This window comes from Excalfactoria chinensis, chromosome 11 (genome assembly GCF_039878825.1).
Source record: "Excalfactoria chinensis isolate bCotChi1 chromosome 11, bCotChi1.hap2, whole genome shotgun sequence".
NCBI classification, from domain to species: Eukaryota; Metazoa; Chordata; class Aves; order Galliformes; family Phasianidae; genus Excalfactoria; species Excalfactoria chinensis.
In genome coordinates, this window is record NC_092835.1 from 12,742,501 (window position 1) to 12,862,724 (window position 120,224).

Genomic DNA, 120,224 nt, shown 5'->3' on the forward strand with positions numbered 1-120,224 from the left:
TTTGTGTACGTTAGTAAGACAGTTCTTCTAGAATGTCAGGAGTATAACACAACACCTTACTGCATGGCAGTGAAAAACTGAAATGATACTAAGTGGATATTTTGCAGTTCAGAATTTGGTCTGTGGATTCTGTAGTAGGACCCGAGCTGTATTCTGATAATGGTGAAAATATCCTGAGGGTGTAGAAATAATTATCAAATAGTACTGTTATTACATGTGTAATTTGTACAGTTATAATCTATTCACAGCTATTTTAAATTTGTAAACATTTCATCTATATTTTTGCTAAGATTCCTGCATTCGTATTTTTAGTTGCTTTCTTTAAACAGTGACATGAAAATACTTACTTCTCCCAGAAGTCAGTAAGAAGAGACCCCAAAGATTTTGTATGAAGGAGAATAATGCAATCAAATTTCTCGCATGACTTTTCAAAAGGATTGTAAGGGTTTTACTTGCATTAGGGCAAAGAGGTGCTAATTGTTTATACAATTACAATAGTGGATAATTACTGTGGAAACTTCTTACCTGAAATAAGCACACAAAAAATGTATTTAGATTAGACTGAATGGGAACTCGTTTGAGCAGACAGAGAAATTCATATACGCCTCAGGCTGGTTATAGTTCTGGTAAGAGTGGGCTTTCTTCCATGCAGTCACATGCCCCTAGTGGGAATGTACTTGCAGCACGCATTGGAATGCAAGTGGAGGTGTTTATCTTGCCTGCCAGCTTTGCAGTTCCACAAGTTTCTTTCTTCATACCAATAGCCAGCTCAGGTCTTTCTTGTTCTTTCTAGACTGAAATGGTGGTTCTTTGTCAGTAGAGCCAAACTTGGTGTACTGTTCTGGAGCATATGACACATTTCAAGTCTTAAGCCAACTTTTTCTAAAAGTCCTACTAATACATTCATGAAGCCTGTGTTTAGATGTTGAGACTGTTTTAGAGAGTATTTTCTTAAAAATAAGTATTTGGTTCACCTACTTTGAACTGAGTCAGCTGCATCAGCATGTTTCTTGCCCCTTCTCAGTCCCTTTTTTGACTCAGTTTATGCAATGTATTTTGGTCTGTGCTGACAGGTAGCTTCTTGGTGTTAAATATTGATCTTTTTTCTTTTCTTTCCTTTTTTTTTTTTTTTTTTTCCTCCATGATATGCTCTCTATCAGATATCTAATGTTGTTTTCTGATTCACCTGCTCTATTCTGGCTCATTCCCTTATCAGTACAGTATACCTCCTGCTGTAGAAAAGAGAGAAATCAGATGCAGGAAACACAGAGGGGATTCTTTACATGGAATAGCAGATATGCAGGCACTTGTCTTTCTGAATTTTAGGCAGAAAAAGAATGCTTATATTGCATCAGGATATACCTACACATGGCTTCTATCAAACAGCTATGCTGACTGAGTTTCAATCATCTTTCCTCTTACTGATAAAAAAGCTTCCAGATACAGGTATTTACATGTTGTATTGCTGTTCATGAATAGTTCTCTCTCCTCTTAAGTGTTGTAAATACCCTGTTCCCTTGCTGCCTAAGATATACATTGACCCTATCTGTTATAACTTTGAACAAAGTCTTCAATTTTTGTTCTTGCTTTTCTCTCTTTCTCTGTATTTTCGAGTATTTTCCTCTGTCTCTTTATGAAACCAAACTAATGGAAATTTTGTTTAGAAATTAACCTCACCTTTAGAAATTAGCCTTCTTCCTCTCACCAGGTCTGTCTCCAAGACAGTATTCTTGACAGCTTTGCGCTCCTTTTGTTTCTTGAAACTTTTTATCTCAAACAAAAATCTTTAATGTTTTCTAAGATACCATTTTTGATGTTTTGCTTTGGAGTTGTAAAATTGCCTTGTTTAATATTTATAGGCTCATGAATTAATTAGTTAGGAAATGCTGTATAAGGATTAATGCATTTATTAGGAAGAGGAGAAACACTAGATTAGGTCCTTCCAAGGATGCACTTTGTTTAAGTATGTACTTGTCATGGAGCATGCTGGTTTGAGTTTGCCATCAGGTATCATGTGTCACATGGATTCCTGCTTCTTCTGTTTGAAATAAACTTATATTTTACTTTTATGCAGAACGAGAAACATCTCAAAGAATGTCATTTTCACTGCATCATTTATGATAGCTCTTGTCTGGCTTTTAACCTCAACTTCACTTTTGCCCACAAAAATAAATCTGTGATCTGTTTTTGAAAATGACTGAATTTGGCATTAGTGTGCTCAGTGGGGATTGTGGCTCAGTTCCATCTGTCACGGGGTTCTCTCTAGAGCTCCCTCGTGACAAGGGAACAAACCCAGGGGAGCAGGAACAAAAGTACCTCTCTTCCCTAACAGCGCGGTGCGGCGCGGCACGGCGCGGCGCGGCCCGGCCACGTGCGCTCCGGGAGAGGGGACGGGTAGGGAGACCGCGAATGGGTCTGGAAGGAAAAAAAAAAAAAAAAAACGAAGAAAGGATGATCTGAGAACGAACGGGAGTTTAATAAACCCAGTAACACTAAACAACAACGAGAGAGTTTCAACAATGAGAAAAACCAAATCCTAATCTCACCAACGGGCTGTGGGAGGCGGGAAACTCCGACCACGCTGCCTCCTCGCCGGGCGCCGGGGAGAGAGCGAGCGAGAGAGAGAGGGAGAGAGAGAGCGAGCCCGTCCCCTTCCCGACCTCCCCTCCGGTGCCGCTCCCCACATGCCCATTTAAGGCAGCCCACAGAAAAAAAAACTTGTCCCCTTAACTCCCATTATCCTACATGATGTTTTGATGTGGAATACCAACACCAACCAAATTATAAAACCATAACATTCCACCCCTTATTCCACATCACTACATCATGCTTAATCAACATATAAACAGAACAGTAGTTAACATGCATTACATATGTACATACATAGATATATATACACACATGGAATCACAGGCTGCACTCCCCCAGCATCAGATTTTCCTGTGGCACACACTGAACATCCCCATCCTTCTGCATCACCCACCAAGTGCACCCAGGTCCCTGTGCAAAAACAGTTCCGCGGAGGGGTCTCCCCTTTCCAGAGGCTGGGAGAACCCAAACCGCTTTTCCCAGTATACTCTTTACATGCACCACAGGGACCTTGTCTCCCTCCACGGTATGCAGGGAGTTGGACTGCGTAGGGCCGTCTCGGTTGGCTGATCCTCGGGTGTTCACCAGCCAGGTGGCTTCTGCTAGATGTTTCTCCCAGTTCTTAAATGTTCCACCACCCATCGCTTTCAGCGTGGTTTTCAGCAAACCGTTGTGGCGCTCGATCTTACCAGCAGCCGGTGCATGGTAGGGGATGTGATAGATCCACTCTATGCCATGTTCTTTGGCCCAAGTGCTCACCAGTGAATTTTTGAAGTGAGACCCGTTGTCTGATTCGATCCTCTCTGGGGTGCCATGTCGCCACAGGATTTGTGTTTCCAGACCTAGTATGGTGTTTCTGGCAGTGGCATGGGGTACCGCATATGTCTCGAGCCACCCAGTGGTTACCTCCACCATGGTGAGTACATAATGCTTACCATTACGAGTCTTTGGCAGGGTGATGTAATCAATCTGCCATGCCTCCCCATATTTATACTTTTCCCATCGCCCTTCCCCCCAGAGAGGTCTCATCCTCTTGGCCTGTTTGATCATGGCACAGGTGTCACAGTCATGGATAATGTGCGCAATAGCGTCCATAGTTATGTCCACCCCTCGGTCTCTAGCCCACTTATGTGTTGCATCTCTGCCTTGATGGCCTGAGGTTTCATGGGCCCACCGAGCTAGGAATAACTCTCCCTTATTCTGCCAGTCCAGGTCTATCTGGGCCACCTCAATTCTGGCAGCTCGATCTACTTGGTGGTTATTTTGTTGCTCCTCTGTCGCTCGACTCTTGGGCACATGGGCGTCTACATGACGCACCTTTAGGGCCATATTCTTTGTTCGGGCAGAGATGTCCTTCCATAGTTCAGCGGCCCAAACAGGTTTACCCTTCCGCTGCCAGTTGTTTTCTTCCCATTGCTGCAGCCACCCCCATAATGCATTGGCCACCATCCATGAGTCAGTATAGAGGTAAAGCACTGGCCATCTCTCCCGCTCAGCAATGTCTAGGGCCAGCTGGACAGCCTTTACCTCTGCAAATTGGCTCGATTCTCCTCTTCCTTCCGTGGCCTCTGCAACTTGTCGTGTGGGGCTCCACACAGCAGCCTTCCATCTGCGATGTTTCCCAACAAGGCGGCACGATCCATCAGTGAAAAGGGCAAACTTCTTTTCATCTTCCGGAAGTTCGTTGTATGGTGGGGCTTCTTTGGCGCGTGACACCTCTTCTGCCGGTGGTGTTCCAAACTTTTTACCTTCAGGCCAGTCCATGATCACCTCTAGGATTCCTGGACGGCTGAGGTTTCCCATCCGGGCCCGCTGTGTGATTAATGCAACCCACTTACTCCATGTGGCATCTGTGGCATGGTGGGTGGAGGGAACCTGCCCTTTAAACATCCAATTCAGCACCGGCAGTCGAGGTGCCAGGAGAAGCTGTGTTTCGGTGCCAATTACCTCAGAGGCAGCCCGGACCCCTTCATATGCGGCTAAGATCTCCTTCTCAGTTGGAGTGTAGCTCTCTTCCGACCCCCTATATGCTCTACTCCAAAATCCCAGGGGTCGGCCTCGGGTCTCATCTGAGGTTCTCTGCCACAAACTCCAAGTGGGACCTTTCTCCCCAGCAGCAGTGTAAAGGATGTTCTTCACATCCTGTCCCATTCGTACTGGCCCTAGGGCCACAGCACGGGCTATCTCTTGCTTAATTTGCTCAAAGGCCTGCTGCTGTTCAGGACCCCACGCGAAGTTATTCTTCTTTCGGGTCACCTGATAGAGGGGGCTCACAATGAGGCTATAATTTGGGATGTGCATCCTCCAAAAGCCCACCACACCCAGAAAGGACTGTGTCTCTTTTTTGTCAGTGGGTGCAGACATAGCAGTAATTTTGTCAATCACATCTGTTGGGATGTGACGACGCCCATCTTGCCATTTCACCCCTAGAAACTGAATTTCTTGGGCAGGTCCTTTCACTTTGTCTCTCTTAATAGCGAAACCAGCAGACAGGAGGATTTGGATTATCCGCTCTCCTTTTTTAAAAACCTCCATTGCTGTATCACCCCACACAACGATATCATCAATATACTGCAGGTGCTCTGGAGCACCGCCCTGTTCCAACGTGGCTTGGATCAGCCCATGGCAAATGGTCGGGCTGTGTTTCCACCCCTGGGGCAAACGGTTCCAGGTGTACTGAACACCCCTCCAAGTAAAGGCAAACTGTGGCCTGCACTCTGTGGCCAAAGGGACAGAAAAGAACGCATTGGCAATATCAATGGTGGCGTACCATTTTGCCTCTTTCGATTCCAGTTCATACTGGAGTTCCAACATGTCTGGCACAGCAGCGTTCAATGGGGGTGTGACCTCATTAAGGCCACGATAGTCCACTGTCAACCTCCATTCTCCACTGGCTTTACGCACTGGCCATATGGGGCTGTTGAAGGGTGAATGGGTTTTACAAATTACTCCCTGACTTTCTAGTTGTTGAATTAGTCTATGGATGGGGAGCAAGGAATCCCTATTAGTACGGTACTGTCGTCTGTGTACCGTTCTCATGGCAATTGGTACCCTTTGTTCTTCCACCTGTAATAAGCCCACAGCAGACGGGTCCCCTGATAGGCCAGGCAAATCAGACAGCTGCTTAATGTTGTCTGTTTCTATAGCAGCTATTCCAAAAGCCCATCGGTATCCCTTGGGGTCCTTGAAATGTCCCCTTTTTAGGTAATCTATTCCAAGTATGCAGGGAGCCCCCTGGCCAGTCACTATACGATGCTTCTGCCAGTCTTTACCGGTGAGGCTTATCTCGGCCTCCAACACAGATAGTTCCTGCGAACCCCCAGTCACTCCATGTATATGTATCAGTTCTGTCCCTTTGTAGCCTGAGGGTATCAGAGTGCACTGTGCACCGGTATCCACCAGTGCCTTATATCTCTGTGGTTCGGATGTGCCAGGCCACCGAATCCACACAGTCCAATACACTCTATTATCCCTCTCCCCCCCCTGGCTGAGGGCAGGGCCCCTCTATTGGTTACCTGCAGCAGCAGAGGCAATTTCAGTATTGGCTGACCTCTTTTGTAATTCTTTCACTCGTGCTCGTAGTGCATAAGTGGGTTCGTCGTGCCACTTCCTCATGTCCTCTCCATGCTCACGCAGGTAATTCCACAGGGCACCACGTGACATAGGCTCACTGCGGTCATTCACTCGAGCAGGTGGGCGTTTGCGTCTGATGGCTGAGACTGCCACAGGTTCACTATTATTCCTTGCCGTGGACCAGTTCTTCAGCAAGCCGTCTAGTATTCTCTCTACTTGGTCCAGTCTGTTCCCCACTTGGCAGATGGCTGCAATGGAGGCACGGGTTGGCGCTAGTGTGCTCTCCGTATTTTGGAGTGCAAGGATAAGCTCAAAGATTTGAGGTCTTCTATCCATTTCTTCATACCGGTTAGCGGCTGCTAAGAGTACACTGGCATATCTGTCCGGTGCTGACCGTATGAGCTTCTTCCATATTTCGGGAGTAGTGCTCACCTTCTCCGGGTCATGGCCATCATGTGGGTCCTCAGGGACAAACATGGGATCATACAGCATCTCTGCCACAGCCATTTCTCTCAAGCACTGAATGCCTTCCTCAGCCGTATTCCATTTTTTCAGTACAGGCTCCAAGTCACTTCTGAGAAGAAAAGTTGTCTTTACAGCTGATAGTATTCTGTCCCAGAGAGTGGCGACTCCATCCAGACATCTGCTGATCCCTCTATCAACAGATGGGTTTCGAGAGATGTTTCCTAATTGACGAGCCTCGTTGCAGCTTAGGGACACACTGCCGGCCCCACTGTCCCAACATCGAAGCAGCCAAGTGACGACGCTTTCACCTGGGACTCGGGTGAACTCCTTTCTCATGCCTTGGATTTCAGTAATTTTCATAGGTTTACGAGTAGAGGAAATGGTGACTTCCCCCTCATCATCACTATCCTCTCCATGTCTGTTAGTCTTCTGAGTTGCCTTCTTTGGTGGTTTTGGGGAGGGCCCCTCGCCGGGATCTTCCTCTACTTCCTCCTTCCGTTCCAGACGTGAAGATCCACGTTCCCATCTCTGGCCTTCCACTGGGGCGACTGACACTGATGCTGGTGCTTCCTGTGGTTTGCTGGGATTGACTTGGAGGTTTTCCTTTAGGGTTTGGATCTCATTTTTGAGACTCTCTATCTCCATCATAATCCGTTCGTTCTGAGATCCCCCTGAGCTACACCCTTTCTCAAGGTCCCTCTGGTGTTCAGGGGTAAGATTACCTGACACCGGGGGTCCCGATGCTTCTAGCCTTTTTCCTAAGTCTCTCACTACTGTTTGCCAGTCTCTCTGTGTTTTATAGGAAGATACTATATTTGTTATAATCAGAGAGACTAACAACACCATATCCCATTTGACACCCCAGTCATACTTAAGGTACTCAGAGCATTCATAAGCCAGTCCGAGCACAGTGTCTGTGATGTTTGTTAGGCTGAAAGGGAGCCAGTCAGGTATCCCTATCACTGGCTTCCATAGGTAGAATGATTGTACAACTAACCCCCACATCACTATGCTCTGAAGCCGGGACCACAGGAACATAAGGACCTGCAGTCCTACATACAGGGCTGCTGAAATAAGCAACTTCACTACTGCCCAAAACATTGCCCAGAACGTTGCCCGCATCCTCCACCAAAAATGTCACGGGGTTCTCTCTAGAGCTCCCTCGTGACAAGGGAACAAACCCAGGGGAGCAGGAACAAAAGTACCTCTCTTCCCTAACAGCGCGGTGCGGCGCGGCACGGCGCGGCGCGGCCCGGCCACGTGCGCTCCGGGAGAGGGGACGGGTAGGGAGACCGCGAATGGGTCTGGAAGGAAAAAAAAAAAAAAAAAACGAAGAAAGGATGATCTGAGAACGAACGGGAGTTTAATAAACCCAGTAACACTAAACAACAACGAGAGAGTTTCAACAATGAGAAAAAACCAAATCCTAATCTCACCAACGGGCTGTGGGAGGCGGGAAACTCCGACCACGCTGCCTCCTCGCCGGGCGCCGGGGAGAGAGCGAGCGAGAGAGAGAGGGAGAGAGAGAGCGAGCCCGTCCCCTTCCCGACCTCCCCTCCGGTGCCGCTCCCCACATGCCCATTTAAGGCAGCCCACAGAAAAAAAAACTTGTCCCCTTAACTCCCATTATCCTACATGATGTTTTGATGTGGAATACCAACACCAACCAAATTATAAAACCATAACACCATCTTAATTTGTAAAACTGTGTTTCCATTTTTGTCTGAAATCCTCATAATACTGAGTTTGCAGCAGAGTAAAAGTGATGAGGTTTTAATCTGGTATAAATTTACTTAATTCTCCCTTTACAATAAAGTAAACATTGAATAGTTCTGAACCCGCTCTGTGTTCTCCTACAATGAGTAGGGAGGGGGCTGAATTACTGTGACTATCCAAAGTTATGCAAAACTCCGTGTCTGACTGTTACACACCCTCTGAAGTGCTAAGAACCTGAAGTCCTGCTGACTTAGTTTGGGGTCCACGTTTTGAGTTTCCTTCTCTTGAAAATCAGAGCCACATAACTTTGCAGCTGTAAGGATCTCCAGCTGAGATCCCAGCATTCTGTGGATTCTATTCCCAGTTACAACACTGACATCACTTTCCCCATCCACAAAATGGGGGCAGTAAGCTTGTGTACTTGAAAACCATATTATGAACGTTAATGTCTGCATGCTATGCAAATATAAGCTATTCAATTTATTTCTGAATATAAATTTAACACACAAACTCCTCTGAGCACAATTTGTCTTTGTGTCTTCTATAAGGCTGAGGACAGTCTTAATGAATCTTAAACAGAAGAATAAAACTCTTTCAAATCACCAAATCTGTCTTTTTGCAGATACTTTATTTTGCCTGTCCCATAGTTTGCCTGTCCCATTTGCCTTTGTCCTTCTAATTGGTTTTATTTGTTGCACTGACTGTTCAATCAAAAGAGACTGGCTATTTGTTAAATCTACAGTGCTCAAGGAAACAGCTCTGAGCTTTTTGTGCACCCACTCATTTGCAAATTTTGAGCATACTTATCTGTAACTGCAGGATCTTCTCAGCATTATGTGGTATTTAGGCTTGATTTTGGTCATTGGTTTGCACAGCTGACTGTATCCTATCTATTTTAGGAGTCTTCCATTTATTATCAGCTTTTTTTTTTTTTTTTTTTTTTTTTTTTTTTTTAATGATGTGGTTTTCCATAATAATGAAATTTCAGTTCATTTTACAATTGCCTTTTTTTTCCCAAGTTATTACCCACAAGAAATGAACGTCTCTAACTTTCCCACATAAATCCCCAAAGTAAGTCATACCTAATAACTTTTAGTCCCTCACTGACAAAGTTTCAAGCAAAAACAATAACTTGGCTTTGACCCTGCTCTCTTCAAAAAGGAAGTTACTTCTGAGCAGCAACATCAAAAAGAATAAATAATTGTTTTTCTTTTTGTTGTTATGATATGGATCATCTGAGCAGTTAGTGGTAAGCAAGCCGTCTTTGATTTGGTTCAGACGCCCTAGTGCTTCGTCCTCTATTTATGTCAGCATGTTCCTGTTCCCACACCAGGAAAGTAGAATCCCTTGATTAAATTCATATTTGTTTTAATCTTTCCCTGTGTCTGATCTCAAGCTCAAAGATTCTAATGAAAAAAGTAGTGTATCCTGCTGGGAAGAGTGCTGATGTCAGACTTTAGTCTGTTTGTTCTGTTCTAACCTGATAATGCTGGAAACGCTTAGAACCCAAATGCTCAACTCCAGCAGATTCTTAAGACAAAGATTTTTTGATATTTCATGGAGAGTTGTAAGCAGAGCTTTTTATTTGCAAAACTCAGTAAAAAGACCGAAACATTTAAACAAATATTTATGAAGCAGCAACTGAGCACAACAACGAGTTTAATTAATCTGACTTCTATCTTTTAATTTAAAGCAGGTTTTTTTTTAAGTTCAGCACTAAATCAGTAAGAAATGCAATTGTTTGAATATGTTTCTCTTGTTTGAGCTATATTAGGAAGGACTTAGAGTCTTTTTTTTTTTTTTTTTTTTTTTTTCTTTTTTCCTATGAACATTTGAGCTATTAAATGCTAAGATTTAATCTGCCTTGTGCAACAACTGAAAAATTGTTTCTCTTATGAGGACCTGAAGGCATAGCCAGCTGCTGGCTCCTTGTAGCTGGAGTAGCTGGAGATGTTACTGTCGTTTTTCTTTCCCCCTGTTTTTTCCCCATGCTTTGCCTTCAGCTGCTTCTCTGCTGGAGGTTTCTGCAGTAGAATAACTGCAGGTGGAATGGAATGTGTGTGGTCATCATCTGTTATGGTGTAAAGTCAGCCAGCTTAGCTAAGTTATCTTCCTCAGTGGCTAAACTAACTTGCTGTACTGAAATATGTAAAGAAGGCATGCATGTTTCATCCTATGGGCAGAAATGTTCTAAGAAGAAGCTGGGATCAGTACCATCTTAGCAACAGCCCGTTACAGATTGGGTGGGCACTGTAGACAGAATTGCTGTGCATCGTGGAAGTTGCCACGTGTCCTTAATTTTCAGGTTGACAGTGCTCAGCACTTTCAGAGGGTCAGTCAGTACCACAGAGAAAACCCAGTCAGAGACCTAGAGGATGAGATTTTCTCTCCAGATGATTTGTACAAATAGATACGACATAGTAGCCCTTGAAAAATGCAATTCTATCTAGAAGCATATTTGGGCATGTAGATGTGGACTATTACAATCCAATTATATCAGTTTTCAACTGTTGTCATGCTTTTGCTCACAAACTCAGTGAGACATCGCAGAACAAATCTATGATTTTATGGCTCCTCAATGTCAGTAGTCACACAACACCAATGATTTTAATTATAGGATGGAGGGAGGTCTTTCCCAATTACATGACAGCTAGTGAATGTCAGCAGGAGCTACAAAGAGCACGTGAGCTGTATGTCCGTTTGTACTTGCATCTCTGTCCAGCTGTTGGCTAATAATAGCATTGACTCTGAAAGTCTTTCTTTTTTGGATCATGATCTTTATTTGTTTAAGCCTAGCTACTTTTTGTTGTTTTGTTGAGTCATTTTAAGTCCTTCTACCAAAGAGATGCAGAGTAAATAATCAGAAATATGCTTTGGGATGGAAATCATACAAAAAGCTATAGTGCTGATAACATTTACCTCTTGAGACTAATAATGGTCTTGAAGTCAATTTGACTGCAAGAATGCAGCTGCCATTTTCAATAGCCTGAAATGACTGCATGCTGGCCAAGTATGTACAAAAGGTTCTTTGCAAAAGCATCTTTGCTGAATTATTGCAATAGTTATAAATTTTGTTTTTATATTTCTACTTCTAAGGCAATTTTTGATATTTAATAATATTTTTCAGTTATAGAAGCTAATAATGGGAAAATGTATTATGTTGTAGTTACTGGAGTCATTATTTTTTCTCTGTTACTTTAGCTCAGTACGTAATTATTGTCTTTTGTTGCAGTCTGCCCAGATGGTTTTGTGTCCTTACTTGTCCCTGTTTTATTCTGGCAACACTGTAGATACTATATCCTCTGAAGAGAAACACCGATCTTGGCAATACTCCTGACAGTCTTTTATCTTTCCCTATCCATATGGCACTATATTTACTACCTGAAGTTCACTGTTTATTTCTAAGGTTAGACTGGTAAAATGAAGGTTTTATAGAACGTGTTCATATACTGTCTGCTCAGTGCTTGTGTGTTGTTTTTCTATGAGATTATCATGGGATGCATGATCAGATGTACTCGATTTGAAAGACACCACTGATGAATGTCTTATTCAAATACATACATAAAACTGCTGTTTTTGCCCTAGACAAACATTAATCAGTATAATAGATTAAATGATATGAGACCTTATTGTTTTATACCTCTCAAGAGGAAAACACTAGAGTAGTGTCGGATGTTCACACTGTATATTTAGGGCTATTGCTTGGATTGTTTGAATGAGTGATATATGCAGTTTGGTTCTCTGCTGAAAGAAGCTTTCAAATCTAAGGCTGCAGCTTTATTGTATTTTTAGCCTTTGTTCTTATAAACCTTTTTTTTTGTTTGTTTTCTACTACACTTTATGTCATGAAGAACTCTTAAAGTGTATGGTTGCTTGTGCTGTGATTATGTTCTGTCTTGAGCAGTCTATGTTATGGTTTGAAATCTGAATTGTGTGAGAACTGGGCTGGAATCTGACCATAAATACACTTCAAATATTGATAGATCACTTCATCCCCCACAAATCAGTGATACAGATTATCTCTTACCTGATGTAGCCAAGTGGAAAAAATCTTGGAAAGACCCAGGATAAATAACCACAGGATACAGGTTTTTGTCAGAAAATTCATTGTAGAAATAAGAAACCTCCCCTGATCTTTTTTCTTCCCTTTTTCTTCCTTTCCTTGTTTTATTCTTTTAATAAAGATATTTCATCTTATGAAAAAAAAAGCCAGTTTAGAGTGGAATCAAAATTATTCACTACAAATTTTTGTGCTACCTCTAGCTCTGACATGTTTTGAATATTTATTTTATGTAACTATTTTTCTAAGCAAAGATGTGACAACTATTATTAAATAATACATCATTACATTCTCTTTGTATTTTGGAACATTTACATAGTGGTAAGCTGATCTCTGACATTTTCATTGGTGTCTCTGGAGGTAGCTGAATCTGGCTGTAGAAGCTAAAAATGCATTGGCCAGAAGAGAAAGGTAAAGTGACTCAACAGCTAAAACCATCACTGAATGCCCAACATAAATGTCTGAAATGAAATCACAACGATGTTAAGCTTCTACTTCTGCTAAGCATTATAACATTGTAACATATAAACATAACTTTTTTTTGCAATTCATTGAAGACAGAGAGCCTTTTCCTGTAATGTCATTGCAATTAAATTAGTCCAGTTATGTGCCTTTGACAGGTTTGCTATTTCTTTTCCCCAAGTTTTTAATCTATTTTTGTCTATCTCTTTGCATGTGCGTTATGTACAAAGAGGAAGAATCTGCTCTCATTTTTAATTCCCAGTGCCTCCTTCTGGTTGATAAATGATGTATTTTGAGGATAGTGAAACATGATATGAAGTGTATTTTTTTTATATTGTTAAGCAGGCATCTGTAAGGCTAATATGGGTGAAGAAGCTGAAAAATTATCCTTCCCTTCATCACCAGCTACTTCTACTTAACTAGCCTTGGAAATCAGGGCATGGAACATAGAATCTTTACTTGTATCTTTACATGTTGAGCTCCTACACAGTCCCAGATAGAGTACTCCCAGTCTGAAAAAGAAAAGAAAATGAAAAACTTCTTGGCATAATTGAAGAAACAGGAAGTAATGTTGTATGTCAGTGATGCCTACACCTACAGCAAACACATTAACACAAGTTGAGATTATAGACTAAATTTCCAAAAGGGAGTGTGAAAGGTATGTGGAGAAATGCTGTCAACAAGTAATAGAATTTATGCATGTACCTCCCACTCACTGCTTTGAAAATTTGGCTTCATGAGAAGAAAAATGTTAAAACTATGTTAAATACATTTGAATGGTAGGAATAAAAATCATCTCTGCAAGATGAGTTAATTAGAGTTAAGGCATGATTTATTTTTCTGTCTTACCATCAAAATGCATAAAATTTTGTACAGCTCATGGAATTCTATAACGTTATATGGTCAAACATCACATCTTCATTTGTAATTTTATAGTTACTATAACTAGTTGAGGGTCTGGCATGAAAAATAGAAATTAATTTATGCATCTAAGATTGATGAGCAAGGCAAGGATGGTAAGAGAACTGAAGAGTCTCACATGGGGACTTCCCCACCCTGCTCCATCAGGACATTTCCTGTTAGATGTAAATTTATTCACTGAAGCTTTCTTTCAGCCAAACACTTAAACATACCTACCTTTAACCACGAAAGGAACAGTGCCAAAAAACATGATGGGGTAAAAACAGATGCTTATTGCTACGTATGAGGAAACGTGTTGTACATGTGAGTAAATACTTTGTTGAATTATTATATGATTCCTCTTGTAAAGATGATGTACGTATCTTGATAAAGGAAGACTTACCCTATCATAAAACTACATTTAAAGGCCTTGCTTGTAAGTTTTTGTACTGAGTGGAGGTGACTGTCATCACTGCTGGATCTATTCTCTTCTGGAGCAGCTGGGTGATCTTTATCATGCAGCTTTGGGGAAATTGTCTGCAGACAGAAGTTATCAAACAAGTCACATATAGGGCTAGTAGCAAAGAACAAATACCAGGGGCACTTCAGTTCACTTAGTGAAAAAAAGATGTCGTCCATTTTGGTGAATTTCTTCTGCCTTATGATTTACCACCTTCCTTTCCCTCTGTTAACCTTGCCCATATTCCACATTTTCGCACAGTCATTCTTTTAAGTTCTATCTAGTCCAGAATTCTCCCTTCAAGTGTCTCTTTTTGTTCATATTTCTTTTATCTCATCCTCCAATCCACATTCCTCCCTCCCATAGAAAAGCTTAGTAAAGGGCAGTATGTTTAACGCCATGTTTGTGTTAAACCTTTCTCCCTGTCTCTTCATAGTCATATCAATTGTAAACTTTGAGACAGCAATCATTCAAAAACAACTTTTGGTGCAGAACTTTGTACTTGGCAGCTCCCTAGGTACCATCAGTGTATGCTTTTGCAGTACAAATAAATTGGAAAGACTCATTCCCTCCTTCATCCATTAAATGAAGAGAGCAACAGTTATGTGCTTTCAAGAAGGACTTTAGGTTTACAGATGAAAAGGCTTTAAAATGCTAAATATTAATTATTAGTAGTCATTAGCATTCTTGTTCCCTCTTACCAGTGCTCTCATTTGCAACAGATCATTTTCCTTTTTTCTTCAGTGGTCTTTGTAACAAAGCCTATTTAAGCAATGGCAAGTGGCTGTTTGCAATGAGACCTAGATTTTTTTCAGTTTAGCTCAGACTTTATTTTTTTCTGCATCTGGGTTTTTGTGCAGCTGATGTTACAGTATCAGTACATTTAGTATCAGAATTACTATTAACTTACTGTTACAGAGGCCTTGTTCTGTGTTACTACATACTGAACTTGTTTTGACCCACAAAACTGGGTGAAAAAGAAAAAGAGCACTGCAGAATGCTATAGTAGTGTTAATGTTATGCTTACAGTACAATATAGTACTGAAATACAGTAGGAAAAAGAAAAGTGAAATTTGTGCATGAAGTTCTTTCCTCATGATTGTATTGAAATTTCTGAGTTATTTCTAGAAATCTTGAGTGTCGATACTCTATAGGAATTTTGTGATCTTCCTAGGAATTTCCTTGTGCCCAGGAATTTTCTTGTTCTTTTTAGTTATCACTGGATCCAGTATCTTTGCAGAAGTTTGTGAGAGCTTTCCAGGAAACTTCAGATGCTTTCCAGGATCCCTGGATCTAGAACTCCTTTAGAAATCTTCAGGCACTTTCTAGGAATTTCAGGAGCTTTCTAGAAATTTCTTCATTCTCTCTAGGAATTCTGAGATTGAGAGCCCTTCCAGGGATTTTTCAGTGCTGTCCAGGAATTCCTTACCCTAACACATGGAAAAGTTCCAGAAAGGTTCTTTCAAGTATCTTCCCTTCCTTGTCATTTATCATTGCTTCCTTGTAATTTTTCCATTTGCTTTTCCATTTTTAAGAAACTATTGTTGCTTTTCAGGAATTCCAGGAATATGTGTAAGTTATGAAGCTACACCAAGAGCTCAGCCTATGTTATTTGGTGCTTAGGAGATTCAGTAGTTCAGGTGGTTTTGCAATGCTGTCTGGGTGGACTGTGCCAGTGCAGAACCATGGCTTTTGGTGTTAGATGTCTCATGCATTATTATACATCTCATGTTACTGAGGAGGGAAGTTAAACAGGATGCAAGTTGCCCATATCTGCCTTAAATTTGTGTGGAAAACACATCCAGAAAATATGAGACTGCTTGTTTGGTTGTATATGTTCATACTGCACTACAGCACCTTTTCCCTGAAGTGTGAATGTCCTCTTCCTATTATTTGAGATAACACAGAAGTTTGCGATTGATTTTTCAAAGTGTAAACTGTCTTTCAGAGTCTTGAAAGTTCATTGTTTGAAACCAGATCAAATGGTTCTGACATTTGCTATCTAGACATTTAAATAGATACTACAGATGCAATGCCGTCTTTCACTGGATGATTTGCTTTAGATAAAGGGCTAACCTGCATCTATCATTATAAACACAAGGAGTCTAGAATACATGAGCAATATCCTGGAGAGAAACATTCCTTAAATGTTAATCCATAGCTTTAACTTTTGTACCTTCTTGTTCTTGCATGAAAGTAGGATTTGACATCACCTGAATCCTGCTGTCATTTAAAAAAAAAAAAAAGTTGAAACTAAAATGTTTGTTCTTAAAATTATTTCTCTCAGTTTTCAAATTAACCTAATGATTTGTTGGGAAAGTACTTTCTCAACAAATACGCTGAATTCAAATCAGGAGATTGAAAAGCAGCATCAAGTCAAAGTAAAAATGAAAGCTTAAACCATCTAAGTACATAGTCTGTTAAAATAACTATTTTTGATTGAAATGTAATTAATTTGTCTTTAAGTATTATATGATTTCCTTTAAGGTTAGCAAATTGAATTGTACATAAGAATTTTTGCATGCTGTTGTTGTTGGCTGAGGCTCACAAGTTGTTGCAGTGTTAAGTCAGAATCTTTGTCTGTGGCCTAAATATTTCAGACCCTTGACTAGTCTACATCAGTTACTTTTTTGTTAAATAGCCTAGATTGGCTTTTTACACAATATTTTGCAAACTGGTTAATTTGTGCATCACATTCTTAAATGGTAGGAGGAGACGAATGTTATTGTTCCAGGTTTACTGATGAGAAAATAACAGTATTGATATCTTGCAACATTTGCATCAGAAATTTGTGGCAGAGATGGATCAGTGAGCATGGCTGCTGCATGGATGGCCGCGTGCCTGCAGGTACTTACGCTGGCTCCGTATGGGCCTGTTCAGACCTCAGATCTACTTGAATGAAGCAACATGAAGTTTAACATGTTAAACATTACTGTGGTTAATGGTGTTGCTTTGTTGAATATGGGTACAGCTGAAAGGTGGCTGATGTTCTGTTACTGTGGGGTTTCTCACTGCAAATTCATATAACATTATGGTATAGAAGTATTGCACTAATGGGAATGTAATTATTCTTTTTATTGCTGGGACAAATTTGTTGATGCAGGTGATAATATGAGCATAATTTCCCTCACAGTATCATGGAATGTACAGTAATGATTGACTAAATTGTTGGGTTTTTCTTTCTTTCCTTCTTTCTTTCTTTCTTAATCACACCATAGAGAACACAGGAAAGAATGTTCAAGAACTACACAGGAAATAAGCTTATTATCAAATACTGAGCAAGAAGATAGCTACAATGTAAAATAGATTTTAATGAAATAGTGTTGTCCTGATCTCACCACAGAATCTACCTAGTTTGTTCTTGGCAACATTATGAAAGGAAAGTTCAGTGGAATTGCAAATCCTTTCATTTAGTAAATAAAAACTTTTGTATGTATCATTTCTTTATAACAGACACAACTCTTCAGCATTATATTTATATGTTATGTGGCATAGCTAACGGCTCTTTGTACTGATTGCATAATATAGAAGAAAATAGCTTTGTGTCTGTGAAACTAATAGGACTTCTGCAAGAAACAAATTGCAGTAGCAATTTGAGACTTTGGAAGCAAACAGAAATGCATAGATGGGATAAGTTAAGGAATGGAAATTAGATATAGTGCTTTCCACTCCAAATAATGAACTGAAATGAATGTAGACTGGCTGCATTATCAAGAGTATTACTGTCAAGTAAATGATCATTTTCTGTCTGAATTTCCTAACAGAGACAGAATAGTATCAGTGTACTTTCTCTTTAGGCTTCATTGACATTGCAGTGTGGCTGGCAAGAATTAATAGTGAAGGAATAAGAAGAATGTGAAGAAAGTAGAAAATGGAGTCTAAGTCAGTCCCAGGTTCAGACAAAGTTGAATATTAAAATCAAATGATTTTCTGATTTCTGGGCTGTAGAGGAAACTGAAAAGGTGTTTATGGGAAGTGATGCTGAATGCAAAGAGAGGTGAAAATATGTAGAATATCAGTGATAAGGATTTCTACATTGGCAAAATTCATCTGCACATTTAAACATCTTAATGGAACCTTCTGAATGGAAGAAAAGTTTCCCACAGATACTAAGTCATTAGGAAGAGGAACTTTGTAATGATTGGGACTGCCAAAAGACTTTGGAAAATTTGAAAATGCTTTCCATTTAGAAGTTATTGAAAGTATTCATACAGTTATAGAATTATTAAGGTTGGAAAAGACCTCCAAGATCATCTTGTCTAACTGTCCACCAACCACCAGTGTGGTAAAGCCATGTCTCTAAGTACTACACATACCCTCGAACACCTCCAGGGATGGTGACTCCTTGGGCAACCTATTCCAATGCCTGAGTACTCTTTCTGAGAAGAAAGTCTTCCCAGTATCCAATCTGAAACTTCTGTCACAACTTGAGGCCATTCTCTCTCATGCTATTGCTAGTTATGTGGGCCATAACTTGGCCTTGTTAAACTTCATCCCATTGGCCTCAGCCCAGTGATCCAACCTGTCCAGATTCCTCTGTAGGGACTGCCTACCCTTGAGCAGATTGACACTTCTTCCAAGCTTGGTGTCATCTGCAGGCTTACTGAGGGTACACTCAATTTCCTCATCCAAACCATCAATAAAGATATTAGACAGGATGGTCCTCAGTGCTGACACATGGGGAGCACCACTTGTGACCAATTACTGTCTGGATGTAACTCTATTCATCACTTTCTGATCCTGACCAGAGAGTAGAAGTTATCTGGTGGATTAACCTGGATTCTTAACTCCATGTTGTTTATAAAACTAAAAAAGTGTTGAAGTAATACCATCCTTTTCAAAAGTCCTTCAGTAGAAGCTAAGTTCAGATAGCAGCAGAAATAGGCTGTAATGTCATTTGAAAAAAGAAAAGAAACTTGCGTAGTTTGTTGAAATCATCATTTTCTTTTATGTCACAGGAAAAAAGAATTGCCAATCTTTCATCCAGTGCTGAAATGACAGGTGCTGGTAGTAAACCATCTATCTGGTTTGAGTGAGAAATTACATACTGAAATAAAAGCCAAGCAAAGGAAGATGTCGATACTGTAGTAAGAGATGCAGAACGTATTTTAACCAATAACAAGGTGTGACTAATGCTAACCTCACAATTTGCAGACAGATTTTAGTTAGCAGAGTGCCAACTAACTGTTTTGCACTAGAGATTGGTTAATGTACTGTGCATAAGTGCATTTATGCAGTAAATGAAGCACTCAAGTGCTATTAGCAACCCAGGAAAGAAGAAAGCAGCTGAAGTGATGGAGGTTTTTTTGTGTTTTTGTTTTGTTTTGTGTTTTGTTTTGGTTTTGCTCCTTTCCCCCCTCCCCTGCTTTTATTGGCCTGGATGAAAGTTACCAAGAGGAAAACAGATGTAAAACAGAGATGACTTGAAAGGACAGGTAATTAATATCATCTGCCTTAACTTTCTTATCTTGATGGGTTGATGTTTACAGTGCTGACCCTGGGGTGGGGGGAGGCACGACCTTCTCAATATGAAATGTGGAAAGTCCAAAGGCTTTTGAGCTTCACAGAAAGCTTTGCTCTGTCTGTGAAGTGCAAACAGCTTGATTTTTGTGCCTGTGAACACTGTCTTGCAAGTCTCTATTCTAAGAGCAAACTCTTTTAACTTTCTTTTCACTAAGAAGCAGCCTGTTAATGGTATTTTCATATAATGTTACTTTTTCTTCTTAGTTTTCTTTTGCTTTTAATTCGCTTGGCAATAAATTCACATCAAGCGACCAAGAATTTGGGGGAAGGGGAAGAGAAGACTGCAGAAAAGCAACATTATTTCCAGTGGTTGATTTCTTCCTCATAGCCCCAAATACATATCACCTTTTGCACTTAATTATTTCTGACATTTTGTCCATCATATTGTAATGAGCTTCTTCAGAGGAAATAAAAACAGCTTGTCTCTTTGAAAACAGAGATTCAACTATTTTTTTTTGTGTGTGTTTATTATCAAAACACAAGCTGTTTTTCTTCCTCAAAGGACACATCGCTGTACAATGGAAGAAACATCAAGAATTAGATTAGACAGCATCAAGTTCACATGAAAGAACATACATTTCTTTAAACAGATGATTTATTTATTTATTTTTAAGGAAAAGATGTGAGGGTTTAGTAATCCAACTCTTTCCCAGAGTGTGCTACTTTCACTGCATGGATGTGATAGTAGTGAACCGAATGGCAGATTTCATGATAACAGTCTAAATGTGAACAAGGGCCTTGAATTAATTTAATTCATTTGGGAGGTCTTTGATAATTCCTTATATTTGTAAGGTCTGGTACATTTTCTGGTTCCCTGTGCATTTCAGAACGCGTGTCTGACTTTGATCATTTTACCATATTAAGCGTAATTCACAGACTAATTTACCATTTGCTTTGAGACGTTCCTTATATAAATCTTTGACAATTTTCTCAGAATCAGCAATTCAATTTATTTTCTAATTATATGCACTGGGAGACAATACCATTTCCAGCAGCAGCGATCAAAGATTAACCACTGAAAGTATGGGGAGGAGCACCCAGGTTGTTGAGAGGCTTAAAAGATTTCAGAATGTCCCATCATTGGCAGAGTGCGATGGCTGTAATTTTCTATGACTGAGCATGTATCCAGATGCAATTATTTGAAATATTTTGATGAAATAAGTAAGTTGTGAAAGTCTTAGCTATTGTACAAGCCACATGTTTGAACTAGCCATCCAGCCAGTTCTTTACCCAGCAAAGAGCTTATCTGTCTAAGATGGGCTGTCGGCTTCCCCAGGAGAGTTATGTAGAAGACAATATCAAAGGCTTTGCTGATATCTAGGTAGTCTGTGTTGACAGTCTTTCCCTCATCCACCAATAAGGTCACTCAATCTCAGAATGAGATTCCAAGCTTCCAATACTCTGGGATTTCTCTGGTTGACTACGAATGCTGATAGGTAGTGGAAAGTGGTGTGGCAATCACATCTGCCATGTTCCTTGGCACCCTTGGGTGAGTACCGTGTGACCCCATGGACTTGTAACAGTGCAGGTGGACTAGTAGGTCTCTGTTTCCACCTGAATCTTGGGGGGGGGGGGTTATTCTACTTCCAGCTGAGGAGAGAGTATCCCAAGAATAAGTGGTCTGACTTTTAAAGACAGATTTATAAGAAGGCATTCAGAAACAGCATTTTCCTCATCCTCAGTGGTCATGTTCCCCATTGCATCCAGTAAAGGACAGAGATTCTCCTTAGTTTACTGCTCTTACTGCTGACCTATTCATAAAAATAGTTTGTTTTTTTTTCCCTTTTACTACAGTGGCCAATTTAAAGTGCATTTGATCTGCATAATCATTTACTTATGTGTATTTTCATTAAACAATGAATTAATTGCTGAAACCATAAAGTAAAATTTTGTTTATTAATATTTTGAAAATAACCTGGTAGTTGTTATTGCATGTTTAATTTGTTTGCCAATTCCTTCTCTTTCTTCCAAGCCTACTACTTATTATCGTGATTCATTATAATAATTTCCTTTTTTACTAATTGCCAGTTTTGCAGTAATTCTCTTTCAGATTTCAGCATCAGGGTGGTCTAACAACTAAATAAATCTATCCTAATTAGTATGACAGTTTATTACTGAGTTGCAGTACATAGAAAATATTATGCTGCTGTAGAAGATTACAGGGCTGGGTTTTGAGCTGAGGTGTTAATGATACAGGTTTAGTTGTTCAATAGGGATGTAATTTTCTTCCTTTGGAACATAATCGAATGGTGCTAAGTGTTTGTTTGTTTAAAAAAGCAACACTAAAAGCCAAAAAAACAGAGGACTTAAATGCTTACATTCTACTAATATTTAAAACTGCCTTCAGTAATCTTCAGCTTAGGTTAGTTTCAAACATGCCAATCGTTATTTTCAGCTGTGAGAATGAATTCTTAAAACAGTGGTAAGCAGGCCCCTCCCACACCCATCTGTCGTGGTGGAGCAGAAGTGCTAATTCAGGGCTTGATTGTGATGGAGCACCTGGTGGGAAGGCAGGGCCAACCCATGGGAGCTCAGGTGCATGTAATTACCTGAGTGACTGGAAGGGGTGGAGCCAGCATGCACCCCTTCCTAGACCTCATTTAAGTGTTGGCAGTGGATGTGAGGGTATTTTAATGGAGGTTCCTGTGTACCTGCTTCTAAGGGTAAGCAGATTTTTTTCCTTTGTTTTTGTGTCTCTGGCTGTTATGATTGTGTATATCCTCACTTGCTGTGGCCTAGGATTTTGCTACTCCACTGGCGTTGCTGTGTTTTCCTTTGTGTGAGAGCATAACACGTGGAATGGCCGGAGAGCAGGAAAATGATGTGTTGCTAAAGGTGCGTAGTTATGGAAAAACTATTTTTATTTCTGTTGAGTTACTGGAAGTCAATGGAGTTAAAATAATAGGTCCAAGCTTGTTCCTCTGTATTTAATACTGTATTAAAACATCTTATGATTACGTGATGGGAATCTATTTGGAAGCTTAATGTGCTTTGAAAAGGACTGCACTTGAGGTCAACTATTGGCATGCTATCTTTAGTAATGTAAGCACGTATGAGAGTTCATTTGCTGCATGTGTTGTTCAGATGCATAACTTGATCTTTTCAGTGGGTGTAGTCATTAACATATTTTATTTGTGGACTGGTTAAAGAAAAAATAAGAATAAAAGTAATAGGCTACAAGAGAGGTAACAGATAACAATCAATGTTTAATTTTCTGTATTTTGTACTGTTTTATTTCACTGAGAAGCTGTTTTTTTGTTGACTAGACAATATTATAACCTTTCTTCTGTGTTTGGGCATAGAAAATATCTACTTGAATCTTGCCTGTATGTTGCTTTTCTCTTTGCTTTTCCCGGGGTTACTTGGGAAAAGTATCTTTCATGGCCAACTGTCCAGCAAAAACATCTTTGTTTACTGTGAAACACCCCTGAGCTCATTAGTATGCTAACATCACTGGGGGAGCTTTCTTTTCACTAGTGAAAATGCTATCAGCTTCTCAACTATATGTTTAATATTTCCAAACCTTAATAACTAAAAAATATTTTTAAACTATGATAACCTACATATAGATAAATATTAGAATCCAGGAAAGCCCTGTGAATGGCAGTGCTTAGATGTTTTTATAGCTGGTCGTATTAAGATGTATATGCTATCTGAAGTGAATACTTAATAGATGTCTTCTTCACTGGAACTTTCAGGTTTATAGTTCTCACAACTTATGGCAAATCTAATACTCAGGAAAATAAACAACAACACATTTGTTCACAGAAATTTCTGTGTATCTGCACTGAACCCTATAATGGAGCTTTTTCATACTCACTGAAGAACCCTGAAATTTGTCTTTCTTGATTCAGAGTTACTCCATATTTAAGCTTGCAATCCACAAGGCACTTCATCTCTCAAAAGATTTGGCTCTATTCCTAACTGCTTGGTTTCAGGATGCTCTATGGTTCAGGAGTTCATTCTTTGGATTTTTTCATTAATTCATTTGCTGCTCTACCTTCTTAGTGAAGACTGTAAAAGCATCCTCAAAGTGAAGTACTGTCCATTTTGAATCACCAGTGTTTTGGGCCATTCTTCAATCTCGTTTTAGTTGTACATGTGGTACAACTTCCTAGGATTCAGTTGATTATCTGTAGATGTTAGTAATTCAAATAAGCGTTTCTCTTCCTTCCCCTAGTTGTTATAGGTAATAAACTGTCATTAGGTTTTTGAAACAGAATGATGGGGGGATTGAGTGGCTGAAATAACTGTATCTGTTAGAGGTCCTTTAATGAATAAAATACAACAAACTACATATAAAATTAGAAGGTAAATGGTGATTGTGGAGGCTACTGAAAACCCAGACAAGCAGTAACTCTGATTAAAAAGTTATGGGATTGAATGCAGCCTCAGTTTTTGCATTGCTTATCAATATTTGCAATTCATGAAGTGACAGCATCATTAGAATATGCTACATTTCTTTTCTTTTGAGAACAATAACACTTGTATGTACTGTATGTCTTAAAACCTATGGTGTACCTCCTTCCAAGAACACATCTTCAGCCATGTCCCCTTAGTAGTTTCTTCCATCAGTTTCCTCTACCATCCCCCCATTTGTCTTCATATCTTTTCATATGTGCCTTCTCCTCACAGTTACCACTCTTCCTTAGATGTTTGAACAAAGGCAGCAGCTTCTCCAGAAGCCTGTGGTTTGGGCATGTTGGGTTATTTATACTGGGTTTCAGAACTGGATAAATTCATTGTGATCAATGCATGGACTTCTGTAGTATCTGACTAGTGCAGCCAGCATCAGCTAACTCAGACCCTGTAGTATATGCCCAACAAAGCACCCATGTTTGAGCTAATTGGGTATTCATGTGCATACTGGGTATGTGTGTATATACAAATTGGGAGCTCATGCTTACATTAATTGGGTGCTCATGCATGAACTGATTGGGCTCTCATGCAGTGACTGAGTGCTCAGATGTAGATGCATGAAACTTTTTTGCCATTGCTACTTGACAACCACTCCCTTCAGTTTCTCTGTTGAGCCAATATGTAACTAATTGAGAATCAGTTCCATTTTTCACAGGAGCAAGCCTAAGGACTTGTTTGAGATTGATTTAAGGTACTCATAGATAACAAACATTTCTTCTCCAATTTCTGTAGATTTATTTTTTTTTTTAATTCAGACACAGCAAAATTAGAAAAGAATTTGATTGAAGTGGGAGGCAAAAGAATTTAACTTTTTTTTTTTGCATATATTACATTTATTTTTTCATCAGCTGCTACTTGGATGATTCTCTCCTGTACTATCTTGTAGTTATTTCCATATTCTCATTCTCTTATTTATATATATTGGTGTCATCTCTGAATTTCAGTTTGTTGACTTTAGGCATTCCCTTATCAATATGAGTTCTAGCCTTTTCAAAGTGTTTGCTGGACTTCTTGGCTTGGCATGTTCTACAGTTTTTTGTCTCTGCCTTTTTGTAAATCTTGCATTTACTTGAAAACAATCAATAGATCTAAGCAGAAACTAGACTTTGTAGTAATCTGCGGGTGATAATTAGCTTTTGATCACAGTATTCCTACAGCAGCTCAGGTCTGGAGCTCCATCCCTTTCATTTAGTATTTGCAGGTACAGCAGCACAGCTGTAGCCCTCAGGAAGTTTCATCCTTGCTGTGGAAAAAGATCACCTTGTAGAAACAGTGCAGACTTAGTAGGAGGAACTTAAATGTGATCATAGGCAAAGCTATTATGGGGAAGTTAGTAATCAGCAGTACAGAATGGTCCTCCAGTTGAAAATGCTGTCCATGAATTCTTTTGTCTGTTGTATACTTCAACTTTGTTGCCCTTCCAGATTTTTCTGGCTATATTGTTGCCAACATCTTAGTTGTCACAGAAGGAGCACCTCTTAGTAGCAACATCTTCTGCAACTGCACTTGTATGCTGTCAGTAACATTTTTCTTATCCTTTACAGGAAATGGCAGTTGTGTATTCGGGTGTGCTTGTGCATATATAGCTTACTATCTTGATGCTTCTCTTTGGAGGGTAGCAAGCATTTCATTCTGTCCCCTTTGCCAATAGCTTTCGGGTGAATAATTCAGAAAATGGTGAACCTTTAAGTTGCAGCTTATCCAAAGAGAGCAAGAGAAACTCCAGACAGCTCTGTCACCAAGGCAGTGCTCTTATCCAGTCTGCATTGAGGGAACTGAACATATTAAGCAAAAAATAGATGAAATCAATCAGAGCTTATCTGGTGGAGGCCTGGCAAGGTCTAAATTCTGTGGAGGAAGAGAACAAGCAGGCTCTGCCTGTGCAAGTGTCCTTTCTATCATGGAGTTTTATGAGAACCCATTCAAATAATTTAATTCTCAAGATCCCCTTAATCTTGCAATCCTTTTACACTACATTTAAGTAACAAGCAGTAAAGTGGCCTTGCTCAATTTTTCTTCCTCCTTGTATCATGACTTACTTTGTAAGCAGTTAAAAATATTCACAAAGGAATTATATTCATTCAGTCTTCCCTGTAGGAGTTCATAGAGGAATCTTCATAAGGAATTTTTATTGAAGTGATAGGGTTTTTCTTAGTGGAAGTGTGTGTGGTTTTTTTTGTTTTTTGTTTAATTGAAATTCTTGAATGTGGAGATTTTTCTGCATAGGAAGTTGAAAATAAAACCAGGCTTTCTCTTTTACTTATTCTTGTATGTGCTCCCTTCTTTCTCTAATGACTTTTAGCTATACTATGTGTTTGTGACGTAGTGAAGTTCTGTAACATATTTTGAGCATGAAAGTCTGTGTTCAGCAAATTGCTTTGGCTAATACTATATCCGGTTACCTGATCATTGGAGGTATATCTTATTGCATTGCCAAAGAAAGCAACTAATAATATTTCTTAGAACAGTAACTGTAAGTTATAAAATGTATGGTAAATGTCTATTCTTGGCAACCATTTTTGACTGAAAGCCAGCTATTAGGGAAATAGATATCATTTATTCCATGTTGTTTTTCACAATAGATTTGCATTTCTTTCACTGTAGTAAAATGTTATAAGTTCTGTTATTTTATTTTTTTTTAAGTTGCGTAATCATTCAGAGTGTTAACAGAAATACATTTCAAATTCTTTACTATGCTGTTCAGTTGCGTATTAATACTGCGTGCTTCCTCGTGCACAACTATCATGTGTAGAGTGCCAACCAAGTAAGTACTACTCCAGGAAATAATTATGTAGTATAGCTGTGTATGTATAAGTAGGTACTGTGGTGAAGTGAGCAGAGCACTGGTGCTCTCTGGCAATGGCAGTGAGATTCTATACGTGGCCCTCCTAAATTATATTCGGAAGTGCTAAATGGTGGCAGTGGTATGTGTTAAATGAATTACTGTATAGGCAACATCACGGAACAATACAGAGGTGAATCATGAGATTTCCTTTAATACTGCATGAAAAGATGTGGCTTGTTCTTGTTGAAAACAAGAACAAGTAATAAGCAGCACTGCTGGTGAGCTTTTTCTCTTAGAGAAACCAACACAATGCAACAGTGATGCCACATCTGACAGCATACAGAAAGGTGGATTGTGTCGAAAAAAACCCACGTGTTTGAACTACCTCTCTACATAGCACCCAAAGAACAGTAGTTCTGATTGAAGTTGAAGTAATTCAGAAGGTTTGATAATTTCCAAGGTTACTAAAACAAGTAGCAACTGGTTCTTGTTTTTACTGCTTTCCTATTTAGATAAACATAAACTTTGTGTGACAGCTCCCAGTACAAGTGGTCTTGGGGAATTTCTCTTTCTCACCTGTTTAGGCATGCTTTACAAAAGGTTCTGTCCCTAAGATAGTTTTTTCTCTTCTCACACCACTAAAGATTAGTAACATATTACCTCTCCTTATAAACTTTGCCTCCCTAGTATATTTGAATTGCACTTCTACACAATGGAATTATAAGAAAGAGAGGGTGTTGTGCAGTCATGGGTCTACATTTCTTCAACTTGTTCAGCATGTGTTCCATATAAAGTGTTTATATATATATTAATAAGCTGAATTCAACAACATGAAAAGAGCCTTGTTGTGGTGAATAAAAACATCTTTGATTTACAGACATTCTGACGTGCTGCATAAACTATGCACCCTTATCTATTGTGTTTAAAGCCAATAAGAAAGTGAAATCTGTTCCTCTGTTATTTTAGTTACTGCCAAATAATGTCACTGAAATAAAATTTTCTGTCTTAGATTCCAGATGTTTTATAGAATAATATTTTTGGGCTACACTTACTATTTTCTTGTACCAAACAAATATGCAAGTTAACATTTACCTTTGTCATATAGTACACAAATATAGTGCTTTCTTCCTCTATTTAACTTGTTTAGTGAAGCTGTACATAGATTTGTGGTGTAGCCAAGGGGCACTGTATTACTTGCCTGCTTTTTGCTATATTTCCAACAAAAATTATATTCTGTTATCAGAGTGAAATGACAGTGTGTAGCCAGTGCATATTGTTTATTTGGCCCTTGTAATGCTACACCTGAATGGATAAGGAATCTACAGTTTCTGTAAAATGTGGAAGGGTGTAAATTTGAGGTACTTCTATAGCTATGGAATGTGTCTTTTGGTTCTCATATTTATGTAGAAAATTCTGCTTTTTCCCAGGTACTGTTAAGCTTTCCTGTTTTTCCCCCCTGTATTTTCCTCCTTTGATCTCTAGTGAATGGTGCTAGCAAACACACATTGAAAAATGGTTGCTTAAACAGTAAGTCTGATGGGTGTAGACTGAAGTCCACTGCAGCAAATCTGATAGAGATTGCATCAGATCCACGGATTTATTTATTTTTTTAATCTCTTAGAGCTGGCAGATTTATATTGGAAGAGTTTAAAAGTTTTCCTCTGGATTTTGAGACTTGAAGTTGGAAAAAGGTGGGCATAATTTGCATGTATAAGCAAGTAATGTGTATTGCATATATAAAACATTACATTAAATAGTGCATAATATGCATGTGCACATATTGCAATCTCAATGCCTGAGATACTGAGTTGAAAGATGTGACCATTAGGGACATCACACCGCCCTGATCTCACTGAGCTGCTTCTGGGCCACTTGCAGCACTCTGACCATCCTTTCCTCATTGATTTAGATGTTACTTGGGATAAACCTGGGCTGAAACTCAATTGAAGTCAGTAACCAGCTCTGGTGGAGAGTCACTCCATTAATCGTGAATCACAGAATTTCAGCTTTATCTCTTGATATTTTACTGATTACTCCAAATGAAATTAGTTTCATCTGCCTCCTTTCACTTTTATGTTAGTAAATGGCTTTGGTGATTCTCTTTAAGAAACTTTTTGCAGAAATAGATTTCATCTTACAAAAAAAAAAAAAGTCTTGAAACATCTTCCAGTGCTAGTTTTGGGATAGTCGTGTCAGGCTACAGTGTTTCTAAACAAAAGTATTATAGAGAAGAAACACACCAAAGCACTAAATGAATGATATTAAGGTTTTGAGGAGTAAATAATATGTTGGAATTCCATATTTTACAGCATTTTACTATTATCAGTGATTCACAAATTGTAGCAGGGAAGTGCCATGAGTTATTGTACTAACCAAGCTGTGGTTAGTTTGTACAGTTCACATTTGGATATCCTTTAGGCCAATTTGTAGTAACAGTGCTGGAGTTGCGGTCAAAATATGCATTTCCATTATGAGAGCAGCCCTTACTGAAAATGAAGAAAGGTAAGTTATGTAATTAGTCCTTATTAGAAAGGAGATACTTTGTAGCTAGAAATTACATAGTTGACACTGAAAAAGAATTTTCCATGTGGATAGGATGATAATTTCTGTAATGAAATGATATATATCTTCTGGTAATTCATAGCTAAGAAGATTCTCCTCAGCTTTCAAAGGCTTGTGTAAATTAATGTTGGTTCACAATGAATATGTACAGTCCTCTAAAAGATGAAATTGTTTCTAAGTCATCCAGATCATGACAGAAATACAGCTATCTCCAGTCAAGTGGAAAGTAAGAGAGATGCCGGTGAAAGAATAAAAGAGCAGTAGCAGCATCTTTGCCATTACAAGGTCACTTTTTTGGTGTATTACAATTGTTTTTTAAATGTTGAAAGAAAACAGACAGCAGCGTGTCATCTGTACTGACCTGGCAATGATGTCAGTGCTGAACAGAGCAAAGTGTTCCTGGCCCACTGAGACATGAGGTGTTTCCTTCTCCACATCCCAGCCCTGTACACCACAAGGTGCAGATAGGATTTGGGTTCATGTTCAGGCTGATGGTAAGATCACCGACTGAAGCATCAGAAATATTTTATACATGTAGTATGTGGATGCCCTGCATGCCTCATAAGACCACAAAGTGGATCAAATTACATTAGTGCAGTACCTTGTATCTGCACCTTGGCTTCCACTGTTAGGCCATGTGCAGAACGGAAAATAGAATGAAAAATCTGATGTATAATGTTTAATCCTCTTTTACTTGTTATTTAATTTTGCATACCAATGTACAATGCAATGCAACAAATATTACATGTATATACTAAAACACATGATTTCAAAACCCCATTTATTTTATCAATTGCTTAAGCTCATTTGATCATAAGGGACAGGGAGACCAAACAGCTATAAAAGAGCTCCATTTTCTATCAACTGAACCAAATCCTCCTTTGATCTGTTAATCCCAAGTTTATAAGGTTAGGAGATAAGCAAGCGTAACTAAATTCCTTTTTCTTTTTGTCCACCTAATAGTCTATGAAGCAAAGCAAACAAAATAAGCTGCTTTGCTGCTTTTCAGCCTCTTCGTGCTGAATAATTCAAAAAGTGCATTACAGGTTTTATGAGTACAACTGTACACACAAGCAATGTTCCATGATTTTTTTTTTTTGCACGCCTCAAATTTGCATATATTATATTTTTATTTTGCATTTCTGACACAGAAGCTGACTGCCTACTCGTTCTTGGCTTTTTATTAGGTCTTTGATGCTTGCTGGAGGAGAAGGCCTCTTTTGTCTCTGATAGCCTTAAGGCAGATCTAGGTTAGCAAGAAAGCCAGAGGTTTCAGGCTTGTTAAATGTCACAGTAATGGCTGTCTTTACGCATTGAAATACCAGACTTCTTCTTTATAGGAAAATGAATCACATTACCACCAAGGGAAGGAAAGCCTTTGTTGGAGGAGACTGCTAGTCTGCTACTTAAGAAGGGGATTTAATTTTCCCCTCCAGGCTTTTTGGCCAGCCCACTACAGTTGCCCTTGTGGAACTCTGATATCATAGCATGCAAAGGATAGCAAACAAGAAAGAGCAATTAGCCATTAATCATACTCATCTTGCATTGGATGGACAGACCATTTAAAAAACTGTATGTATTCAGTAAAGGAGCAAGACTTGCTTGTGTGGGCGAAGCACAAATGTGCCGAATTTTATTCTTGTCCATTTGGGTAGGAATTTCTTGCATAATTCTTATTCAGTGTCACTGAACTAATGTGGTGCATACTACTTCTTATTAAATCCTAAAATAAGTTTTAGTGTACTGAGAATGAAACAGAGGATTTATATTGCCTACAAAAGGCACAATTTTCATTTCTTATGAGCGTGTGGATTACTCTAAATAAAAAATATAAGAACTGCAACATGAGTCCTGCAAACAGGAAAAAAAAGAAGTTATATTTTATATTCATGTTTTTTAGATAGTTTAAAAATATTAAGTTAATATTGTTCTTGTGTATGAGATTAATCACTTATCTAGATGAATATAAACCTTATATTTTATTACACCAAAAATAGAAAATGAAACTCTTCAAAATTAAATGTCAAAGTGTGAACATTATTCAGTCAAATATTTTGGTAGAGAGCAGATTAACAGTGAAGGTTTTGTTATTCATTAAATAACAGCATCAGTCTGTGAGGTGAGGATATGTCAGAAAATAAGTTTTTTCAATACTTTTGGCATTGAAATCCCAATCCATATCTTAAAAAGCAATCGGCCTACCTCTGGCACTGAATTGATGTAGCTACATTTTATTCCGAGGTCCTTTAAGGTTCCCGAGTTAGTCTTTTTCATATTCTCTTTCCAACATGGTATTTTTATGTTAAATGAAGAAAATAAGTTAGTTTCCTTTCTCAGTTTTCATATAATTGTATGCGTTGGTCATGGAAATGAAGTAGTTCCTTTATCTGAAAAGAGAAGTAGAACATTTGTTACTCAATCTAAGACAGCTTCATTTGAATGCTGGCTCAGGTACTTTCATCCAAAGAATATATATATTTTTTTCTTTCTAAGTTGCAGCAGCTGCTGTTTGCTTCTAGACTCCATTTATGACCTTTTCTGTGTTTCTCCTAGCTGAAATAAACTGTTATGACACAAATTGTCATTGCTCACTTATCCTACAGCCTTATCAGTGTGCATGCTTTTGTTTTCCAGAAAGTGTCCCAAGATTTTTTGGTTATTGGGAAGACTGTGTTTGCACCCTTGTATTTGCACCTGTATCTAGATAGATACCTCGTATGATTGGTGTGTATGAGAGTTTTCCTGGTGAGGGAAGCAATATACTGTTATGTCGTTTTTAATCATTAATGGCACCGTACCTTGACTTTTTCCACTCCACCTAAGAGGCATGCAGTGTCTGTCTTAATTAAGACAGAACAGTTTAAGACTTCTGAGATTCAGAGAATTCGTTCCTAGCTCTGCTATGGTGCTCTTGGGTGACAAGTTATGTGCATGGTTATATTGGTTATCTTTAAAAAAAGGAAAAACTGAAGTGAATTTAAAGGGGTGGTCTTGTTTTTTCACCTGAATATCATCTTACTGTACAATCATGTTCTCTAAACACAGAAGTTAGAGTCTGGCAACTTGATAAAAAGAAAACGGGAATTTGGGCCACCATAAGATGATTCCAAATTTTTCATGGGGTATTTTTTCGACTTCGTATTTCACAGATTCATAGATCTTTACTCATTTTGACTAGCTGACAACAAGTGGATGTTCCTCTGTGTTCTGTCTGGAGACAACTGAAATTCAGCTTTGCCTTGTTCAGAAACTAGAGATGAATTGTCCTCCTTCTGTGATCTTACTCCTCCTGCAGTGGAACAGGTGGAAGCTGAGGGCTAAGGGATAGCCTTGTATTCAGCTGAAGGGGGGCAGGTGAAGGAACCCTCACTCTCCTTACTGCCAAAGAGGCACAGGTAAAAGTTAGGAAAGAAATTGCCTCTGTGCCAATAGAGACAACTGGAGGAAAATCTTTGAAAGGAGTGAGGACTGTGAAGTATAAATATACCTCCAAGCCTTTCAGCACACTTCCTCTTGCATATGATCTGCTTGGATGTGAGAGGGGCATGCTGAAAAGAGAGCTGTCCTTCGTCAGAATTAAAAGATGTCTTCCAAGAGAAGCATAACCCCTTTGTGTGCCTCCCTCCTCTTCTATTGTCTGCTGCAATATGCAAATCTTTTTTTTCCTCTTCTCTTGCACAGCGTGATATTTGATTGGTTCTGTCTTTCAATACAAATGACAGTAGATAGATTTTTCTATTTATATTCGATATCTACGCCGTGGTTCTCAAACAGAGGGAAAACAATATCATTCTGCCTGTAGGAGGTTGCATTTGTAAATATATTTTAGCTTGGAAATACAATGAGAGATAATAAAATATTCAAAAAGCAGTCTGCTCTTGTGGGATATTATTCTGCGCAGCCAGGGAGCAGATTAATGACACCACACAGGAAAAAAAAAAAAAAAAAAAGCACCATAAAATATAGATCGGAGTGGAAACTAAAACCTGGCAGACTATGAAATGCATAAGTGTAATAAAATCCTTTGTCCTGGCAGCTAATGGTCAGGATCAAGGATTGTGCCTCATTCTAGGTGTAAACAGTGTGGTCCTCAAATAAGATCCAGGGATATTAAGACCATCTTCACTGCATTTTGAACTTTGTTGGTTTTGTTTGGTCTTTTTTGGTAATTATTCTGTGAAACATACTGTCCAGCCTGTGCTTGAACATGTAGTGAAAACATTTGCCTTTGTTTTGTACTACAGAAGCTAAGCTGCCTTCTTTAAGTGTCACCAGGTAGGAGGAGATAGTTGGAAAGCATCAGAAGTGATGCTGGTTCTGTTGGTCCCAGGACACATCACCACAACAAACTGCTGGGCTTGTTCTTTTTCTACTGCCTACAGACCTCTCAGACCTTACATTTTAGATCCATGCAGTTTGCAACATATAAAGATGGGAAGTTGATGTCCATTTGAAAAGTATGAATGCTGAATGTTTGAAAAAGAAAGACTTAGGATGTCACCTAGATAAATTCTAGTTCTTTTTTAGCTTAGATGAAATCTGGCTTGGGTCTCACTCACTAAAATCTTCAGTCCGATATGCATTTTGACACTGCAGCCCGCAAGAAGTGACATTTGCAGTAGCATTCTGTTGATGTATGTGTCCTTTAGACAGTGCTAATCACAAAATAGAATCATAGAATATCTCGAGTTCAAAGAGACCCGCAGGGATCATGACTTTTAATTCCTTGTAGTGAGGGTTGCCTGAATATTTGTATAAGGAAATACTTCACTCATGCTGATGACTTTCCCAAATTTAATGGCTTGCATTGAAAATTTCTCTTCAGCTTTCAGCTGTACCCCTTATTGTGAGAATAAGGATAAAGAGAGAAATGTTTGTGCGTAACAAGAAATTGTGATCCAGGTATTGGAAAAATTGCTCAAGCTCAGTGTGCTAACATTTGTTGAGAGGACAGTGTTGGTGTTTTGAATCAGTGCTGTGCTCTTCTGTGGGCAGTTGCTAAGATCTGCAGTGAGTAGCAGCACTTGTGAAACTTCGCTGTATTTGGAAGGCGAATTAGAGGTTAAATGGTACCTGGGTCTGCAGTGCCTCCCTAATGGCAGTCCTGGGCTGCTGAGGACAGATGCTGTCTTTGTGAGAATACCTGAACTCTGGCAGCAGAAGGAGGGATTTTATTTTTCCCTGCGCTCTAAATAACACATCTGCTAGTTCTAGGCCAGCTGTGGGGAGAAAGCAGCAAAGTGCAAGCAGAGTAGGCTGGGACACATGTAAGAGTTAGGAAAGGACAGAAAAATGTGCACGTGCTCAGAAGCTGTCTGGATTATGGTAGTATGCACAAACCTGCTTGATGCCATTACAATTTTAATGTAAGATTTGTGTATTTTTTTTTATTTTTTTTTTTATTTTTTTTATTTTTTTTTTTAGGATATACACACAGCCGCACAGAAATATGTATAAGCCCATTCCCCATTCAGATAATTAAATAGTCTGTGACTTAATAAGCACAAGAGATTGTTATAAGCAGCATTAGAACTAGGTAACAAATTTTTGTAAAGTTCTGTTTTTTTCTGGCAGAAATCTATAACTGAGCAACTGCCCTAAACATGGTCGTGGAGCGTTTTGTTCTAATCTATTTTTCAAGGCATATGAGGATTTTGAAACTGTATTGTTACTTTTTAACAATTTTAAATGTTTCTTTGGGAAAAGCTTCTAAATTATGAATTATTTTAGTCTTGTTATTGCAGCCTTCTAAGTCTCACAAGTTATAACATATTTCAAAGCATAAACCAAGCTTTTTTTTTAGTCCTTTTGAAATTTTCTTCTCATAGTGACTCCCCTTCCTTTTCCTTCTTCTGAATACATTTCCTCTGTGCCACTGTATCAAAGAATTTTTTCTTCTAGCTGATTGTTTATATATTTGAAGAGGAAGTAAGGAGCCTGTGCATATAATTAAAGGCCTATCCATGGACTTCTCCTTTGGAACAGTTCTAGTTATAGATAGATGCAAGCTGTTTCCTCCTGCCAGATGACATCGAAATGTTATTGGCTTGATTGATAATAGATATGCATGGTTTAAATCTTGGGTTGCCTACTGCAATGGTTTCTGGATAATCTCTGAGAGTTTAGGTTATATATGCTTTCAACCATGCTGCAAATACAGTCCTTTACTCAAGGCATTAGTCCAAACAACAGTTTAAATCAGGCAGGACTAAGTCATTTCAAACTGCTTTAAAGTGCTCTTTAGCATCAGGATGACATTGTTAAAGATGCTGATAGGTGTTACATGCCTCACTCCCACCAGGCAAGGGTAATTTAAGGTTTGTGATGATCGAATGACCCAAATCATTGATGATTCATAGATCTTGAGTGGAGAATAAAGAACAATGTATTAGGGTGAACTGAAATGGAAATGAAATACATTGGAGAAATAAAACATCCCATGAGCTCAATAGTTCTGAGGCAAACCTATAGCTAATACCAATTATTTTAATTTGGTTGTAGTGTGTTTAACCACTGTGACCTAGGTTAGCTGAGGATCTGATCCCTTCCTTTCTATTTTATATTTTGTCAGTGTTGTGCTTGTGCTGTATTTTTGTGTGGATTTAGAAAAGATACTGTCAGATTTGTGGAAAGCAAACTCAGAAATTATACAACAATTTATCAAGCTTTATTATTACTTCAGTGTATTTCTACAGCATGTTAATAAGACAGAAATGCTGGTGTAATGTAATGAAGAATTGGGGCAAATCACTTTAGTAAAACAGTGGCAATTTTTCTATCTATGCCATAATTAGAAGTATCCAGAAATATCTATGTGAAATCCTGTCTTGATTGTAAATTAAGTATTGGGTTCCTATTGTGTGCAAAATCTTCCAGTAATATAAGCTAATGTGCTAATTCTAAAGATGCCTCTCCATCCACTCTCATAATCTTCCTGATATCTGCACAGGTTTAATACTGTATCCTCCTTTGCTTTAACTTGACACTTAGGTAAACTCTTTGTCTTCACCTCCTGCTTACAGAAGCAATTGTTTATACAAGCTCATTATGTCCTGGGTGATAGCAAGCAGAACGTTCTATAGCAATTGCTTCTGTTTCCGGGAACTGGATCAGCATGTTTAGAGCAAAATTCCTCACAGTGTAACTTAACTGAGTCTGTGATTATTAATGAAAGGAGCATTTTGTATAGAGGAATAGTGTATGATTTGATTTTGGTACGGAACATCATGCTGATGGAAGATGAAGAATACCAAACTGCTGCTAATAAATTCATTTGCTGTTATTTAGAAACTGGTGGGATATACTTCTGGAAGAAGTTGACTAATTACAGGTTAGTTCTGTGAACCATCTGCAAAACTCTGCAGAAAGGAAGATAAGGCCATCACTGCAACTGCTTTGTTGTCATGTTTTTACTGGATTAAGAACTAATGCTCTATGGATTTGAGCAACTGTGAATTTGCCAAATTAGAGATGATGGTCCATGGGGCAGTCTGTAAGGGAAAAAGAGCATAGAGATAGTAGCTCATGAAAAATGATGGAGATAATAATGGTAATAAATTGAAGATAAAATCTGCAAGAGAGGCACATTTCTGTATTTTGTAAAGTCTATCTTGTTTTTAACAGAGTAGGCAAGGCTATTTCTATAACATAGATATGTATTAAGTAGCCTAAACAGTATTCAGAGATTATCTGGGCTACATTTTCACTGTTATGGAATCTATACAGATTTTCTCTGGTTTTAAATATAGTTTGGGATTATCCAGCTAATTTATCTGCTCAGTAGCCCAGGTACCAATACATGGGGTTTTGCATTTGTGGGTTGATGTTTGAGAGGCTTCTGCATTCTTTCATTCCATCTCTTTCTTTATTTTTTGTACTCAGAATTTCATTTCCTTTTGTTCATATCCCAAAGGTGAACTAGACTGGAGAGAACTACAACTTCAGTGAAATAAATAAGAGTTCAATAACTTTCTCTTTGAAAGATGAGAAAATCTCAATTCCATAGTGCATATAAATGGACAAAATGGAAACCCTGCTGGGCAACATATGCATTTTTATTGCTTATTGTCGACCTCCTTTATTCTATACCCAAATGGGTAGAAGAAGAAGACAGGATTAAAAGATTAGTTATGTCACTTCCTTTCTGTTCCACTATTTTACTGCTGTTTTACTAAATCAAGCTACTGACCAAATGTCTAGTTTCTCCTTCCTATGAAGAGTGTTTCTTCATGCCCAGAATTGATTTTCACACTTTAATCAAAGACTATTCAAGTCTTTCAATAGAAATTCAGGTATGTTTCACGGGCTTATATATAAGTACAAAATTCCATTCTTGTCATGCAACATAGCTAACTCCTTCATTTTAGTATATGTCTCAACTTTGGAAAGCCTTTTTCCCACTGAGATTTTGAGAGAATACAGTCAAAAGTGATCACTCCCCTTTTTGTGTACTTGTGTGTCAGAATTCCTGGAGCTTTTACCTTTCTGTCAACACTGTTCTACTATGTTGTGTTTGGAAATGGCATGATTAATTTAAACACTTAAACCTATCCTGTAGCAGGCTAAAGCAAAGCAAAACTAAAGAAAGGCATAAAATAATTTGGGTTAAGCTGCAACAATTATTTATATTTGGTACTGGAAGCAGCGTCATGATGTCATGGCCACTGCATTACATCCTGAATAGACTTTCTGAAATATATCTGGCGACGTGTGTAATAATGCCTTCAATTATAATGGCATAGATAACAATAATCCTTGAAGTATTCATTTATCTTCCTGAACAGTCTCTCTATATTACCATTAGGTTTTTGCCGTAGTAACGCTGATAAAGCATGATGTAATAGAAAACCTGATACATCCCTATGCATGAATGTGGGGGGGGGGTTGTGGATGCAGACAGATCAGACTCAGGAATCTAGCTTCTGAGATTATGAGTTGGGTAAAAATATGTCCCATTTCAATTTTAATGTCTTAGAAGTTTACTAACTTGCATCATCTATTGTAAGACTTTGATCTTGTAAGTACTGGCACTGTGCACAGAAGGAGCATTTGATTTAGGGTAAGTGCATACAGTGGCTGCCACAAAACTCAAGTGAAATTAAACAAGCAGCTGAGGGCTCTGCATTATTAGAAATTTTGAGCTTCCTGTATAGCTCTTGTTCTCTGCAATGTTAGGCAGGAAATGAATATGTAGTGAGAGCAGAGAAAGCACTACACAATGCTGTAAGTTCAACCTTAGCTGGCAATGGAGGGCATGCTTAGGTGCTCTCTGTTTGCAGTGTATTCATCCCATAGGTCCTTCCTGAGTGCTGCTGTATATTTCTTACCTGTTTTCCCACCTTTTCTTGACTGTAAATCCCATTATCTATTCCTGCATTTATAAGATCTCTACCTAGTAATTTCTGATTTCTTCCTCCTTCCCTTCATGAACAATTATTTGTCTTTCTTGGTTGTACCACTTGTTGTGACTCAGCATTCTCAAAGGCAAAGCAACTAATTCAAAGACACAAGCATGTACTGTACATGAGAAAAGCTGCTATTATTTGCAGTCACTTCATTTGCTGGATCTAGAATTTCAAATCTCTACAAAGCTCCCCTTCAAACAGTATTCACATACCTTTATACTTAGCTTATACTGACATTTAAAATAGTTTATCTGCATTGTGGACAGACTACTGTTTTATAAATTCAGCAGAAGAACTTTGAGCAATTTTCTTTAGGATGACAAAGGGCTACAGTGTGATAGTCAGTTATCAGCATCACTATTGTATGGGATTGTGGATTGTCATATCTTCCTACCACAGAAGTGTCTGCTTTGCTTTCTCATTATTTTATTCTTTTGCTTATAGGCATGGCAGGAAATTAGGATATTTTACTTATAGCTAGCGATGATTGTTATTTTTATTCACAAAAGGCAAGGAGTGGGAAGTTATTAAACTTTTTCTCTTGAGTGAAAAAGATAACGATCACTTCATTTTTTTTCTGACTAAGATTCTCTATTTACTTTGCAGAATTAGTAGTTAAAGGAGGATTGTGTTTTGGGGCTTGAATTAGCATGACCATTAAAGAGATTCAGATTAATGGCTGCTGATATAGATATGTTTAGTACTCTTTTATTCTCATGGAAATTAGTTATTTTTCTGTACAGTACTCACATATAAGATAAACATAATTCTATATTGAAATATAAATAGCTGTTCATTATTATAATGTTTTAAGGATTTTGTCTTTTTTGCAGTGGCATACGGCTGGAGGTTTAGGATACAAAATTCCAGCTACTGAATAGCTTGTACTAAATGAGCTTTTTCAGCTATTATTTACAGTACTGTGAGTAATCTTGTAGTGTGAATAGAAATACTGCTGTCATTGTTACCATTAGCTAATGTGTTTCACAATATCAACATATATATAGAGAGAGAACAAATTGCCTCAACATCTTTGGTTGGCACTCCATTAACTAGTTTGTTTCTAGTTTTCATTCTGTGTAGTCTGGCTTCTATTCAATCCTGTTAACAAAAATGAAAGGTTACTTGAATATCAACATGTTATATGAAGTGTTTACTGAAGTATCACTCCTTGAATCACGAATAACCTTGTACATCAGTTCTTTCCATTGGGTACAGTGCATCTGAACATATGTTGTATTTCAAGAAGACTGAAATATCTCATTTTAGTGATTTATCTTATAATTGGTAACAGCTATAAAAATGTGCACAAGATAAACCATCACCTCATACCCCTTACCTATGTACATATTCCCCTAAAGTTATATGGTATCAGTATTAATATATAGTATAAAGATAAACTCTGCACTAAAATGATTTTTTTCCCTAAATTTAATTTCTTGTAGCTTATTACATTTTTCCAGTTTTACAGCAGTGTGTGCTTCTTCTCTTCCTCTTTTATTTGTTCAGATTTTTTTGAACTCTCCAGCATATCACCTGATGTGAGCAAGGTTCTGTTTTCTTTTGTTTGACATCTTTCAGCCATTTTAAGGCTTTCTTTTACAGAAGCACCACAGAAAATGAGGAAAAAGTAATGCAAACTCAAAAGAATAATCACTATTTAAAAGAAAGTTGGAAGAATAAATCATGATATTAAAATTGACTGAAAACTACATGCACATGTTAACAAATTTAGGGTCCAAGCTAACTAAGGTCATTCAAACAAACCATAGAGATTATTCTTTTGCCGAAGCCCTTATGAACGGATGAAGGATCAAAATGAATAAGGCATAACTAGACCACAGATTTGTTATGGTTGAAGCATTTTATGGAATGCTCCCACAACTGATGTTAAAAGGGAAAATGAATTACCACAATAACCACTCTCTTTATAAAAAAATTAAAAAATAAAAAAATCTAGATATGTCATATGTGTTTATAATATGTATTTGTTTTGAGTCCCACAAAAATAGAACAGTATAGAAATTTGTGAAGTTGCACCTTAGAAATAACAAAAGACGAGGTGTTCGTAGTCCACAGGATTTTATGGGGAATGGATTTGCAATCATAGTGGTTAAGTGAGTTGATAAATAGAAGAAATCATGGGAAGTGATTGATGCTCAGAGATGATGAATTCTCTGATTTCTTTGTCATCACAAGACTTCTGTCTTTGTTTTTCACACAACCTGTTGCTATCTGTCTGTTGCTGTTTGGCCTAGAGAGCACATCTTCACTTGTCACGTGGGCTATTGGATAGGCAATGAAACTATTGGGTAGTGGAAGCTGGATTAGCATCTAACCTTTCTAAAACAGAAAGGATTGGATAAAGAATCTAAAGGAACAGGTTTAGCTTGGCAGTTTTGTCTTTCTTTGCAAAGATATATGTACAAATTGAGAAGGGACTCAGAGACGTATGTTGGTGGTATGGCAGTAGAGGTTGGACCTTCTCAGCAGTATTCCATTTCATTTTATTCCTCTGTGATAGATGGCAGCAAAGGGGTAGTCTGACAAATGGTGTGTGACATGGAAGTGTGTCACTGAATTCCTCCAGGTGGGGGGAAAAATGGTACCCGTTGACATTCATCAATGCTTGCAGAATGTTTATGGAGGCCAAACAGTGGATGTGAGTGCAATGAGGTGGTTGGTAGTGCATTTCAGTAATGGTGACGGTGACAATCTGTCACCTCCCCGGTACAGATTGTTCTGAATGCAGCACGAACGTTCTTGGTGACTGCTGGCAAAAATGCATAGTTAATGGTTGTGACTATGTTGAAAAGTAGTGTTTTGTAACTGAACATATGTTCAATTAAATAATGTTACTCTGTTATTCATATCTGTTGTAGTTTCCAGGGAAATAAATAGGAGGAATTACTTTTGGAAGTAATTACTTCCAATTACGTTTTTTTTTTTTTTTTTTTCATTTGACTGAAATTCAGCTCAGGATTTTACAGACTTACTAGCACTCAAACACCATGCTAACAACAATTCCAATTAATATGTGCCAATGGAAACTAGTCTTCTCTATTTTTTTTTCACTTTTTCTTACTTAGCTTATGCCCATTTTTCTACTAAAAGATATATTTGAAAAGGAGATCCAAAGGTAGTCTTAGCTTTTAGTCTAGTGGGGAAAGTGGAGCACATCACTCTCAGGAAGCAGTGTGCTAATTACAGTTATTGATTTGTAATACTGCATGATGTATAAAAGATAAAGTTATAATTTCATGCTAATGGGACTCCAATGCATAACTCTGCCCACTCTAAAGCTGAAGCAGTTTATGCTTCTCTGCTAAGTTTATTCAGTCTTAGTCACAAAATAAACAGTTCTAGTAGTGGCCATAAACTGTGTGATCTGTAATTGTTGGGCACTGCGGTGTTTTAAGTTCTGAGCCTTAAATAGTAAAGCAGATTTCAGTTCTGAAAAGTATGGCTGTATTTTTAGTAAGGACTGGCAGTTGTGTGAGGAAGAAGAATTAGCTAGAAGATATTTGGGTCAGGCACCAGCTATGTTTTAATTTTAGTAGAAGATGAGAATTCTGCATAAATTCTCAGTAAATATAAGATGCTGACCCACAGGAGATCTGTCTAAAAATTGTCATGTGTAGCACTAGAAGTTACTGCTAGAGCTTCAGATACCTGCTAGGCAGAACGCATGGGATAAGAACTCTTCTGACACACGGTAGAAGAGCATACGTTTTTGCCATGACTCCAACAAATGATGTGACTTGAAAAATTCTCTTGGACCTGTTTTAATTAAGTTGCTTGTTGGTTTATTTTCTGAGATGGTCAGCTGTGTGCAACTGTTGTGATCGATGCACTTGTCACCACTGGAACCTGATGAATAATGGTGGGGGCACTTTTGTGCATTTAGTAGAACTTCTAATTAATATAGACTTTACCTTGTTTAAACTGTTTTACTTGCTTGTATCAGCAAGCAAATCTATAAAAAAAAAACAAAAGGTGTCTCTTGGGAGAGGATATTGTATCTACTTAGGTAAATGGGGCAGGTAAGCAGCAAGGTATTGAGAGGTAGGAGCTGCAATTGATGGCCTGCAGGAGTAAGTGTGGCACTGGAGCAGAAGATAGTGGGGCATTAGATGGGTGCTGCTCAGTTAATCAAATTCTATGCTTAAAATTACCCTAGTTCTTCAAAGATGTGATGGCACAAAATCTAAAGCCTCAGTACATTTAAAATAAGATCTGTTTTTAATTTTTCTAAGACTTTTGCAAAGGATGGAAAAAAATTTTATGGGGGCAAATAACTGCCTTCTGCAGGAAGCAGATGGGAAAAAATAGGATTCAAATATAAGGGTGAGTAACTGCATTTATACATGATTGATTCAAGTGATAGAGTCACAGAACAGCTTCAAAGATACCCGCTAGTCAACAGAACATTTGGAACAGGCTGAGATGAGAGAAAAGCGTTTCTTCTGCATTGCAAAACTCCAGCGTTCTCTTTCAAACTGCTAATTAGGAAAAATAGGTAGCACCTACAGATGAAAGCAGCATACGCTTCAGTCTTAGAAATAAAGACATCACTATGGAATCATTGGTACTTAAACATCTAGATGTTGTTTCCCTCGTGATCTTGTTTCTGTCCCAAGGACTGGAATTTACAAGTATAAAATACCTGCTTCTCAAAATTATAGTGTGCAGCAGATCTTCTGCAGACTGGAATTGCTGTCTGTTTGAAAGATTGATTTCCCCAACTACTCTTGTGGGGTATTATTTTTTTTTCTTAATACTTATCTACGTAAGTTTATTTTACAGTCAATTCAGAATATCATAATTTGTTTGATAATTACAAGGATGCTTTGAGGATACCTGCTAATGTTTACAGAAGCATCAACTATTGCTCAGTTTTAACAAAGGCATCTTTATATACCAAATCCTAAAAGAAAACTTAACCATAACCTAAAATACAATAGAACTTTATTTATCCATTGTATTTGTTGCATCCAGACAGGGAAATGTCTGCTGACATATGATTGATTCTCTGTATGTGTTTCTGTGAAATACTGATTACTAGTGTAGCCTTCAGTGTGGCTCTTTGTAACAGTACGAGACTCTGAACCCTGTCCGTCAGTGCTGACTAGTTCTAACCCAATGAAGCAAAGCATTGGAATGGAACACGTGAAATCCTCTGTGATTAAATTTAAGTAGAGAAGTGAGTGGAGTTGGGATGGGTTTTCTTGTTTGATTTGCTTTTTAAAAAAGGCCTGCTCTCCTAGAAAATGAGACAGCTGGTAGAGAATTTGAACTGAATTTTTCCCTTTTGTCTGGTAACACTGGCAAAATTCTTATGGTCTCAAGGCTGGCAAGGAATCTGGGGGCAAACACATTAGAGATGCACTGCTTTGCACTGATCGGTAGCTCAGTTTTTCTAAGTGTAGTAAACTGAGGGTGTTACAGAAGTTTGTTTGCATGGCCCAAATTGAGTCTTTGAATCATTGCGTGACTCTCCCTCCTGTGAAGTCTCTCTTCTGTCCAGTGCTCAAGGATTTTGTGATAAGAAATGTGAGGAGACTGTCCTAACCCTGAGACTCAGCATAGTTGTAGTATGGAGCCTTTGTTTTCCCAGGGGCAGTAACAGTCTGGTAAAGATGAAGTGTTGGAAGTGAGATCACAATAAAGAAAGCAGGTAGGCCACCTTTTTGGGGGCACCATTTATATTCCGTGAGGACTTACAGCAATAACTTTGGATTAGTATGCATTTTCATTGCTCAGCTTGTACTGTATTTGATTGCCTTTTGCAGTACCCCTCCCCCATCTGCTCAGCTTATTATGTGTGTTACATGCTTGTTTTTGTGTCAGTATTTTATAGGACTATTTACATCGGCAGATGTTTTTGCATCTGTGTGGTAAGTGAATGTCAAAATACAGCATATTCTAAAGGACTTCCTTATAATTTCATTGCTCTGCATGAAATCTCAGGATAAAGAAAGCTACTTAAAAATTGCAGTTATAAAATTTATCAGTCCCACCAAAACTACCGTCCGAAGCAGATTTTTATGGAGATTGGCTCTTTTAATTCTCTGCTTAGCAAAGTCTCAGGTGAACTACCAGTGTAAGAAACTAGATGCTTAGAAGGTGTTTTGCTCCAGACATTGTGTTTCACAGGCAGATGAATGGAACTCTGCATCAAAGAGCTTCATTTTTTTTTATGGTTCAGTGTTCAGGTGGAATATGAGAGCAACCAAGGCAAATGCTGTCAGCCTTGCATTCATCTCAGGAACCTTTCCTCCTTTCCCTTGAGAGAAAGTGAGCTAAGAAAAAGAAAGCTATAGAGTTGCATCTAAAATTTTCTAATTATATCAAGTGATATTTCTGGGGGGAATTAAAAAGTGTTAGGCTAAAGCAAGGCTGATTTTTCTGTGCTCCTTATGTTGCTCATGTATGGCTGTGCCCATTTTTAAGGTGTTTGCAAGTGAATATGGGCACACCACTTTGTAATGAAGAATTACTCAGTTTTTGAGTTACAATAACTTTTTATAACAGGCATGTAATTGTCACTGTTATTATTTCAGTCAGACAGCAATTAGATACCAGCAATGTGATCTCTTATCGTGCTACTTCTAGATGCTTCCAACTTTTAGATTTTACTGACAGGATTTTGCATTAACTTAGTTTTGCAGATCTAGCACTCTCAGAAGTAATAGAAGAACTTACTAATATATCCACATTTGTTAATACTGATACAGTTACCACAAATAATTGTCCAAACTTGGATTTCACACTGGCAAGCATATAATGAGGATAGGGCTGCATAGCTGTAGGAAGTGCTGCTGCTAATTGGAGAGATTTCTTAGGTGAGGGGCATATGGAAGTCGCATATACTTTTGAGATGCTTCAGAAAATTTGTTTAGATGGAATACTTCACTAGTTGTTTCTCTTTCTTTTGAAATGTATTTTCCTGGAGATGCATCACTAAATATTCTTCTATGTATTTTTGATCTAAAATTCTTACCAATGTGCGTGTAAACTTAGAATGCTAATAAACTAATTTTCCAAAGCTGTCTGCTTATAGAAAGTTGTGATTCTTATGGAAAGATGTCTTGCAGCGTGATCTCTTACAACTGCTGTTTCTGTGATGTTCCTTTGAGGCAGTACTACTTGATCTGCCGTAAAAATTATGATAGCACAAACTGCTGTTTATGAGGAAATATGGCTGAAAATGTACCGCTTAATTCGGTATATCATCTGATGGAGGCTCTAAGTATACTGGGTAGGAATTGGCACATCTGTACAGGGCCAGATGTCTGGCAGGATTTTCACTGTAATGGCAGCTCAGCATGTAGTTGTGCCTTCACAAGGAGACGGACTTTGGACAAGAATGCTGTAAAGCACCTTTCCTGTTCTCACTTGCCTGGACTTTCTTGGATTGTTTTCAGTCCATGTGTCTTTATGGTCTGAGAAAGTTATCTTTAATGGATTGAAGAGATTTTAATATGGGCATATGAGAGAATGAGGAGAATGGAGGCTTTGATGCTCCTGCTTGTGCAAATGGATCTCTTCAGCATGAGCTGAAGCCTTTTCATGCTGACAAGAGTGATCAGTGTGAAAAGCCTGATGTGTAGGAAGGCAGTGAAACGAAAGTATGTACTTGCTTGGAAAAAGTAGGTACTTTTATATGTAATAACTTCATGATGTAACAGTGGAAAAGAAATTATTAAATGTAAAGCCTCTGATACTTCCTAAAACAACATTAAATCTAAACTAACCTTGTTCATTTGTCTGGTCTTTTTAGAAACCAGAAAACAAATAAAACAGAAGGTAATATTTAAAAAGGAGCTTTGAAGCCATCGTTACCAGTAACTGGAAAATTATCTTGCAGCTACAGTGCTGCTAGCTAGCATGAGGCTAGTGAGTAGAAGGTAACAAACTGAGAGTTTCTCAACTAACAGCTCTGATGTAAGTCACTGGGCTTTACAGCTGTATTCATTTACGTATTTCCAAACATTTGAGACATGAGTTATTTAATTTGATTATTCAGTATAATTTCTGTAGTGTAGACATGTATGTTTATTTAAACTTTGTGGCAAGAAAAAGGAGGATGCACTACAGCCACACTATAAGAGTACAACAGATCAAGGTACAGTTTATGAGGTAAGAGTAGAGCTTAAAATATTCTCAGTTCTTAATGATGGAGGAAGAATCAGTCATCACAAGATTTAAAAATAAATATTCTCTAGACTTTGGTATCTGCTGAGTTACGTGTCGTCTCAGGGAAAGAATCAGAATTTCAGTCATAGGTGTTCCTGTTCGTTGTGTAACCAAAATCAGTCACCTGCTGTTTTTTGAGGTCTTTTTTTTTTTTTTTTTTTTTTTTTGGTGTCTTTTTTTCCCTTCAGTGTGGCCTTGTGTAATGAAACCTAAAATCTGTTTTTTAATATGAAATTTTTGAATGGTTCTGCTTGGAAAGACTTGGGAACTTTGAATGGGTGGTTAATTTTATTTTAAATTGGTTAAATATAAACCTCTGCAGTTGAATGGATTCTCTGTGGCATTCTCCCAATGAAGCTTGAAGGGAAGGGTGTAACTGGAATGGCATTAATCATGTTTCCTTGGGTGTTGAAGGGCTGAAGGTCTAAACCACAGTTTAAGTTTTACAATCTAATTTATTTATTTATTTTTCATGATAATCACATCCCTGTTTTTTGTTTGTTATGAAATTGAGACCTTATCGTGGCAAAGTGGTACATCTTTATGCAAAGAGAGTGAAAAATTGTTGGATGAGATTGTTTCTGGTTTATAATGTGGCTCAGAATTCACTGATGTACCAATCTAGATTGCTTATTGCTCAACCAGTAAGGTCTGTCAGTCCAAGCCATTTTATATGGGGTTGACATGATAACTTCTTGTTTTGTGTGTGTATATGAGTGTGTATGTGTGTATATATATATATACACATATTTTATATAAAATATAAAAATTTTCTCTCATGGATATCTCATAAAGAATTCAATTTAAATGAGTTCTTGCCAGCCTAGGGTCTGGCCTTTATCCTCATTCTGTAACATTAGCCTGAAGGTTTAATTCAAGTTGTATTTAGTGGAATACTTTTGTAGTCCTTCATTTACATGTATGCCAACAAGCTTAAATGCACTGCAACCTTGGAAGACTTTCAAAGGAAGTAATAATTCCTCTGAAATAGGTCTTTTGAAAGCTTTATCTTGTTCTTTCTCTTTTTGTTAATCTTGGAGCCCCTTAGCATGTCAAAGCAATTTTTCTAATGTCACATCTTCTAGACATTAGCATGAAAGAGCTTTAAAAGATGATTTGAGAAAGAATAAATGTTGAATGAACATTTATTATAGAGCCGTTTATGCTACATTTGCATTTTGACTATATTTTTGACGTGAAATGTTTGAAAAGCAGGCTAATTTGAAAGTCAATAGTCTCTAAACAATGTATACTACAAGTCTGTTTACAGTGAACTGTTTCCTTTGTGCCTTAATTTACAAAAATAAGATTTCATTAGGCTTAAGCTGATTTGTTTATAGGGATGAGATTAAACTAGTCTCATTAGTCTTAACATTGAAATGGTATTCCCTTTAGAAATTTGGTACTGATCAAATGTTCCTCTTTAAATTACACTCAAGAGAATAGGGACAAACTCGTTACTGATGTTTTTTGACTTCTGATTCCTTCCTACTCAACTACTGGGGCAAATAACTACTAAGGAATGCATAAGTCTGGAAAGAGAAGAAGAATATTAATTTATAGTACTACAAAGAAATTTAAACTTTTTAAAAAAAACAGCTGTTGAGAACATGAAGTCAAATTGTGTATATAGCAGTTTACAGGCTGCAGTTGCGCAGAATTTGAATTACTTTGTTTGTTGCTGTGCACAGAGATTGGCCAGATAGCATTTGGAACACTTATAGTTGTATGTTACCAGGGTAACGCATCATGTAGCATGTGAAAGTGTCAAAAAGTGGATTTCAGGCATGATGATATCAATACATATTACTTAATAAATTCCCGAGCTTTATTATATTGATGGGATTATTATTTTCTGGCTGGCAGTTGTTGCCCCTTGTGAAACATTTCTGTTGCTGAGTCCTGAGAAGACGACAGACTTGGAGTCTGTATTGGTACAGTGACAAAAGAAGATATAGCACAGAGAGGGAGCGAGCATTCAACCATTGCACGAATCCTGTAAGAAATAATTATGTAGTAGTGAAATCCACCTTTTTCCTCATCTTCATTATAGCTTCAGCTGTTGTTGCCATCCAGGGAGGAACTGCAATTTTTCCAGCCTAGAAACCTTAAAATACTGCTCATAACACATTATTCCAATGTCAAGAAAGCCATAATCATTCTAAGTATGGCTAATATACAATTACACAGAAGCTGCCCCCCTTAAACAACCCTTTTTAAGTTCTCACAACATACAGAGGGCAAATCTTGTGGCACTGCATTGAAGGGATCAAAGGGCTCTGGTAGTAGCAAGGATTCTAAAATGCCAATAATGTTAGAAAAAGAGGAATCCACAAAGATGAGCAACTTCTCCATGGGTGTTCTCAGAAGGAATGTTCTTCATTCTGCTCAATATCTGGGTTACTTTTTTTAAAGAAGAAGCACTGTTAAAATATATATTCTAAGAACTGCAACTCACTGAAAAAAGCTCAGGTTACAGCTGAAATTCGGCCTAGTATAGGGGGGTGTGCATATATATATCTTTAGGTGTAGAAAAGATGTCTGGGCTATTTGATTAGGTATGTGTAATTATGTATGTGTATTCCTTACGTCTATAGATATGATTGTTGGCATTGCCGCAGTACTTATGAAAACAATTATGTAAATACCCAAGTGGACAAACTAACTGAGATGGGACTGCAGGGAATGGTTTAAATCTGAAACCTCTCAAAACTTAGATACTGACTCTACCAGGCTCTCCAGATGGTATTTACTGTAAAGAAGTACAGAATGAGAAGGCGAAAGAAAGATCGATACAGTCTTACTGTCATTCTCAGTCAGACGTACATAGAGGGAAAGCAAAAGAAACTATTTGTGAACTTTCTGGATAAGATAAGAGTGTTCTCTTGAAAGTAGGATTTTTAAAAAGGAATTGTTGAAAATGGCCTAAGAATAAAGCTTTTGAATAGTCTCTCTTTTTTTCCTTACTATGAATAAAAGCTTTAAAAGCTGTAGCCTTTAACCTTTTCAGGTCTTTCTGTTCATTTTGTGAACAGATTTACATGAGAGATGTTCTTTTTTTGTTCAAGTTGTTTGATACGGGTGATGATCATCTAAGTGTAAGGGCCTATCTTTCTCAGGATCTTGGACCCCAGCACTGAGCTGAAAGCTTGCTCTCAGCAGTGGATAGCAGATGAAAATATCTGTCTTCCTTCAAATGTTATTTCCCTGGAAGTTGCAGTGTTTCAGGTCTCATGCTTTACTGCTTGTGTGCCTCCAAGCCCTAAACCTTTAGATAAAATTGTTGGAGGTTGTACAGTACCGTGGGCAATCCTGAGGACATCTATTTTCTTGTGTGAAGGAGTTGCCTGGGGACTGGACTTCATCACCCCTAGTCTCTATAGCAGTCTGGATCCCTTCCCTCTTTTTCTGTATTCAGTTGGGGTTTGCCTGTGCATTTAGACATAAGAGCAGAAGCTGAGTGTGCCATTCTTTAAATGGCAGCCTTCTAAGAAAAGAAGAATCATGCGCGGTCCCGTAGTCTGAGCAAATTCTTGCCCTGAGCATGCCTCTTGGAAACTCACTCAGTAATGGAACATAGTGCTTAAAGGAGAACATTTGTAGTTGGAATTAAACATGGAGTTCTGATCACCTCCAGGTAGCAGAAACTTTGTATCTTTTTGTGAACAGGTGCTAGGCAAAATGCTGGTCTTCCTCCCCTCTTTACTGGGTCCGGGTTTGCTAAGTTAGGCTTTCAACTTGGTATGTGCTTATCTAGGCAAAATGCTGGTCTTCCTCCCCTCTTTACTGGGTCTGGGTTTGCTAAGTTAGGCTTTCAACTTGGTATGTGCTTATCTTGCAGCTTGACCATTTCATTCTTTGCTGTTGCTCAGGATGTATTTTCCAAAATATACTGGTATTTATGACATTTGCTCATCTACAGGTGGAATTACTGAACTGTTAAGAGGAATGTGTTTTGGGATATGTTGCATGGTGACTGCTTTACGTTATTCCTTTCCCCCTTAAACTCTCACTTATTATGTCAATGGTTATTGAAATTTTGTGCTACTGTCTGGGATAGATGGCAGGTAGTGATGGTTGCTTATCCTGATATCAAATGGCAGTTTGTGTGCTTCCACAGGGAGACTATATGCAGTGCTGTTGTATAGCCATTCCCTGTGGCTTCTGGATAGCAATCAAGGCCCAGTTATTCCTGTTCATTGGCATGGCCTGCAAGAATGTGCCAATCTTGCTGTTTTTCCAAACTATACCACAACAGCTCAGTTTCAAAACAGCATAGTGTGGTCTGTATGTAAAACAGCTCCAGGGCTGCAGTTTTTTGACCACGTGACATGGACATCTGGAGTGGACAGCAGATGACTTTCAGTGGGACAGATCTGAGTCACCCTAGCTTAGCAGCTAGCTGTTGTTATTCTTTGAGTCCCATTCAGAAGTTAGTGATTAAGCAGAACACCAACTGACTTCAGTTAAGAGATTACACTGGTGCATACTCAGGCCAGTAATTTTTTAAGGTGTTCGTATCTCAAGTTTGATATGCATTGAGGAAAGAACTCTTTTTCATATGGCACTGGAACAGACCCACAAGCAGTTCCCAGGCTTCTCAGGTCAAAGGTCCCCCTCAGCCTCTGCCACCCAAGAGGAGTTCTGTCTGCATTCTGGAGGAGGATTCTGCACATACTGATAGCTGAGACTGTCTGCCCAATTAATAATTGGGAGAAAAAAATGCAAATAAAAAGGAGAACTGGTAGTGATCTTGCCATTAAAGGATTAAATATTTTGTAGCATAAGAGCACTAAGTCAGACTTCACTAAAGCATTTGAAATTAGGACCTCTTTTAAAAAAAATACAGCAGTTGGAGGGGAGAAAAAAAGAAGCTTCAAAGCTGCTTTTTCTCCCCCTTGGAAACCTGCTGGTGTTAGGATAAAATGAATAGAGAAAAGAGAAAGGTTTGCCTTCTAATAAAGCATCTGTTGCCCACTTTGAACATTTCTTACTTCTTTGTGAGTGTGTCTCTTCAGTTATGGCGACTACTGACAATGAAGAACAGAGATATAGAAAAAGACAATACCTGTTATATAGCCAATATTTCTGATTTCATGTCACTTTGAACAGAATCTTCATTTGACCACATGCTGTGTCCAAAAGAAATTTCTTTGTTGGCTGATCCGAAGATGCTGTAAGATGCTCAAAAAAGTAACCTGCAGGAATCTGTTCAATAGGAAAGATAAAAACAAATCTTACAATTCATCCAGTGCACTGATATCTCTTTTAACTTCAGCCTATTTTGTCATACTGCATAAAAACTGAATTCAAATGACTTGTGCTTTTTTTTCCCCCCTTTCTTTTATTGTAGTTAATTCTGATCATAGACTATAGATTTCCTTCATCTTGGAAATAAAAGGTAGCAAAATAAACAGCTACACATAGATTTGAAACATGAGGAGAATAAGAGATGCCCATAGATTGCTGGATTGCCTAGAAAACTGTGGACAGTTGTTATTGCCATTGAGCTATAGCTGCTGTAAGCAAGCTTTGTGAATGCTACCATCCACAAAGGATTTGCAGCCTTTCACATCAGGAGGTTCTTGGATTTGGCTGAGGTTCTTACCTAAATGATTCAGCAAAATTTGGGCCAGGCTTCAGACAACTTCTTTTTCTGTCTTCTGTGAATGCTTATGATTCAAGGCCAGAATGGGAGGAGATTGTGCTGCCTTCATATCTGTCTGGCCAGCTCTTGTCCTGCTTGCAGTGGAAAAAGTCAGTTCATGACTGACCACTGAAGCATTAAACAAAGACAAAGTAATGACATTTTACTTTAGAGTTTGATCTAATTAAATTGAGTTTAATTAAAAACATTTCTCATTTAAGTGGATACATGAGAGCATTAAAGTTTTGAGCAAACTAACATTTGGATCTTTGAATTATTGGTAAGAATGCAAAGGTGGCAATTTTTTTTTATTTTTTTTATTTTTTTTCCTTCAAAGTCTTTCCTACTTTAACCTAAAGCCCATTTTAGAATTTCAGGAAGAATTACTTTTAAGGTAACAAAGTTTTTGTGCTTAAAATATATGTAGGCTTTGTCTTATGAATCATGCTTCTCACCAATGGAAGGGGAGTATCTGTGGATCTGGGCTTGAATTAATCAAGAGTTGTAGCCATGCTACTCAACAGTAGAATTTCTCAGATTTTGTTGATGATGCTGATTTCCTCTAAACCTGAATCATAAAGTTGCTCTGAGATGCTCACATGGTCCAATAGTGAGAATCTTTAGCACATGGATTTGATTATTACAGTTGAATTTGGTTAAGTCTACAGTCTGGTGCTAATTACTCATGTGATCTGTTATACTAGAATTTTACATATTCAGGCTAGTCTTAATTTCTCATTTGCAATATATGATAACACAAGTGTTGCCTGGTTTTGGAATGAGTTGAGGCAGGTTATAGGAAAAAAATACATTTGGTACTTCATAGTATTTGTAAGAAACTTGGTGGCAGAGAAAAGAAGACATGCATGTATCATTCACGTGTTACGAACAGTTGGTTTTATATGGACAAACTGAGGCTTTTTTCAACAGCAGTATGGCTCATAGCACAGAGCAGAATAAAAATTGGCACAAAAAAATCAGGCATACTATCAGTCAAGTTTAGTGTTAGAGGCAGCACAGAATTTTGCAAGAAACAGTCTTGTGACACGATCTTTCTTTGAACTCAACAGGAAAGCTCATTGATGTTAAAGGAGCAGGGCTGAGTGCTTGTGGAATAACCTGTTCCTGAAGAAAAATGTCTTTGTAACCCTTTATTTAACTGGAGCTGGCTCATAAACAGGCTAATGAGAACTTGGATCTCATAAAAAAAAAATAGCTACTTATAATGGGTGTTTTTGTAAACATCTGATTCCTTTTTCAATCTCATGCACATCTCAGATGAACTATGTCAATCTGAAGTGACTTCCATAAGTTTAGCAATTCTTTAGTTAAAACTTTATTTTGATTGATATATAAATATCTCATTCCCTTTCCATGTCACTTTTTCCTGTATGAACATTAAAGAGAGCATATAAGAACATTCAGGCTGTTATCCGTATCCTTCATTACTGCTAAATACCTATTCAGGTCAACTCTTATTTCCTCCATAAAAACAGGAGGTTTTCTCCAAGTCCTATGTAAGTATGGGTAAGAAGAGACCTGTGTCAGTTTCAAAATAAATAAGTAAAGAGCAAAGGAGTAGCCTAAAAACAGAGTTTTTTTGTATATTCACTTAAATCCATTCCCTTGTGTCTGTCTGAAAAAGTTAAGATGCTAACTATGGAAGCTCTGGAGTTGCGAAGGAGTGACACATTGACTTCAGGTAGATTTTTAAGAAAAGCCTGGAGGATCCTAAACATTTGAGAAAAGGCAACACAAGCTTTGGAAGCACAAGTCTGTGCATGGCATAGAAGGTAGGTGAACAAAACTGCCTTCGTATTAGCTTCTCTAGACAAGGAATTTCTTATTCTAGTACAGGGGAAGCTCTCAGGTTCTGCAGTGAAACCAAACAGGCTTGCCCAGGGAAGGTGAAGTGTAGCAAGATTTGTGCTAACAGACTGTATTACTAAACACTTTTGAACAAGATTTGAATAACAAAGTTACCAGATTTGAACAAGAGTCCCTTTCTTTGGCTATTGTGCCTTCTCTTAAAATGGAACATAACAGATGTTCCCATTTAATCATGTGAAACTTACCTCTAGGCTGGCCACCCTCTGTCTCATTTGAATTCCTTTATCCTCAAGCCTCTGCCAGCTCTCCCAAGGCATTTAAATTATGCATTCCTTCTCTCAAGCCATCAATAATGTTACTCAGAGCAGGTGTGAGTTCTGTAATTGATGACTTATCTCTTCATGGCAAATAGAGGAGTTTGTGATCAAGTAGGCAAGTTCATAGATTCCCTTGATCAAAGTATCAGAATCTGATTATGCCTCCAATAAAGAGACCCTTTGAAGTGGATCAGCACTCAGGTAATTCAGTTACCTGCTTTCTGGAGAATTCATCATGAAAGAGGTTGTTTGCTTGGGTAGAAAGAGATGGAAGATACCATTTCCATAATGGCTCATCTAGTGACTTGGGGGGGGAAGGGGAGAAACACATGAAGATTATTAAGATTATTTGCTATATGTGAGAGATAAAGATGTGATCATCTGTATTTATCCCATAGATTAGATGAATGTAATATATATAAAATTCTGATTATATTCATCGGTATCTGATCTTTGCAATGTCTTAAAATGTATCATTTTCTAAATTTATACTTAAATTGTAGTAGCACTCTATAAAGAATGGTACAAAACTTGTGTTCTTATCTTCTTTTACTTGCCAGCCAATTTATTAGCCCTTATCCTCCAGGTAATTTTGAAGGGAAGTCCATTTTTCACTCCAGGCTTCATTCTGTCTTTCTCTTTCCTTTCACATAGGATTTGAAGGTTTCCAAGGGATATCCAGTAATTCAAGAATGATTCTCATGCTTTTTCTTTCCTGTGAATATGTCACCATTTCTTGTTTAATTACTAAAATAGACCTACTGGTTCTTAGGTGCAAAAATAGCTTTAATGCAAGGAAACCAAAAGCACTGTTAAGTATTTGTGTAAAGCTGAAAGCTTGTAAGAAAAGCAATGGGGAAAATTAAAATGCATTGTTATTCTGCGCACTTTTGAATATCAGTATTTGAGTCTTCATTTCATTCTTAAATGTGAATTTAGCATCATTTATGCTTTGGGGACCTTAGTTTGCAGTGAAGCTCCCATGGGATGAACATGAGACCAGGAGGAGATTCTTTTAGCACAAAAATATTTCTTCAGTTCTCAGTTAAGGAGCAATGAGACTGTGTGCAAAATTTGTCTGGAGCTTGTTGGATTTCATTCTGGAGCATCAGGAAGCTGCTGGGTCTCTAAATGGATGGAGGAATCTCAGCTGTGAAAACATTATATAAAGGAGCTAAAATGGAATAATTCATTTGTTCTTTTTTATTTGACTCAGCAATGCTTTTGCTATAGGTACCTTCTTCTCAGTGAGTAAATCATATACTAGAAGGACTCTTTCCTTTGATGTGGGTCTGCTAGTTGTAAGATCTGAGAAACTTTGCAGTGGTAAAAGCTACTGTGAAAGCTGAATGAGTGAAACTAAGTCAGATTAAGAAGATGGGAAAGTCAGCCTTTGAGAGCAACTCTAGAAGTAACAGATTCTTTCTGTGGCATGTGGAGTATTTGAATGGAAAAGAAGGTCAGCAATTCTTTATTCTCTCTTTGGTTTTTGTTGGTGGTTTTTTTGTTTGTTTGTTTTGTTTTTGTTTGTTTGCTTTTCTTTTCTCTTTGGATTGTCTTGCATGAGTTTCATGGACAAAATGATGCCCCAGTTCCTGTCTCCGTAGTGAACAAAGAGAAATACAATGTGACAGGATCCAGCAGAGAGCATCCAGTTAGGAGTGTCCACCTATTTCCTTTCCTGTCTTTCTTTAGCATGTCTCCATCAGACAGAGAAGGGAAAGATGTGAAGCTATGATAACATTTACAAAGAACTTCTCTTTTACTTTCTTTGTTATCACTAGACATCAAGTAACACACAACAACATTACTGAAGCAGTATACGTGATACATTTTTGTTGTCAACTCAAAGTATGTGGGGTGTCTCTTTAGATCCCATACCATTCTACTCATGGATGTTCAGCAGCCTTTAGTAATTGTCCTTGGCCAAGGATGAAATTGTCTCAAGATTATTTGTAAGAACTGACAAATGCTATGGAGTACACGTTTCTAGCCAGAAAGACTGATAAAAGTGGAAGTAGCTTAGGAAAAATGAAAAATAGCCAGCCTTTGAGAGTTTTAAAGGGAGCACTCACCTTAGGACCATCTGGAATTTTTGAAAGAATTCTTTAAACATCTCACTGTGAAAAAAGAACTTCTTTGTGAAAAGGAAGGCAGACCCACAAAAGTATAGTGAGGATTTAATATCTTCTTCTTTCTTCTCTCTTCAGTTGGTGTCATTTGTGTCTCCTCCTCGCTCTTTATGCTCCTCCATGTTTGCCCACCTGCAGTCCCTTTGACGTACTTTCTGGGATACGAAACACTTCTGTTTGCTTTTGATTGGAAATTTTCAAGGGGAGACAAAGACTTGTGCTTTGTCTGGGTTTCTGTACATTAGTTTTGTCTCTTTTATGTGACCTGTAAGACTAGTGAGAACTAATTAAAACTTCCGTAACCTTCTGTAGCTTCTTCATCTTCCGAGTATACATATTTACATAAATATTTTGTGTTAGAGTATTTCTGAAATTGTGAGATTAATATATCTATGTGCAAAATTAATTGGATTTTTCTGTGCATTCCCTGGCTCTGCTCTGTACTCATCTCACCTGTTCTACCTTTCTGATCTCCTGGAGCCATATTTCTAGCTGTCTCAAAGCATGGTACATAAACCACTTTATCTGAATGGTCTGAGGATTCATTTTCCCAGTGGAATATGGTTATAGCCCCATTTTTCCATACTGTAAGGTTGATATGTGTATATTTTCAAGACAAAAGATAATGATTTCTTTCTGCTCTCTAGACGATGATCTGCTGTTATGACTGATTATCTTGCTTGCCAGCTCCATAGTCTGTATTTTAAAACCTACCATACTATCTCAGAGACAATTGCTCTGGATTCTGTTGTTTTTTGGTGTTTTTGTTGTTGTTGTTGTTGGTTTTGGTTTTTTTTAATGCCCTTTTCTTTGGCTGTGATTACATGTGCAACAATGCTAATTAAACTCTAATTCTTTGTTTATTACTCCTTTAAAGAAGTGTAGCTTCTTTCTTCCTGAGGAAGAAACTTACTCTACCAAAACTACTCTTTATGGAACATAAAGTGAGGCCTCAAAACAGACTTTCTTCCAGCTACAGATACTAGCACTCCATTGTGGGAGTCTCTGTGTTTCAGTAGTGTGTTTCTCTTTGGCAAGGAGAAAGAATGTGGCTGTGTTTTTCTGTTCTGTAAACTGACTAGGAAAAGACAGGTCTGGCTCTTTCAAGATGTCTGTAAACCACTGATTACTGTAGGACCCTAGCCTTGGTTATATCTCCTAGGTGCTCAGATATTAGTGGTGTCCATTTTACTGGTATAATTGAATCAATTACTCTAAAACAGGAAGTTGTTACATGATATGGGTTGAACAGCATGGAATGAGACCATGCTTTTGGCTATGCAGTGTGGTCTGTATGCAGGTCAAGCTTTGGCAGGGCTGTTAGGCTTGTTGAACAGTACTTTGTTTTCCTTTTCAAACATCTCCCATGAGGAAATAGTCATAGAATGGCTTGGCTTGGGAGGGTCCTTAAATTCCTTTTCTCTGCTACTCACTAGATCAGACAGCCCCATCCAACCTGGTCTTGAACACCTCCAGGGATGGGGCATCCTATTCCAGTGCCTCACCACATAAATCATAAGTTGCTTTGGCACTGTTGACCTAGTTTAATGATTCGTGTTCTGCTCAGCTGAAACTCAAACTAGTCTATTTCTTAAAATGGCAATGCTGTGAGAGCTCCAGACTTATTGTGAAGGCAAAAGTCTGTTAACTTGCTTATTTTAATTTCATGGTTATATGTGATATGAACCCATGTAAAGTGTTTTGAAAGGGAAAACTGTCATCAGAAAAGGGAATAAAAAAATCCATAACAGTTTCTTTTCTACTGCTGAAGAAGCAAAGTGCATTTAGTTCAAAAATTGTGGTTATTGCATGACAGTTTGTGTGGCCATTGTGACCATAGAGATGATCTTCTGGAAGTTATGGAGCACTGATAAAATGAAGATTTGTGAGTACTGGAGCAGTACTCAAGCAATGAGGAAGTTAAGTGGATGGGACTGTTGGAATGAAAATGGGAATCATTAAATGTGTCAGGGTTTTGACGTGCGACTGACTTTAGGCAGTTTTGCAACTGATACTGAAAAGAGAAAAAAATGAAACTTCCTGGTGAAAAAAAGTTCTCAAACTTGGCTGACCAAAAATATAAGTCATTAAAGAAATCACTGAAAACACTCCTACAGCTCCATATGTTGCTCTGTTTGAAGAAACGCAACTTGCAGTGGTGTGGCAATGGGGCAGCCCCTAGTCTGACCCATTGGGATGGCTGGAGCTTACCTGGAGTGTCAGTGGGACAGAAGCCCCTGCGCTCCTGTCTAATGAGCTAATAGGATGGGTGGTTCATTATCTTCTATCTTTCACACTCTCTCACATTCTGTATATGCTGTTTGCTGTATCTTGCACAAACTTGGAGTCATTAGTGGACTGCCTGCTTTAGAGATCTCTGGGCTTTATGCAGTCTTGCAGTCTCTCTGTCACTGGAAAGATCTAAAATCATAGCAGAGAAGAAGAAAAATTCCTCTTATGAGAGCTGTCATCTTGCTTTTCGAGATGGCTAGGATTTGGGGGAGGGAGGGAACTATTCAGAAAAAACGTACTTCCATAATACAGAAACTTTTTCTATCCTGACATTTGTTATAATTATACAAAGTTTTCTTTTGTCTTTGTGGTCTCTGAGACCTTATATACAACTTTGCATATCATAATGTGGGGAACTATGGTAACCTTAATCTGTCCCATACAAAGGAGGCAGTAGCCCCTGACTGTGATAACTCCTAAAAGCAACTTCTGCAATTAAATAATGTTATGTAGATATCAATTATACATATTATAAATATCCATCATATTCCAGATAAATATTTAGTCTTGGGTTTTCCAGAATAAATTGAGCTATTAATCAGGTAGGAACAGAGTTTTGGTATGTCCTTGTTCTGTGTTCCATTTAAATATCATGACAGTAAAGAACTCCTAATTACCTTGGCCTCAGCTCTGTGGCTGGACTACAGAAAAGAATTGAATTATATCTCCATTGTGTGATACACGTCTGCTGTTGTTCAAGAATTTTTGCCAGTATCGTGCCTACACCTGTTTCTTGTACAAGACTTCTTGTGACTTCGTTTCATCATACTGGAGTTGGTGTGTTTTCTTTTCCCTGCTTCATATGAAGCTATGAAGACAAACCAAACCAGGCTGTCTTAGGTCCAGACAGAGAGAGTACCTGTTTCACTTTCTTGCACTTTTGGCAAATCAGTTCAGTATTAACTGCAGGATATTTTTCTTGATGTGAAAACATTTCTATCATCTGGTTAGGACTGTATTGTTTGCCTCACTGTCAAGTGACATCTGAAACAAGTTCATGATCTTGTCTTCCTTTTGTGAATCATAGAATTGTTTAAGTTGAAAGGGACTTTAAAGGTCATATAAGTCCAACTCTCCTGTAATGAACACCTACAGCTCCATCAGGTTGCTCAGTGCACCATTCTGTCTGACTTGGAATGTCTCCGTGGATGGGGCATCCATCACCTCTGGGCAACCTGAGCCACTGCTTCAGTTTTCTTATTGTAGAAATTTATTTTTTTCTTATATTCAATATACATTTCCCATCTTCTAGTCTGAAATCATTTCCCCTTGTTCTGTCACAACAGACCGTGCCAAAAAGTATTTCCCCTTCTTTCTTATAGTCCCCTTTTAGATACTGAAAGGCAGTTATCAGGTCTCCCCAGAACCTACTCTCTGGGCTGAACTGCCCCAGTTCTCTCAGCCTGTCCTTGTAGGGGAGGTGTTCCATCCCTTGGTTCATTTCTGTGGCCCTTCTCTGGATGTGCACCAGCAGGTCTACATCTCTCCTGTATTGAGGATTCCACATCTGTAGTACCAACCCCTGAGGGACACTACTTGTCACCAATCACCATCAAGACAATGATTCATTGGCCACCAATCTCTGGGTGCAGTCTTGCTGTCAGCTCCTGTGTGTGATGTGCTTTGACTTCTAAAACCTGCAGTTAGTTTCTAGAATTGCAAGTTACATGACATTTCCAAACCAAAATGCTTCATTTCTAAGTTAGATTGTCTGCTCATTGCTAAAGCATCCCTCATGTCCTTCTGAAAAAGTCAGGCTCTAAAAGATGGAGGAAATGAAAAACTTAAGTATGACAGCAATTCCACCCAAGCAGTATGATTAACATGCTGGGATGGATTCTCAGCTGTGCTGAGTTTTGGCCTTTGTGAGGCTGAGCAGAGCCAGAGGGAGCAGTGGCACTGAGCCACCTTCCCAGCCCTTTGATGCCTGGCCAGCTGGGGCAGAGCAGGCTGTCTGCGTGCCTTACAGCCGCCCAGGAGGTGTTTTTGGCTGGCCACTTGTAATGAGGGCAGGGCTGCTGACCCAGGCTGCTACCCAACCCCACTTTGGTGGTATCCTGGCACTGCTCCCTATTCCCCGGCCTAGCTTGTGACCCTGTCCCTTGTCAGCAGGAATCTTAACTGTGTCTTTGTAGCTACTGCTTTTAGACATGAAAAAGCATCCGAAGTCAGAAACAAAAATAGCCTGTTACACTTACAGACCTGGAAATACATCTTGCACTATTACATTAATTTTATTTAGTAATAAACCAATTTTTAAGCATTCATCTCAATTTCAGTATCTAATCTCATTCTACCAAATGTTATTATTCATTTTTGAAAAATGTTACTTTTAAAAATCCTATTTACCACTAAGTGCTTATCATTACAAGTATTTGGGTAAAATGACACTTGAATTTTTGGAAAATATTTGCTTATTGAGAAAGCATTTGCTGGACTTTAGGGTGAAATATTTATATTTTATAGTGAAATTCTTTCACTTGTTTCTTAAATCTATGAAACGTTACTTCTCCAGCAGCATTTAATTTTTGTGGTACTTCTGTATTCACCTTAATTCTGAACATATTCCCCATCATTGTGTTCCTAGATTGGCACATTAATCTCAACTAGTTCATGAGTTTGTCATACAGAATCATGCAGGTTTTAAATTTGAAACTTTCAAACTGTTTTTTTGTTTGTTTAAAAAAGTGAGAGGCATCTAAAATGGAAGGCTTGCATCTTTCTGCTACTGGATTGCTCTTTGAACTAAGTCGAGTAGATATTTTCCCTTTGGCTGGGGCCTTTATGGATGGACGGACAGCTGATCCTGTGTATCTGCCCAGTGTGTGGTTTCTGAAACATCTGGTGTTGGCTCTGTTGGAGACAGGAGAGAGGCAGTGGGGGGGGGGGGGGGGGGGAAAGGCAGCATTCAGCTGGAAGAAGTGCTTTCTTTGTTTTGTTTATTTAAAAATCTTACTCTGAACGTCTTTAGATGGCTTTAATGCTGAAATTTCTGGCTTTTTCTCTAGTTAATATTACTGAAATACCATTTGATGAGCAAGCTAGCAAAATCTGCATCCTAGTAAAAGTCTGTCAGTAACTTTCACACTTGTAAATTGTGACTGTATTATCCTGCAGCTTTTAAGTTAAATTGCATGATCTACTGTTTAGAGCTTACTGAAGGAAGATAAAGTCTGCTGTAAGGGTCAAATTGTGCATGTGTGTATAAAATACATATTTATATATGTAAAGTGGATGTGTATATAATATGTATACATATATAATTATGTAATGTATCTTAATATGGACACTTTGATTAAGACTGATCTTAAATATTTTCAATTACTGTTTTCAAGTGTTTTTTGTTTTTGTTTTGCTTTTAAAAGCTAAATGCATTTTGTGGACTTCCTTTATGTGACTGGATGCCATCAGAACACATTTAAAGGACTGTTTACCTGCTTTCTCTGCTGTAATACCACTTTTGTTCAGTCCGTGCTTCACAAAGTGTGAATGTCTGATGCCTCTCCACTCTGTCTGTGCAGGCAGGAGTGTCCTGCACCATGTTCTGCCACCCTGAATGCTGCAGAAAGGGCTGCACCCACATTGGCTGCATTGGACAGCATAAAGGTGCACGTCTTGTTTCTCTTGTCAGTCCTAAACCCTTAGAAAACAGTGATTGTGGTTCAGATGTTTGAAATCTTTTGTGTTCTACTTAGTTCTGGAGAAGAAAAAATATATGTATGGTTTGGTTTTGTGTTTTTTTAATTGCTAGTTCTAAAAGGAAGAGGACATATGAAAAATAGGAGCTGCTTCTCTGGGAGCTGTCAGGGTGTGTTCACAGTGCAGCAATAGTCACTGCATTGCTAGATGCTCTTTTGCACCTTTTCTTTGTCCCTTCCATTGCTGTTGTAAAAGTATTTCTTCCTTTGAGACTACTTACAATTCTTTTTCATGTCAGTGGACCAAAATTTGTCCTTTGATTTTGTCAGCTCCCAGGGGAAAATCACCAAGGTCCTAATTGTGAGACCAGATATGAGGACACTTGGCGCTTAGCAGAATTAGGACCTTAAGAAATTAGTTCTCAGAGTAGTTTTAAAGCTAACCTAAAGTATTTCAGAAATTCTCTGTGAGGTGTTAAGCTAACAAGATGTGTTAAACTCACGTGTCATGATTTGAAAGCTTGAGAATTTAGAAGTGGGAAGCTCTCTAAATTCACAAGGAAGATGAAAAAGGAGAGAAGGAGCTGAGGAACAAGAGGGGAAGGACAGCATGAAGTAGTTTTTCCTAACCCCTTTTTGACCAAGGCAAGTCAGAAATGTTCAGCTTGCCAAAGAAATGGAAACAGCAGGAGAGATAGTGGTAGTTATTTATCTGAAGTATGATTTCAAAAACTGGGGAAAAAAATAATGAAATATTTTGCATTAAAGGTTTCCAGAACTTTTCAAGAACTCCTTTTCTGTCAGTTACTTTCCTGCATCTAAGCCAAAGTGCCCTGTTTTCTTTTGAAGGCTTTCTCTAATGTACCTATTATCACATATACTCCTAAGTGTGTGGTTGTGAGTACTGTTGTATGTTATCTATTTATCTATAATTTGGGTGTCCAGCCTTTTGGTTTGTTGGGCCACCTTGAGTGAAGAGGAATTGCCTTGGGCTGATGTTCTGGTTGTTGCTGAGCAAACTCACAGCCTCCCTACAATGGTACAGTCCTCCTCAAGCAACAGGACAGTGCTTGTCCCTGAGGTCAGCTGCTGCACCAGGGTTGTGCGAACAGGAGAGGATCAGCCAAGCCTAAGTACTGGAAATTAATGATATTTAAAATAAATAAAATTGAAACTTTTTGGTTTGTGGGCTTGTAGGATGTATCTGAGTGACTTTTCTCAGAAACCACATAGGCTAGATACTTGCCCTCATATCTGATTCTTATGTTATATTAACTGGCTCCAGATGTTGCAACCGTAGGGAAATAAGTACTTGGAGAGTTGTAATTGCATTGTTCATGCAGCAACACTGGGAAGAATAATCTGAAGAGACTGATAGTCCTGCCTTCTTCAGGAGGCAATGCTGAAGGCAATTGGCTGTAGCTGGTCACATAAATATTTGAGAAGTGAAATGTATGCATGGAGAACAATGACAGATAGTAGCAGCAGAGGGTTCATCAGATTAAATGGGAGTAGAAGAGAAGCAGGTATCTCACTTTTTTTCTGTTTCAGCACAGTGTACAGAGACACTTTTAGAGAATCTCTGCAGAATGCTTCTTTGAAAGGCCAGAGTTTACCTTAGAATAAAATTGTCTCTAAAAGAATTTAAATGTGACTAAATATATATTCAAATTCTGCATGCTTTTTATGCAGGATCTGATGTGTTTTATCTGCAAGAAAGTGAATTGCTGGCCCTGCACTGAGGAACATGGGCTCTATTCATGCATGTGAATAGAAATACTTGTATAGAAATATTTAAATTGCATGAGTTTAAGGAAAAAAAAAAAAAAAAGAGAAAAAAAAAAAAAAAAAGATACCATTAAGGTGATGGATTCTCCAAAAAAATCCTTCTGAGAAAATGTGTCACGGTGTATCTTCTTCTCCATAAATTGCGCTGCTTTGTGGTTTAGCAGAAGTGCAGGGAAATTGGATACTGGGCTTGCTTTCCTGAGTGTGAGAGATACTGGTTAAATAGCAAAACTGAAGACAGTGTGTGAAAAGTATGAGGAAATAAATATATCCTTTTGTGGCAGATGCGCTGTATTTTTGCATTTAATGCTTCTGTTTGGCCTAGCTGGTAATATGGCTAGTTCATATCTGATTACCACACCGATGGTAAAGAACACGCTCAGACTTACATACATTGAACTCCAAAGTTTGTATTAAAATGGTAGGATAGCAATTCCATGCAGACTGCTGAAGCAAACTGTACTTTAAATGCAAATCCCTCCAGGTGCTGAGGAGGACAATTGCACTCACCAACATGCAGGCATAGCTGCTCTTGGAGAGTATGAGAAAGAGCTGAATTGCAGTGAATTAATGTTATCAGATTGAGCTGGGATTTATTTATTTTTTTTAAACAATGAGGAGAGCAAGACTACATTTATTTTCAAGCAATTTAAGAATAGCCCCAACGAGGTTGGATCAGAGCTCTGAGGGTGGTGATCTTTGTGTACACAGTGTGGCAGGTGGGAGAGCAGGCACTGCGGGAGCAGCAGTATGGCCAGGCAGGCGGGCAGTGATGCCCGTGTCCCTGTGCTCTCACTTCTATGCCTGCTCCCAGCTGCACTGCCCTGAGTTATGTGCTGTTTGCGTGCTCTGGAACGCAACTTCCAGTTCAGACTGTGCTGACACAACCTAACTCACATTCACAGAATCTGGGGCACATTACACACCAGCCTCTGAGATGAAAGGCCAGCTGTGAACTAGCCATTCTCCTATCAAACCCTTTCAGTCAGGCAGGCTCTAATGAGAAACACCAAGGGATATGTTTCCAGCTCTTCTCTGGATTTGGTCAACTTCTAAAACGAGGCTAATTGTCTACATGTGTTTTGTTCAGTTGAAGCTCTGTCAAGAAAGCAGTCAGTCTGGCATGGTTTAAAATTCAGCCCTGATTGTATAAAGCATGTAACTCTAGTTTACACTATAGTTTAAATTCCATTGATATTTTAGGCACACAAAGATGCACAGCACTGCACAAAATGAAATGAAGCCATTTCATTTGGTCCCAGACCCTGTTAGGTTACCAAAGTGTTCTTAAAGTAAACAGCTTTCCTGCTGGCTAAGTACAGTAAACAACACAGTGGTAATTTTACTGTTGTGAGAAGATAGCCTGCAGATTAGCAGGCACAACTGATGATTCTTCAGGTAAAATGACATCTACCTATCTGTGTAGGTGGTTTTTTTTCCTCTTAAATGCCTTCTGGAACATTTAAAAGAAAAATGTGAGTTCGGTACAGTATATGTATTATAGATATAAAGAGATCCTTATCTCTTTCCAACTATTACAAGAAAAGGCTTGTATTTAATATGCATCATGTTACAGTGTAAAGCTACTCACTTTTAGCAACATGGAACAAGTTCCTAAAATGAGTACGGGCTTATCTTACTCATCATCACAAACTAAAATGATGAATTGTTCTGCCTGCACTAGTGTTTGTTAATGTATTTCTAAAGATAAGCTTTAACTGCAAATTAGATTCTGGTAGCTTTTTGCCTTTAATTAATTATTCTCATTGTCCAAAAAGTATAAAAGCATTAGAGATATATTTAACTTCAAATTGGCCATTAGCCAATCTGGTTTTGTTTGTTTGATATTTTATGACATATTTTATTCATTTTTGTTGCCCATACATTTCACAAGCACTAAAGCTCTATTTTGCCTACTGGGACTGAAGTTTTGGAGGGGAATAAAACAGTCTTTTCCTTACTATTTACTTTAAAGAGGAAAGCTATATGGAGGCTCTGATATTTTTGGTAGGCACATGTGGAAAAAACATGTGTGACTGTATGACTGATCCAACAGATCGCTTAGCTGTATATTGTGGTATGCCATTTAGGGGAGCAATCTGAAGTATGAAACAAACTCAAGTGCATGTGAAAGTTCTGGGAAGCAAAAGAAACTTTATGCTTACAAATGCCCTACTAACATGCTCTGTGTGTAATTAGGCTATGCAAACGATTGCATATGTTTCTATAATGAACTCATTTACATATAATCTGGCCCAATCTGCTGTGTACTTAAGACTATACAGGTAAAGAAATATACTGGCAACCTTCCAGGTATCCTAAGATGATGAAATTGTCAAAATAGATGGAATCTCACAACTGGGTTGCATAGTGCAGTGGCACATAGTGCTGTAGCAATGTGATGTATGGTATTTCTAGTGGCCTTCAGTTATTTTCACTTTCGTGATGGACTGGAAATTCTTGGGATAAATGAGATATGCCAAACAGCTTTTTGGTTATGTACATTTATTTTACTTTTACATTAGTTATCTTTTGCATACAACTTCATCAAACAGCCCCATGGGGTAACATTACTTGTTGAAGATGAAAGAATGTGCTTTGTACTGGTGTAACAAGTTTTGTTTGTCTTTTTTTTCTCTCTCCTCAGATAATGCATCAGTACTTTGGGTGGCTTCTGCATGCCTCGAAGTACTTCAAACTTCAGTGCACCTGAAAGTACCCTTGGAGCACAGTGACACACGGTGTTCTGGGCCAGCTGGAAAAATAAACACTACGAAGCAGCAACAACCGTCTATTACATCTAATGTCAGTGAACTGCAGCAAGAAAAGGTAGGAGAAAATTGAACTGTGAGACATAGACCTTAGGAAGCAAGTTCTTAAACTTGTTTATGTGCTGTTTAAAAAGAAAGTAGAGCAGATGTACCTCATGTGAGAGTTATTAACATAAATATAGGGTTGACATTAATACTTTGAAGTAATGCTGATGAGTAGCCTGTTAATGTGTCACATCACCCACGGTATTTATTATATTATCTTCAGCGGAGGTTAAATAGATATCCTTGTTGTAGAGATGGAGAAGTAAAACTGGCTGCTGCAGGGTGCTATTTTAGCAGCTTGTTTGTGGAGTAGGCTCTCCTGCTTGCTTTTGCCATGTGGTGTGAGTCATTGGTTACGTGTAAGTTTGCTACAGGCTCTTAATTCTTCTGAAGTAGCCTGTTATAGTTCTGTGCAATATTGTGATGTTTGTTAATACTGGAGAATTTGTGAGCAACAACAGTAGGAAATAACTATTTCTGTTTTACAAAGGAGGCAACTGAAGCACAGGCCAGTGTTACCTGAGGTTGCTTGGTGGCAATGCTTTGAAGAGGGCAGATAAGTCTTGACTGAATTCATTTCAACACATAGGAGAAGAGCTGCTACTGTACATTCCTTTTCCTTGTACGTTCCTTTTTCCATATGCAATTTGACTGCAATATAAAGGTTGCTCTGTAGACCCGCCATCAGTTTATGTGCTTTTTCAAATGTTTGCGACTTCACATCAGGTGGCTAAAATACTCAGAATAGTAAATTCTGACTGATATGATGGAACCTGATCCATCCTATCTGTGTGGGACTGAGACATTTTGAAGGTCTTATCTGAGATAGGCTGTATGTCAACAAATGTCCTAATTGCTTTTTCATTTCTTTAAGCTAGTGTGTGGGCCCTAGGGGTAGTTAAGTGATGAATAGCTGAGCACTTAAACATAACTTCAGGAACTAAAAGAAGAGTTAGTTTCAGTAGAAAATGTTTGCTGTTTTTGAGTAAAAGACCTCTTTGTATTTGTTTTGTTTTTGTGGAAAAGAAGTTCATTTTAAAAAGAGCAGCTAACTAAACTGAAATAATCTATTGAAGGAATGCAGGAAATCTTTGCAACTGAGTGACCATTTACAGAACGTTGTGAACTCTTTCCTCTGAAAATGATTTCCAAAGTTCAGAGGAAGAAGGCTCTGTTCTCAAGTTTAGTGTATATATTGCTGTCATAGTGTTGCTGTTAATGTGGGAGATTTGGAAGATCTACAAACATGAACATGTTTGCATTATTCAGTATAAAGCAATCTATTTGCTGCTGAAATGAGGTAAAACTTGGGCAAATAAGACGCACCAGCATCACTGGCCTAACAAAAGTCTGCAGCGGCCCAAAGTTATTGATTTATTTTTAATACTTCCAGCAAACCAAGCAGCCTTCTCTGTTCAACTTTGGGCTCAAGATTTCTGACTTCTCTTTTAAGGCCACTTTGTGGACTGCTAAAACAGAGGGGTTTATCATAGGAACCGCAGTGCAAGCTGAGCTCTGGCCACAGTACAATTTAAATTATTTATGCACAACACTGTGTTCAAGCCATGTGCACATTTGTCCTTGTCAGTCAACAAGTGTTCTGTTAATCAAACAGGAACCCTGGTGTGTTCATTACAAAAGTAAGAACATTGAATTTGGGATGGTATTTTTAGTGCTTTTGACAGACAGGGTTTATTAAGCTGTCACTTCCTCTTTTCTGCCAACTCCACTATCTTCCTCCCCTTCTTCTGCAGTGCATTGCCATTTTATTATTAAGAGCACACCAATAGTTAAACGACAGGAACCCTAAACCCCGACTCGCTCACTGACATGACAGGTTATTTTTTCCCTCTATTCCCTGTCCAAGAACCCCTGCTGATCTTCCCAGCATGCAGTGCTGTGTGACCCTTAACATCTGGCAGTGATTAATTGTCTTAGTGTCATAGCGATCGCCTTCCTCTCTCTGATCCTCGCTTACTTTGTTCTCCCTTTTAAAGCCAGTGTGCTGGAACCTTTTCTTCCCACTTTTAAATCTGTCCAGTATCCAGGATACTGCGTGTGTCTACTGCGATACAACTTGAAAGAAACCGAAACAGTCAGTTATCTGGCCCTGAAAGTCTGGTCATGGATTCAGAGGGCTTTCTGTTCACTGAAGGGGTGTGCTTGAAAAACAACACTAGCTAGAATGACACAGATCTTGTTGAACTTGATCCGGATCTCAGATCCCTTCTAAGCAAACAATGCAATTATGGGAAGCACCATTTTCAGTGAACGTATGCAGCATTGTGTAGAGGGCTGTTGGCTACAGCTTACACCACCTTACGCAGCTTAAGAGCCTGACACCTCCTGCCAGCAGCTGCCTTTGTGCTCAGCTCGGCCACACCATGTGCAGCGGAGCTCTCAGTCCATTGGGCCAAGCTCTCTCCCACAGCTCTGAAGGCAGGTGGCTCCCTGCATGGGTACTGAGCTGTGTGCTCAGCCCCAGGAACTGGTGAGAGGTGGAGTTGGCAAGGAAAGGTTGTTGGTTGGGTTGGTGTAAGATACCAGTGCTGCTGGGAGAGAAGAAACTTGTACCAGTACAGTGAATGCCAGGCATCCCAGCAAACCGACCTCTTAACATTTGAAGATGAAAGGTGAAAAATAAACAATTGTTTTAAATCCTGGTTGAATAGCAGAATACATGCTCTGAACATAAACTATTCTTGCATTTACATTTTAAGGCAAAAATTTCTGAAAGGCAGTTTCTCAATTGTGCTCCTATTGAATTGAGTTCAGAGATCGCTCTGTCTCCCCTGACAGATGCTGCTCGCAAACAGGTGTCTCCAGAGCAATACAGCGTTCTAGCTTCTCGTGTATTTCAAATGACTACCAGGCCATTTATTTTCTATTCCAAAACCAAGTAGGAAAATGCCGTGTGTGGCCTTTTCCTGTTGCTAAGCAACGGTCTGTATCGCGTATCCCACCTTTCACTGTGCCATTTGGCAATGCACACAGGATTGTGTTTGTTCATTTCCAGTCTAGCAACGCTGGGTGCTATATTTCAAGTGCCAGTATAGATCAAAGTATTTCCTAGAAGGATAAACATGTTAACTGGCAGAGAGTGAATGATTAACATCAAGCAGAAGCCTTTTAGTATAAAGGACTTGGCGTGGCATCCATTGGCAAAGCTATTCAAATGAATGCCATCCATACCTAGTAGATGTGCCACCAAGGAGTTATCCTCTTCTTTCCAAAGTGCTACTTGCTGTGCTGAGGTGACTGAATAAGCATGATAGTTGTGATGAGCTTTGGAAGAGACTGAACCAAGTGTTGCTGTCAGCCATAGTGCATCTGGAGAGCTCTGCTGGCTTCATTCAAGCTACTTCAGTTTTGCATCCATATAACTAATAGTACAATTATATTAAACAGTTGCTTTCTCTTCCCCTGCCTTTTGTGAACACTTACAAATGAATCAGAGCCAATTGTTTGACAATTTAATGGCACTTGTCTCTAAAAAACTCTAAATATTTGTCCAGTGAAAGTAATGTTTAAGTAGGGAGCACTCCTTCCTTGGTTCAAGGCAGAGTAGAGCTGGCTATTGCTATATTCTGCATTTGGACACTTCTCCTAAAAAGTGCATATGAAGACAATCCTGTTTAGCGTGCATTAAAGAGATGAGAAGGGGGCTAAAAGAGTGTTGTTTGGGAAATAATATCATAAATACATAGGACAATTTTTAAAGGCTGCAGCCAATGCGTATCTTTTTTACCCCTGTGTCTGTTTTGACATCTTTATCTACTCAAATTAAAGATGTGTGGCATAATTACTTAGAGACATGGCACATTCTCATTGGTACTGTATACACAGGGCCAGATGTCAGATACTGATGAATGTCATCAAAAGTGCTATGAGTAAGGAATGGCATGGTGTGCTGGTAAGCTTATCGTGGATGGTGACAAATTTGACTTGGTTACAATGTTCCAAACCCTGTGGAAAAGCTGAGAGAAGTTTAAAAGAAACACACGTTTCTTTTGTAGAATGCTGCACAATAGTTTCAAGAAGTGAACGTTCCCCATTGCATCCTCTAATGAATTGCTTGAGTAATTTTTATAGAACTGTATTGGTTAGTCAGTCGTGTGCTATTGGGAATATATTTGAGATGAAAATCTACTGCCAGCAGTTCTGGTGGAAAAGTAAGTGCTAGAAGTGATTTGTTAATGGGACTCCCTTGTTCATGGGTCATTATTATCTGACCTTCCTGATGTGACCAAAGACAGCCAGGGGATAAAGCTATTTGTACCTGTTTTTTTCCGCCTTGATCATACATCCTTTCTCAGGCACAGCTGTAAAGAGAAGAATGAAGGGGGGAGTGAGGCAGATTTGCCTTGTGATATCAGAGAGCAAAGGTGAGAGGGAGCCTCTTCACATTGCCAGAAATGTGTGCAGCTGGGGAGAATCAGACCTCGCATGCAAATAATCATTTTCATATTTTCTATAGTGACCATTAATATAACGGTTAATTAATATGTTTATTAATATAGGCCTCAGCTGTAGGCCTGTAAGTAAGGTTATATGCCGTTACTGCTCTTCTGCTTGTCCCCACAGAGGTGAAGGTTCTCAAGCCAGTCTGTAGTGAGTGGGGCAGTGCTGAGTCATGTCTGTGATAGAGGAGCCAAAGCCGTCTCTGCTTGCTCTCTTGTAGCTGTATTGGCAGACACTTCTAGCTGATCTAGAAATACATTACAGAAGCTCTTTCTCACACTTTCACAGCAGGAATGCATGTAAGTCAGAAAAATGGTAATTTAAAATTGTCATGTTCTGTCTCAAATTCAGATTCCCTGTTGTTCATTTCGTTTTTCTTAATTTTGGAATTGTTACACTGCATGAAGTCCCTCGAGAAATCACTGGATTGTTTAATGTTTATGTCTTCTTGTCACTTTGAGAGATTCCTAGTGAATTGACATGATCTTTTTGTCAAACCACAGTGCTGAAATAGTGTGAAGTGAGAACGGCACCTCAGTAGCGCTCCAAAAGCCACATTTCATGAATAAGCTTTAATTTCTAAACTGCTTCAATTTTGACTTGGGAGTTCATTAGCTGCTTTTGGGAATGGGGTGTTATTTATGGTAATTGTGGATAAAAATAACTGGTATGGCCAAAACATTCCTAAAAAGTTTAAAGTTTTTAATATATAGTTATATAGTATACAAGTGAAAAGAAAACTGATTTATGTACTCTTAGCCCAGGCATTTGTTTCTGACATTCTCTAGCATGAATGGCACAGGGGCTTGGGGGAATTGGGAGTCACCAACTGCTCCTGATGCTGCACTGCTTGTGCTGGGGATGTGACCTGGGGGGCAGTGGGGTCCTTGAAGGGCTGCCCTTTGCACACCAACAGATTGTAGGTGGAATCAGAAGAGTGTGGCACTTTCTTTGCTTCGCCATAAAAGCTTACAGAGTCTGTTTCTGTCCCTGAGCATAGCAAATTGGAGACATTTTCCTTCTGAGAGAACAAGGTCAAGGAAAAAAAAACTCCAAACAGATGTAGGTGTGTCTCTGCTTCACCCCAGCACTTCACTGCCCACTGCTTAGCAATGGGGTCCCACAGAGCCTGTCTAGTGCTGTGTGGGTGATTCTTTGGCAGGCAGGAGGCAACTTCTGCTTGGAGCAGCAGCTGCTGTTTGTGGCCATGAGCAGGACTGCGGAGGCACTCAGGTGTGTTGGGGTGTGGGGGGCAGGACTCTGGCAGCGTGGGGCCACAGGGGAAATCAAATGGAGCAGCTGTTAAATTAGAGCTTCAGAAGGTAATAAAGGTAATATATTGATGTAATGCCTGCTTCAGCTGAGGCACTAGAGTTTAGAGAAATATGGAATTCGTTATTTCCTTATTTCTTTTTATGAGAGATGGAAGTAAAGTCTCAGGAAAAAAACACAACGAATTATTGACTTCTACTTTCTCAAGGATGTGAGTGCGAGCAGCCCCATGTGTACAGAAGTTAGATTTTGGTTTGTAAAAATAAAAGATAGTATTAGCAAATCTATAACTTTCAAAAAATCGTACTACTTTTTCACTTTTTTTTTCTTAAGTTTCATGTTGTTTTCTTTAACAAGAGGAGAAAGTCCCAATAAATTGATCTAATTTTGAACAAAATCTATTTCTAATTGATCTTTTCTATGTTTCTGGGGTTCTAGGATAATGGAAAAAGTCTATTCTTAATTCACCTCTATTCAGGACTTTGTAGCTTATACCAAAATGTTCGTGCAATTGTTCAGGTATCAGGAAAACAGTTCAGACATGGACCACTGATTGCTCGGTCATGCGAGCTGACACTGATATTCTGAACAGTTAGATTGAGTTCTATTGCTGGGCACACCATGGTTATCCCAGCTCCTGAGAATTTTTTAGATTTAATCTTTTCCTGGAGCTAGGATGAAAAGCCAATCTAAATATTATTCAAACATAAAATCTTCTAGTAATTTGGACTGAGTCTATTGAGACGTTCTAGTTTTATTTCAAGACTTCCAACGTTATAAATTCAGTTTAAACTACTTTTTGAAATCTGAATGAAAAAGGAGACTTTCTCATTTGAAGATATATTCTTTTAATTTCAAAACCTCTCTGTTTGAACAGAAGTTATTTTAAAACCAACTTCCTTCGAGCTTTTGAATTTTTCATGAGTTGTCATTTTCATATGAAAATGCATTGTGGAAAAAAATCCTGGCCATCTCTTTTTAAACTTTGCGTGTAATTTAAAAATCTAATTATCGGTAGTTTGAGTACTCTCTGAATTAGATCTCAAACTCATATAGGAATCAATCATACAGTTTACATAGACAACCTTTCACTTGTCCCACTTGGTAATTACAAAATGCCTTTTTTTAGGAAAGCAACAGATAGTAAAGATAAAATCACAATGGAGGAAACAGTCTGTGGCGAAGGAGGAGATGGTTGTCTTTCCTACAGTTTTTTACTGCTGGCTGCTTTTTTTGCTTTCCTATGTGTCTGTATTAATGCCTGAAAGATGGTACATGCCCAGTTCATTCACATCTTCAGCCAGACACTGACTGAAACGATCCTTCCAGAAAGCTGTATGCTTGCTGAAGACTTAGTCTTTTAGGTTTGCTGCATTGCAAATTGCAGGTAAGTTCCTAAACCCAGAGTCTGACACCAAAATAAATCAAGTGTAACTCCATTCACTTTACAGGAGTTACTGCAGATATATATTGCTTAGTTAGGAATAGAATCTATCCTTTACTCTTTCCATTTGTGTATATATTTGCCTACACTGACAGGAAAGCAATCAGAGGGGCAGTAGTGCTGAGCTAGATGTTCCCTAGATTTCTTTAGTCCTTTGTGGTTGATAATCTCTCCCACTTAGCCAGGTGAGGGGTTCTGGTAGAGGTAGCAGCAGCTCATCCATGAGCACATCTTGCACTTGGGGCTCTTGGAAGCCAGGCCTGGAGAGTGCCTGCAGATTGAATCAGCGTTGTTGACCAGACAAATGACTATGGTAGTACAGCATATCCCTTAACTTCCTTTAGATATCTGACATCTCAGGTCCCTGGAGTGCACTGTGCGAGCAGCTGTGCCACTTCAAAACACTTCAGACTATACTCTGCATGCTGACTTATCTGAAGACTAGCTTGGTAAGGACGCAAGATCTTGGTAGCCTTAGCAAGAAAAGCTGTGATGTAGCCTCTCTTGACATTCTTAGACATCTCCACAATTCATGTACAAACACACAGTTTAAATTCCCTCTGTAATCTTACCAGCAAGGGAAGGAAAACTTCTGTCCCTTGGCAAGAGTCCCCAGTGTACTCAGAGCTGTTGGCTGCAGTGGTGTTTTTATGAATTCTAACAACTCTGTCACGAATGTTGTCACCAGATACCTTGGCTGTAGCCGCAGTATAATTACACTTCCAAATGTTAAACCATGATTTAGTCTTAGGAGCATGCTCTTCACTGTATAGTATAGTAACTATAAACAGTTGGTTATCATATGGTTTTTTAATCATATGATTATTTGCTGATCTCTCTAGTCGAGGACAAAATAAGTATGAATGACTCCCAGACTTCTTGCTCTTTGGGTGTGTAGATACTATAGAGATAGCTTTCTTTTTTCATTTTTTTAAGACCTCGTGTCCTCAAATACAGGGCGGAGAGACCATCACCATTGGAGTTAGTACAGAATGTGCATCTGGCATTTTGAAAATGTTGTTTGGCCTCCTGGAGAGATGCAGTATAGCTTTTCATCTGAAAGTATTCAAAGGTGGTGGGAAGGAAATTTGTAGCTGTGTAATATAATTATGCAGACAAAGGTTGTATCCAAAGTGAGGTTAGAGTATGTTGGGGAAGAATTTTATTCCCTGGCTACTGATCTGTTTTGGGGGGGAAAAAAAAAAAAAGCTGGAACAGGTTGCCCAGAGAGGCTGCGGATGTGCCCTCCCTGGAGACACTCGAGGCCAGGCTGTCTGGAGCTTCAAGCAACTTGGTCTAGAGGGAGGTGTCCATGCCTGTAGCAGGAGGGTTGAAACTAGATGATCTTAAAGGTCCCTTCTGACTCAAACCATTCTGTGATATCAGTGGGAAATATTTGACTAGTTGTATTTTCCTTAAATAGGATGAAAGATCTAATTTTTCATAGAGTCAAACAAAATTTTATATATACCCCTCTAGTGCTTTTTTTAAAGTACCAGCTCTGTTTCAGTGTTTTTATGTCAGGGAGATAAGAAGATAGTCTGGCCTCTTGGTGACTCGAAAGTCACAGAGGGAGCCAGATGTGGTGATGGACTAGCCAGGTAGCCACTGACCTGGAAACTTGTCTGTTCTGCAAACAGACCAAAGTACCACATGTGCTTTCGTTTTCCCTTTCTGCTTTCAGATAAGAGTTGTCTCTTGCATATTGTAGAGTGTTATTCTCTTTCCATAAGGAACCACTTCTCAGTTTGCTAAATGCAGGAAAGGGACCTTAATTCCATTCACATAAGATCAGCTTTTTTGGCAGCCATACAGCTTTCAGGAGAGAGACAGGAGAGAAGAAGGAAGAGCCCATTAGGAACACGAAGATGTCAGGCTGTTTTAAGTGCAGGAGTTGTTCAAACAGCAGGTCCTTGTTAGAAGTGTGTAATTTTTGGACGCATCCCTAGCCTACACTGTGTGCAGTTCAGTAGCATTTCCAGAAATGAATAGTGGGAGGTGATTGTATCATTAAATCAGACGGCATAAGGCAAAATTTGTTTTTTAAAACCCCAAAGTCTTTGAGTGCACAAATGACATTATTTTGGTGTAGTTATTTTTATTACCTTATTATAAACTCTGAAAAAGACAAGAGTTTCTCATTCTTCAGATTTGAAGTTGGAAAAAAAATAACAAAAAAACAACCAAAAAAAGAAAGTTGCTTCCAGGCTGAGATTTGACATGCCAAATCTCTGGCCAGAGCAAATGTTCAAGCTATATCATAAACCCCTGAAAATCGGAGTTTATAATAGAAATGCAGACATCCAGTTAATTATATCGTCATGAATGGCGCCACTATAATTAGCTAACTTCTATATGATGCCAAGTTTTAAAGTATTTTACTTTTATGGCACTGGGTGTCAAAAGCTCTTTATGTTAGTTTCTTTCATTTTTTCCTTTATTGTCTTACTGTCCTGGCTCACCAGGTTAGGAAAATGGCTTGCAGATTTTTCATCAGAGCTGAAGAACTTTTTCAGTCTCAATAGTTAGCAGACCCCTAGAACATGGGGTGTCAGAGGGGTGGATTCCTTCCCAAGAGAGGCAAGAGGACATCAAGAGATACTAACTTCTCTGAGTAGCCTTGGACTTGTGGTTCCCACTGAAGTGTCTTTCTGAGATCATTGATCATCTCAGGTGAACAGGAATCTACTAATATTTGGATGTTATATTAACATCTAAGGGGACAGCTTTGAAGAAAGATAAAACACAGATAGTGGAAAGGAATGTGTATGTTTTATTAATGCAATACAGATTCAAAACCAGAGAGAGGTGCCAACAGCAGAGCCATAGACTTGGAGATGACAAAAGGTCCTTTGTCAGGTTCCTGTTTGCAAGTATCTGGTAGCCCTTCTGTTAGCTCCTCACTTTTCAAATGCTTTGTAGCACACACTGACATCCCTTTCACCCATCACTACTGGGATCCACTTTCCTTGGGAGCTTAATGGAATGATCATACAGTAACAATTACAATAACGTGACTAGGGGTATAATGTAGGTTAGAAAGTAAGGATGAACTTACTGTTTAAGAACCAGGAGAGTCTGTGAACTAACCACACTTGCTCAAATATTATTTAAATTGATAATGGTAGTTTAACATCATTGCTTGCAGAAAAGAGTCATTATAATTTCAATACCCAGACAATGTCTGGGCCTGTGTTTTAAGATGGTACATTGAATGTTCAGAAAATATTTTTTCCACTGAATTTTAAATTGTCTTTTATCACAGAATATCTATATGGGTGTAACAGTGTTCTTAAAGTTACTCATTTTACTCATTATTTAACATATATATATTTACTTCCAAATCTGAATCTTAATATGCTTTATATCCATTTTCTCAACTATAATGGAGCAGATAAGGTTCTGAAGGTGGAACTTTAATTCAAATACACTGTACCCAGTAGATGATTGCTCTTCAAGAATTTCTAAGTTATGCTGCCTTGAGTGGGTATTTTTCTGTGTGGTTGTTATGTAAGGTAATATTTAAGGCAATCCTACATCTGTTTTGATTATCTGTTTATCTGTCTATCTATCTGCCTGTTTATCTTTGTAGGACACTGCAAACTGGGACTGTTATTTAGTACTTGGGCAAGCGGATGTTGATGGTCTTTCCAATCTCATAGTCCTGTGTTATTAAGCCTGGTCAGGTGTTCTCTGCTGATCTTCATTTCTTCAGATCTACCATTTAATTTCATTTCTTCCAGTAAAGCTTCTAATAGCAAATTCCAGAGTAATCTGTTACACAGCAACCAACAAGCAGCAGGAATTAAATGTGGGTTGTGCTTTTCTCTTCCTTCTCTTGACTGTGTGCTTGTCACCTTTCCATAACAGCTCTTCTTTTTATGGTCACTTTTGCTGTGTGTTATTTACTGGCTACATAGAGTTCCCCTCCTACTGCTACCCTGTACAAAGTTGATAATGAAAAATAATAACATGAGCTTAGTTACCACATATTCCTTTTTCTCATGCTGGTTTAGTGAACGAGCCTCAGGTTTCTTCTTCCAGCTCCAGCATGTGAGAAGTTGCATTGTGGCCCTGTGAGCAAGGAATGAGGGGCTGGCACCCACTGAAGAAGTGATTTCAGCTCAGACAGGGGCATGTCAAGTCAGTGGCTGCCAGCCCCTGTAATGGAATTAATGAGGGGAAGCAGTAACCAGCACTTGATAAGTGAGGAGAGGTTCAGAGAGCCACAGTGCCACATTCAATTACTCCATTTCATTGTTGTTCCTTGGGGATGAGGACCCTCTGACAATCCCCATGAAAGCAGAACTGGAAATCCGAGGAAGAGAAAAAGTGAGTGTGAGTGAAGCTCACGCTGATCTCCTTTAAAAAACTAACACCAAAAAGGCCCTGCTTTTCTTTTCTGTCCCTGACTTTGCTATGGTCCGCTCTTTGCTGCATGGCAGGAAGTGTTAAAATAGATTACTTTCAAATGAGTAGAGAAATAAAAGTTAGGAAAATATTTTTTTGTCCAAGCTTACTCTTGTTGTTCTGCTGGAATGACACTTTACACTTAGTTACAAAGCATAATTTGATCTAAACTTTTTGTATAAACCAAAATGGCTATCAGAATTCCTGGGACTGCCTTAAGAAAATAAAACCTAAGGCATGTTTTTCCATTCCAAATAAGGGCATTAACTAGTAAAGGAACCAAAGAATTAGTCCAAAGAGTGCAAAAACCATTTTGATGCCAATGATATTTTACTCCATGCAGTACTTTGCTCAACCATAGATTCCAACACATGAACAAAATAACAGCCTGGAGGAATGATTCATGTGGAATTATTTAATTCTGTGCAGCAGAGTGCTACTTTTAGCTGGGAAAAATGTTCTCATAGACTGGTAGGCAACAGAATATCCAGTACAAAGCCAAATGACATCAGCAGCTCCTCTGTGTAACAAAGGGCCGATGGCATCCCCCCTTGCTGAGTGAAAATTAGCAGCAGGTCTTTGCACAGTGCACATACTTCAAGAGGAGGGAATTGTGTCATTGTTATTTGCTATTTCCGCAAGCTGACACTTATCTTGTAAGCACATCAACTGTTTGCTTTAGCTCCACAAGTCATTTCCTATACATTATATCAGTTAGTCATGCTGTTCTGCATTGTGTGCTAAAGAGGTTAAATTCCACATGTAAAGAAATCAGGGATGAACGAGAACTGCCCAGATAATTGTTTCAGAACAGCTACTAATTTCTTCAAAAGTTATGTGGGTAAACTGTTTCAGGCTTTCTGTTCTACCAGGTTTGGAGCCAGATCAGCTCAGATCAATCTCTTAAACTTCTTAAAAGGAAATTAGATCAGTTGAAATTCTGCTAAGTTACTTAGTTAAAATTGTAGCTTTTTCTTATTTCTGCATCCCCCCGAAACACAGTTATGTATATAATCTCATATATAAAGAAATACCTTTTTGTAATCATTGCATCTTGGCATATGCTGCCCGCTGTTATTGGTGAATGTTTGCCTGCTGCATTGTTGCTGGGGAATTGTTTTATCCTTGCCAGAGAATTGTGTCATCTAGTAAGTTGTGGGTTGTGGCTTTTTCCCAGTTCTGATGTCACTGAAGCTTTGGATTTGGTGCTGCCTTTTTACAATAATGTTTGCTTACCATTTGTATTTGTTTAATTAGAATGATACTGTCATGCAGTGCTCTGTTGTACATCTAAGAATATAGTAAATGGATCTGTAACTCTTTAAGCACAAGGGAAAATAAGATGAGGGCAAACAATAATAATAGGCAGAACTATGATAAAGTACTGCATTCTTTGGCAAATAATAGTGAATATTTTATTCCATTTGGTCTGCAACTTGAATGGTAAGATTCTGTTAGAGGAGTGGTACGTAGGCTTCTTTCAGGCTCATCTGTCTCTGTGCCGTAGTAGGTTCCTGAAAAATAAATCTGCCTAACCTGCGGTTGAATACCAAATCATCAGTCAAGATTTTCAGTCTGTAGATTTCTGTGATAGAAACAGTTCAGATATTCAAGTTACATAGATTTCACTTTTTTTCCCCCTTATTCTCACTGTCTTGTTCCCATCCATAATGATATTAACACTGCTGCTCTTCAACTTCTGCTTATTTCTAAATATCCCAGGACAATACTATAAAATCTTCATGGAGGGAAATGTAAAAAATGATGTCTTCAGTTCACTAAACACTTAAGTAAGTTCTTAATTTAAAGCATGTGGATAAACCAAATTTGCTTCAATCATTGGCTTTTGGACCATAGCCAACACATTTGGAATGCATCCTGCATACTTATTCTACTATATAAATGATTCTATCTCGTGTGTGAAGTTGCTTATGATTAAATTTGTCAATTACAGTAACTGGAATGTAATTTAACCTGAGAAGAATTTACATTGAGAGATTCTCCTGCAATGAAGGTAGTCTGTGATGGCAGAGAAACCTGACAGATTTCATCTTTGGGATGAAAACAAAACCAAAGAACAACTACCAAAGTATCTTTGCAATGGGGTTTTTTTTCCTTGGAACTTGGGTCAAAATTTTGATACTTAAACTAAATAAAAATGGTTAGATTTGTTGCCTTAGATATTTTCCAGTTACTCAATCTGATGCTTACGAGTACTAGAAATATCTGGAAAACCTGCAGCTGGTTTTCTCACCAGATTTCTCAATAACTTTGATTTTCCAAGAACTGCCCAGAAGAGATTCTGTGGACAAAGCTTTCATTTTAGCAGTTAGCCTGACAAATATTTATTTCCTAAGGAACTGACGTTGATTGTTTGCAGTATTAAAGTGAAGTGCTGATGTAGCAGTCTGTCCTTTGCACCTGTACGACCTGTTGGAGGTTTTCTGAAAGATGTAAGGGATGGACTGGCAGTATTGACTGCTACCCAGAGCACATACATAAGATCAGACAATGGCGTGTGCATATAGCTAGAAACTTTATTCAGTTGGTAAAATCTGACTGTCAGTGAAGAGCAAATGTGAAATGCTCTAAAGAGAAAGAAGTCAATGTTTCTAAATGATCCATCTGGTTTTCAATATTATGAACATTTATTCTTAGAGAAGCTGTGATCTCCATTAATTGATATTCTGCTGTGTCATTGTCTGCATACTTTGCATGCAGAACAAAAACAGGAATAAATTGTGAATTTAACAGTAAAGTAGCATAGACCTAACAGAAAGTCCATCTTTTCCTTTTAACAGGAAGGACTGATGTATTTGTATTAGTATTCATACTATTCATTTCAGGAACATTGTTGAGGATGAAGGGCTTACAGGATGGCTAGAGTGACCCTACAAAATGTTTGATGTGCTACAGTAGGAAGCAGAAATTTCCTTTGGTTTTCTTAGATGGAAACTTCAACTCTTTGTTCCCTAGTTCTCTGATTTCTGGACTACTTTCTTCAAAAGAAATTTCAGCTTTTTGTGTTATTTTTAAAGCAGGAAGAAACAATTTTTCTTTGTTTTTCGGTTTATCACCGAAGCAAGCTTGAAATAACTTTTTAACATGAGTATAAAAACACTAGCATGTGTTTTCCTATCACTGTGAATAGCTCAGTGTCTCACAGGAAGCTCTGTTCCAGCACGACTTGCTGCCATCCACACCTGAGCCACCAGCAGCATTGTTCTTCACCAGAAAGTGGTCAGGCACTGAAACAGGTTCACCAAGGCAGCAGTCAGAGCACCGAGCCTGTCTGAATTCAAGAAACAACTGGACAGTGCTCCCTAAAATATATTTGAATTTTGGTTTGTCCTATGCTGAGCCAGGAGTTGGACTCGATGATCCTTCCCTTCTGCCTTGGGCTATTCAGTGATTGTCTGATTAATATCAATTTCCACAATCTTCTGTATGGAAACTTCCTCATGGAAAGACATACAGAGCCAACTATTTATAATGTGCTTGTAAAGGAGATACTCAGATAAAATCTTTGGTATTTTTGCAAGGTCACAGATGTTAGTGGCTTCTTGTTTACAGGGCCCAGATCCAAGTCAACCAATGAATGAGAATTAAAGAGTGGTGCTCCAGTCTTACTTGCATTTGCATGGATCTGGCTCTGCCTTAGAAATGGAGCTGGATTTTATGTTCTTTCTACTGTTCCTCTAGAGGATTTAATTCCTGACAGCAAGACCATAAAGCTTACTTGAAGAGGTTTAAAGTAAATAAATAAATAATCCAATGTACTGAACGTTGTTGAAAATGAGGCCAGAAGGCATTATCCTTGACACCACTTTCTGGAGGGCACAGGTCTTCCTTGAGTTTCTAGTCACTGACTGTCTCTTCACCAAATTCCTGGATAATAGTATAATAATTCCTACATAATAGTATTCTAGAATGGCTGCAAGTGACAAAAAATGGCAGTACCTTGGCATCTGTAGGAAGATGGCATAGATGTGAATTTCAAAAAGATTAAATAGTAAGTGGAAGCGTTAGTGTGTTCAGAATTATTCTTCCCTTATAGTAATGTAACTGTTTGGGTTGACTTTAATATGATGTCCAAAATTTTTACCACCTTGCTTTCCTCTTCCTATTCTCCTTCAGAAAATCTCTAATGAACACAGTAAAAGCTACCCTGAGTCGTGCTTTAATCTTCAGAGTCATCTGGTTTCTTGAATCCATGTGTAATTTTAGTTACTCAAGACGGTCACTGGAGATTATGAAATTACTAATGGAAGAATCAAGGTTTCTGAACAACTTGCTGCTACTCTTTTTCTTTTTAATCATCCAGCTCTCCTTTTCCTTTTTATTTCTCTGTAACCATTTATGTAAAAGTTTTAAAGGTTATAGATGATCCCTTCTCTATTTGCCTACTAATCATTGAGTACGAGTTTGGTCAGATTCTGCTCAGTAAGTCAAAATCTGAAGTATAATTACAACTTTTCATCTGATGGTTATGAATACTTAACCCTGTCAGCTCAGATTTGAGTGCTTTGTTTTGAAGCATGCAAGTCAGGACTATTAAAGTGTTTTCAAAGAGAGTCTGCTGGTTTTCAAAGAGTAGTGACAGATAATCATTACATATGCATTTCAATGGTACAACGATATCCTTTCTTGCATGTCTGTACAGCCAGTGTAGGTTTACAGTGGAAGGATATGAGACATCGGGTCTTTTGATAACCCAGGAGGTACTGTTTTGTCTTGTTAGATCCAAAGGTAATTCTGACTTCATGTTACACTGGATCACCATAATGTTAAATGAGTGACTGGGGGGGGGGGTGAGCAGGGATGTGACTGTTGAGTGGGATGCTATAAACCTTGAATGAATATTTGGGTTTGTGAAAACTAAACTAAGCAAGCTCATCTTTTATCTCTCTGTCACATTCCGCTTATGTATTATGGCAAAGTCTGTTTCCTTGGGCTACCTTGTTATCTGGAAGTAAACTCTGAATTACCACCAATGTAAACTCTATGCTCACCCACTAGAAAACTACAGGGCTTCTGACATCAGACGTGCCATAAAATATATCCACTTGAAAGGATGGTACATAGTTAATTTATTGACACACATTCTTGATCTAACTGCTGGAGAATGCTGATTTGCCGGACATACAGCTTTTGTGGGAGACTTTCAAATAGCTTTTGAACTGATTTAAAGCGTGCCTTTGACTAAGAAATCCCTGTTTGCCCTGAAATAAATAAGGTGACCAAACTGGTCACCAGCTGTGACTGTGTAACATCAGGGAATTTGCCTTCTAAACCATGTCAGCAGCAATGCAAGCAGAGAAACCTACTAAATTCATGCTCACATGCAGGAGAGCTTAAAGAAAGCTGGATGTCGACATGCTGCAGCTGAATAGGTAGGGTGGATTGGGTAGACAAAGCAGGTAATGTCACGAGAAGTGTTTCAAATATGGAAATGTGAGATGCAACCTTTGTTCTTTTAGGAGACATTTTAGTACAGATAAGATACTCAGTTTCAAAGAACTCCTGTACTTACAAATCAGTGGTGAAAGAGAAAACTAGTTTGGCTACTTGAGCATTGCTGAGGAAGCCAGAAGGGGGGGAACTCATGTTTTATTAGCCTGAGAGTGGTATGACTATTAGTTGTGTGGCTGTAAAACTTCAGTGAATTTTCATGCAGATTCCCTTTAAACACTGTCCTTAAAACTTTTAAGAAATTACCTTCATACATGATTTATGTTAATTATGTTTTGCAAAAGAAAATACATTAAAATTTTGTGATACATTTTGAGAAGATATTTCTCCCATAGCAATTTCCTCAGGAGCAAGAATTGAACCCTTCAGGCCTAGGAAATAAAAGAAACAATACTGCTTAAAGTTACGATTAAATCATTTTATCTAGCCACCTGTATGTCCACAGTAGCTACCTGGCTCAAATGCTTTAATAATTATACCATAAAATGTGATTTATTTATATATTATTAGGCAAACCTTTTACAGATATAGAGATTAGAACAAGTGCAGTACTTATTTCTGGAACTGAGGAACCTCAGAAGTACCATTTGTGCAAGACTGGGCACATTTAACAGTGTTCTTATTGCACTTCTAATTGATTCTCCTATGCACATGCATATGAAGATGAGAATATAATTGAAAGGGTCAGAATTGTAAAGGGCAACTGGAAAATCCTCGTGTAATCTACTTCTGACTTTCTTGAACAAATGCTGATTTTTGAATTTAAAGGTTGACTTTGAGCCACTCACCTCTGGGTCTTCAGCAAAATGTGGCATTTGTATCAGAAGTCAAAGAAAATCCCTTTTGGATTTTCTGTTTCTGAGTATGTCCAGGTACCTGGCCTTACCTGAAGCCAAGGACGCATAGTGTTCTTGCTGCAGGACTTTGTTCAGGAGGTTAGCCAGTACTTTGTAGCTGAGGATTGTCGTGGTGTAGGAGAAATGACTGTCTGGAGAAACAAAACAGGAAAATGGCTGATTTTTCTTGGGCTTGGAAATGATGAGGACCTCTTGAGCAGAAGTAACCATTCCATGTACTTAGTTTTGCATAATAGAAATGTTTTTTTCAGTTTATGGGATAGTCACTCAGTGCTATCAGAGGTGAAGCGTATGTTTGGGTCCTGTAGGATAACGCATCCAAAATGGAATTCCAAATGTTGCATCTGAAACAAGCATGCATTAAGCAACAAATATTTATACAGACGTGACCCTATTTCTTGTCATTACATGGTGATCTCTACACAAAATGAAAGAAGGACAAGAACTAATGAAATTTCTCGATCAGTTTCTTTTTGTACTGCATGTATGTACGCTGCATAATGGTAATATTCTTATTCATAAAGTGGAAATGGTTAATCATAGTGTTAAACATGGACGGTGTTTCAAAGGGTATTTAAATTAATAACTTTCATATGTACCTGACATGTGCGTCTGTTTGCAAGCAAGAGATTCTGTTTTTCTCTTGCTTTTCAAAGAGGAGCAAAGATGAGGTCTGACATATTACAAAGAATTAATTAAACTTTGATTAAAAGCACTGTATACAAAGAGGTCTCTGAATCCAAATATTTAAATCTGTGTACTCAAATAAGTAGTTAGTTTGTTTTTTGTACTTAACAAAAGGAGCGATAAAAAGCTTCTATACTTGCTGTTGTGTTTTGAAGGCTGCACATCTCCTAGTCATAGTGCTGGGAGGAAGGAACTCATGAAGAAAAGGGAGAGGATCGAGGAAAAAGAGAAATGTAGGTACCAGATAATAGCTTCCTGTTCACCTAACTGACTGTTTCTTATACCTTTTCTATAAAAGTACTGTTTACTGGAGCAGCGCTTCCTAGAGCAGCATCTCAGCTGGCTGATGTAACCACATTACAGCAGAGAAGTAGCAATCATAGAATGGTTTGGGTTGGAAGGGAACTTTAAGATCATCTAGTTCCAAATCCCCTGCTATAGGCAGGGACGCCTCTCTCCAGACCAGGTTTCTCAAAGCCTCATCCAGCCTGACTTTATGCCAGGATGTTGTCATGAAATTTCTAATGATGCACAAAGCCTAGCTCCTGAAAATGGTTTAAATGTGTAAATTACTGTTTGACTAAGGGGAAATTAGGGAAGAGAAGAGATGACATTTTTCCAAAGTTACCAAAGGTTAATAAAGAGAAACTGTAGTTAGGCTGGGTGATTTTAAAAAATAATTTTCAGGTTAACTGGATTTATCCCTCAAAAAGGGGGTTGTTGAAATAGACTGGGCCACAGCCTCTTCTGGCTTCCAGGCATGCTGTAGCTGCAGCACTGCAGTCAGTATGAAGGCTGGGAGCATCGATGCCTTGCACATCGGTGCCAACAGCTGGCCAGAGCTGGGATCTCTTACCTCTTGATCTTTTCTTAATCCTCCAAGCGTATGCTTAGAAGCAACAGCTTTCCCTGCCAAAGCGTAACTATTGATATTTTCCAAGCCTGATTTTCCAGCTGTAATAGTTCTGGTACAGTTAAGCTGTATGTTCGACAGCATATGACTTTATCATCTGGGAAGGAACATTACGTTTGGAATCCAGGGGGAACAATGTATAATTCAGTTGAGAGTTTGTTGTTCAAGCTGAGCTAATCAAGTTACTATAAATTAAAGGGACTTCTTCAGTGATAAATTCTCTCAGCGGTCTTGAAGATCATTTTAATCTAATGTTACACTCACTCAAGTTTACAAGCAACAGTTATATGGCAACCTCTAGTCAGAGATGCAATCTGTACTTAAAAATCCCTTTAATAGTTACAGGTAATCTTGGTTTCCTGGAGCATTTTATTTGTATTGTTTATTTTTTAGGTCTGCCATCAATTAAACAAATCTTAGGGGATTTCCTGAGAACTTTACTGGAGCACAGTCCCTCTGTGCGCCCTCCCTCTGTTTTTCTAAGACATCACCAGTGCTGGAACCATGTGTGGGAAGGACATATGGCTGGGCAGAAGACAACATGTGTCTTTACTATGCACTTACCGTGCAGTTAGTTTGGACAGCATCTGTTGTTTGTTTCAACAGCTCTTTTTTTTTTTTTTTTTTTTTTTTTTCCTTTTTGGTAGGGGGAAGGGCACAATCTGTTTAAAGGGGACCTGCAAGGAGAAGCAGGGCAAGGGTTTGTGTCTGCTGCGTTCTCTTTCCTTCTGTGTAAGGGAGAATTCCTTTGGCTTGGTTTTTGCCTTAAAATTATCAGAACTATGAAGCTTTATTTTTTATAGTTTTGTTGCAGATGTTTTTGGATCACTGAAGTTGCTCAGTTGTTGTCTTTAAATGGAGGGGGAAGTAGGTATGGATTTCTGACAGTGCATTTCTCCAATCTCTCCCTGTGAGATGCATTTGTATTTCTGTTATTGTCAGAGCACTCGGCAACCTGACACACAATTAGAGGTCTGCAAAATCTGCTTGGAGTCGAGCATTTTGCTCAGCATCTTTACTTGTCAGTGATTCATTTCTGCAGCTCAGACTGCACACAGAATTTGGTGGAGCAGTTTGTTCTTTTCCCCCTGGGTGTGAGGCAGTGCTACCAAGCTCATCCTGCCCAAGTTTACTGCAGGTGCTGGGCTGAGTATGCACCCTGTGCAGCACCCAGTGCTGAGAGGGGACTCACCTGTAGCCATGAGCCCTGTCAGCCATCTTGAATCTCCTGCCTCTGAGCCCTGATGCACCCAGCAGCTCCTTCCGAGCCTTGAGTAGCTCTGGGACCTCCTTCCCCTGGGTCATGTTTTAATGGCCATGAGCTTGCAACCCAAAGCAGCTATTAAAGAATTTACATAAAACTTCACACACGGAGTAGGCCAGGACTTGGCAGCGGTAGCAGTGTTTTTCTAAGCAAGTACAAATTTGGAGGCAGGCTCGGTTTTGGCAGGAAAGAATTCCCAACTTAGTTTATAGGCCTTTCAGACATGGGGTCTCCCATATGTCTTGAATCAACTGGTGTGCCACTTGTCTTCCTCTCCAAGGAGAAGTCAGCAGACCTGGATTTCTGTGGTGCTTAGTGCTGTAGGAATTCCTAAACTCGAAGGAAAAAAATGAGACAGAAATACAGGGGAGTAAAACCTGTTATCCTAGGATTTGAACTGGAATTTTCTGAGGGCATCTTGATATTATGACAAGCAATGTGTTCAGTTAAGGACTGAGTTTAAGTTGGAGAAAACCCACAAGCCTGAGTGCAGCAGACCCTGGAAAGTCTGGCCTGGAGGTTCATTTCCAGGGCTCATGGCACACAGTGCGGGAGCACACAGATTTCACTGTAGTTCCCTTTTGTTGTTTAGCCACTATTCCTGTTTATGCTTAAGCAGATTGGAAATTTTTCAATAAATGTTATGTTGGTGAGAGGATAAAAGTAGTCTAAAACACTAAGTTTGTTTCCTTTTGCTTATGTTTTCATCTTTCTGCCTTCACTTAAGAATAGAAATATACTTCTTAATGACAAAATTCCATAACATTAATACAAATTAGCCCTGTTTTAGGTGTGGAAAAATTTAAAACAACAACAACAAAGCAAAATAAAAAACCCGAAGGAGACAGTAGAACAGGTGTTTCCTCTTGACTTGTTCAGTTCTACATTTTTTAGTAAGAGTATTTTTTTAAATGCAAGCATTTTTAAAAATCAAAGTATTTTGAATATTATTGCTGTACAAAAATTGCCTAATGGGCATTTTTCCTCAGAACAAAAATTGATCTAAACTTTACATAATGCAACAAAGCGATCAGCAGTGGGGCTAAGGAAGTTGATCACTGAGTGTGCCAGTGGAACCACTCACAGAAATGAATCTGCAGGACAGAAAAGTTACAGGAATGTTGGAATTCAGAATGAGTTTGCAGGTTGGAAAAATGTCTACATTTTCCTCCCATGGACAAAATACACTTTCGGGGCACTTGAGCAAAATAGTGTATGAATTATGGATTAGGACAGTCAATTAGGTAATATTTACTCAGGAAGTGTCTAAGGACTACAGAGGTTCACAAGCTGAAGGTGACTCATGAATGTTATTATTGCTTAAGAGTATTTTGGGTAAGAAATGAATTGCTCTTTCTGCCCTAGTCATCGTGTACTTAGCCTTCACTGGAAAATGGTATTGGTGTGAACAAAGTGGGAAGAATCCAGAGGAAAGCAAGAAGGGTGATCTGAGATACTGCAAATATGGCTTAGGAGGGATGATTGAAGGATATAGGGTTATTTAAAGAAAGCTAATAGAAGACATAATATACAAGTGTGAGAAAGCTTTGAAAAGAAGAAAGGAGTAATGTGTCCTCTGCATCTGTGAGACACTGGAAGGAAAATAATAAAGTTAGCTTGTACCAAATGCCTTCTGGCTTAATGTTGAAATTATAATCCAGTAGTTAAACTAAAAAATGTTTATGTACAGGGAATTGCTGAAGCTTTGTTTTAGATTTCTTTAGGTAAACATCTAACAGGAATAACAAGAGTATAACTGACCCTGTCCTGGGAGTAAGGCACCAAATAACTTTCTGAAGTCCTTTCTGGCTTTAGGTAGTACGATTCTCTTCTGCGTGTCAGGCTCTGTGCATGGCTGCCTTATTCCTGTTTCTCTTCTGAATATCTTTCTGTATCTTTTGAAGGCCACGGTACCTGTTTTGGGCCCAGGATGCCTTAGTTCTCCTGTCCCAGTAGGCAGAGGGAATTTATTTTGGTAAACCCCATTGTGAATTCAGTTTCCAGCAACTTTTCTCCCAGTGAAGACACCTGAATTCCACTTTTAGACCTACCATGTAGTAACACAACTGTGAAACCTGCCTGAGTGCTGGTTTGTGTAACTGGTTATAAGACTGGGACACATGTTTGAAGAATGGTTTGGCTGTATCAAAGCATAAGTGAAGACATGGAAATATCGTAAACAGTGTTGAATAGTTGCTAGAGGTTGAGAGCCCTTAAGGAACAAATGCAAAATTTATTTTTGTCCCAAATTTATCTATTTTATCAGAATAATCTTCAATTACTGATCTGTGTAATATTCCATATATTTTAAGATTTTTATTTTTTGCAGGAAGAATGCAGAAATAATTTTAATCACTTTATTCTTATGCACCCCTAAACGTATTTGTATACATGGAGAGCTCCAATTACAGTGTAATTAGAGTAACCCAAGAGCCTTAAGATCAGGAGTTCAAATTTATATTTGTAAATATTCCACTAACATCTAAAACACTCTTCAAAGATGTTTATTATCTCCATTTTCTGATTGATGGAGTTGTCATGCTTTTAAATACAATCACGCAAGTACTAACAGAGTTTCACCTATATACAAGATCTTTATTACTTGAATGTTTAAATGGTTGTAACTGTAAGATAATCAGAGCAAGAAGCTTAAATACATATGGGGGGAAGAAGGTAAAGTGTCTGCACACTTCTCTCTCCCTTTCATCTACAGAGCTTCTCAATTATTATTATTAGTTTTACTAAACACAAATAGCAGCTCATATAAAAAGCAAAAAGACATAAGCAGTATGGCCAACAGTGTTTCTATTTATTTATATTTTTTATTCCAGGAAAGGTTGGGGGATTTGGGAGATGATGCTGACTTTTGGATTCTTGAAAAAAGAAATCTTCATTTGTTTTATAAAGTATATAACAACATCCATCCACCTAGAGCTGCCAAAGAAAATTCTGTTCCGTGTGATCAAGTTCCTCATTGGCATGCAGTACTGGAAGTGATACGCATGCAACTAATTCATCTGTTTGCTCACATACTACCAATAGCTTATGGCGTGGCTCAGTCTCTGGATATTGTCTGTTCTACCCCTTTTAGGAAAATTTCTGTTGGACTGGTTGTTATTTCTGGAAATAGCCCTGATAGAGAAGCCTGGGAAATATATCTATTGATCCAAGACAAAAGTGGAAACATGGGATTTTTGGCAAAAACTTAGGAAAAGTAATGTTTCTGCAGTGATATGATTAAGAATCTTACAATCCTTATTCAAGTAAGCTATCATCAGCCTTAGCTGGGATTCTCTAATGTCTACAAGGAAAGATTTCTATTTCTCTTTGTGTTCTCTTCCATGTTTCACCGCTGATTCTAGGGAATGTTTAATGATTAACTGTTTACTGAGAGCAGTTCAGCTCTGAGCCATAAATATAAACAGTTTGCTCATTCTCTTCTGAGACAATAGTCCTTAGCAGCAAGTGCTTTTTGAGCAGCATTGCATTAAACTGAAAAAATGTCTAACAAACCATATTTCAAAGATATGGTCAGAGTGATGGCTTCAACAGGACATGGAGATGCACAGCTCTGACATCAATGCTGTGCCGAGGGACTGAACATAAAACAGCACAGGCCACAGTTATTGCAGCATATAATCTAACGTGAAAATCCAAACAACTAGGACCCAGCATGCAAAAAAGTTTAATGGGACTAGTGGGGATAGCAGCCTTGAAACAGCTCTGGTTTTGCTGAAACATGAGTCTACAATGGGGGCAGGGGATAGCTGGTATCCTATCACCACTAAATGGCTGTTGTTGCTATATGGAATTCTCTGCAATTCCTGTTTCTCTCCATGTTTTGTTAAGCTAAGTGAGGAACTGTGCTGAAAGTCACAGGGTATTCCTTCTGTACCACTTACTTGCTTAAGTAAGAAGGATTCACCGTGTCTTCCAAGGGGCTGATAGGGCTTCAGTCCCTTCCTTGTCCCCCTTCCAGCCTTCAGTTCATTGTGGGACACACTTGGGGTGGATAGATGACCACATCCAGAAAGGTAGAAGAGGACTGTGTACTTTGAATTCCTTTGCCTTGGAGATGTAAAAGTTATCTACTGCTCTTTGTGTCTTTCTTGTTTCATAATTTTGTTCTTCCTTACAAAGGAGGCTTTAATCAGAGGATATTACATCCTCAGTCAAATCACTTGCCATGAAGCGCTATATGAGTTTTCTTCAGTTCATTCTACCTCAAAATGGTGGCTTTTAAGAAATCGTTATCTTGATTCAGTCTGTTTTTTTTTTTTATCTCTCACATGAAAATCTCTTTCAGTGTTCGTAACACTTTGCATTTATGTGACACTTTTCATCTGAGGCTTTCAAACTGCAGAGCATTACAGTTTTTTGAAAGTAAGAAAATTCTACCTGAGATGCATGTTTTTAATTAGACTAAACAAACAGTAATAAAGTCATGGCCCTGATTCTGCAGGCTGATCCCACTGATTGAACCCAGCTCTCATATGAATTCTTTGTGAAATGGGCCTAACTTCAGATGTCTTTCTTCTGGAAATGAAGGAGCTCAGCTGCACCACATGATTAGCTTTTTAAGCAAATAACTTTTTGGCTATCAGTGGAGGGAGCCCAGGAGGAATGACCTGCAGGTGTGGAGGAAAATTTAACTTCCCAGCCATGCAGTACTAATTCTTTGTTCTGCTGATACAGGATTAGAGCTCAATAGGAAAGAAAAAGATCAATGACACTTAAGGCTTGGTCTATATGGGGGTGGGATTTTTATGTTCTCAGCACCCATAAGTGGGAACAGATTTTCAATACTTTTCAACTCCCACTAGATGCTTAAGTATATACTAGACATTAAAAACAGCTCAGCACCAAATGTAGCGAACACCTGAAAATCTGTCCAATTGTTTGGATACTTAAGGTCTCTTTTCAGAAATACAACTATACTTAAAAATTATAAATTCCCCAAAATAGCACATAAAATATGTAGTGTGAGTGATACTTCTGTGAACCTGAACTCATTGCATTTGTTGGTGTTTACAACTTGATTGCTGTTGTGGAAATTCCATTAGCAAAAGACCCAAATTAATCCCCACTAAAGGTAAGCAAACTAGTCAGGAGACAATATATAAAGTGATTCAAACTGTTTCTCAAAACTACTGAAATTTAAACCACAAGCCTCTTTGATGTTTGAAATGTTCTTCTATTAGCAATGTATATTATTACTTTTTTTTTTTTTTTTTTTTTTTTTTTTTTTTTTTAAATATACTAGAAGTGGCACAATAACTTGGTAAAGAAAGGCTGAAGGCAGTTGACTTAGAAGTAAAAGCTGACTGCAGCTGTTTTAGGAAAGGTTCACCTAAGTGCTTTTATTTGGCAAGTATGAATATATCTATTATTCGAAGTAGTGAATTGAATGAATCATAATTCATAAGATGTTTGGCACTCTTAGTGCCCATGAATGTAATTCTTAGATTAAAAACTAATGATTCAGGCAAATTTGAACCAGTTAATTATACTACAATCATTTCTGGTCATTGTTTTTTTGAACATCCTTTATTTCTGGAGCCAACTCAGTGCTGTAGAGTTTTGCCAACCAGCAACATCTTTCTGAGTGCAGAAGGGGTGGGATTACCCCAAGAGCACTCTGGACATGACATCCGCATTTGCTAGTGAGGCTGCTTTACAAATATGACTTACTACACATGAGGGACAGAGATCATAGTTCTTTGCTAATGTAGCTGAGACCCCAAGTTATAGACAATACAAGTGGTCATGGTGAACATATAGCCTGGTTGGATGGTACAATTAGATTGACAGATTTCCACTACTTATATGATCCTTTATGGGATGAAGACCAGTTTATTTTGAGTTTTGTATTTGGCTGAAAAATTCTGTTAGTTAAGATTCCACTTCGAGGGACTTGGAAGTGGTGGGGATTTTTGTTCTTTTGTCTTGTTTTGAAGATATAATGAGGACTTTGCACTGGAAGCCTGCAGCAATCCTGTTATGATGTGATTAATGTCACTGTATAATTCTGACAAGCTGAAGCCCTCCCAGGGTGCTCATTCATCATGGATCTCTCTATAGCTCTTATTTATTTATTGAACAACATGTAAGCACAGTTCCCTTTTTTGTTTAATGTATCAGCATTTCAGTGTATATGGACTTCAAGGTTTCAGTTTTGTTGACAATAATGAGATCATCCAGACAATTATCTTTTGATTTTCACTTCACTAGTGAGGAAGATTAAAGAAAAGTTAAGGAGCTTTGTCTGTTTCCTGTTACCCATTTACTGAGGGGGAAGAAAAACTGTTTAAAATGTATAAATTATGAGACTTTAGATCATGCTCAAGCAGTATGTGAGAACACTTGCATACCATCAGTTCATTGGCGTTTTGAATGGGTCAAGCTGGCTTAACTAAGCCATGATTTAGTTAAACTCCCATAAGCAGCAGGCATGAGTTAAGATCCAAGGCATATTTGTATGCACATACTGCATAGGTGCATGTATCCAGCTACTATGTGTTCAGGTTCTTCACAGTGCAAAGATTAGTTGTTTGCACAAGGATTCATGCCAAGCATTAGCGTTTTTTAAGGCATCCAGGCCTTATACAGGATGCTCATGCAGAGTTCCTGAGCTGCCATGTTTCACTGGGAGAATAAAAATGGATGAGAAATCAGTAAAATCATAAAATATTGTAGAATAGTTGTATTGAAAGGAACCTACAAAGACTGTAAAGTCCAACTGCCGGATCACTTCAGGACTAACCAAAAGTTAAAGCATATTATTGAGCATGAACTTGTCATAGGATGTCAGATAAAGTTCCAAATTCAGGGATGTGTGGTGTCATGGGCCAAAGTGACAGTACGAATACCAGTCACATTCTTTAAGATGTCGGAAACTGTTCAGATGCTGCTGTGATAGGTGTTGTGTAAGAGTCCGAAGACAAAGTGAATCTTGGTACAGAAGCAGTACTGCGCAGTACTACACCTACAGGAGTATGTACTGCTCTGGACACTTACAGATCAGACAAAAAGATCAAGAAGTCAGAAGGAATTCAGAATAGATCCACTAACATTATTGAAGTGCATGGAAAGATGATGGCAAGAAAAAATTAAAAGAACTAGATGTGCATAGCTGTATGATGATTAAGAAGGCACATAAGCATCTAAAGCTAATTGAAGTGTATAAATGTAAAGGAAGGAACATAACTATCTGGGGGTGTTATGAGGGCTTGTAACTGGGAGTAGCTGGATGAAATTAATCAAACAAAAATTTAGGCTGGGAAGTTTCCAAACAGTGGACCATATGTTCCCTTCTGGCATAAAAACGTGTGAAGGGGAACAAAACACTCTAAAAGCCATGTGGCTTTTGAAGTGCAGCTGTTGTTCCACATGCTCTCCTCTGCTTTGTGAAAGTAAGGGCCAGGGCCAGGTTTCTGAAGTGTACATAACATCAACACAAGTGTTAGAAAAACCAGGAAATCTCTAGTTAAGCTTATCCACCTCTTGAAGACCCAGTTACAAGTTGCACCTTTACCTTTCAAACTGCCCTATTTTTATTTTCTACCTCTCCTTCCTCCACCAAACTTTGGCTCCCACTAAGACAGCGTGTTCAGAATTTATGGGTTTACTTTACTGAAGTTGATTGAGGCTTTGAAGTATGTAGTTGATGTGTGGAGAGCCTTTCAGCTGAGGTTATGTTCCAGTCTATGGTATTGAAGGGTGGGCAATGAAGGGAGTTGTATTGTGTTTGTTACCAGTCCTGATAAATAAGTCTAATAGCTGCTTTCCCTTTGACAGATAGTGTATGTGGCTGAAGTTACCACTAGGTGTGGGGGACAGAGATCTGTATGGCTTCTGGTTAGGAGTAAGAAGTGCTACATAGAAAGAAAACTATTTTTATACTATGCTATGCTAAGTATTCAGTTAATAATTTCTGTGGGGTTTTTTGTCTTTTCTTTGCCTACTGTACAAATACATGGGTGACCTCAACAGTTATTTTCTCTTTCAATTGTGTTTACAATTTTATGAAAACCACCAGTAACTACTTTGGCAAACTTAAGAAGTCTTGCTTTTTGACAGGATCTTCTCAATCCTACTGAGTCCCAATGCCCTACAAATTGCCCTGTGATTCCTAAATTCCCCCAGCTCCACATCTGTACTCCATATCATCCAATAAAGAATTACTATGTCAAGTTTGGAAACAAAATACAATCATTTATATTTTTCAGCAAGACTGAAATTAGTTTGCTTAAATGCATGTCTCAACAATAATTATGGACTCGTTACTGATTTCTTCTTAATAAAATTCCAGAGAACATAGTATGTCATACAGTGCAACATTTCATTTTTTCTGTTTGCATTTGTCTAAGGTTTGCCCAGGACGGTTCTCTTCTTTCTGGATTTTAAACAGACATGGCTCATTCAAAAGCAGGCCAAAGGAGTTTGAAATCTTTAATCTATATAAACTATTTTCACAGGAAGGCAGTATTTTTCCATTTGCCCTGCCTTTTGTGTCACTGTTTGTTAGCAAGTCTCTAAATCTTCAAGCAGATCTCTAAATTTCCTAACATGCATCTCAATTGAAGCGTTGTTCATATTTTCACTGTTTAGGAAGGAGCTTAGACCATTCAAAGCAAAATCCTTTAAAAAAAAAAAAAATCCATTTTTCACTATTATTTTAATAAATGATTGTAAAATAATTATATTTAGATGAAATTTGCTGTTGATATAAAGAGAGAAGTCTTACCGGTTTACAGTTACTGTCAGCTTGGTCTACAACTGTTCAAGGTAGTCTTTATGTCTTTTTATTAGATTGTGAAATGCACAGAGTGTCTAATCACTATTGGGTATAAACTTTATAAAGTGGGGCGAGTACAACTGACAAACATTTAAGAGACCCTGAGCAGCTTTGCATTTTCTTGTCTTCATATATGCAAGTAAACATCATCATATTAACCAAAACCTAGGAACAAATCCTTTTTTTTTTTTTCCAATGTTCACTTTAATATTCTCAAACACCAAACAATAAATGAAATAGACCTGCACCCAAACTGAATTAAAATTTCATCAGAAGCACAAAGGCAAGAGAATTCTGAATTAACAAAACCTTTGCCTCCTGCTGTGTATCTAGATGTTGCTGGAGTCCCCTAACCTTGATTAGTGCTGACACCAAAGGCTATGTGTTATTGTAGATCAACTCATGCAATTACTGCTGACATCTTTAATCTCGCTTTTTAAGTAGAAAAAAATATAACAGTGTCTAGAGTTTAGAAGCTGGAGTTAGAGAAATTCAGGCTTAAAGTGATGTGACCATTTGTAACAGGAAGGGTAAACTAACAATAGGAACAATCTACCTAGGGACACTGGTTTCTCCTTCACTTGAAGTCTGTATTAAGACTGTGTATCTTTTTATAAGAGGTTCTGTCAATCTAACAGAAATAGTGATTTTGATGCAGATATTAATGGTTGAGGCTTTTTGGCCTGTGTCACTCATTGGAGATAACCGTAACAGTCTGTTTTGCTTGTAACACCTATTGATTCAGCAAGTGAATTACGTGTGCAGCTCAGTACCTGTAGACAGAGCTACTTAGCTTTTATTTATTTGATAGTTACAACGTATGCTTATCTTCAGCATTTTATCTTATAAAGAAAAGCAGCATCTGTCTAGACTTAAAAAGTGTGACTGCCGTGTTGCTTCGCTTATTTCAGGAAACAGATTGGAAGACTCTGCTACCAAGCTACCTTGCGAAGCTTTTTCAAATAGACCATGAGCTCATAATTGAAATAAATAATGTTAGACATTATATTGTCAACATTCTCCAGTTTCTTAAAACTACCTGAAAATGTGTTCATATGATAATGCGTTGTTTTGCTTCCTGTTTCTTCAGGACAGCTTAACAGAGAAGTTTGTTTAATCTCCAGACACAGAATTTGGAGGAGAGAAAAAAAAAAAAAAGCATGTATGCTGACTGTGTGGGATTTTCGTTTTGTTTTTTCTCATTTTGCTTTTAGTAATAAATGCAGTTACTTAAGTCACTTTGTTCAACAAAGCAGGCTGGATCTTGGTGAATCACCTTAATAGGTTTCAGAGATGGCTTTTGAATTCATTGCAGCTCTTAAGCTATTGAAACCAGAAAATGAACGAATGATGTCTCTTAAAAACAGTAACAACAAACTCACATCTAATGACTTCATGGAATGATTTCAAAGTAATGTTGCCCCTGGTGGAAAAATAGGAGCTGCCTGCTTTCCAAATGGTCTGCACCTGTGCAACTCTCTGAGAGGTTAAAAACATATCAAAGAGTTTTGTCTGTGAAGGGCCTTCTGGGTTGTGCTAAATGGATTCAGAAGTTGGAGGAGGATCAGCAGCCCTGGCATCATGTTCTGTGTTACTGTTAGTCCTTGTTTCCTGTTAATTGCAATACTGCCAGTGAAAGACTTTTTTCCTATCTCATAAAATAAAATAAAGACTCAGCCTGCAGGCATTGGATCTGATGCTTTTGCTTGCAGCGGAGAGTCAGTCATCTGGTTTTAGTGCTTAACATCTAATAGCTGGCATATGGACGGAATGCAGTGTTGTGTGCTGCTCCTCTGGCTTCTCGTAATCAGCAATTGGGATCCATTATTTCAGCAGGTGTGCCAAGCATGGCTGCCTTGTTCTGCAGAACTGAAGATGTGTGGCTGTGGCCTCTCACGTAAAAATGTTAATAAAATTATTATTGCACAGAACATGTTACATTCCTGTTCTACAAAATGGCCACTGTCCTTAGGGAAACACATATGGATTAGCCTCTATTTTATAGTGCTGTCGAACTAACTGAATAATGACAAAATGAGTTATTTAAAAAAAAGAAATGAAAGAAAAAGAACTATACATGTACATGTTTATAAGGTCGTACTTGACATCAGAAACACGTTGTGTGCTGAATGCATGTTGTGGGATTTTTTTTCTGAGTTTGTACTTCCTACTTGTTTGTAGGCACTTTAATGTTTGTACTTACATTTATTTATCTTCTGAAAGTCCTGTTTCTTGTTTCTTTTTCACTTCATTTCATGATGCACAGGCATTCAACTGTCTTTTTCTGGAGAATTACAAGTGTTTCTTCGGATGGTGTTGGCATGTAGCTCTCCTAGTTAGGTGCATCTTCTTGAGAGCATTTATGCCCTTGTATATTAGGAGCGTATATGTGAATAAGTCTCTGCAGGATGTGGCTACGTACTTGCAAGATTAATGAGACAGAATAGGTTTGGGGGACCGACAGAACTTTTGCTGCTGTGCTGCTTGAATCTGTGCTATCTGAATTGTGATGGCTATAATGTGTGGCTCAGAAGGACAAATATTTAGACCTTCATATAGCTAAACTTGGAAAGTGCAACTGAAATCCAGGAAAACTGAACACTTCATTAATTGCAAATTAATCATCTAGAGTTCAAAGCCAACAATTTCTGTATATGAATGAATACTGATTAGTTGTAGCAACAAAATATCAGTGCAGAAAACATAGTTATTGTGTTCATATTTTTCCCAGGATCAGTGCTGATGCTTTGCTGGACGATTGAATACATCCATGACCGCTGCCAGCTGCAGGCTGTGTGCCTCCTGAGTTGCTGAGGACTCCGGTGTTCACTTCTGTTGTCTGACGGTAGGGGCTCTCAAGCACAATCTGTAGGAAAGGCATGGCAGGATTGGACAAACTGTGAGATATTGCTATTAGTTTTCCTTTGATTTATGATTTTTTTTTTTTTAAATTTTATTTTATTTAAAAAAGCATGTCACCATTGACCAAATATCCCAGCCAAGGTACAAAGCATAGACATTGTCTCCAACTCTTCTGTTTATCATGGACTTTCTGGATAGCCTTCCTCATAGTTGTTCCGCTCCTTTCATACCTATGTTTTTCTAGCTAGTTTTCTTCTCTACTTGTCTTCTCCTATAAAGCTTCAGTGTGTGACAGGAGACAGGACCAAGAATGTTTTAGCTTATGAGGTGGAAGCATGGCCATATGGTGTGAAAATGGATGAGCTGGAAGCTGTGAAAGATTTGGTAAAAACTGTGGTTTTGTGAGAGACAATAATTTTCACATACAAGTGGAAACACTTAAACTGAGGGATTTTTGTTTCAAATCTATAGAAGGAGGGAAAACAGAGCTAACCACATCGTTTGTCAGTGGAAAAGAAATGATGGCACATTCAAAGTAGTATCTCTGAATATACAAAGAATGTTCTAAGCCTCACTTTAGGTATGCAACTGGACTTGAAATAGTGAAAGCTGCTTAAGCATTTGCAGTCTTATTAGACCTCAGTGCATATACACTGGCCACACTCAGGAGTATTTTCTTCTCTTCTTATCTAATGAGCTCTTCTCCCCTACAGGCTGTTACCTAGTTACTGAAAGGGGAAAAAACAAAAACAAAAACACTACAATTGTTTAAAAAGTATGAATTATATGGCTTTATGTTACATCCTGACAGTCTGTGAGGAATCTTTGTGCCATTAGGAGTTCTGAATAAGCTGAACTAGTCTACTTGGTTTCTCACAACTCATGCTCCCACTCAGAGACTATGAGTTGATGGTCAAGGTACTTCTTAGAATGTGTGGGAGGTGTTTGTCCTGTTCACACACTATGAAGATCTTTACAGTGTCAAATTCCTTCTCAAAAATAATTTGTATGAAGGGTACGTATATAATCTTAGTCTCTTGCAAACGTCAGTATTTAGGTTTTTGAAGTAGGAAGGTGTTTCAATTTAAAAGGAGGTGTTCATGCAGGTATTTTTCTTAAAAAAAGAAGTATGCTTACTAAAAAGTCAGTCAAACCACACAGAAATAAAGCAGAAAAATCTTTCCTGTTTTGAGTGCAATCCAGATTTTGATGTTTGCCTAGAAACAACTCTAGACAACACCTGGTTTTCATTTGCCAGCACCTGGTCAGTGAGCCTTTGAAAGCTGTTTCTACCTCTCTCTGTATTGCCCTGAACATGTTTCACAGTATTCTGTATAGAAGCCTTTGTGCTAGCACAGCACTGCTCTATATTTCTGTACACAACTGTCATACTGTAGTATGTAGTATGTAGTACTCTGTAGTAGTACTCTGCCAATAGTACCTGAACTATAGTACCTGAAGGTAAGATATTGCTACTAGAAGAGCTGGAGCTTTTAGGTCTCCAGGACAGTGTATTCCCAAACAATTGAGTTTGCATGGCCTGTGGTTTTCTACCCCATTGGAACAAAACGGTGTATGAAGGAGTTTGAGTATGAGATCGCAGAATGTCTTCTGCAAAGATTTTTTTGCAGTTTCTTAATCTCTTGCATCTCAGACAAACACTCAGTTAACTACCAGCCCTTGATCTAATCTGCAGTGTCAGGCACATAAGGAAAGCGTCAGCTATGGTGGAGTAAACAAAGGGAATGAATTAAAAATCCCATTCCTGGACTTATTAGTTAGAATTATATTTTTTATTTAAATATGTTGAAAAAATTGCCTTTATAAGGCAAACTCATACAATGCAAACAAAATCTGCGCAATAAATTCATAATTCTTAGTACTTTGAAACGGCTGGTAAACCACTTAATCTTTCTTCTTTGACTTTTCTCTTTGGTTGTGAGGGTGGGAATTTTTAAGTTCTGCCACAATATCAGTCAAGATAGAGAAGCTGTTTTGGAGAAATGCAGGGAAACAAGAGCAAGAGTGGCTATACAAAATACTGTTTTCCTTATTCTTAATAGTTTCTTAACCAATGTCATACTAGTCATGAAATACCTAGTGGTAAATAGCTTGTGGGAAAAAAAATGCATTGTGATGGTTCATTTAGGTATTTATGAATAAATGTGGCTCGTTTTACATTAAGACCGACCTAATTTTTTTCCATTGTTCTTGACTTTAACGTTAAGAGTGCCATTAGACTTGCTGAGATATGTAAAGAATATTTGCACTGTATTTGAACTCTGACTTGGGAGTTTAGAGGCTAAATTAAGCTTTGTTCTTCTCACTTCTTACAGAGCTTAAACTACAGTATGTGATATTTTAAACATGGTCCCTGAGCCAAGTTGTTTCCTCCCCAGAACATGCGTTAGGCATCAGCTCTCGCCCGTCATTTGCTGGGATTGATAATGTGCCAAGTCTTGAAGTCTTGACTCGGTTCTTATTCTGACAAGACTCCCATGGAAATCAATGGAAGTTTTGCCTGATTAAATGCTTCTGGATTCCTCTCCAAAACATTTGGCTTATTTATATAAGGCACATTTGGAAAAATCCAACATTTCAGTCCTATAAAGTAGGATTATCAAAATCTTAACTGATGGAGGACATTCTGAGGGCAAAATACCCAGGGGCCTGCTGCTGGCAGTGGAACACTGCCTGTGTTTGGAAAGCAAACCAAAACAAACCCAAAGGCTGCAGGACAATGCATCATCTAAAAAGTGGCTTGTAAAACAGCAGTTAAACTTAGCTGGCAACATCCATGTATGGGCAGCGTGACATGAAGTGCTTTGTTACGCTGTGAGGTGATCGACTGATGACTTGTGTTGTTCAGAGACACTTTGAAATTAAACAAAAGGCTATGAGAAATTATATTAAAAACTATTTCTTTTACCCTATTTGTGGAAATTAGGAAAACTAAATGTGCAATTTGTTCACGCAGTAAGATGTAATGCAGCTTAGCAAGCATTTTATTGCAATCAATTTCAGTGAATGCCACAAAAACACTTCAGGATGAACATAATCACCAGAAATAAATAGAAATTAACTTTAATGATCGGCTTTTAATTATGCATCATCCAACTCTTAATTCATAAGCACATTTAGGTTTTTGTGAGGCTTGGCATGCTATATGTCGTGTAATCCATGTTGCTTTGAAAACAATATATGCTTTGCACATTAAAAAAAAAGCTATTTGGAAAAGGTAATGTTTATACATTCCCCGTGGTTCCGCTGTAGAGTAGATCAAGAGCAGCTCCTTAGGATGGTGCATGTCTAAGTTGCTTCTGCATTTGCACAGGGTATTTACTGGTAGGTATGTGTGCTGTATGTATGTATGTAGTATGTAAGACGTATTTGGCATTCTCTGTGCACGCAGTGTATTTACTACAGCTCTAACTATGTGAACCAAGATCAGATCATGATTTTTTCATTGCATAGAAGGATGTGTCAAAGGAGTAGGGCCTTGGCTTTTGGAAAGAAAGCATATCATATTTCTCTCCAAAGTCCTTCTCCAGCTGTCCAGGAACTGCACAGTGAAATTCTGGGATTATGTCTATACTGTGACATGAAGAGTTGTTAAAGTCTACTGAACGCAGTGACTCGTGCTTGCTTTCCCAAAGTCTATTAGACCAGCTGCAATTTTGATTTAGAGAACTCCCATATTCAGGAAGAGTTGGCTTGTGTTATCTCTTGACAGACTAATTCACATCATGTATGATTTGCTGGTGTCTGGTCCATCCAGGCTTGATAGCTTGAGCCTATGCTAAAATACCAGGCATGCTTTGGTAACTATAAGCACTGCTTCCTGCTTCAGTGCCTGCTTTTTACTTTCTTTTGTGATCAAACAAAGCTTATGATCTTAGAACTGATTTATTATGTCTGTGTAACCTGCACGGACATTAATTTTTCCTGTCTCTCCCAAAAGTACAGAGTTTTGGCTGAGAGACTATTTACACGGTCATGAGGTTACAACATGAACTGGGGGGTGAAAATGCATTTTACTGACTTTGTGGCCATATGCTGTGACAGAGTATACAAAGGCTAAGGGTAATAAAGCTACTGGGGGGTGAAGGGAGAATTCTTTAGGATAGGAGCTGCTGAGTTCAAGACCCAACAGGGCTAGGCAGGAGCCCAGCCTGCCATCTGCCAAATGTTGTTCCCCTTCCCTATAAGAGCAAGCTGGAAGCTGGGAGAGGAACTGCCTCACAGCTGTTTGGAACCAGACTGCACTGCAAGTTTTGAGTGCTTCTTGCTTTCATTCTTGTATCATGAATTAGCAAGGGAAAGATATGTGTCAGAAGGACATGTCAATAATGACAACTAAATCTAGGGAGTCTTTATCTGCTCAACTCTTCCCCAGACATTAATTTTTCTGTACAAAGAAAGTAGTCCTAAGATCTTTAAAACCATGGCTATAATTACATCATGAAATAGGAACAAAATTAAGTTATTTGACGCAGAATAACATTTTAATGTTTTAATTTTATTTTTCATCTTATTTTTATTTTATGCCAGTTAATTCATCTTTGTGCTTTCCTATTTAATATCTCTGGAAATCCTCTTGCTTCCACAAGACCTATGAATGCTCCTCACAGGCTGGCATTGCTCATTGCTAATACAAAAAACTTTAAAAGGGTTTTTGCTGCCTCCATTCGCTGAATCTCTTGGAGTGTCTGTTTCATCTTCTCTGCCTTTCAGTTTCTGTGCTCTTTTGGCAGGAACTGTTGGCCTGATTCTGATCTTATTTGAAGTGTGTAAATCAGAATGAAGCTCTGTGCCTTTGAGTCAGATCTGGGAGCAAACACCCTAGCATGGTGTATGGCATCTTGTACTGCCAGGAATTCCATTCGGATTTGCAGTAAAAGAGAATTCTTAACCAGGTGCAGATTCTACAAAGGGCAGTTTGCTGCTACAAAGGGAGTCAAACAAATAGAATGACTCAACACTGAAACAAAAGTAGAGGTAGGGATCACAGAAGTGAGTTTTAAAGGCATTTATTAGGAAGTCTATAAAACATAAGAAATTAAAAAGCAGGGTAAGAGCTCAGCGCATAGACAAGAACAATAGGTGTAGACTCATTTTTCTGGAGCATAGAATCAGACTTTACTAATTTGGTAATACACGATACCTTGATAGAAATCTGATGGTTATTCTTACACTGGCTATAATGACTATGCTTAAACTGTCAGAAAAGGATGGGGAATGGTGGCATCAGACAGAATGGAGAGCAGCCATGGTAGTTAAAATCAGTGCTAGCAGAAGCATAGTTTGAAAAAGGGGAGACTTCTTTTTAAGATTCAATGTTCTAATCGTCAAGAATATAGAAGAAAACATACAGCGTATTAAAGTGACTAGTAGTAACACCGCAGTATTTCATTTTTAGTTTTAGACTAACTGATGTCTCTTGATAACAACTTTGCAGTTTGCCTTTGATCTTTATAGTGGGCAAGGATCCGTCCTTTGGAGAAAAGAAAAATGTATTTCCAAATTTCATTCTTTGCATTTTTGAAGTCATTGCTCATGTGCATATATAGATTTAGCAGCCAATCTATGATATATTTTGATAGCTAGGTTGCTGGGTGAGCAGGCCTGTTTTGGAATACCATCACACAGGAGGTTGTACCACTGGATGCCTAGTGGAGGAATTTCACTGGGATAGTTCTTGTTGTATTACTAGAAATTCTCCAATGAGAATTTTTTGGTATCTCAAAAGTTTCCCTGCATTGGAAAAAGTAGAAACATCCTGAAGATCTGCTGCCACAGAAGTCTCATAAATCATGCATCTTAGTCTCACTTGCTTCCATTACTGTTTTTAAGCAGTTTTGCTAAACATGAGAGATCTTGGTATGTTTTAGTTCAAGTGAATGAGGCACTTTTTCATAATTAATGATTCAGCTACAACACTTACTACGATAGTGTTTTGTGGAAACCAAAGTAGATTCAAGAAGAGATTAAATATATGGCTAATTATATGCACTACTGCTGGGTTGCACTAAGTTCCTAAATGTCTGCTTTTTGAAAGCAGAGATGGTGAAGATAGATCCTTGTTCTTCTCCTATCAAGTTACATTACTTAGAAGTTTGCTGCTGAATAACTGGCACTAACACTTGATAAAGTGTTTCAGATCCTACACTCTTAATCCTCATCAGGGTCTTGCCGTAGGTGCACAGTGAAAGGTTGAGAAGCGACAGTCATAGATTCCATCAAGGGAAATTCTAAACACATATTACAGTAAAGGTGGTTAAGCACTGGAACATGCTACCAGACGTGCTGTGAAATCTCCGTCCTTGGAGATGTTCAGAACTTAACTGGACAAGGCCCCCAGCAACCTGGTCTCACTTTGAAGTCAGCCTTTCTTTGAGAAGAGGTTTGAACTGAATGACCTTGAGTCCCTTCCAACCTTATATTATATTAGATAACTCAGTGATCAGGTTGGAAGGAGGTTGGCAGAAAGGAAAGTACTTTCCTTATTCTGGTTTCTATTCTACCTTTGCAATTTAAATAGCAGTTACATCACTGTGTTCCCCTTCACATACAGTGAGGTGCTGCGGTGTTGACCCAGACAGCTGGGGATTCCCTGACTGAGGAGATTTCTCTGTTCCCTCCTGTAACGTAAGAGCAATAACAGTTTATGACAGTGTGTCAACGGAGAGATTTCTGACTGGATATGCTTGCCAAAATTAGACTTTAGTGAGCCCATCAAAAAGAGATGAGGACCTTTCCCCTTGTTTTCGTGCTCTGTCTCTTCATAAATATTGAAATTATATTTCCAGTCATTACGCCTTCTGTTCCCAGCTACCAAGATGAGGATTCTGTCCTGCCTGTTAAGCCCCTGTCACAGCACTCATTCTTACCTCATCAGGCAGCTGCTTGAACTCTGCTCTGCTTCAGTGGTAGACGCCCTACTCCAGTCAGAGCTCTACAAAAGTGTAAACACTAAAACATGTATTTCTCTATGGGGAAAAGGAAAAAAAAAAAACATCAAGAAGAAAACAGGAATTTGTTTCAGTCATAGTCTCAGTCTATACTACTTAGATTGTTATACAAGGGACATTCATATTTCATATACTTTCACTATTTCCCAATATGTTTTAGAAAATGATTTATACTCATTACATTCATAAGTGCTGTTCACCCCTGAAATACTGTAATCTTAGAAAAAACTGTCATTATTCCAGGATGCACAATGCAGGCCTATCTCACTTAAATACAACCTTAATGCTGAGCTATAAAAAAATATTTGTAGCACCATAAAGCTTTTAATTCTTAAAACTTTTATTTTGAATTGCTGTAGATCTTGTGATGTGCTTCCTGAAGTCATGAGAACGATGCTGCCAGTCTTAACTTCCTACATCTGCCTGATCCTCCTCTTGCTGATTTTCTTTCAGACGAGCACATGGTGTTTTTTTCTAGTCTCTCGATTCCCAAATGAAGTGAAGTGACCCTATTAATTTCCACTCTCCTTGCATCCCAGCCTTACAAGAACTCCATTGCTGTTGCATGCAGTACCTCTCTGTTACAGCAATTTGCCTTCATGAGACTGTTTCATAACCAGGTTTGGCTGCAAGAGAATAGACCATAGGGCTCTCTGTGGGTATGGAGCCACTGTTTTTGTTTTGATTTGTTGGTTGTTGTTTTTCCTTTTTCTTTCTTCTGGTTTTTGTGTTGTTTTGTTTTGTTTTTTGTTTTTTCTTTTTGGTCAATGTTCCACATATTTGGCCATGTCAAATATGTTTACTCAAGTAGGGAATGAGAAGCTGGTCAAATGAGAATGAGAAGCAAATGACACAGAGTTGAACAGTTGCTGAACAGCTATTTGTATTGTTCTTTAACTGGGTTATCAGTTCAGAGCTGAAACCTGATATTCTTGCATTAGAGGCACGAGAGCTTTTGATTTGAAATGTATGCTTTGCATATCTAATCACTTCTTTGTAATATTCATCTTGAGGTTTTGAGAGGGAGATTAAATTGTAGACTTATTTTATGCTTGGTTTTACCCTTGCTCTCCTCACTTGCTGTGTGATGGGCCTTTCCAGTGCCCCTGCAGTTCTGAGCTCTTCCACAACCCAAGACACAGACTCTTGTTTTTGCTGCTCTGAACTCACTGGCACAGTGCACTAGCATTTCTACCTTTGCCTCCTTTATGTGTAAAAATAGGAAACCCAGGGGTGGCTGCCAGACAAACTTGGGAACATCAGAATGAGCAAATACTGCTCTAAAAATATCATCTTAAGGTTGTGTTCCCTGTGTTAAAGATCATGTAAGTAGCTGTCTGTGTATATACATCAGGAAATAGTGCTTTTTGTGCAGGATGAAATAGCAGGGGAACCTTTCAGTTTGCTGAGTGGCTTTGTTTTGATCATAGCTGCTTCTTTGCATGCTTAATATTATCTTTGCAGTTCTAAGAACAGATAAGCTGCTCTGACCTCAACAGAATCTTCAAATAGATCTTCTTAAGAGTCTATTATGCTGATTACTTTTTAGTAGAAAATGTACTCACAGTTCTGCATTAATACTGTAATTATTTTCAACATACAAACAGCCTCCAAACAGTAGAGCCTTCAGGATGAATAGAGCTATTTTCCCATTTTGTTATCTTTATATCATCAGATAGAAGCTGGCAATGAGTTTATCCACTCTGACCATCATCTCAATATGAATTATTACCCTCCCACAGTGACAGGCTGCCATTGGCTGGATACACTGAAGAATCAGTCATTTAAAGTTCTTATGCTTTGTAGTATCAAAGTTTTACTGGATTGCTTTCAAGCCTGGTAAGTGTCCAGCAATAATAACTCTATGCTTTACGGTTTTATGAAATCTTCTATATGGTTAATACTTCACTAAGCGTGACTAACATACTTCCAAGCACTTGTTTAATGACCTACTTGATGAATCAAGGCACTTGTTAACTACAGATTTAGTTCTGTTTGAGAAGTATCTGCTATCTGATCACTAGCTAATATTCTCTATTTACATGTAATTCTAGTAAGTACTTGGATTTCAATCAGTGTTACTGTTGTGATGCTGCTAGCTGTTTATTTTCATACATGTTATACCTAAACTCACTGGAGTATTCTTATCCTAATGCACTGTAGGCTCTTACCTGGCTTAGTTGACTTCAACAATCTCATCCACTGGCATTTGTATAGATCTTCTTTCTGAATATGACTGTAATGCAGTCAGTTATTACCTCCTAATGCTGTTCTTCAGTATAGTCACTTGTTTCTTACCATGTACCTCCACAGCTGGCTTTCCTTTTCTGTCCATCGTGGTCTGAAACAGACCTTTGGGAAATCTTTTAAAGTAAGAAGGAAATGGGGATGATTTGTCAGGAAGCAAGATGTAGGGAGGAGTTTGCACATGGGCCCCTTGGTAAAGGCCCTATTTTTTGAGGTCTGGACTGTATAAATGCATGTCTCAAAGACAGACAAGTATTCAGGTTTCCTATGAGGTGTCCTAGAAGGGTTCGTTCTAGAACTGGGACTAGCACATCAAGGACATTACTACTCCACTGTTTTGAAAGTTGGAAATTCTGAATTGAAATCAGCTTTTCCCTCACCTTTGTGGTGGAGAATGTCATTTATATTTGCTGCAAATCTATCTTCATTTAGCAACCACATTATAGTTGCAGTAAACCTCTTCCAGCTTTAATACATGTTTTTGCCTTTAGATATATCTGTGCCATTTGGTAGGTACAGGAAATTTTGATAGTGTGAATCTTTTTCATGGTAGTATTTCTGGCTCATTTCTCTTGTTCTTTCCATAGAGTTTATACTGTCCTTAACACCAGGGGTTTAAGCAGTCTATTGTAAGCTTCCTGTTCAGGTCCTACTTCCCAATTTCAAAGGTACAAATTTGGAATCTAGAAGGAATAGGCAGAGTTATACTTTGACTCCAGATTTTTAAACAATTCTTAGAACAATTATAAAAACACTATCCACAAGACCATTTAGGATACTTAATATAAGATCGTAATCTTTCAAAACACACTCAGGAAGATCAAATTTATTCTTATAACAAATACAATGTTGAGCACAGTTGTGTCAAACTATAGACTTTGATTCTTGTTATCCCTTTTGTTTGTGCAAGTGCTGTATTTCTTTTGACACTTTAGTTCCTTTTTTATTTTTCTTTCTCATTTTTAGTGTTTAAGCTTTGGGGATGTGTTGTGTGTGTTGGTTTCTATTTTTATGCTTTTACTTTTTATTTTTTCTTCCCTGGTCTTTGGTTTTGTTTCTTCATAGGCTCTGGTCTTTCTGTGGTTTTACCTCTTTCAGTGAGAGAGTCTGTGAAATGATTACAGCCCTAGGATTCAAGGATGCTCCCTCTGAAAGAATCATCATTATCATTGCTAGTTTATTTATATCACATACAAACACAGAGTGAAAATAATTTCAGTACTGTATAATCTGAATTTATTTACTATAGATTTTAGTCTACAAATTGTTGCTGTAACTTCAGGCTTAATGTTAGCCATCCTCATAGGGTGAACCCTGTGTAGAGAGCAGGGTTGTCTTCCATTCTTGTGTAATTTGGTGTGTACTGCCTCCTGCAAACTTTTTTATTGCATTTTGAATATGCTTGTTAGGAATTTTCACTTTTGTCCTGCCTTGTATATGATATTCTCATCACTTTCTCTAACTTTAAATCAGGATCTCTTAAGAATCTTTTTGTTGGTTCATCAGAATCTGGTCTCAAGTTAAGAATTCTGAACACTCACCAGAATAACTGTGATGCCTCACGGTACTAACAAAAATTTGCAGATATTACTTTAATTTCTCCAACAAAACACTCTCTTTGTCAGATGTTTTGTGGGTCAGTTTTTTTCCCCCTTGTTTTCTCACATGACCATGCACTAGCACTTCTAGTGTCTCTGACCTGTAACACTCTCTTCCCTCATTCACCCTCAGCTTCAAATATGAAATACTCATGGATCATTTAGAAAAACTCCTGATCACTGTGGTTAGTAATACATCACCTAACCTAAAATGCAAAGTAGATGTCTGCCAAATTTCTAACTTCAGATAACTCACCATTAAAGTACCAGCTTTAACCAGAATGTTTAAAAGGTGTCCACTAATGTCTTAAAAGGCCCAGCAGTAACTAGTAGTAATATATAGTTCCATGTGACCGCTCTAAGCACCTACTGTGGTACGCTTGCCCTCCATCACTGATATCTAAGTTCTGCCAATAGAACTTTGAACATGGATAGAACAGAAAAGGAGCTCTGTGTGCACGTGTTCATTTGCATGTATCCATGTATGGAAGCGATGGGTGAATTCTAAAATTGCCAAATTGCTGGCCACTTCTCTTTTTCACCATGCCTGTGAAGAAGACTCCTGGCAAACTCACAAACTCGCTTTTTTTATCCTGTCTGAATTGATTGCTTTTGCTAATTGCACAAAAAAAGCTCAAATACCTCAGGACTTCCTCTTTCCCAAAATACAGATCAAACTATGTTGCCTCAGCTCACAGCAATCAGCTGGCATCACTTTCATCTCCAGCTGCCTTCTGATTTGGTGGGCTCTTGAAAGAAGGATTCAAGTTCTACAGCCAAATCCACAGCCTTTTGGAAGGACTTTTGCTTGTCTTTTTCTCCTGATCTTGATCTGCAAGTCCAGATGCATTGGAGTGTGTATAAACTGGTTCATTGCCTGTTTATCCTGGAAGACCTTACAAGTATTTGAATATGCCAAAAATACAAATTTCCTCAAGTCCTTTGCCAGTTCAAGTGGGGTCTCTTCCTTCCCTCCTGACTCCTACATCTTAGCTGTGCTGTGGCCAGCTATGCCCTGTGCAGATTCATCCAAGCATATCAAGGGCTGGTCCTGGATTAGAATGATTCAGATACTGGAGAGGAAAAAAATACGTTGCCACTGATGCTAGAATGAGCTAGTTGACTGCATATAAAAAAAAAAGCCTCTGTCCTTTCTGACCATCTTCTGTGCCATTCATTCAAGTTTGGCACTGAACTGAACAACTGCTATAGCTTGTACTTCAGATTTGCAGGAATAGCAACTTGAAATTTCTGTGCTTACGCTTCAGATCTCATTGCTAACACCACTAATCCCTTTTTGACCTAAGGGGCTCACCAATTTTAGCTTGTTTCTGTTGGGAGGAGAACTTGACTATGGACTGAATCTCTGGGACAAATCTGTTTTGTTAAAAGAATATGCACAGGAGCTTGTTTGCCTGAGCACAGCTGGGATTAGCAACATGACTGAGACCATGGCCCTCTTCCCAGCCAGCCCTCCACTCTAAAACTCTTCACTCTTCTCAGATCACGTCACAAACATTTCTCTGCTCACTTTGGATTTCTGTTTGCTGCCATAATTTGTTCTTTCACTGCTTCTTTCACAGATTCAAGCACACAACACAAAAAATCAAGATAAAACCCTCTGTCACTGCATTTTTTAAATTAACTTGAGTTCAGTTTCTGCCTGCAAGGATCATTCTATTCCCAAGCTTTTACAGATATTCTTGTTTTCACCAAAACAAAAGGAAAACAAGTCAAATTAGCTCACAGCCAGTAAGATGAATTGTTTGATGGAAGCCAGTGTGTTTTAAAATTCTCCACTGACACTGACTAGAGAAAACAGCTAACAAAAGGAGTCACATTTCTCAGGATGTATCCTGAAAGTTGATGTGCATCTGTACAAATTTACCCATCTAGGAATTAACTGGAATTTTGGTCTTATTGTGATGGACATTATGGGTGGAAGTAGAATGAATGTATTACTCCAGTTTGTCTACCCAAGAAAGGACTTCCTTTTGAAATGCACAGTTATGAACTGGAGTTGGGAGTGGCTTATTCTTGACTATATCAGTTCTTTCAGTGTCTGTCTTTAAGTGTTTGGGGAAGAAGGTGGAAGTGGGTATTCTTAACAGAGGATGTTGTATTAAAGATTAAATCTTGCTTTACAAATACAAAGTGAAAGAGGGCATTTGGTTTTCAGCTGTAATGTACACCCTTTAAAAAAGAATGGAGAAGAAAATGTGTCTTTATTCAGCCTACAAATTCCTAACAAACTTACAAGGTACTCATATCTGTCTTAATGATAGATTTGGTTTAATCTTATATAAAATAGTGGAATACACAGAAATAGCATATATATATATGCTGTTGATGTGTGTATATATACATACATATATACATATATATACATATGTATATACATATGTACACACATCAACAGCATACAGGGGTATATTTGGAGGTATTTTTAACAGATTGTGCTGAGAAGGAAAGAATCTGTGGAGATATGATCAAGCCAGTTTCTGTAGCACAATACAACTGATATTTTAGTTATTATGATCACATTTCTTTTGACTTCTTGATGAACGGTGCCTGTCTCTCCCTCAGCATAGGGCACTTGCTTATTTCTGTGGTCTAATTGTGGTGCTGGTAGCTGTCGGGTAACACTCTTGGGACTGACAGAACAGACACTCAAATATTGTGTTCTTCAGCCATTGTAACCTGGTTCATTCTGAATACTTTTACTTGAGAGCTGATAGGAATGCCAGTGTCCCACTCATGACAATTGAGAAATATCAAGACCCATAGAATGAATTAATTATTATTATTATTATTATTTTTTCGGGGGGGGGGGGGGGGGGGGGGGGGGGGGGAAAGCCTGTGTTTAGTGAGCAAAAGAATCAATTAAGAGCTTTATTGTAGAGACAATTGGGAAATTATTTTGGTTCCTCCAGCTAATAAGTGAAAACTGAAAAAAGAAAGAACTTTCAGACAGTATTCCATCTTTTCCAGTTTTGCACAGGGAGTATTTTCTAAGTTATTAATTTTTTACCAAAAATTAATTATAAACAACAAAAAAAGTCATAGAATCGCTTGGAAGTTTTTACTCATAGAAGAAGAATTTTGCCCTAAAAAAGGCTGAGTAGCAGATTTCAGCAAACTTTGTTCAGTATTTAACATATGTACCCCTGAGCTTGGGTGGCCACATGTTGAGAATAAATGGCACTAGAGTTTTCAAGAATGTGAAGTTCTTCATAAAAAGGGAAAAATTCATCTTTTTGTTCCCAGGTATTTTGTTGCTACTGAAAAATCAAATGGAAAAGCATCACACATTACTCGGGAAGGAGGGAGTCGGTCAGTTTAGGAATTTGAACAGGTTTAATATGACGTATGAAAGAGGTGCTATCTGAGAAGTGCTGTGAGCAAACGAACAATTCTGGTGGTACCTGTGATTATTTATTTTTCCCCAGGACTCTTAGTACCATTTGTCACTCAACAGTACTTCCCCAGGACACTGTGTGTGTAAATGTAAAGCCAGTTCTATGTTGGACAGCAGCATGCTTCTTGCAATCATTCTCTACTGAAGAATGCCTGAAGGTGGTTGGAGAAAGCCCTTATTTAAAATTAAAACTCGTGGGGCACCTGCTAAAAGCTTCTTCTGTCCAGATAAGGCCAAGACACAGAACTTAAACCAAATGCTGCTTTGGAAGGACTTTGAGTGACATTCCATATCGTATGGGGGCTCATTGTTTTCCACCTTGTCAGTAAAGTGATTTGAATCTACATGGGTAAATATAAAACCACAAGGCAAGTTTGCTCAAGAACACAATCCTGCCATCTGGAATTCATGTGGCATCCAAACAGCAGAAGTACCTGTCCCTCTGCTCCTCCTGAGAGATAATTCAGACCTTATGACTGTATACCTTTCTGAAAACAACCATAAACACATGCATTAGGGTGACGATCATAAATATGTGACATGTATTGCGTACGTAAGTCTCTGTAGAGTTCAGTCCCTAGGGAAAAAAAAAAACAACATCAAAACAACATATAGTTTATAGAAATGTAGGAGCAAGAGAACGAGTTTGTGCTGAAAGAGAAATCCCCAACTCTATCAATGTCTGACCATATAAAACCGGGAGAATCGCTGTAAGTGCTTCAGACTCCCTAACACATCCTTTCTCATATCAGATGATCTCTGTAGCCCTTTGTACCCGTTGTGGTGACATGCCAGAAAAATGGGCACACTTTAGCTGCTCCTCATTAAGAAAAAATCTGAGAATAATTTCTGGGCACTGGACTTTCAGCTGTATTTCTTCTATGTTTTCATGGTTTTAGAAAGGAATTTTTATTGCCACCAAAGAATCTTCAGTACAAATATCTCCAGGCTTGAAAGCAAGAACATAAAGCATTGTTTACCGATAATTTGTAAAGTTTTGTGTGAATTTTAGAGCATGTTTTTTCTGTATAAAGAATGTGCACATCTGCCAACGGAATAAGGGCTCGTGTCTGAACTGCCAACTGCAATAGACTGCGCATGTATCAGGAAGGGTTTGTCAACTGCTCCCTTCTTTTAATTTGCACGGTTAGTGCTGTGAGGTTTATGCAAGGCAGCTCTCAGGGGAGGGGACTGAAAGTTCTTTGAAGTCCTTTGTGGTGGATGTCTAATCTGGAGAAGAGGATTACTTTCTTTCTGCCAGAAGCACATGACAGTTTGGTAATTAATGAGCATCATAAAGTTCTCTTTTTCTATTAGATACCCATTAGTAAACCTGGGATGGTTGTCATTTTGGACAAAACCATGCATATCCTCATTTTATCCCAACATCAAAGGGGATCTCCTACTGTCTGATGCTGAATGCTCTAATTGTGTTTGCATTCGGTGGAGTTGGTGCAGAATGCATCTGAAACAAGTCTTGGCATAAACTGTAGGTCCTGTGATTGGACACACAGCCTGAGCCTTCCCAGAGCTAACAGCTTAAATGAGTGGTGGGTTTCTCTATTATTTTAAACATACTGCTCTCTTCCTCTCCCGTCTGTCTGTTTATGCTATTTGTTTTCCTTTGAGAATACAAGAATTAACATACTTTCCACATCCATATTGTGTTGAAAAAAGGAAAGCACTGTGTTGGGCTATTTCCCTTTCCCCTTTTGATATAGTATTACAAAAAGTCTTTCTTTAGGATTTAAGAGCATTTCAGGTATTAAAGCTCTCTTGGGTTGTCTTTTTCACATTATTCTGAAAGTACAGAATGGTTTCCTGCTCTTTATATTTGGCTCCTTTATACTGAAACAGTTGAAAAGTCCTAGTCTGTGGACTTTTTCTTTCTGAGAAAATGTCACCCTTTCTTCCAAAGGGTCCAGCTTCTGAATGCAGTGTAGTTTCTTCAACTGCATTTAATCTCCTTTAGAAATAAGAAGAATGGCTAAGCAGCCTGTTTTATATATTCTGAATTTAAGATTTTTTTTTTTTTTTGAAGGTCATATACTCATCCTAGACTTGAAATCTATGCCAAATACAGGGAAAGAACTCAAGGCTATGCAGGCTGCTTTTCTATAACCATAGTCAGACCAGAAAGCTGTGCTGTAATGAAATGTGATGGCTTCAGAGGGACTGTACAATTGTAAAGCCAAAAGAGGAATAGACATACTTAAGATTCTTTTTTTTTTTTTTTTTTTCTTTCTCCTCTTATAGTTTATATTTTTATAGGATTATGTCTATATTATTTATAGTATTGGATGGGGACAGAATTCTTTTCTGAGGTTAGTCTGGATGCTGTATATTGTGACTGTCAGCCCAGTATCAGCAAACAAAGTACTGTTCACTTTTGCTTCTCGTGTGGGGAAGAAGTACTGATATTCTAACAAAGTAACTGTAAACATATTTGGTATAAAAATACATAAGATAAAGCCAACTGTTTTTAGCTAGCCAAAATGTTTAGAATAATCAGAGGCACTCTGGAGTATTCAACAACATGCAAAGAAATCTGGCAAAAATAAGACACTCTGCCTTTATAGTAAAACTGGAATAGATTGAACTGCATCTGAAATGGAGGCATACTTTTCCTCACTGAAAGCACTGAGAAGATGAACTTAGTGAGGTAAATAGACAAATGAATCAGAGGGAGTATTTTTTTTTCAGACAATATCTTAAACCTTTAAAGTGTGATACAATACGAATATACTATTTGTTGTATCTAAGGCCTGGATTTTCAATCATCATTTTCTGAGTCATCTTTGCCCTTAGGAGATGAAAGGGATGAGTAATGTCACTGAAGACACAAAACCCACTTGTAAACATAATCCCTGTATTGTCTCACGCTTCAAACTGGAAGTGGCCAGAAAATTTATGGTGGAACAGCTTTTCATTGCCAAATGGCAGTCCATATAAATGCGCTGCTTTCGACAATTTTCTGTGTATTAAAAATATTAGAGCAAGATATTTGACTAGACTTGAAACAGAACTTCTTTGTAGTTTAGAAATCAAACATTTTGACGTGAAACATCTTTTTTAATTCCATTATATAAGAATTAAAAAGATAAATGTGCTTTATAATAGAAAAAGGCTAAAAATCAGAACAATTGCTTTCAAATCACAAGCAGCATTGAAAAAAAAATATGGAAATTTCAATATTTTTTTTTTTTCAGAATAATTAAAATTATTTGAGGAATTTCCTACAAAGCAGAAAATCTGCTTTCTGTACCGCTCTGATCCCCAACTATAAGCTTGACAGAGGCTTAGAGCACTGTAGTAGTTTGGAATTCTTACAGCTACTTGTAATAATTACTTAAAATGAAAGCAAGGAATCCTATCTGGATACTTTTAATTGTTGAAATGAATGTTAGGATAACTCGGCTATTTTGTGGTCCTTTTAAATCAGTTTCTCCCACCAGTTTGAACACAAAAGACCATTCCATAATTTATAAACATTTACATAGTCTATCACATTGGTTTGTGGTACAGAAAAAGGTTTCATGAGTATTGAATGATCACCTGGTGGTGAGGAAGGGCTGAAGCATATTCTTTTTCTACAGAGATTTAAGCTGACTTGTCAAATTTAAAATCCAGTTTTATTAATGCTTTCCCACTCTCAGTAGGAGTTGCTCAAGATGTGAGGAAACTATGAAACAAGGTTTTCTTTTAGTATTGTGTATGTTGTTGTACAACAACTCAGATGGAAAGAGAATGAATTGTACTTCATGGGGTTTCTTGAAATTGGTATGGGGTCTCTAGACCAGTTCAGCAACTTGGCTGAACTTGGTGCAGGAATTCTCCTCTTCCATGGTGACAAAATGAACTTCTTCACCTGGTGTCACTGAAATTTTCCAAATTCTTGCTCCCTGAAGAAACAGAAAATACACCTTAAAACATTCGACAACAGTCACAATTGCACACCTGGGATTGGCTTAACACATACATAACTTATTATTATGTTAACTGATTTCTGTATGATGACAAAGGCATCTTGATCGGTGTGGTAGCATTTCTTTCATTCAGATCTCATATATGCTCTGCAGTGCACAGCACATAGGAGCACATTAACCGCTACTTTAAATATAGACATATGAAACAGGCCACATGAAACATGTATTTCTCTCAGTTGACTGTAGAGGGAGATGAATTCTACTTCGTGTTTTTTACTACCTAGGAAGTTATTTGGATTGTTTTAAAATCTAAAATAAATCAGATCTTGGGCTATTACATGAAGACAGCATTAGCCTCACTGATACAGTCCATAGTCCTTTGAATGCCTTGGAACACAGGAGGAACCTACAGAGAAAGATTCCCTTATGACATTGCAAGGAACTCCCACAAGCAATGGCAGTAGGAAGCACCATAAGGAACTGTGAGCTGAATGTGCCAGAGGTGCTCTGTATACCTGACCTTCTGCTGACAGAACAGAGATCAAAGTGAAGCCCTCTATACTCTATACTGCACTCTGCCTTTGCAGGACGCTGGAAAAAAAAAAAAAAAAAAAAAAAAAAAAAAAGCTGCCTTGTTTAGACATGGTCTGGCAGTAGTTCAAAACCACCATGGCAAAGTTACTGAATGCCAGGAGAAGAATTGGGGGCTTGTTAGTTTGATGCAAATCCCAGAATTCCTGTAGCTTCTGTCATGTATTTCAAAATACACAATGCAAAAGGACACGGAGTGTGGAGCAGATCGGCAAAATGGGTCTCCATGGGTTATCTTCACTTCATTCAGACTAACACAGCCTTTCTCAATGCAATAATTATGTCATTAATTCCATAAGAAAATGTTACAGAGGTACAGAGAAGAGGCCGAGCATGTTGCACACAGATTAGATCAATGAGTGGCCTGCTGGATAGATGCAAGGTCTTGTAACATTGGCAGCCAACGATAAGTGACAAATCAGAGAGGTATGAAGTAGATAATTGAAGATCTTACTTGGTCTTCTCCTGTCTATCCATCTGCCAGGACTTCAGAAGTCTCTTTTAGGAATGGGGGAGATTTTTGTTTTGAGATGGTTTAAGATAGTGTCTTATCTATATGAGCCTTGGGATGCATTTTTCTAAGAAAAGATTAAGTGAATTTTGAAAACAAAGCAGTTTATTCAGCAAAGTCCAGAGAGTATAGGCAGATAGCAAGGGCTCCTTAGATCAAGCTGCTTTGTGTGTGCTGTTTGCACCAGTGTGGTTGCAGCGCATCAGGGATTTGTTTTCTTTGTGAGGGATTCAACACACCCAGGGGGAGACACAGGGCTCACTCAGTCTGTGTGTCTCATCATCTGGAACATGCATGCATGTGGTGCTGCTGGGCAGCCCTCTACCACCACACCTGCACATCTGGCATGAGGCTACAGCCAATTGCGCAGCTGTAGCAGGCTGCACCCATGCTGAGCACTGAGCTGAAGCTGTGCTTTCTGTGCCACTTGTATGAAGTTACAGAAAACCTGCAGATCTTTTTCTGCTTAAACCACATGTATTTCATCACCAAGAATGTCTGTAGGCTGCAGGCAGCCAAAGTGTGCTCCACATCCAGTGTGGCAGAAGTGCTTGTACCTGAGCAGAGTAGGGCTGCTGTCCTCACCTCTGGCAGTTGCTGGATATGTGCTGCCTCACGTGGAAGATCAGTAATAACCAAAGATGCAGTGCATAAGCAACTTAAAAATAGACCTGAAGGTTTGGTTTGCTGTATTTTAATGTTCAGAAGCAGGCTTGCTTTTGTATTTTAGGTTGACAAAATACTTGCAGCAAGTTACCTTTACCAGGTTTGTGCAGAGATGTGGTGCTCCAGGTGTGTTCTTCACAGTAAAGTTTTCTTTCCCAGTTCAATATGAGTGAGTTTGCCAAATGCTTTGGAATTGCGAATCACACAGAGCCTGGAAGACAGTAATATTGTTATCTTTTTCAGATATTTATTACCTTTAATACTTTACTACTCTGGTCTA

The 120,224-nt window shown here is 38.4% G+C and overlaps 1 long non-coding RNA gene across 1 annotated transcript; it reads left to right on the forward strand.

Annotated features, from left to right (window-relative positions):
* Positions 1–22,444: 22,444 nt before the first annotated feature.
* Positions 22,445–68,247, forward strand: LOC140257096 (uncharacterized). The gene is made up of 3 exons (XR_011904954.1): positions 22,445–22,583; positions 67,409–67,590; positions 68,068–68,247. It is a non-coding gene; the product is annotated as an uncharacterized lncRNA (long non-coding RNA).
* The last annotated feature ends 51,977 nt before the right edge of the window (positions 68,248–120,224 follow it).